The sequence below is a fragment of the Opisthocomus hoazin genome, chromosome 10, assembly GCF_030867145.1.
Source record: "Opisthocomus hoazin isolate bOpiHoa1 chromosome 10, bOpiHoa1.hap1, whole genome shotgun sequence".
NCBI lineage: Eukaryota > Metazoa > Chordata > Aves > Opisthocomiformes > Opisthocomidae > Opisthocomus > Opisthocomus hoazin.
In genome coordinates, this window is record NC_134423.1 from 28,953,517 (window position 1) to 29,097,695 (window position 144,179).

At 42.1% G+C, this 144,179-nt stretch overlaps 3 protein-coding genes across 8 annotated transcripts; 1 reads left to right on the forward strand and 2 right to left on the reverse strand.

The window, feature by feature from the left end:
* Window positions 1-3,231: 3,231 nt before the first annotated feature.
* Window positions 3,232-52,664, reverse strand: CERS3 (ceramide synthase 3). Of its 2 annotated transcripts, XM_009945439.2 has the most exons (11): window positions 52,576-52,664; window positions 36,254-36,436; window positions 34,574-34,691; window positions 32,443-32,561; window positions 28,696-28,753; window positions 27,777-27,827; window positions 26,465-26,557; window positions 26,059-26,187; window positions 25,114-25,220; window positions 23,559-23,715; window positions 3,232-7,832 (listed from the first exon to the last, which is right to left on the reverse strand). In XM_009945439.2, exons 1-11 carry the CDS (start codon window positions 52,662-52,664, stop codon window positions 7,701-7,703), a joined length of 1,236 nt encoding a protein of 411 aa, XP_009943741.2. In that variant the 3' UTR covers window positions 3,232-7,700. The 2 variants fall into 2 exon arrangements, with proteins under 2 accessions (XP_009943741.2, XP_075287840.1); XM_075431725.1 differs by lacking the exon at window positions 27,777-27,827.
* A 120-nt stretch (window positions 52,665-52,784) lies between these two features.
* On the reverse strand, window positions 52,785-65,002 carry LINS1 (lines homolog 1). Of its 2 annotated transcripts, none has more exons than XM_075431724.1 (7): window positions 64,956-65,002; window positions 60,575-61,118; window positions 60,389-60,478; window positions 59,014-59,155; window positions 58,159-58,749; window positions 54,675-54,855; window positions 52,785-53,693 (listed from the first exon to the last, which is right to left on the reverse strand). In XM_075431724.1, exons 2-7 carry the CDS (start codon window positions 60,980-60,982, stop codon window positions 52,793-52,795), a joined length of 2,313 nt encoding a protein of 770 aa, XP_075287839.1. In that variant the 5' UTR covers window positions 60,983-61,118; window positions 64,956-65,002; the 3' UTR covers window positions 52,785-52,792. The 2 variants fall into 2 exon arrangements, with proteins under 2 accessions (XP_075287839.1, XP_075287838.1); XM_075431723.1 differs by lacking the exon at window positions 64,956-65,002 and adding an exon at window positions 64,433-64,883.
* A 514-nt stretch (window positions 65,003-65,516) lies between these two features.
* On the forward strand, window positions 65,517-97,181 carry ASB7 (ankyrin repeat and SOCS box containing 7). Of its 4 annotated transcripts, XM_075432027.1 has the most exons (6): window positions 65,517-65,582; window positions 66,367-66,461; window positions 71,945-72,039; window positions 75,270-75,530; window positions 82,522-83,127; window positions 93,363-97,181. In XM_075432027.1, exons 4-6 carry the CDS (start codon window positions 75,320-75,322, stop codon window positions 93,500-93,502), a joined length of 957 nt encoding a protein of 318 aa, XP_075288142.1. In that variant the 5' UTR covers window positions 65,517-65,582; window positions 66,367-66,461; window positions 71,945-72,039; window positions 75,270-75,319; the 3' UTR covers window positions 93,503-97,181. The 4 variants fall into 4 exon arrangements, with proteins under 4 accessions (XP_075288142.1, XP_009943739.1, XP_075288144.1 ...); XM_009945437.2 differs by lacking the exons at window positions 65,517-65,582; window positions 66,367-66,461 and adding an exon at window positions 66,511-66,553; XM_075432029.1 differs by lacking the exons at window positions 65,517-65,582; window positions 66,367-66,461 and adding an exon at window positions 70,879-70,917.
* Window positions 97,182-144,179: the final 46,998 nt, after the last annotated feature.

A 144,179-nucleotide genomic window follows, 5' to 3' on the forward strand; every position in this document is an offset into this window, starting at 1 on the left:
GGGGCCATTGCTCCAGAGTCCTGGTCTCGGCTCAAGTGTCATCCTTGCAGGATCCAAAGGATTCAAAGTGGGAAAAATGCACCAAACATACAACTGCTGTCTGACCTCGCTGCTCCTTACAATAGGGAAATGTATGAAACATTCTTTGGTTGTTGAATAATTCCTTCTTTAAAATAGTAAAGGAACTAGGTAGGCTATGCATAGCCTGATAAGCTTTAGCCCAACCTGATATGAGTTAGCTGCTGCTTCCCACAGATTCTTCTCCTGAAATGCTAGGACTTCTGCATTTCATGCAGCCCATGACATAACCAAGAAACTTACCCATACGTGGCAGCACTAGAGAGGCCTTTTAGCAGCTTTCTTCTGCTCTTTGTTGTAGAAGCAAACACACAAATCTTCTAGCAGCTCTTCTAGGACTCTCGGGGAGCCCCAGTCATCCAGGAAAAGCACAAAACCAACGCTGAGATTCAAGGGGGAGTACGGCTTGCCCAGCAACCGGAGGTGAACTGTGGGGTCATTGCCACAGCTGCAGGTCTGCTGGCCTCCACTTGTGGCTACTCTGGCCCAACCCCAGCTGAGTCCCTCCCTGTCCCCTCACTCCCGTACTGGGAACTCCCTCACGGAGTGTTTCCCAGATCCTGCTGCCTTTGCTCCTGCCTTGGGAACTCCTGGGCTGGGCTCCACCTGAAACTGCTGGTGCTCAGGGAAAAGGGGTTGTCCTGGCTACAGAGATCATCTCAGAGTCCAGGCAATGCTGGCTTCTCCTGCTTGGAAAGGGCTGGGCCCCGCTACTACTGAACTATTGTCTCTTTCCTCCTCCTTCTTCTCTCGGGGCTTTTTTTCTTCCTAGCCTTGTTACTGCTTTGCTGTGTGATTCTTGGTGATGTCAGGTCTTTATTTAAACTGTTGCTGTCTTTCTCCAGCCATTTTGCTCCAGTTTCTCTCTGGTCCCTTTTCTCCTGCAGCTCAGCAGCCCTCTCATGAACTCTAAGCTGGTTGTGATAACCACAGCTCATCATTTGCCTCCTCCTGGTACATTTGGTCTTGGATGTCAGTCTCTGGCATCAGCAATGCAGTCTTTGCTGAGATTTTGTACAGCACAGAAGGCAAGGAGGCAGACCGCTTGCTGAAAGTGAAGTTTCTGGCGTGAAAGGGGAGGGACTGCTTTCGCAGGGGTGTCTTTCAAGAGCTACATGTCCAGTTTGGGCAGAGACAAAGGCAGGGCTGTGTTCAGGTACGCATCCCGCAGACAGAAGATCTCGTTTTCCGGGGAGGATTTTGCCCTGTGCTGTAGGAGGAGGAAACACTGAGGCTGCGCCCTGCTCCTGATGGCTGGAGAATGCAGTGCCATACTGCTCTTATCATTTTATCTGCTCGCTTGAGGTCTGGATCCAGTTCTCATCAGCATCATGGGAAAAGCTCCTGTGAATTTCAGTGGGAATTTAATAATATCTATTTCACTGCTCAACTCTAACTTTTTTTTAGACCAGCTCCTTTTGTGGTAGGAAAAATACGGACTTTTCACCATCTGAAACAACTGCCTGGGAGTTTCTTTCTGCCCTGGCTCAAAGCAGAGTAATATTCTATGGCTACAAGAACATGCTTCTTGCACTTCAAAGTCACTGTGGATAGGGTTTATACTTGTTATTCCGCTTAATTTTTCTGACTTTGAAATGATTATGGGGTCTCCTCTGAATGCTTTATGGGGTAACAAAACCCCAGATGAACAGGGCTTTCCAGCTGAGTAAATAGAAGATATTTTCATAAATCTTCAGACTATTGGAACATCAACAATGTTATCCTACATGGGTTGTTATGACTTTGTATTTGCAGAGTCGTATGTTGAAGCTTAGACCTGTGCTTTCAACCTTGTCTTCCATTAAGCTAGAAACTTCAAGTAATCCCACAGAGGGTACTTCAGTTAAATAAACTCTCAGAGCCCTACTCGAAGGTCTCTGTAGCCAGCTAAGGTGAAGATTACGCTGCTTTGGTCACCTCCATTTCCTCAACTGGGAATCCCATGCTTTGACAAGGGATTAATGTCAGGGCTTTACCTCCCCTCTGCTGCTTAAGATCTTAACACACGTGGATGACAGGACAGAAAGTGAAACCATCTTTTTTCCTGCAGGAGTCCTAGTTTTCTGGCCAATGCTTTCCCTTCTCCCCCATCACATCACAGTACTTTGTGAAGTTTCCCCTCCCGTGTGTGATATACCAAATACACTTCACTAGGCAAGTGTGTTGCCTTAGCGGTACATGCAAACAATGCTGCTACTACAGGCTGGAGCAGAGACGGGGCAAGGAGAAATCTCTGCTGATGAGGTGACCAAAAACCTGAGTGGCAGGGTGGCAAGCACAAGCTGGGCCATGGGAATTCAAAGAAACAATATAAGGTTGAACTAAGTTCCCCACTCAAGGTGTGCCCAATGCCTGCAGCACAGAGCAGCTAGTTGTTGTACACGAGTGGCAAGAAGACCATCAAGAGCTGCAGCTGTTCATGGTGTCCAAGCCCTCTGCTGACTCTTCTGCTTATTCACAGAGCTCTGCTCAGGAAAGGTCAGCTCCCTCTCTATGATGCTGGTCACTCACAGTGCTGCCTTGCTGTCTGATACGCACTGGTTGCTCTCTGTCTCTAAAGCATGGGCATCGGGTGGATTTCATAGATTTTGTAAGCAGAAATCAGAGTCTCAGTGGGAATACAGATGTCCTGTGTGACCTTCAAAAAGTCAGAGGTGTTTGTCCTCCTCAAGGTCCACACCTTGGGCAGCCAAAGCTCAAATCCTACAGGCAAGGAGGAAAGCCCTGGCTCCACATGGCACAGGCAGAGCAGGAGGAAGCCCACAGAATGGACCAGGAAATGGGAACAGGCATTTTCAGTGATTTTGGAGATGACCAGTGACATCAGCTCAGAGGCACATTCTTGGCTCATCTGCTGCTCCATACAGAAAGGCTCCCCTGCTCTTGGGCAGCCAACAGCCATCAACCAGCTCCCTTCGGCTTTTTCACAACTGGGCTGTGTTCTTATTCTCAGCATGGACTTTCATTTCTGCCTGCTGGTTGTCTGTTGTTCTTCAGACCCACAGCTGGGGGAAGTGCCTGTGGAGATGGTGTTTTTCTTTCTAAATCAGCAAGATTTTTTTTTTTAATTCTTCACAGTTCGCAAGTTGTTTGTAGCCAAAACTCACATATCCCCGTTCGATTTGTTTTCCATCTACTTTATTCTTACTCACAAGCTTAAAAAAATGAATTCAGATAATAAAACCAAACTATTCTGCTACAGTTCATTATCCGGGTTGAAACACCTTCCCTTATGTTTGTTTGCCCATGGGAAGAGATGGTAAGTCAGAACCTCTGTGATCTTCCCAACTAGGGAGGCAGAAACAGAAAGAATATGGAACAGCTTTTCAGCTGATACAAATCAGCACAGCTCCCTTGTTTTCAGTAGAGCTTTCCTGCATTTGCCAGCTTAAGATCCATGTCTGAGTTGTCTGAAGTGTGCTTACGATAGTAGTAATTCCACGGCAATCCAACCGGGCAATAGCACCTCAGTCCATGTATAAACATAAGCACTCCTGGGGAAAAAATAATTATCTCTGTATTTGCATATTATTCTAACATTCCTTAAATACACATAACTTCATAAGCAGCCCTAATACGCACAACAAAAAACAACTGAGTAAAGATACAAAAATGTGTTGGCATTCTTGAGTGAGTAGTTACTAGTGTACATAGGACCGCTGTCAAGTACAAATTTAGTCAAAGCATAAATCTTCAGTAACACAAATGATGGATGATGCACCCATTAACTTTGCTTCCTCTCCATTCATGAACTGTCCGGGAAAAAAAAAGTTCATTTACGCAATTGCTGTTACCTCTTAAGCACAGGGTGGGTCATCCAGCCTTTTCCAGGCAAGGGAAAACTTGGAAGAGCAAGGAATTAGTTCCTGAACAGGTCCTCACTGGAAAGCTGGGAGGGAATGGAAAGCAGAGAGGAGGACACTGCAAGGCGGGGAAAGCAAGGAAATCCTTACACAGACACCTACGTTCAAAAAATAGCTATTTATAGTGCGTAGCATAACTGACCGGACAAATTCAGTGGCATTAAGAACAAAAAAAGATAATTCTACTGAATGATACAAATTGACAAAATGAGTTCTGCGGAGTAAAGGAGATCTGTAAAACAAATCCAGAGTAGACTGGTAAATCTACGTAGTAAACAAGTACAGAGGCAGCACAGCATACACAGACAGGAGGACCTGAACAAAATTCAGAGGATTTAAATGGAACAGAAGAATTCTGCTGAGTCTAATGGACTAAGATTTAATTTTCATTCTGTAATTCTATCGTAACTATTTTGGCATAGTCAAAGCGACATAACGAAACCAGATGCACAGTGTCCAAGCATTAATCCAGGACCCATTTTGTGAAATGGTCAAAAAATAATGCATTACAGTCTGTCACCTGTGCTCATATACGTTACCTACAATTGTTCTGCACTTGCATTTTGAGACTCTTTTCACAATAACATGTGAAATGTTAAGGGCATTGAATAGACTGGAAGTCTTGAAGCACCATGACATTAATTTGTTTCACATGAATTGTGTTCCCCATGACCTCAGCTTCTTGTTTCTGAGTTTCTATCCATAAAAAGTGGAAAATCAAACACATGGAACTTCAGGAATAGCAAGTCTGATGTTAACACAGGACAACACTGTGACAATCTGTTCCCACTTCTTTCTGTGCCATGGGTATTTATCCCCAGTACCTCGTGGTTTACATTCAGAATTTTAGGTCTCATCACTGTGGCTGGCCATGAGAGTAACCCCCTGGAAGGGCCGTCCATGGCCTGCCTGCCTTCCATACCCCTCACTGCAACGTGATGTAGTTCTTTCGTTGTTCATTGTGCTTAGACTTAGTCTTCACCTTCAGGATGTTATTTTCTTCCATATTCTTCTCTACTCACCCAAAATTTGCCTCAACATTTTAGGTTTAAATATATTTATCTGCCTTGTACTCCTCCTTTAAGACCCCAGTTTCACACAGATTTAAAACAACAGGTCTTGTAATTAGGTTGGATAACTGCAATCCAAGATTTTTCCTAGGCAAAACTCCAGTAGAGTTAATTGGCTTCAGTGGGAGACTTGTCCGAGTAGTAAGGGCAAGACTTGGCCTCAACGAGACTATAAATTCCAGTTTAAAACTCAGTAGTTGTTCAGACACTCGCTCCCGTGACAACATCATTCTTCGTGTTTCCTTTCCTGAATTCCTCTCCTAGTCATAGCAGGAAAGCTTTCTGGCACCAAAATCAAATGATAATACCCTGGCCCCCCCCTAACCCCCATTATGTCTTGTGGAAAGCATCGTTGTCTCTGCTGCTCTCAAAGGTAGTGTAAAGCCTCCAAGACGCCGGGTTTCTACATTTTGTTGAATTTTGGAAAGGCCAGTTCCTCTCATGTAGGCAATAAACAGGCCCCAGTAAGCAACTGTGACCCTGCCAAACTCACCAGTTGCTTTAGATGATGTAATAAGTACTTACATTTCCAATAAACCCACACTGCCTTATTTAAGGTATTCTCCATAGCTATGTAAGGGAGCACACTGCTGTACAACAACTACTGAGGGAATTCTGCCCGCGCAGCCCTAGCAGCACTACTTAACTACAAGCACGGGTTCAGGAGTCCCGTCCCGCCACTGTACGTTTCCGTGCCTCCTCAGAAGCTGTAGGCCACACTCCTTTCTCAGTGTAATTCTCTTTGTGGTGAAACACAGAATCACAGAATAGTAGGGGTTGGAAGGGACCTCTGTGGGTCATCTAGTCCAACCACCCTGCCGAAGCAGGGCCACCTACAGCAGGCTACACAGGACCTTGTTCAGGTGGGTCTGTCTGGGATATTACATGGTCCAAAATATAAGTAAAAATTAAACGCAGCCTAGTTCAACAGACCATATAAGATATTTTCACACGACCAGCCTTATAACAAAGTACTCTGACAGTTTCTTGTAACTGCGCAGAAAACACTTCATTCTTCATATCTGAGATCCCAAACATTTCCCGTTCTTTCAAATGCTTCTGTCACTGAATTGTATTTCCCTTTGCCAAGGAAATTGTAAGAAAACAAGTCAGTCCGATAGTGCTTCCCGTAGGTCACCAAGTTCCTGCCTGAGCAGCCTTCAGGGGAAAAGAGCCTTTCCGAACCTAAAGCTCTGCACTAAGGCTGTTCTAGCAGTGGTCCCCCTGGTCTCTATCAGGCTACTGGATTTAGTTCACCAGATGATCTCAGCTACTGTGGAACCACATGGAGAGCCTCTCACCTCTGAAACTTGTGACACAGATCATTTACGACCTTGTGAGCTCATGCATCCGGAAATGAGACTGGTACCACCCTGTTTAAAAGGCCCAGGCTCTGCTTGGCAAGCCCTGGGACTAAAAACACCGCCGCACTCTGCACTAGCGTTAGAACAAAAGTGCAAACTTAGGATAGAGGCACTTTTGGTAAGCGGAGCTGGTAAAACATCCACTGTTCCTCCACTTCCAGCACAAACAATGGTATGTGGCCTAGGTCACCTACTCACATCCAAGTTTGGCTCTAGCCGATGTGATTCCTGATTTTCAAAAAGAGCAGAGATGGAAGTACAGATCCTGATATGGAATGAACAGACAGCACCGACGATGTGACACTCCTTGCAACCCCTACGCTCCCTCAACGCCCAGATACATGCAGTGAACACACAGGAACCACAGAACAGAATTTAGAAGAACAGTCATCCAATGCTGCTGTGTGAGACAAGCTCACAAGAAGCTAATGGACGAGATTTATTTTTAATCTTCTGGACTATGGGTGTGTCGGGAGCAGGGAGTGTTCAGCAGTTCTGAAGACAAATCAAAAGTGCAAAAGAACTTGTGAGAAGATGCAATTTTCATTCACTGTCTTCCCTCTCCACTGCACCTTCTGTTCTAACACTGGGCCAAAATGACTGAGATGTGACATTTGTGAAACCTGGAGCTCAATGGAGAATTGGGGCTGAGTTGTGCCATTTTAGCAGTGACTTTCTTGCCAGGTAAATCTTAGAACACAGTATTTGACCTATCTGTCATACAGCATATTTTGGAGAAAGACTGTATTTCTGTTGTGAATTCAGCTCTTCACAAGCAAATAATCTTAGTTCCTTCCACTGGCCTCCGGAAAATTAAATCTAACTCACAAAAAATAGCCATTTTGATGAGCGTTTAAACTGACAAGTAAAAAGCAAAATGCTAGTCACTCCACACCATTGTCGAATTTTTCTCACATTGAGTAATTTTGGTTCCCAATGGAGTTCACACTACCTACCTATCACAAAACATCTGTGAATGAAACTGCTTGGTGAAATATACCTTGTATCAGATTGAAAAACAACATTAGAATCAATGGGATGCTAAATGATCTGAGGCTCTTGAGCTTTGACCTTGTCGAGCACTGCCAGCCCTCGTGTCCAAATGCCTTTCCAAACACTTAGCAACGAGTCAGAACGTGGGTCGTTAACACATTTTGTCATGTTATGCAACTTTTCCCTCCCCTCTAAACTGGGCTTTTTTCCAGGTCCAGTAGCCAACAATAAATCAATCACAGTCTCTCACAAGCCTTTTGACTTAAATTCTCTCCTGTAGGTTGGGTTAAGACCACAGCAGAAATCACTGCAGGAGGTGAGGCAGGAAGGGACTAGTGGTGACTGCTGTTTAGGAGATGTTTGCTTGATTCACAGCCGTTCTTGTTGCCATTCTTTGTGGACTCCTCTTCATTATCTGTTAAAGAATCTTCCTCCTCTTCATCGCTCCGGTCATCTTTCAAGTCCTAGGAAGAAGAAAGCACTGTGACCATATCCTATACTTGCAGTATTTACTGTCAGATAAGTTACCGGAGTGCTATTACCAGTGCAGGCCTTTCAAAAAGGCCTACAGGTGCCAGATAGGCAAGTCTCTTATTTTTAAAGTAAACCGGGTATCTGGATCTTTGCAACGACTGAAAAAATAATTGATTAATTCTATTAGTCAGATGCGCCCATTGCAAAATGAAAAGATGGTGCATAAAAGTTCCAGAACACAAGACGTTCTCCCTTCTTGGAAATTCCTCATCATCCTCTGAAGACAATACTCCTCTGTCCTCCATTTGCCTCAGCAAAAAACAATGTGCTAAAGGGAACAAATGACAGGGGAGCACTAAATACACTAGACATTGTTACAACTGCTCCCCAGAAACACCCCCTCCCCCCAAAATGGAGGCTGACATCCAAGGACAGACCAGCTAACAATGGTTTAATCTTTCAGAACCTAATGTTCTTTAGACAGAATTTCTTCCATGACCTTGGCCCAGTCATTTGACCTCTTCTTAGTTGTTGCTGTTTTCCCTTGTAAAGCATTACTGGTAATCCCTGGGTGCTGTGGGATTAATTAACAATTGTGAAGTGCAGGGAAGATGAAAGGGACATTGTATAAGAGCTACATATGATGAATACACTCGCCCAAACATAAGAGTTGAGAGGCTGCCTGCTTCTGACAGGTGTAAACTAAACAGTGACTGGTTGTGCCAGCATCTCCTGGTATGTACTTTGCTTAAAGAGATAAGCAAATATATCCTGCTAAGGGAATTGCTAGGGAGGCAGGGATAGCTGCTCCATTAGCAGGGATGAAAGGGGGTCAGCGAGAGAGTCTGCCCTTGGGAAAATCCCTTCCAAGCTCTATAGGAACAGCCTCCCACCTCTGGCAACCATAATTCATCCCCAGACAACCAAACATGGTACTTGCTAATGAATGTTTCCACCACACGGAGAAAAGACCTTGTGTCTACCCAGTATTTCACAGCAAAGGTTAAGGAAAGGTAAGACAATTCTGTGCTTTTTGGCACGATACATAAAATATACCACCACTCTCTTATTTCTCAACTCCTACCATAACCCAAGACCCTACAATGTCTTCAGAAGTTTGGTTTAAACAATTGAGGCTTTGGCGTTAAAACCAAGCACATCTATTTCCCTTTTAGTGCAACAAGCTTACAAGAGCAGTACCTGCCTCCCTGGAAGGACTTTCCATCCCAACCAATGACCTGCTCTGCAGACTCAGGGTAGGATGCCCTAGTTAAAGATGCTGTATATCAAGTAAACACGTCCTCCTACCTAAGGAGTGACTAAAAATGGAAGTGATATCAAAGCAGGCACCTAAGAAACCTTCCCCGCCTCCAGCAGTTTCCGGTGTGATGAGCTGCCACCACTGCTCCTCTCTTCCAGTTGCTTGAAGGTGCCTGGTAGACCTGATACTACCTGATAGACTCCCCTGATAGCCTCTAGTTCTCATGTTGGAAGAGATGGGCAATAGTCATTCCCCCTCCAGCACCTCATGATTTAATAGACCACCTCTCACTTAAAACCAGGAGTTTCCCTGTAGCTGAGGATCAAAAGCTGGGCCCTTGTGCCATGGCTGACAATTTACCCATTAGCACCAAGGTACCCAGTTTGTGAATAGGAACTCCCAGAATTTAACAGCCAGGTATTCGGTGGTGTCAATGTTCAAGGATTGGGGACTGCCGCAAGCGTCGTGGTGTCTTTTTGTAACGCAGGGTGTTTGGCCTGCAGGACTGTCTGCTTCTCTCCATAGAAGAGCACGTCTCCTCCAGAGCTGCGTGCTGGAGCTGGCAGGCATGTTAGCCCTTGCGCAGACCATCTGCTTCCTGCACAGCCCCAGCGAGGACCGCTCCATCGTGGGTAAATTTGTTCTCCTTGTCCTCTCTCTGGACCTCAACTAAACAGGCATAGACTGCACGCTCTTCCTGCTCCTGCAGTGATGTGCCAAGGTCAGAGACGAGGCACAGGAAGGAGAAACCAGTGCTGTTCCTGCCTCTCCTCTATCTGCTCTCAGAATGAACTAACAATTTCACTTTCTTAGCCTCCTAGTCCAAGGTCTTTCTTAAGCACGAAATTCATACAGAGAAAATAAATCACTGCTCAGTAATAACTCATTCAATTGCAATCTCATATTCCTTTATATATTGCACTTCCAGTAAAATGTACAGGACTAGAAAGAAAATTGAAGCCTAAACTCTGTCTCATCACAAACTATAAACTTCCTGGAGATTTTCTTTTGCCTTTTCCCTAACAACATACAAAGGGTATCAAAACAAACAAATCTTACTGTAAATACTGTAAAATAAACTTGGCATGCCATCAGCTAGAGAAAAGACAAGACTGCCTTTCCCACACAATTTTCGAGGTTCTGCCTCTTTCAGATCACCTCTCTCGCTCCCGGTAGCTTTGCGATTCTTATTTGCAGTAAAAGACAAATATTGAGGGTGTGGGGGGGAGGCTTCTTACTTTTTGCCACCAGAAGTGTTTCAGAAAAAAAAAAGCAAACTAACCCTAAGTACAGTGTCTGATACGGAATCCGCTAGACTCACTGGAAGTACTCTCATCTTCCTGAGCCATCTCTGGCTGAGGCTGCAAGTGTGGGGAGTGACGGGGGAGGAGTGCTTTTGTGCTCACTGTGAAAAGACTTGAGTCAGTACAGTCCATGAGTGCATGTTTCATTTTGAGCACCTCAGGGTGGTCCACAGAAGCTGCTGGTACTCAAGCATAAGCTTAAGAACAGCTGGCAATCTGCTTTGCTTTGACTGATAGCTGATACGTGACACCAATTCCTGTCTCGTATAGGAATGAGCTGGCATTTCCAGCATGGAACTGGAAACTCAGATAGGATTTGCTTCCCAGTTTCAATGCTGTCAAGCTGGATGCTCTTGTTAAAGGCACTATATGCAGTAATTAAAAACCATGTAAATGTTTTTTCCAGCATGCTGGAAATCCCTGCATTTGAGATAATGTCTTACATATTTCAAAGCAGCAGGAATTGAATTTCTTTGTGGTCTGAAGGAACGATTGCAAATTTGCTTAATTCTGGGAAAGAGTACTACTCCTGGAATCTTGATAATAAGCACAAAAAAAATGCTGCTAAATCAAATCTAAATTTTTGCTGTATTTTTAATCACAAACCTGCTTCCTGACCAAGTGCCTCTACAAATTCTTGCTTCAGAAGAGTCTGCCCATTTTTGTCTACCTTACTGAAGTGACAGAACAGAACTTCAAATAGCAACAGCTTCATCTGTAACTACAAAACCAAACCTGTCTCTGTAAATTGTCTAACAGATCACTATAAATATATTAAGATATGATTTTGTGCCTCTTAACGTTGACCTTCTAAGAATAACAAAAAATGTAACATTTCTAGGATTTTCTCCGCTTTAATACCACGATGTTTTCTGACCCACTGACATCATATATTATAGCTGTTCTTTCCAAATCCGCTCCTACTGTCCCTGAGCAACAACAGATGACTGTACTATCAGAAACACAAGAGCTGGCAAACTGCACGTACCACAACTGAGGCCACCATTAATACTCCATGCTTCGGTTTAATGGCATCAACTGCATTTATTATACTTCAGATGGTTTAGGGTAACAGACAAAATGGATGTGTATATTTTATGTTCTGGATGACTAACCAATTTAATCTTTCTAAATGGATGAATGGTTTCAGGGTTTATGAGAAGCAACACTAATGCTATAAAGTCTGCAAGAGAGCCATTTGTAGTGAAGCCAAAGCCGCAAACTTTTATAATCTTTTTTCCTTTTGTTTAACCCTTCCACCTGCTGCTTAGTCTGCCTCTTTTAGTTAAATGAACCGTGTTTGTTAAGGTACTTTTGGCTTCTTGCTTTTCACTGCTGTTAGAACATGGATCATTGAAGTCGTTAGCACCACATCTTATTACAGGAACAGTAAAGGACCTTCCAAGAGACCTCACCAAGCAAGAAGACTTCTCGAAATTAAGAGATGAACAAACTTCATTGGCCATTCCCAGCCTCTTGTAAGCAGAAAAACATTGGTCAAATCTCCGTCTAAACTAACAGAGAACTTACTCCTAATTGTGCGAGTTTGTCTCTCAATAAAGCACTCTGAAATCACTTCCCTCTTGACAAGCTCTTGGCGCTGCACTCTTTCTGCTACCGCTGATGAGAGCATCGGGAGGACATGGCTGTGCAGCAAGACAGATGGAAGTGGGGGTTTCCTGTTCCTATGCACTGGAGATACCATCTGAAGCTGTGGAGACATGAGACTGGGCAGACACCACCCTTCTCTCCTGCTCCCCTTCGCTGGGCGCACAGCATCTTTGTCCATGCCCATGCTGAGGTCGCAAAGCAGCCACAGCTTCACATCTGCTACGCAGTAGTTAAAGTGGAAAGTGTAAGAGCAGAAGGAAAGACAGTGCCAAGCAGTACAAAAAAAAAAAAAATAAAAAAAGAGGCAAAAATATATGGTAGCAACACGGATTGATCCCACAAGCAGTGAGGAAGCCTTCACAACGTGCCTTCTGCTTTCTCAGAAGGGGAAGGGCACTTGCTAGCAAACGCACCATCAGGTCAATGTGGCTTGCTGCAGATTGTGAGGTGCAGGTCTCAAAATGTAAGCTGTTATTATAACGACATGCTCCAAAACAGAAATAGCCACTGAGGCAGCATGCAGAAAGAAAGTCTGGCTGAGAGATAACTGCGCACAAAATGTTTCTTCAGTGAAGCTCAGTTGCTACAACATTTTTTTTATGAATCAGCTTCCAATCTGGCTTCTCCCTGGTTCTCCTTGACAAAGGCACGTGATTTTTAAGAGGCATGCAATAACTTCAGCTGGCATTACGAAGGCAATTGTGTAGTGTCCGCTTCAAAAATCCATGGTGCGAGCTTGGGAGTGCAGGGGCGGAGGGGTAGATGTTTGTTCGTTTGCTTTTTCAGCTAACCGACTGAATGAAGGAGAGGGTGACACAGGCTTGCCGGGCCTTACTGCGGGCAAAAGCAGGCAAGCTCAGTCCGTATCATTCAGGCTCTCTCTCACTGGTGTAACTGTGCCCGTGGGGGGGTGGGAGAACTCCCAGGCCCGACTGCTCTGGTGGGATCAACGAAGACTCAAGGTTCCTCAGCAGCATAAGGAGATTTCAATTTTGCCCCTGCCTGGCCAAAACTAAAACCAATTAATCTTTTAGGTTAAGCACAATTTACATCCACACAGTTAACTGTATTTCTTCTACCAGGTACAGATATATATAAAAGCAATTCACAGCTGATTCTGGAACTCTAATCATATGTTTTCTGATTTGGTGAAATTTAGATTTTTGGATTTTCAAACATTTATTCTTATCCTTCACTTGGAATTTCCTGACTCTTAAATGTATCTTATTTTAAAATCAGAATGTTCTAAATCTTATACTTAAATTCTACCTTAAGAATATTTTCATTTAAATATCTACAAACATATTGACTAGATCTTGATTTTCCAATGTAAAGACAATAAATTCCACAGCACCTGCACATATGGAAACAGCTTGCAGTACAAAGATGAAAGCTGTTAGTCAGGTCAGCAACCACTGACTCAAATAAAAGAGATTGTAAACAAGAGAGATAATAAAAAGTCAGTCCAAATAGATAGAAGGGGGTACTTTTCTAACAAATAATACTATAAAGATGATGAATCTCTAAGTTCAACATGTTTAATTCAACTTCAATAATTCAACTCAGCTGACATATGACTTAATATGCCTTTACTTTCCTGCAGAGACTAAGCAATACACATTTGGATTCAAGCAAACTGTTCTGTATTTCCAGCCTGGAAGATTTTATTGGAAAATTTATTTCCCTTTTCATCTTGTACACACTAAGCAACATTAGTAATGTTGATCTTCCATGGAAGATGCGTTGTTGGACTCTGCTTTCTGCAGTTCTTAAATGAAGATACAGACTTTCTAGATTAATTCTATGGGACATCTTGTGGCCAAAACTCCTCTTACTTAATCCCTGTCTTCTAAGAAAGCCGTTCCCCCAGCTTTCCACTGGGAGTTTTCAGAGCGAACTCAAAGCAGATGTGTGAAAAACAAATTAAAAGAAAAGTTACACTAATTCAATGAATATTGAAAAGAATAGTCTCATGAAACTAGACGTTACTATTAGAACACATCCCTGATTTGGACTGAAGAAATAAATTTAACCTCAAAAAAATACCACTTGTGTTGTCACTCAGCATAACACACCTGTAACTGGAGCTATAATACCCTGACTGTTCAGAAGAAATAAATCATTGTTTACAGTTAATCAGGTACTCTGCGGTTTCAATAAAATCTGCTAGCTGTGTTATTGGAATCCACTAACTAAACCTTGCACTCCAGTGTATGCGGCTTTACGATAATGTCAAAAGCCCAGGAGGTACTGAGTGAGTCATAATGTCCCACTGCTTTTTGAATTATTCCAATTTTAAATCCACAGTTGGCAAAGAAACAAAGAACAACATAATAGGCATTTGATGCTGTTCTCTACAGTGAACTTTTTTTTACCCTAGGACAGAACTCGCAAGTAAGTCAAGGAGTTCAGTGGTATGAACTTTTATCAGAACATGCACTTTTATTCCTTATAAATGCTTTTTTGGCTACGAAACAGCTGATTGGACATTTGCACTTTTCTCAGTGAGGTATGATACTGCACTTAGGATGAATGTTTTGAAACAACACAGCTGCTAAAGAATATTCCTACAGAAGCCTTATGGCACTGCTAAACTAACCTGAAAGCACGAAGTATACAACCGTGTAAATGATCGGCACTTCTGTCTAAGGTGTCCATCAGGGCACTCATTTCTCTGTTATCATCGGTAGGAAGCATTCCATTCCTTGTGTGAAGGATCTAAAGGTTATCTCTGTACTTAAACATACAGTATTTCTAAACACCCTGATATCGAGGCTGTATATAGAATACTTTAACTAGTACCTAACGAAGAAAGTTTCTTAAATAGCATTAGAAGTCCCTGATACTTGTGTGCTTAAGTCACTTGATGAGGGATTTACTTCACTAAGTTCAGCATTCTGAAGGTCGGGGATCTACCCAGAGACTGTTATCTAGGGCTGCACTATAACCAAGAGAAAGAGAAACGGCAGAGGGTGCCCTGCCCCGCCACAGCTGGGCTGACCACGCTGGACACAGTGAATTGCTCCCTGGAGACCCCACTCTTCCCCCACTGATTACAGAGGGACCCTTGAGCTTGAGCTAAGAACAGCTTCAGTTACGTGTGACAAATCCTAGCCTCGCACGCTTCACACCCGTCACTGCCTGGTTAAACCCATCGACTGATCACTTGGTTTGGTTGCTTTCTGAGGATGTGAACTCTGCAGTGTGCTGTGCCTGGTCAAAAGTTATTAGAATTATTTATGGAGGAGAGACTGCTCCTTTTAAGATTTCTTCCTTTCTTTGCATGCAGTAAGGATTATGGAGCACTCCCAGGTCCTCCTAGAGAAATGTATTTTCTTTAAATACAAGACAGGGCAATTTCCTTTTTCAATTGATATTAATCTATCATTAAGCTATCATAGCTTTATTTCAAGCTTTTTTTTTAATTGATTAAGCAGATTGCAGTACTGTGAACCCCTCTGAAAATATGAGAATTACCTCACAGAAAGTCACAATTCAAACCTCCGTAGCATATATTAAAAATAGTAAATGAAGGCATCAAAAGTTCTGTAGAAGGCCTAGGGTTTGCTCTGTGAATTGATCTTTGGCAATTGAAAAAATAAACACATATGCACACTATTATATATATATAGTTTTTATGTAAGTGCATATATATAAAACTAGCAACAAATGGAACGTTTCATAAATATCCTGCTAGAAAATTAGAAGATACGAGCAGTTAACAAGTCAGAAAAACTGTCAGCAAATGCCCTTCTGTGAACAGCAAGGTAAATCAATTAATTTCTAAGTAAAAACTTTACTAACATTTGTCTTTTATCTGAATTAGGAACTTCCACATAAAGAGAGTCATTTAGCTCAGGGATTTACTAACAGCAGAGTTGCCCAGTGCCAGACATACACGCAGAGAGAGGGGCGGGGGGTGCTTGTTTGGCCAGATCCATTGCTGGTGAAAACTAACACAGTCCCATTGACTTCAAGCCGAGCCGTGCTCATTTATACCAGCTGAGAACCTGGCCCCGTACCAACCCCACAGGCTTCGGCTGAAATGGCCAGGGCAGGAAGCCTTGCTTTCAGAATTACGTATCGTTTTGGTTTTCTGTTCTTACAGGCAGCGGTCATCTGCAGCTCCTACTGCGGTCAAACTCAGCAGCTTTGGAAGTGGTAGACTTTTACTGCAGCATGTGAGAGACCTGCACAGCCCCATTTATGGCACAGCTAATGTAAGAGGGACAGAGGGAGCACCCACACGCCCAATTTGTTGGACTACGGCCAGAGAACTGAGTCTGCTCTTGCATAGTCTTGTGTGTGCATAACAGGGCTGTGGAAGGGTACTTTGTCCTAATGCTCCCACCCCAGCATACCTCCAGAAACCCATGTATTCCAATCAAATGGTCATAAATTATTTGCTTCTGTTTCTCATTAGTTCATTCCTCCATAATGATCATGACAGTCCCGAACTTAAATTTTCTAAGGTTTACCTGATTTTTATATAACATTCAAGTGAAAGGCATTATGGAGTTATGTGCATTCTAAACAGAGTTTATTTATTTAAAAAAAAAAAAAAATCCAGCAAAGAACATTGTTTTGAAATCCGAGAGGTATATTTTAGCCTACAGTATAACATGACTCCCTGGCAGTCACTGCTCAGCTGCTGACCACTTTCATAATCCGCAGTAAAAGGTAAAGATTTAAATAGCAATGTGCCTTTTAACTCACAGTGCCAGGAGATAGCTGGTGGAAGCAACGGAGACCAGACAGTGCTCTTGGATAGGCACGTAACATTGGTGTGCTAGAGAAGAACCGGTGGCTTTTCCTCTGTCACAGACCCTGCGGGGCTACACACTTCGACAACGGAGGTCAGCTTTGACTTCAGCTCCCCGGTAAGGATAGGACTCCAGAGCTCCCCAGGGTGCGCGCAGCAGCTTTTCTCCTTTTGGCCTATCATTGTATATACCAGCCAGAAAACCTCTTACTCTTTTATGTTTTCTTCTGCCTGCCTGTCACCCCTCCTCCCTCAGATGAATTTGGCAGCATGAATTGAGACATGTAGCCAGGCTTTGGGCTTAACTAGATCGCTGTAGCAGAATGGGAAATACGCAGATGAAAGAAAGTCATAACAGGAAGTAATTTCCCTTTACTAGGGCACGAGCCTTCACGCTGCTGACCTGGCTGGCTAGCTCCCCTCTCCAGGCTATTAAACAGCTCACATCCCAAAGGCAATCATTTGAATCAACTGGGAAGGTTCCCAGATAGACTGGTTTTCATCTCTAAGAGGGAAAACTTTCATTTCTCCTATTTTGTACCCTTAATAAGCTATGCTCAGGAGAAAATCTGCTATAAATATTTATCTGTTGAGAACCAACAAATTCAGATTCTCCATAACCTATTTTCCTTTAAAAACTGGAAAAGGCATCCCCTACTCATCTAGTTCAATCTGTTTCTGCTAAACCTTTACTCAGAGAGCTCAGACTCTGAAGCAGGACACCAGCGTGTACTGGCCCTTCCCAGCCTAGAAAGTAACCACAAAATCTCAAGTGAAAGCTTTTCCACGACTTCCCAGTCCCACAGAGTCATGAAACTGTAACTAAACAGATTATCATTATCCTCTAAAATACATTACTGCTTTGAAAAAGAGTACTTGGAATTAAGGCAAGCGCACTTCTTGGTCCCTTTTGTCAGCACCCTGATAGCCACTGGTGCAGTACAGGCTTAACAAAACACCTAAGTAAAAGAAAACAAAAACTTACGTGCCTCTAGTTTAGGAAACTAAACACTGTCCTCTGTTTAACATTGTGTAGAATGACATTTTTCCAGAATGAATGACTGCTCGCTGTTTTATTTCTCATTTAATTTCTTTTTCTGATAAGTGTACTGAAAATAGATTTTTTTTTTAACTGCTTCAAGAGAGAAATAAAAATATCAGCTGAAAGTTTGAGTTTTTAGGAGTCCAATAAACTGCTGCGCATGCCGAAACGGAATATACATTTCATTTCATGCTCCATTTTCACATCCCAGTAATTGCCTGGAGCAGGGAAGCGCAGCACTGTTGTGCACGATCAGGGTCACGTGATGACCCTTCACAGCTCAAGTTAAAAGTACGAGTTTATTAGCTGGGCGCAGCAAACCTGTGGGGTGTCAAAAGCACACCGAACAGCACTCAGCTCAAGCACACGAACACTGCATCCAATTCTATTTGCCACAAAAGAGATTTAAAATGTAATCTCTTTAGAGGCCATTCTACTTTCATGTTACCTAGGGCTTTTTCGCTCTCTCTCATCTTAAGATTTCTGTTTAGGATTGAATATCTCCAGATATTGCACAGTTCTTTGGGCTTACATTTGTGATACAGAAGTCTGTATTTCCATGGGGAAATGTTTGAGGACCTGCAAACCTAAAAAACCCCATTGCTTTAAACACCGTGCTGTGGGCCTGCGTTTCACAAACACGGAAATCCTCGCCCAAATTCAGCACTGAAATGCCATACTGCCAGGACCCACGTGGTTACAAAATAAATACAAGACGCAAATGAATTATTAAAAACAAAAGTTCTGTTTGATGCAAACAGATCAAGCACAAAAAAGTAAGAGGAAAAATAATAAAAGGATCACAGGGAAGGGAAGTTGTGCAGGACCCGAGGCGAGTCTAAATCGCCTCAGACGAAACGCTGCTAAAGGCATCTGTCAGGAGCAGGTCGTATGGCCTCTGGGAACTGTATAACTTAATTTTAAAACTTACACAACGGGTTATAGCAAGTCTCTAAAGGGATGAATTCACAACAAGCAAGATAGAAAGTAACATAGGCCAGCACCTCTGGAGGTGTAAAGAATCATTGTTCTTCAATGTAAGTGGTGAGGGCATGTTTTATAAGATCATATTAGGTCTGTGTTCCACAGGACTTTCAGGCCTTGCCTACACGTTAATATTAAAACATGTCAAGTATTCTAGCCCATGGGCACACTTTTAGGGACACAGCTTTAGTAGTATATCTTCTCTTGATACAGAAAAGGGAATAACTGATTTAAGGAGCTTTTATATGGCTAACCGCTTTCCACAGCAAGGACTCTACTGGCATCCCAGTAGCAATATATAAGAAAGAATGAAGGGAAGTTAACTTGAACTGGCAGAGATTTCTCAGTACAAGAGCAATCCTTAGACAGAACAAAATGCTGAAGTAGAAGAATGATTGCTGGAAACAACAGAAGTATCATAACAAGTATTTCACAGCTCTCATTTCAACCCCAAACCAGTATTTTCTTACCATTTTCAGCTATCCCTACTCTGTCATTAGTCATTCTTTGAATGCTCTCACTGTTCCCTTAGGAATCTGGACCAAATAAGGAATGAACAAACCACGGACAAGGATATGCCCAAGTAAAATCTTTAAAAAGCCTGCTTACTGATTACAAAATACCAAAGGAATATTGAAGATATGTAGATGGCACCAGCTGATTTTTTTAAAGAGTGACAAGTCCAGAAGCTGGCTCTACACCGGTGCAGGGTCTTTTCTGCTTCAGGAAGAGGAAAGAACCATGGTGAATCAAATAAAAATGCAGCCGATGACTCTTAAATGATAGTGATCATTAGCAAGAAGCTCACCACCTTACTTGAAGGTGGTCTGACAGTGACAAAAGAATTAAAAGAGAAAGAACACATATTCCTGGACACATGGACTTTGCATCAGCCCTGAAGTATCCGAGTCATGTGGACATCATGCCCATTTCCTACAACTTACACATATTTTTCAAGATTCAAAGCACTGTAGTCTCAAAACCTTAACTCAGTGTGTAATGGTTTTAACATATATTTTACATCTTAATTTGCCATAATAATGTGGCTATAAGCTGCTGTCATTCGCTCCCTTTTTTCTGACCTTGGAAATAAAATGTTTAATCTCCATGGGTTTTTCCTGGCGAGATACTTTAAATTGGTGCACATGTACATACTTCTCTATATGTTTTTTCAATTTTCCTAAAATATTCTCATATGTGCAGACATGATGACTAGACATGTTTCAATGGTGCTTGAAACTTGATACAAGTGGGTAATTTAACCATGTAATTGAACAGTATTACAGAAACACACAGAGTTTCCTAGCAACAAAAGGCCTTGGACATCAAGATGGCAGCGGGCAGCTAGCATTGCAGTTGCCTGACCCAACTTGAAAAGAAATTACACTGAAGAATGTCCTTCTTCCTCTCGCAGCAGAGCTGATCTAAGATACACTGCTACAGGTCTGACCTCGAAGGGCTTTTCTTACAAGCGTGTCTTGCTTATATACAGGATTACAAAACGTCATATGAGAAAGGACACTTGGGTTCCTTTTTTAGTATTTTTATATTTTCCAGAAGTAAGAACAATCTTTGATTTGAAAAATGTAGTACTCCTGTCCCCTCAAGTTTACCCCCTTGGAAAATGAAAAGCTTCCTAATGCAAAGTAGCCGAGTAAAGCTTAGCTTGTTGATGCAGACTTCCCCCTGGTTAAGGCATTTCTAGAGGACTGGGCCAGGGGAAAAGTGGCAGATGTCCCACGATCCTGGAGACCAGTGCTGCTCTGTGCTATCAGCTCTGGTGCCAGAGACTCCTATGCCTGAGAACACAGGACACACACGGACACAGCAAGATCATCTCCTCCCTTCTTCCCTTTTTCCTCATTTTTATTCATCTCTGGCTGCAGCATTCAGGAGGAGAGAAACTGCATGATTTTTAGTCCAAGTCCTTTTTTGCTGAAGCAAGTCAGTCAGCTGAGCAGTTGTCCCAGAGGGCTGAGCATAATTGTCCCCTTTATTAGTGCAGAGGGCGGGTGACATCTGAGACGAAGAGCTCCTGACCAGCCAGTCTCAGACAAAAGCCATCTCTTCCTGAGGGGGAAGAAGCTACCAACTCATGAAGCTGCAGTGCTCTATGCCATTTCTGTATTAATTCCTGCCTTTAACAAAGCTTCTCGCCGCAGTCTGGAGATAAGAGCATTGAATCTAGACCCACAGCTCGAAGCAAGCTGAGACACAGCTCTGTGTGACCCTCTGAATAACAGCAAAGGGGACTTGGTGGGTACGTGACATCCTGAACGCTTGGGCCCTCTTGTTTACATTCCCCACTGAGTCCCACCTTTCACATCTGACCCAGACAAGTCCTTTAACCTGTCCTTCAGCGAGGGAGAGCAGCACTTCCCACTAAGAATAAACACATTCGAGCTCATTAACTTTCAGCCATGGTCCAGAAGGATACAACCAGGGGAGACACGTGCCCCTGCAGGGATGCTAGGAGCTGCTAACTGCTGCACTATAGTGGTTTTCACTGATGACACCACCAACACAGGGTGGCTCAAGGCACAGAAGGCACCGAAAAAGTCCCTTACACCCTTGCTATGTTCAGAGCTTCCTGCAGTCAAACAACATCAGTCCCTATTCCCAGTTACATCATGACTTCATTTTTCCATCCGAATTAGCTAACTTGCTTTGAGATGTCAAAAATCGCCTGTTTTCTGAATGAAAACTTAAAAGCCTTGGGCAAAGAAACAAAACTCTCCTAATGTAAGGAGGATGGTTTGCTGGTATTTCACTAAAATAGCAACAGCTATTTGCGTGGAGTATGTCTATAACTAATATGTCAGTGTAAAAATGCTGCCTTGCAAGCTCCATTCTTTTCAACGTTGCCTTTACAGCTTTGGAGGCACTGGCTGCTTTCACAGCCAAGTTTGCCACCGCTATGGAAAACAGGCTGCACATGCAATCCAGCTGAAGTCATACAGACCGAAAAGGGCTAGGGCTGCTGCTGCTACCACTGTTAAAATGTTATTTGGAAACCGTCTTCTCAGAGAGCTGTATAAGGAATCAAAAATCCAGGGTAGGGATGCAGGCTTGATACTTTTCCATTTTTTAGCAATGACTAACACTAAAAAGCTCTTATCTCAAAACATTTCTGCCCCTTACAAAGGCATATAAGCAGGCAGGGCAGAACGGCCTTACATAGCTGGCCTAGTAATGTCCTCTTCAGCACCGTATCTGAAGTCCTTCTTGCACTGCACTCTCATATTCTCCACCAATGCGGGCGGAGAACTATCATAGAATCATAGAATTGTAAGGGTTGGAAGTGACCTTAAAGATCATCTAGTTCCAACCCCCCTCTCTTTCTCAGCTAGAAGGCAGAGGAATGTCCCCCTCGATTTCATCAGAAGAGTTGCGTGAGAACAGCACAGAGACAAGGTCAAAATCAAAAGAGAAAATGAGAAGTAAACCACTTTAACACTCAAAAAGCCAGGCCAGAAATAATTTTCTAATTAATCTAATGGAAGTGAGTGACATGCAAGAAATGCAAATTTCTCGGTGTCTAAGGGAACAAAGGAGATGTTTCAGAAGTCATTTCTTCTACAGATCTGTCCCTTATGTACAGCTGTTTGCTGTCTAACAAGGGTTGAGTTTGTAACTGCAGTTTTCTTACAGGGAAGACACTGGGTCTCCCTGTGATAGCCAGCTGTCTATTTGCATAAGGTTTGAAAGAATCCAATAATCCAAGAATTACAGGATGGTTTCTGTTATCAGTCAAACAACAATTCATGAGGGTAGAAACAAATATTTCTATTTCCTTAAGATGCTTCGCAGCATTAACTACTGCAGATAAAAGGACAGAGTCAGCTCAATTAAGTTTTTGCCTCTTGATCCTCAAAAAAATACCATTTTTCAATAGCACAACTTAAGTTTCAGCTTAACTAGCAAAATACACCTGTCAATGCTTATGTCAAATTGAAAGAGACATTCTCCAAAGTCCTCTTTTAAAACATTTAGCAAAAAGCATTTACCTACACAGCACCACACTGCACACTTCATGACAAGAGACCTTGCCTGTGAAATGTGAAAACGTTACAACTTCAGGCAGTCAAACAAGAACTAAATTGCAGGAAAGTTTTCTTTATAGTGTTTTTCCTGCATTAACTTTCTCTAGAAGGTAAAAGCAGACTATGGCGGCACCAGACTCGCACTGTTTCTCTGCTCCCGTTGAATATGACAGTATTTCCTTGTGTCATAATATAATGCCAGACCAGCTTCATACAGCTTTCTTAATCCAAAATCAGTGTTCAGGTATAGCTCACCTCAGATTTAGACAAACTTGAAGAACTTTGACTACAAATTTTCTACAGTATTTAAAGATCTCATCACTCACCTCTCCTCTCCTTTTTTGGTATGTCCCTTACAAAGTCCAGTCCTGCTTTCACTCAGAACACAGGAACTTCTAAAGAGTTCTACACCATCTTAGGGCTTCAGCTTTTGGGAGAGCTCATTTCTCACTTACTATCAGAGCAAAACATCAGATATAAGCAAAAAAAAAAGGCTCTAGCTGAAGCTGTGCTATTCTGATCTACAACCTCAGGTGTGATAATGAGAGGTAGAAAGCACATGTGAACATCTCTCTACTTTGTAGATCCCTATTAAGAATGCTGACACGAAAGTTCAGCAAAACAATACGATATTCCAAGTAAATCTACTGGAGGTATTAGCATCTGTTTGATACTTCACACATCTTTCTGGAGAAGCAAAATTGCTTACCTTTAAGCAAATGAACCTTTTCAAAATCTTGAAAACCAAGTAACCCCAATATAAATGCAAGCCTTGAAGGATCAGTAGCTGCCCATTGAATAAAAAATATGCTATGACAGGTGTTGTGGAGTAGTAGGTAGGCTGATACAACGTGGCACGAAGAATCCTAAAAAAAATAAAGGTCACTGTTACGGTGCTAGACTTTGCCTCTCTGCTATTTACAACTATTTCTAATTTCACATTCCAAACTGATTAACTATTTCCACAAAATATTAAAAAGCTCTGCAAAGATGACAGATTAATTAACAAACCCTGTCTTAACTAGATTATGCAACTCCATCGAAATACAGGCTTCAGAAGATGAGAAATTTGAGTCTTGCATAAAAGTATTCCAAATACGGTTAGAAAAAATCCCACTCTTTTTAATCTTGAGCTCTGTGTGGTCTAGATACTATGCAACTCAGAGCTTGTCTACGCTGGGTTTTTTAATGCAAATTCTTTCTAATCTGAAATCCACACTCCAGAGAAAATCCTACAGGCTTTGCAACCGGGCTTTTTTTTAATTAACATATGTTTTGTCCATCTTCAGACTTCACTACTTCTATATTATTTGGGGCTTTTTGAGTCCCTTTAATCTCATCATGTTTTGCTTCCAAGATCAAGAACAAGAAACTCAGTGAAGCAAAATGATTGGACATCACTTGTATAGTTAATCAAAAAATAACAAGACAGCAAAAGATATCAGCATTTCCGAAAGAAAATACTACAGGAAATTAAAGCCTTGTGTTGATCAATATTTAGAACTACTAATTTAACCAGCTTGAGTCTCTAAGGGTTTGTCCACATGCAGGGAGGGGCATGAAGGCAAACTAGAGGAAGTCAATGAAACCGTGAATGTGAAACACATTAAACACTGTTTAAAAGCTAAATATGTTAAGCATTAAGCACACTAAGCACCCGTGTGGATACTCCAAAGCAGCTTAAACCATAGCACTCCAAAGTCACGTGTCTAGCACGTTATGATTTGTGTTGACTTAATAAATTAATTGGGCCACCTTAACTTTTCTGAACGCTCCTCATGTAAGTGAGTGAGGTACTACTCAAAAACTACGTAGCAAAAAGAATGCACTACAAAAATTAACTACAATCATATAGGAATTACACTGTACTCTGACTTTGCAGCTACAGTGGGAGGGATGGAATGAAAGGGAGAATGATTTGTCCCAGTTAAGTAGCTCAATCCCCTTGAAAATGCAGGTGCTCACAGCATTTAACTACAGTTTATGACAATAATTTAAATAATACATAAAAGCCTTTATGTAGGCTAGTATATTTTCAAGAGGCTCATTTAAAAACTACTTTTACTTAAATTAATTTTTTAAAGAAAATGACAGTTTTTATCAACTCTTCTTGCTTGTCTTTAGTAGCCAATAATAATGAAAGTTGTGCTTCTGCTCTTTAAAGTAGCATCCATTCTTTTCCTTTTCCCATCCCAACCAACACAAAACTCCCAGTGGAAATGGGAATGAAATAAAAGCCTGTGACTACATTAAGTATTGCTTACCAGAAGGGGAACAGGATGATTCTTGTGATGAAGAATACGATAGAAAAGATGATAAAGAGAATATTACAGGTTCTCTCCCAGCGAGCGTAATTACACATTTTGGCTGCCTGCATTGAATAAAAAACATGAAGCATATTACAAATATTCTCTAAAATAAGTTCCTCTCTGCATTTTCATAAACGAAGACTCATCTTCCACCTAAGCTGGAAGAGCATTTCCCCCCTGTTTGACACGTAAAGCGATCATTTCGCTGATACCTCAATAAAGCAGTATCAATGGACTCTATGGCCACAGTGCTGTGTGCAGAATAGGACGCTTTTTAATCTTTAAACGTTTTTAAGCATTGATACATTGTTCAGGGAAAGGATTCCCTTTCAGTCCAGGAGAAGAAACTTTTCTTCTGCCAGTGGATACTTGTGACATGTCGTTCAGGGACAACTTGAGTACCTCCAGCCGGAAGTGTATAATGTAGATGTACCCCCTGGGTCAACACAGGAGTGTGAATGCTGACAAAATTACGCCATTTTGGACAAGCAGCCAAAATTTTGGCTGCTAAATTTGCTTGAGAATTGGTACCATGACAAGCTGTTCACAGGTTAGCCAACTTGGTCTAATTTTAACAGTGAAACAAGAATAATCCAGGGAGGCAGCTATATTTCCAGTCCCCATTCTGTACTGAAGAACTCCTCTTCTGCTCTTTTCTCATAACGGATTCTGTAACAGAGCACCAGCTTAAATTATCTAGAAGCTCTTTTTTGTCTTACAATTTATGAATCTGTAAAGCTGTGTCTCTGTGGGGATAGGAAGGGATCGTATGAAACTTGTGGCAAAAAGATTAAAACGTCACTGAACAACACCTGGGCAACAACCAAAAGAACCCAAAAACTCCCACCCACCAAAAAACCCAAAATAAAACAAACAAAAAAAGCTGGAGGGCAGGGTTACCTCGAGCCAGAAATCTGCAGTATCGTGCACAAATATCACCAGTGTTCCAAGACGGACGTAATTGCCACACCAAGAGCAACTCATCAACCCAATGGCTGCCAAGTGATGAACGATGTGAGCCAGAAAATCCTGCGAAGGAGAGAATACAGGAGTTAGAGCCAAGCAAGTAGAGCCCTTGAGGGTCTCGGTGCAGACGAAGTGACAAGCAAGACATGTCACACGCAGAGAGCGATACCCTGGCAGCCAGGAGAGCGTGGATGCGTGCAGGTGTGCCAGGGACAGACTGATGCTGCCCTCATGTGGCTGCAAATCCAGGGTCAGGACAGTGATTTTCCTTATTAACACTTTCTACCACCCCCCCACCCCGAAACGAACCTTCCAGCTACAAACAAGCACGACCACTTGCCTTCCTTTTGTTGTCAATCCCAAGTGTAAATAAGAGAGACCAGTAAAAAGCAATCTCAACCATGTAGTACCAATATTGGGATGGCAGCAGAGTCTGTAATGAAGAAAAACACAGTTAACTCCAAATAGCAAAGAGTGAATGCCAAGTGAAATTACTCCTTTTTTCCTTTCCTCACTTCTTTTGCTCCTCTGCTGAGTCTTGCTTAAAAAATTAAACTAAACTAAATCCCTGTTCTGGGCTTCATTAAGAAAGATGTTCTGGGAGCCAAATATTTTAACCTTTACTCAGACCAAACTCAGTTCCTGCAGCTCCTCCCCCACCTCTGAATTTTAGCACGCTTTTCTCTATGTTTTTGTCACAGAACTACACGCAGAGTGTTCTGCATTTAATTACAAACAACTGCAAATAAACGAAGCCCTCCATTTTGGTGAACAATTAACATTTTAAACATTCACACATCCCATGACTAAAACGTCAGCTATTTACATAAAATCCTGTGCATCTGCTTAGGGCTAGGTGCTGAGCTTGCTGCTCCCTTGGTTCAATACATTTCCCAGGTGGCAGGAAGCAGGCTTGGTTATCAGGTCCCACGGGCAAGAGAAACTGGGAAATCTCAGGCAGGACTCTTTTTATTCTTAGCCCCTGAGTAGGACAGGAATAAGAAGGCAGTGTGATGGATCACAGATTTATAAAAATAGGAGTGGGGGGCACATAAGAACTTCTGGCACCTGGGCAAGAAGGCAGTTTGCTTAGAGTCATCTGCTATAGGATTGTTAGTAAAATATTTCAGGAAGAAATGAGAGCCTCATGACCCTTGGGAACAACCAGAGCATTGAGCAGAGATCTCCAGAGCAGGGAGTCGCACTATGCCAAACCAAATCACTGCAGCACTCCTTCCACCTTCTCTACTGAGCGACAGGGCCCAGCAGGCACGCAGCACCCAAGCTGCACGGCATAACCCTCTGCGTAACGCTGTTCCGCACTGCCTCGAAGCATCGTCAGGACTGGTGCACGCTTAGGGCTTCTGCACTGAAACGTGCAATGCAGATAGCATCTAACGTGCGCAACTGGTAAGCTGGGATGGGTGGAAATCATAGTGGTCTGGCTGGAGTGCTGTGCTGCAGCACAGGCAGATCGTGGAGAAGTCCCACAACAGTCAGCAGGAGGTACCAAAGAAGGGCAGGAGGCTCTGGTGCCGCACCTCTCTAGGCGGTGCCCGCTGGGAGGGAGAAGCGCATCTGCAGATTAGCCCTTCCAATGGGGAAATACCTGGAATGCCTCCAGGCCAACGGCCCAATGCCAAAAAGCTCACCTGAAATGGATAGCCAACCCACGTCTGCCATATGTCGTAAAACCAAGGTTTCTGGGGAAGACACATGATTCAGAGACTGATCAGCCCAGAAACAACAAGTCACCTTAACTGAAGAACTTCAACACTTAAAACTTCTCTAAGGAGCAAACTAAGAAGCTATAGTCTTAATAACTGTTTTCCACCAATTTCTAAAGGGATCTTACATCTCAGATTTATTATATTGGTCCCAGATTTTTGGCTTCTTTTCAGGACACCTGAAATGTTCCAGTTCATCATTTCATCATCCAAAGCCGTGGGTGTGTGTTTTATTACTGCAATTACTCAAGATCTGTTGCCACAGTGATTAGATTTTGCTGTGTTTACCAGCCACACACACCACTGGCTCATGGTGATAAACAGAGTTTGGGGAGAAGAGCCAGATGAACGTAGACATGCTGAGAACTGTTCTGCTGCTCAGGAGAGGCATTAATGACACCCCAGGCAGTGCTCACACAAGTAGCGCTTTCTCTGTCACTCCAAACTTCCGACTCAGCAGCAACACCTCAATCAATAGCCATGAAACACACCATTGCTGTGACCCCAAAACGTCCTGCCAGGAAAGGTTTATGGCTTCCTTTGAAAAAAACATGGCCACGTGGTGCCTTTGTAGGTGTTAACAGGGCATGTTCCAAAACTATCTGTGTGACTTCCTAAAACTTTCCTTAGCAATACCGATTATTCATAAATTACTTTATCATCGAAGCTCAAAAGATAATTTAAAAGTTAAGTAAAACCTCAGTGCATATTGCAGCCTACCATCTAGATCACACACACCAAAGAGCCACTGAAACCAGTGAGTCTTTCAATGAGCTTCAAGATCTAGAAATCAGTCCTTATTTTGTTAAAAATATAATACCACACCCTCAAAAAAATAACTTACATCGTACAGAAATATAAATCCAGCAATGGAGGATGAAAGATAGAACGAAAATCGCCAGCTGCAAAATGAAAATTAAAAATAAGAACAAAGCATTATGTTTTTATAGATATTGTTCTGAACCAGAATTGCTGCAAATCATTGCATATCACAATCTTCACATAAACATGCCCTCACACTCTACATTAAGGGTTGTCACATATTAACTATATCTGAATTATTAATATTTAAATACTTAAGCTTTGACTAATTGCTACAGTAAATTTTTTTACATTATCACAATACAGACATTTTGATTTTGATTACAGCAGTGATGTTCCAGCCAGACACGAGCTGATCAAAAAAACGGTCACAGCAAATAATAAGATTCCCTAAAAATTAATATTTGACAACACCAACGTTTCCCACTGTATCAGTCTGTCTACAACACTCACACTGACTAAGAACATCTCACAGTCCCCTGACTCCAGGAGGTCTTTCAGCCACGCGGCACATGCTTTCCCATCTGATCAAACACTGCGAGCACCAACAGTGACTTGTTTCAATTGCTGGGTTAATTTCTTTTGATCTCTCTTAACACCGACTGTTGAAAACAGGGAGCTCTATGCAACTTTAACAACAACTATTGGATTAGTTTATGTCTTACTACAGAGGTCTGAATTAACTATAACCGTCAGTATTTGACCAGGCTTACCAGCCTTCAGCTGATCTAAGCTCTTTGTGGCTTAAATGGATATCCATCAAGGCAGATGAAACTTTCAGGTTTTCACCACTGATCTGGTAAGTCAGCAAAGGGGAAAAAAGTCCTTGTGTATCTTAGCAAACCGAAACTATGTTGTTGCTTACATACATCCGAGCAGGATGCTGTGATTTGGAGCCAGCAATCAGCGTTGTAATGACCTGGGGCCTGTGTGGGAGGTATTGTCCCTGGGACTGCGTGCGGCTGGAGACTCAGCTGGAGCATTCCCACTCCCACCTCTACAGGTTCTGAAAACTGCTTCCTTCCCACTCTTCTTCTTGCCAGGAACCAGCCTGACCTTTCCCAGAGCAGCTCCTCAAGATCAGTAGGAAAACAGCGCGGGACTTCACATGCTAAGAAAGGTTGTGATCACCGAGACAGGCACATGGCCCCAAACCCGGTGAGAACATTTTATAAAACAAGAGGTATCCCAGAGGAGAGCAGCAAACAGCCTCCCAGAAAACCTAAATTTGCTAAAAAGGAGGAGAGCACGCCTCAAGAAGAACACTGTACTAATGGACTGAGGTGTATAAAAATTAGATTGTCGTCTTTGGTAAACATTAATAAAGTGCCATAAGAGAGCAGATGATGAGAACCTGTCTGGTAAAAGCAGCCCCTCCTCTCTGAGCCCTACGTTACCTCGAGGCTAATATCCCAGGGGAAAGAATGAGATGTTCAAAGACTGAACCAGCATTTTACAAGAAAACCAAAACAAACAAAAGATGAGGACATGGAATGGCAGAGGCTAGACAAAATAATATGTCTCATGCCTGTGGAAGAATTTGAGAAAACCATTATAAAATTGCCACTTGATACACTGGTAATAGACAATTGTTTTACTTTTCAACCTTAAAGCATCTTTCCTCAGGCGATTAGAAAATAGCACTTCAGAACACCCACTTTGTTGCAGACAGAAAAATTCAAAGGTACATGGTGGAAATTCAGAGGGCAAATGGAACTGGAGAGTGGAACCCACACATAATACCTGGCTCAGAGTTAATCAAGAGATGCTAGGAAAAGCAATGCCATGGCACGAGACAGAGTTTACACAGGGGCTGATTCTGCCCTCATGCTTCCTGTTTGAAGCAAGGGAGGTGTGAGTAGTCCAGTGGGTATAGTGGGACTGATTCTGTGTTGATTGTAAAGTGTAAGCAGTTTTCTGAATCAGATCCAAAGCACAGAGCACCTAACAAGACCATGCCATTAGTCCCAAGACCTACAAATATCTACTGAAGGCACTTGGCAGAAAACACTCAGTGCTCCAGATGAACTCATTACACGTGCAAGACTGCCAGAGCACTACCTCATTTTGCATTTAGCCAAGCTTCTTCATGAATTTGGTGAACAAAACCTAAAAGAAAAATTCATCCAAATTCACCAAATTTTACCCAAATGCCTTTTAAGCTCTGCACTTGGGCACCAAGGCAAGCACTGACAACAGCTGTGCAAAAGGATTGAACTTCAGGAATCTGTTCTCTTGAATCGAGTCTAACAAAAATGAATTTAGTAGGTGAAGTTAAGGGCTGGTAAGTCTTCCAAGGCAGGGAAGGTTTCATGTAAAGGGCTTTCCAAACCCCAGTGTTGCTTCACTAGGAGCACTAACAGCTTAAGTATGGTTTAGATCTGGTTCATCAGATTTTCCTTGCGATTCAGAAAAATTATCCTGGAGATTGCAGGCTTTCAAAAATTTCATAATCCTCACAACACTGACTACTAGTGTGGAACATTCCTCACTCGCTGCCTTGAGAATTGTACCCAATTAAATTCACTGACAAAGAGCAGAGGAATGTTCACAAAATTGCACAAGAGAAACCTGTTTGCTTCATTCTCACCCAAGCTGCCAAGCAAGTTTTAACTTCAGTCTTTGGCTGTGTATTACTAGAGACATCCGTCCATGGCAGCAAGGTCTTATATCAATAACAGGAAATCTTATTGTCACTTTTAAAACAAAGCTAACTCATTCATAAAACAACAGCAAAAACAAACCACGGGTGTAGGTTTGCCAGGAGAGTTTACTCAACTCAGGCTGCAGAGACACATCTACGTCTACCAACTGGATTTATGCCCAACAGAGGACATCACCAAATCATTATCATATTGATTCACACTGAAAATAATCTTGATAAAGTACTCAACTTTGAGCTTTGTAGCTGTCTTTTAACCCTCATTCCTTAAGCTAATCTACACTAAAAGAGGTTAAATCTTATAATCATGTGAATTTTTGCCAATGTAATTTTGCACTGGTACAGTTAATTCCAGTATCCAAAAGGGACGAGCTATGTAAGTAAAGCCATGCCCTTTTGGGGATTTGCAATTTGTATGAGGTTTTGGACAACACTGTCATAGTTAAATAGTGAAAAGCTTAGGTATGGGGTAGTTCTCACACATTTGTGAAGAATCAGACTCCTGAATGCTTTTTCAGTTTTCAGTCACATGCAGGAAGTTTTGAAACCTTTTACATATTCATTATTATCACTCAGAATTGCTCATTGGCTCACTCATCAGCGTATTTGAGCTCATGTTTTGCACAGTAGCCTATGTTCAACCCGTGACATTAGTTAAGATGCCATGATTCCTGCTCTTGAACTGACTTCTGTACACATAATAGCATTCCAAAATGACAGCATGGCTACATACATAAACATGAGTGAGTAAGGATTTTTGTTCCCCTATGATTACTGGCAGGCAGAAAAACATTTTCCTATTCTCTACATGTTTTCATTAAGCACTATGTAGCAGAAGCCTACAAATAAATCCATTATTACACAATGACGAAAACTGTAAAATTTCTTGAAAGTTTTGGGTTTTTTTCCCCAGGAGAAACTGTTAACCTGATTTGGTGAAATGCTACTAGATCCTTTCAATTTGTTTGTGTATGCATAAACCAAAACCCCCATCAGACAGACCTGGCTTTCTGGAAATGGGTGCCCCTTAAAAGGCACCTGAGGACGTCCATTATTTTTTTCAAAACAGTAACACCCACAATAACCAAAAGCATCGTCTTTTCTTACAAAGCTTCCTGAAATTTCCGAAGCACTGTCGGGATCTCAAGGTTCCGTCGTCTCCTAAACCACTTTTCCACCAAATGGGCAGTACAGTTGCACTTTTTGGCAAGGCCTTGAATCTCTGACTGTAAAAAATGGAATAGCGTTAGCAACAAGATGCATTCCAGTCTTATGTTCATTTATTTTGTAGTTCACAGATCAGCTTCCTACTCCTGTAAGGTCTTCATTTATACACATTACCATGCTAACTAGTTATTGGTGTTTAACCTTGCAGACTTCCTGGTTTAATTTCTGAGTGACACTCCCAGAAACCCTGGATTTCTGAGACACTAATTTATATAAATAAAGCAGGCATGAAATGTACAGATCCACAAACCATGCTCTTGTCTTTCTGGTGGCTTCTGATAGTTTCAAAGATTCAAATTCTACTACCAAGGAAGAGGTTGGGCTGGAGGGGGAAGTGCCATGTATCAACACATGTGGACATTGCATCTATAGCTTACCTAATTATAATTAATTATTAGTTGATACTTAAAAGAGTCTCACTGGTGAGACGCAGGCCTGGAAATAAGGTGACCTGAGGTCTGTTCTCCAACCCAATGTACTTCTGTGGTACAGGGCAAGTCAATTAATCTAACCAAGCCAAATCCAGATGGCTTTCTTTCGAGCTCTGAAAATAAATTAGGTCTAGAGCATTGCCTAGCAATGCAGCTAGCCATTCATATGCAACAGTCAGGTGTCTCTGCTTTACGTGTGCTCTGAAGGTGAAGCAGCTCTGCCGTGCAGCCACGCTAGCACGTGCTTAGCCCAAGGCACTGTGACCCTTGCACTTCTGGGTGCTTAGAGCCCCACATGCAGCAGCCTGTAGGCTTCCTCCCTCTCCTCCATCCCAACATCCCGAAGGTGTGGGCCGACTTCCCATGGGGCTGCTGCAGGAGCGGAGGTAGCGTTTGACTCATCCTTCCCTCCCTGGGGAAGCTCTTTCCCCTCGAGGCTAGTATGCAAATAGTGGGTGGCAGCAGCACTGCCTCCACCAAGCTAAGCCCAGTTCAGCAAGCTCTGCTCTGTGAGCAAAGGCACCTCAGCTGCCAGGGAGGGCAGGAGTGCAAACAGCCTCTGTGTTCAGCCCATCCTGCTGCCTGGAGAGATCTCTCCTTGCCACGCAGGAATACCAACTCTGCTTTGACAGACAGTGGAGCCTAGGAGCCCTCCATCGCCAGCCAGACTGCTGCATGCTTTCTCAGGCACTGGTCCCCAAGCTGGACACTTAGAGGATGCAGCCTGAATCTTTGCCATGTACTGATGAGTATAAAGATGCTGCGCTTCCTTTCAGAGATCAGTTGTCAGACTGTACTCAGGCAGAAGGAAGGTAAGAAACAGAGAGATCGGGATGCTTGCCCAGGCAGAGAAGAGCTCGTCTGTGAACTGATGATATCAGGCAAAAGACACAGTAAAAGAACAGCAGAGTTAGGGATAGAAAGCCAAGTTCCATGTATCATTAATTATCAATATCCCTTCTTACTAGAAAGAACACATTTATTTCCAAAAGCAGTGTAGGAACACCACAATTGTGAACTTTCCGAGGCTGCATCCACACCAAAATACCTGTTTACCATCAACAATCAAGTTCTCTCATTTTTTGAGATAGTAAACTTTTGCTATTCTTTTTTTCCTGTTCAATTTTAAAAACAAACAGGAAAGTAATAGAAAGATTGCTTTTCTTTCCCACATAAACCAGGATTAAATATGCAGCAACATATTGGATCAAAAGGCTTCCATGCGAGCGTTCCAATATTATTGCTTGCAATAAATATGATACCACTTTCCAACAACAGATGTCAGCTGATGTTCTCTCCAGGCAGAATGAATTAAAGATGGAACACTGATCTTCACTGGAAATATTATGAACAGTCTAACCTAGAACAGCATGCCAGAAAATCAAACATCGTAAACATATTTTCTGTTTTGGATGCCATATACCCTTGTCAGCAGAACAGCAACAAAACCCCAAATAAATTAAGTCATCTGTCAATCAGCTGGAACTCATCCCATGATGTCATTGCTGATAGCTGATTGAAACAGTAAGACTTGGGATTTTTCAAAACCAAAACTAGTTAAAAAGAATGAGAATCCTTACTTGGGATGGATGTTTTGAGCACTCCCGGAAATAACTCTCTAAAACAGGATTAGGCTGTGGCTTCACACGTCTTACATTCTTTATACCTAAGGCTTTTGCTAGAGGTACAGCAACATATCTGAAAAGACATACCATGAAAAACTTTAAAAATACAACACAGTTACAAGACCTTAGCTATTCTCATGCCAGGATATGAAGAAAATAAATCTGAAGCAATTTAATCTGCCATAGGATATGGCAATGCACTGTGAGAGAAAGGAATCTCCCTTTAGCTAATCCCAAGAGAGAACCATAGCATATATTGGCAGTTCTGCAAAAAAGCAGACCTGAAGACTCCAGTTTGCAGTCATGAAACGCCATAAAACTAAAGGAAAGATACTGAATTTGTGTCCTTGTCTTTTTCAGAGCCGTACTGGAGTCAAGCAACAGTTAAGGGAGTGAAACAAGAACAGATGCTCTCTCCATGTGAGCTGAAAGATTGCTGCTGGGATACTTTCTCCTAGTGGCAGGTAGTCAGCGCATTGTTTCACCAGGGTACCACTGCCCAAGACATCACACTTGGCTTGCGGCCGCTAGCTTGTGGCACACAGCAGCTCCCCCAGAGACTGAAGGCTTCTCTTTCTCCTCCATCTTCCAAACACACATTGCTGTAGAGCATGCCAAATGCTTCGCTCTTCTACTTGGGCAGGCTTTTCTGAAAAAGCCCCCCTCACTCCTGCTGATATCAGCAATTGAGTCCTTATTACTCGTAGCAGCAGTCAGTTTTCCTCATTCATGGGCAGATTCACTGCAGGCCAGATGTGTGGGCTAATTATTCACACGAGCGATTTCCAATAGCAGCACAGTGAGACACAGCTGGGCAAGCATTTACTCAGCAGACACGGTGAATGGTTATAAACATATGATCCAAATTACTTTTGATCTCTAACATGAATGATCTTATCTGGTTCTGTTTTAAGTTTGTCCAACTTACGACATTCCAAATTTCTTCATTCTATCCTGAAATAATTATAAAAACCTACTAACCACATTCTTCAGAGAAAAAAAAAAAAAAGTCAAGCAAAAAAGGCACAAATAAGTAAGTCAAAGCACTGCAAATCTTAATATATTTGTAGCTTTCTTCCACGGAGCCAGCCTCTGCCTGTCCCATAAGATTCCAGCTGCAGAAGCAGTCCACCTTTCGGTGCCAAAGTGAGATAAAAAGCAATCAGCATTACTAGATCTGCATAAAACGTTCACATGAAACTTTGAGATCCCTCCAGTCTGCCTAGTTTTGCTACAGCTAGACAGGTGCGATGTATTAGCTGCACACAAATGTTCTGGTGGATGACCAAACAAAAGGAGAGGTTTGGTTTGGAGGACAAACACCTCTACCCTGCCACCAAGGGAGAAAACGCAAAAGGAAACCCAAATGGGTTTGTATTAGTTGTATCTCTAGCTAAAGGAGATAATTAGAATTATCCAAATATTTTCCTTCTAGATTGGACCACAGCCACATGTTCCTAACGGTGAAAATATTTCCCAGTTTTTCACCTGCCATGTTATCTGTACTAGATCTTTCTAGTGAACCACCAACTAATGCTCCTTTATAAAAATGTAAGAACACTGATCTAAATATATCTTATTTTAAAAAAACAATTTAGCATTAATAAGGATTAACATTGCATTTAGATTTCTTACCTTTCACTGACGAATCGGATAATCAGCAATACAAAAGCATATGGTATTGTGGCATATAATTGATATGGTTTTGGAAAGACAAGTCCATCACGGTCTACAAAATGTGCCCATGTGACATTGACAGGCATCCAGATATTCTCCCACCAGAACCAGCTGTTGAGCGTCTTTAATATGTGCGCCATGCTAAGCAAATAAAGAGATGATTAAAAATTATTCCTGAAGTATTAAAAACAAAATGCATGAAATAAAACATATTGAAGCTTGTGTAGAGCAGTGGCTCACAGCTGGCAGAACATTTCCTAAAGACAAGGTGCAAGCAGCAGATGAGGCCGGGGTCCCACAAGAACAAGCTCTCCTGGGCTGCATTGGTTGCACTGGTGTTGCAGGTCCAACAGAGGTATTCTACAGAGAGCCTGCCGGCACCCTAGAGATGCTCAGCTGTCCCCAGACTAAATCAACAACACACAGACCCAGTGAGTGCAGTCAGCTGTCCCAGGTGGAAAAAAAAAAAAAAAAAAAAAATCAGTTACAGGAAGTTGAAAACCCCTTGGTTTCGAGTACGCAGGTGGGATTATAGTCCAGCAGAAGATAAAATAATAGAACTAAATTTTGAGCTGGTATAAACCAATGCAGGGCCTTGGAAATGTCTAAACTCTGTTCTTGAAGGAAAAAAACCAATCCACTTAAACCAAACCATTTCACTAAACCAAACCATTTCATTCCTGTAAAAGTCTCATTTTTAACCTTTGCATTCTACATTATATATTTAGAAATTTCTGTTATCCCTCATTTAGTTATAAGGACTTTACAGTACAAACATGTTACAGATCCTATAAAAATATTTTAAAATAGAATAAAAATAGAAGTCACTGTAATGTTTTCCATAAAGCTGAAATAAGTAATTTTTATATAATTTCTAGGAGCAATAAATTTAAATAACTTTTTCCATACTAAAATTTTCTGTATATCAGAAAAAATAACGAGGAAATAACCGATTTCACTGAACCATAGTTTCAACGGGGAACCAACTGAGCTGGGAGAATTGCAAGCAAGTCTCCTCATAGCGTTAGACGTCCCACCGGAAGATCTCCCAGCGATGTGTTTGTATCGGATGAAGCGATCAGATCAAATCACGCTGAGGACAGGCAGTAGCTCAGGCCCTTTCATGTTCCTCCCTATTTGAGCAGGGGCCACACAACTTCAGTTTCGCCTGCAGCCACACGTTGCTTCCACCCGCGCTGGACCACAACACCCAGCTTAGTGCACTCACACTGGCTTTCCAGATTCGGTCGCAGCTGGCTCTGAAACCCATTTTAATCAAGAGCTAACGAACGATTGCTGCGATCCACGCTGGGCTGTTCCCACTAAGCTGAAGCCTTGCAGCAGGTTTGTGGAACAGTGACGTGTATCCATCAAACAGAGCTGGGTTAACAGACACTGTGAATCAATTTACTGGCTGAGCACAGTAGTCAGTATTGAAATATTAATAACCCAGCCATTTAATCTTTTTACATGGCAAAAGGGGACAGTAAAAACCTACTGAATGAATTGTGTGTGTATAAGCAAACACAAAAATAAAAGAGGGAGAAATCACAATTGTTCCTACATTGAGACTTTATATGCCAAGTTTCAGCCTAGAGCAATTTTTTACTGCTGAATTATAAACTCCTGGAAGTAGGGATTTATAATGGGTCTGCTAAAAGACCCTTTACTAGGGCTAGCAGGCGCCATGATAATGAAGCAGGGCTTTGAAACATGACATTTTTGGTCAGACAGCAAGGCTTGCAGACAAACTGCCCTGGAAGACCAGGGAGAGGCTCATTACACAGCTCTGCTTCCTAATATATCTATAAACTAGACTGTGCATTCCAAACTATCACAAACTGTAGCTGTAATAAAAATGGGCCAGTCTATTGTAGCAGTGGAAAGAGCACTAACAGTTGGATTATGGCGAGATGGGTTGTGGCTGAACGTGCACCCAAAACACGTAAACCCTGGAAAAACCCAGTAGTGCATATTTTCATATCGGATTCTTGGGATCTCACCAATTCATGTTTTCCTTCCACTTGCGGGTGCCTTACCCTATGACTACCTTTTCAGGTCTTAAACTAGTTACTAGATCTCTATTAACTAAGCTCTTAAGCACATGCTTAATCTTAAAATCTAAGGGAATTCAGGGATTTGGGGTCTGATCCAGAGTCTGCAGGTTTCAGTACAAATCCTTCCTCACAAACACCAAATAGACTCATAGAAAGGTGGGTTCTCTGAAGCCCTTTTCTTCTGTAATCCTCTGTATTTGTACCAGGTCCTGCCTGGTACGCAGGGAATTAGGCCATCCCTGATGAACGCTGTCCAAGCAATTCTTAGAAAACTGTTGATGACATTCCACATCTGTCTGCAGCCTGTTCTTACGTTTCATTACCCTTAGACTGAATGTTCACCCTACATCCAACCTATGCTTTCACTGCAACACATCTGGCCATTCCCCGGGCAATCCTGGAGATCTCCATCATCATAATAGCAGCTGCCTAAGTAGCTGGGCTGTTTTCCTGCCTGCCTTCAGCTTCAGTTCTCATCATGAGGTTCCTGGAGCACCTGGAAGGTGAGGCAGTCCTTCCAAACGCACCTGAGCAACTGAGACCGGCTCATTTCTCTTTCTGCCCTCTTTGCTCAAATGGCTGACAGCTGTGGCTGTGTGGTTAAGTAGTTTTATCCCTCCTTAAATCATGGAGATCCTGAAACATATAGGAACTCCATAAATGCTATTTTGTTCTACACATCATATACAAGCAGGGTTCTCTTCTCCTGCACAGCAAACAAGCTGTGGCCCTTTCAGATTGCTGAGAAATAGCTCATGAAACCCGCAGGTACCCTGTATGTTTTACTGCATGAAAAGGAAGCTGGCACCTGACAGAAGTCTCCATCTCAGGAAGCACCACTCAAAGCAAACTAACTGGGAATTAACTTCATGCTAGATTTATTCATCATCTCCTTCTCCACAAATACACACTTGCTAGATCCTAGAAACCTTGATTAAAATTAGTATTGGAATTCAATTACACTTTTAAAACTGAACCCATCTATTATCTCCTCCCCTCTGCAAAAAAAAGTGCTTTCAGTGCTCCCACAGCATCACTAATACAAATAATCCAGCTCTATGGTTTACTCACCACACCTACAGCAACCACTGTCCCAAATGCTAATTCCCGTTATCAGCTTTCTCCACGTTACAACTTGACCACTTGATTCTAAATTATTTACTCTAAATCTTTTCGGCCCTAAACAACGCCTGTGTAAACCATGAAAGAAGAGGCCAGAGGATGGAGAAAAGGAGACAGACAGAAAGCACACAGGTCATTTGTCTCTAGCAAGCTTTGTCTGTTAGAAAAAACATAGCTGCCATTTGCTAATTGCTCCTCCTCTCGATTACCAGCTGCCTGGACAATCGTGGCAGAGTGACCCTCAGAATCCTTAATCCCACATCCGTGCCAAAACTCTGCTTTCAGACCACATCAGATTTAAGGCACCTTGCTAGTGCCACAGGAGAGAAAATCTTCCTGGTATTATATTGCCCCCACAAGGGCTATTGCTCTGGCATATTACATGTAGACCAACCTCAAGCCCTTTTAAATGATGTTATCTACACTATTTAGTTTCGGTTTTAACCCAAAGATTTCTGGCAATTTGTTAAATCCTAACAAGTTAGGAAGGCCAGTACCCCTTTGACCATAGAATCTCACACTGAGAACACCTCTTCCAAGGGCCCATACTGTGAGCAGGAAAGGGAAGGCATCCACAGGTCCTTCTGCCACCCAGGGGCCATGAGCAGCGATGGCGAGGTAGACAGGCGTTTCCTCATATAGTTCCCAAAATCTGGGTGTGAAATGGGAGAACCAGTTTCTTATCACTTGGGTGAGTGGAGTGTGTTTCGCAACAGGCTCGTTTTACGCCAGCAAGAAATTTTTGCCTCTGCGAAGCGCTATGACTGCAGTCCTTGGGACCCAGGTTTGTTGCCCTAGTACATCAGTGTAAAGGTAGAGGACGCTTCATTTCATCAGGAACTCGTTACCACACAAAGGCACGTGTCCCAGTGTAACCACAAGTGGTGGCAACCAGTTCCAGTGCTGGGATCAGGCTGTAGATACTGGATTTCAAAGGCAGCTGATCTTTTTAGCTTGCATAAACTGTCACAAGTTGGTGTTCTCCCCTTACACACGCTGCTTCCAAAGAGCAGGCAGAGGATGCAAAGGCCCAGCTTGCCCTGGTTCGGGACCAGCTCTAACAAGAAACTTGAAAGCCTACTCAGTCTGAACCTTCTATTGCTAGGAGTGTTCAGCTAGTGCAAAACAGGAAAATCAGGAATGATTACTTCAGGAACTGCATCCCTTATAATTAAAGCAAAGCCTGCACAGTTGGGAGGTACCAACGTCAAGTTTCTTTCACAGCTCTGTTCCTTGGATCTTGATATATTCATTAAAAAAAAAAAAATCTCATCTTTTTAATGCCATCAAGAAAAACAGGGCACATTTTGGTTTGACAAAAGCTATGTGGCTACATTTTGAAAAACAAATTCAGGACCTGCTTTGAAGTGGAATTTCTGGCTGCTGCAGTCCAGGGAATTAATAAAAAGAAACAGAGCCAAAGCTTTGTGTTCTCTGCACAAAAGCTCTTGCTTACAAAAGCTGCATTTCCAAAGCCAGACCTAAGAGAAGGTGATATGCACGTTTGAAGCATGCTTTAGGAGGATTTCCTATCTTTATTTACTGAATAAATTAGAACACCTGACGGATCACTACCACAAACATGCAAGCGAAAGAAGCCCTAATTTCTCTAAGCATTTTATTAGACTGTCTACGCAGTGTGACTCCAGAGGTGTAACAGGGAAAGAATGAAGTCAGCAAAAAGCAAGAATAACGTAATTCTCGTATTTCTCTCCATCATTTGGTAGAATGGTAAAGCTGGTACAGTGACTGCTGGGAAAAATCAAGCCTCTCAGATACCAAAAGAGATAGCAATGCTATTCCAGGCTGTTAATCATCAACATTAAACAACTCTGGATTAAAAGAGTAAATAAAGATGAGATCCACCATATCACAGGTTTTGGTTTTTCTTCAGACTAGGTAATATATGCAACAGTTAACACACAAGTTTCAGCAGCAGATTTGTGTTCTGCTAAAAACAGACAGCACATTGTTTAAAGAATCCCAACTCCAATCACCACCATGAAACAGGTGAAAAAATATGGGACCTACACTTTGCTGCTAACAGTTATGCAACCTTCTTCTTACTGAGGACAGCAGAAGCACTACCTAAGAGATACCTTTTTAAAAAAATCCGAGTACTACAGAAAAGTGAGTTTTAATAAAATCCAAAACACCCCACGCGTACAAACCCTAACTTATTAACGGTTTAGTATTCATTCAAGTGTTGACAGCTGATATTGTGCCATACAACCTTTCAAAAGTACAACAGATGCTTTATCCATCCTCTGGACATACTTGCAAGTTTGAGAAATCACAGGATACAACAACAGATTAGCTTCTCCCCTGGTAATTTTTATGCTAAAAAGTTATCAGTCCCTAAGGCAGTAAGAGCAACCCTGACCTCCGCTGTTTCCTTCCACACAGAACCATTCACTCAGGCACAAGTTGCTACCTGCAGGTATCTGCCCCCTGGAGACACTGCTTGTTCCACTTCGTGGCACTGCTTTCTGCATTTGATGGAGCAGTGTTACGTGCCCAGTTGGCACAAAGGGTTTGAACTACAGTCTGTGGAGGAAAGAACTGAATGAAGGACACTGGACCGATGCTGCCACCTCTTCACATCTTGTCTTTTTCTCATCTGTCCAAATGTGAAAACATGATTCCAGGTAAATTCTGCATGACCTGAGCCACAGTGTGGATGACATCTTACCAAGCCTATGCATACAACCAGTGGCAGCACAGCATAAGAGAGCTGTTGGACTTAGAGGTTCTTATGATGAAACACTGAAATACTCCACACACATAAAACAGCTGAATTAAGGCTGCTATGAGACCTTTAACTTCAAATTTACTCCCTAGCTTGTACAAATCTCAACTGTAAACACTTTAAGTGCCTAGTTATAGGGCAATTAGAGTATTTTACTTCTTTTACAGTGCTATCACATTACCTTGTAACTTGGTTACTGTATTGTAGCAGGCTAAAGTAGCGCTTTGAATAAATCTCAATTAAGGTGGTAAGTGAGTTTTATATTTTTCCCTGGTCTCCAAGGGAAAAAAAGAGAACCAGACCTGTTTGAAATAATTCCTTTTCAGGGTGAAAGTTACCATGCTCTCTCTACTTAAAGGTAAATCATTTTTGACCAGCTAAAATGGTTTTAGCTGATCACAGGCAGCTGAGGAAAGTGAAATACAGTTCTTCACACTGTACAGTTACAGTGCGAACTATGTCTGCTTTTAAGCTTCAAAAATCCTAACATTTATAGAGTTGGATAAAGAGCTATGAAATAACTCATATCTGCAATAATTTGAGGTAAAAAAATACAGTTCTTTGGGAAAAAAAAAGCCCTATCCAAACTACAGGTTCTTAACAGATGCTTAATTCATAAAAAGTTTGAACAGACCAAGAGGGACAACACCAGTTGCTTCAAGAACTTGTTAGTAGCTCTTGTCAGAATGTAAGGAAAAATCTTTTTAAGTATGACACTTTTTTTCAAATTATTACTATTGGGGAAAGATGCAAAAATGATTTTTTTTTTGTAGCTTACCAAAATTTTATTTGAAATAAAAACCTGAAGTCTAACTTAAAATGCTAAGTTATATAATAGAGCTTTTACCAGAGTTGTGAGCCTTCCTGGTCACTTCAGATAAGCGTTAAAGGCAGAGAAGAATAGGGCAGCATACAGGCACAGAGTGGCCAGGATAAGCACATTATTAGAAGCACAACAGTACCACAAAACATGTGAAGACAGCAGCGTAGCAAGGAACTAGAGAGAGGATCTGAGGGTGCAGAGGCAAAGGTTGTTGGCTCCTTCACCTGCGCAGTCGATGACTCAAGGCTCCCAGTTAGCCCTTGGGAGGTAGGGAAAGGGACAGGGCTGGTGCATTTGTGCTCTGGAAAACTATTCGCAGCTTCCCGAAACAGGATCTACAGCCATCACGTACATTGTACATTGACTTCAACGACGTCTACATCACCCTGAACCAGCAATTAAACCAAGACTGTTGTGCACCACAGTTCTCAGTTCCCCTCCTGTTGGTTATCCCCTCCTCTGCAGTTTAACCTGCCCAGACTTTCTCCACCCACAAAACCAGCTAGAGGAGCTGCCAGAACGTAACCGGTGTTTCATTATCTCAGCCACTGTTTGGCATCTTTTTCATGTCCTAACAAATTCAAGACACATATTTTCAGCTACAGATGTACCAGCATAACCTCTTCATCAGTGGCACCCCAGCTGAAGATTCGACCCCAGCTAGGAAGCTAGCTAAAAATAGGTATATATGACAAAAAGCAAGAGGGAAAAATGAACGTGGTTCCTCCATCCGAATGTTACAGCATCAATATGAAAGAACCCTTTCCGGCAGCTTGTTTAAATGTGTTATTTATAGCACTACCTGCTGAAGATCTGAAGAAGGTAAGTCTTGTCAAAAACTCTGTTAAACTGAATTTCTTAACACAACATTTTTTCTTAGCTTTTTACAGAACAAACTTAGAACTGCTTTTTCAGGCAACTTAAACTCAAGGCTTTTTTTATGCAATCACATCTACATCATTAGCTAACATTATTTTTCCTGTTAGTAAATTTTCTTCCCTTCCAGTTCAGAAAGAAGTGTTCTTACAAACACTTAACAGAATAATGATACAAGAAGTAGAAAAGCAAAACTACTACTGTAACCTGTGCTACTTTTCTCTCAAATCAAAAGCTGTTCTCCTAGGTTGGAATACTTAGTAGCAACATGTAAAATCTCATTAACACCTATTCCACTCTTTATCCAAAGACTACCGTAAGAGTTATTCTAATTTTCCCTGATAAAACAGACAACGGTAGAGACCAGCACATGCTAACAATTCAGACCATGCTCTGGTGTAGGGAGGGAAAAAGAAAAAAATACACAAAATACAGAACAGGAAAAAAAAGGAAAGCAAAAAAAATTCTTACCTTTATGATGTTGCAGCCAAAGAGAACATAAGCACCTTAGCAGGGAAGAGGCATTACACTCACCACTTTGACAAAGGTAAACACGCCCTATCTACAGGACTCCTTCAAATTCTTCAGAGACCCACCCAGCAAAGCTGCACTTCAAGATTTCTGACTGAAGGCAATCATGATGTCATGTATCTACTCGGTGAAACTCGGGAGTAGTAATGCCAAGTGCCTGCCTTTGTATTTGTGTCAACATAGTAGGTGAAGAAATGTTTGAAGTCACACGGTATTTTGTTGCCTGATGAGAATTCGTCTCAACTTACATTGCTCTATACACGCACGGGAGGATGCTGTGCCTGCTGATTGCGCAGAAAAGGAAACCCCAAACGCATCACTTCACGTTGACATTTCTAGGCGTATTATTAGGTGAAGTACAGGTTTTCAAATAAAGTTAGAGAAAGATTTCTGTTCCTATTGACCAGCCTCAGGAATACTTCCAGCCTCAATCAAGTACAGGTTTTACAGAAAGTGTTCCAGTTCCTCGGAAGATATAAACTGGAATTTTTGAAATTCCTAAAGTAGAGGGAAATGCGCACCGAGTGTGTGTTTGGTTAGAGATACCATACCAACATGTAAACTTTACTTAACTCTATGTGATTTGTAATTTTTTTTTTTTATTTTTTTTTTTTAATTCCACAGCTAAGGAACAAGGCTGAAAGTCACTCCCTACCAGCTCTTCCCAGTTTCAAATAGTAAGTAACAGCATTCAGAAGTGTTGGCATTACTTCACCTTCTGGTGGGCAGGACACCTTACTGTGGTTCAAAAGGAAGGAGAGAACCTCCCTGGCAAGCCAGGAGCAGAGAACCTCTTATTAGTCCTTTATTCCTGTTTGCAGTCAGCAAACAACAACCCATGAAATAGGAACAGACATCTCAAAGTCAGACCAAAGTTTCACCTCACCCAGCATACTGTCTCTGAAGGAAGCTAATAGCAGATGGCTACAGAGGAGTACAACAACAGAATAAACACAAAATAGTAACTGAACATACCTCCAGCCTTCGTAGTTTGCGGCTCAGACTTCCTACAGTAACACTGGAGAGGTTCCGCTCCCCCTGCCCTGGACATAATTTCTACAACTCTTTTTGAGTATATTGAAACTTTCGTCATAATCCGTAAGACTGCAGTAGAAGATGTGACCCAGGCAATATTTGGACCCCGTTTATGTATCTCCCTCCAGGGAAAAGTTTGGTTTTCTTCATATAGCTTTTTTTTTTCCCCTTCTTCTCGAGGTATAATATTTTGCAGCTATTGCAAGTCTTTAGTTCTTCCATAAAACTGGGAGCAGTATTCAATAAACTGATGCACCAGAGAAATATTAAACGTGAAGTATTATTGCAGAAAGGTAGTGTTATGGCTTTGCTGTTGCTTTAAATTATCTCCATACATTCCCACATCTGAACGAGTAGCATGAACCAAGCAGAACATTTAGGAACACTCTGCCAATTAGGAAAGCCTAGAGCACGCTGATTCATGTATCACTTTGCTAATACTATGCCAGTAATGTAATAGGTAATCGGCAGAAACACCTTTCTCCCACCTCAATCCACGATTTCTTCACTGTTGCACTAAATTGTAAAAACCACATTTGACTGGCACAAGTGTGGAGCTGCTACAAATAATAAAATGGGAAAAAAAATGTTTTTACACACTTTTTGAGGAGCATTTGTTAGGTAGCACTCACCACCGACGCAGGACTATTACAAGATTAAAGTTATTGCACGGTAAGTAACAAGCTAACCATACCCTCTTGATCAAAGCTGCCCACTGACCTTTCAATTATCGCTGCACTTTCATAGTATTTATCCTTCAGGTATCTTAAATTTGAATGCCACAAAAAAGAAAACCAAACAAAAACCTCGCCCTAGTCTGTACATATCACTAAGAAAACAAAGTGTTACTACTCCTTACTTGCAGCAAAACACCTACTCAATCATACAACAATTAAATATAACTAGAAAATGGAGCCATTTATTTGGCCCAAATAATTATTTCACATATCACTGGAAATTATGTATCAGTTTTCAGTGAAAAAATATTAGAACAAACCCAGAAAAATTCACAAAATTCACTTCTTTCCATTTTCCAGCCAGTTAAATACATATATTAAATTACAGTAAGCCAACACATCGGATGTGAGCTTTCACCTGAGCTTCTGAGCAGTCACATAAGAGAGAATATAGTATTAGTTCACTTTGTCAGTAGAGAAAACCCTCTTGGCAAATCTTTGAGACTATACTAAATCTCAAACTTCTAGAATCAGAGCCATGGTGTATGACAGCACCTGCAGGGGGAATGGAAGAAAAAAAACCAAAACAAACAAAGCCTCCAAAACCTAAGGGTTTCTTTTGTTTTCCTTTATACAAAAAAATGTTGAAATTCATCTAGGGATCCCACAGATACACGTTCTAAATATACTGCCTATTAGTACCTAGTCATTTTTGCCAACTGATTATCTCAATGGCAGACAAATCAAATCTCAGTCTTATACATACAGAAAATGTAGGAATCAGTTTAGATCAAATTGATATAATAATAATAATAATCTGCACTCTGAATTCTCTTTTCACCACCAGTGAAACCCATCTGCTTGTCATCTGGCACTTCTTCAAGACTAACGTAAAAAAACTTCATAATCCTATACTTTCTGCTCCTCGAGAATCAACAGATATCTGAAAATGAGTAATTTCAAATCCTGTTTAAGGACATCAATATGATAACTCATAACCTGTCAATCTGTAGTTTAAAAGCTAAGCTCCTCTTCTTCACATGAATTCATATCTTCTCCCAACATACCAACCTTCCTCTACACAAAAGGGATAAAGAAGTAAATTTAAAATCTGTTGAAATGCTTTCTCCTCAATACCTTTCTTATTAGGAAGTACGACCTGATTCATAATGCATACAGGCTTTTACACAAGGAGAGGTTCATTTCTAATTAATTAATAATGCCATCTGTCATAACTGAAGACTAGATACCCAATTTTGAACAAAGCAAGCATTAAGGTAGAAATACTTATCATACATGAATGCCATTGCAGGAATAAATCAGGAATATACACAATTTGAACATATAGGCTGGAATCTTCAAAATGCTTAAATCTTTTAAAATTGTGTCAGAATTTGGTTTCTGTGAATTTTGGTAAGAATTAGAAAACTCAATACTTTGGGAATCTGAGCCTTAAGAAGCAGAACGAAGATGACAATTGGATAAAAAGGGCAAGTCAGTAGTAATACTGGAAGGATAAAGACAGTGAAGAGAAGTGAAGGAACACTAACACTCTTCACCACTGACCCAAGCCACCATCACTTCACTAAAATGCAGAGAACAGGATTATTAATAAATAGGCTACAAACATGCTTTAGGAAAAAGACTCCAGGAAAAAAAAAAAAAAAGACACTGACATTACCTGGAGACTGCTTTCTAACCAATTTCTCTTGCACATGTAACAATTGAGGGATATAAATACCACAATTATGCTATCTCTTTCAAGTTGTTACAAACTCTTGCTATCTTTCATGTAAATACTGAACATATAGTGTATCAATAAGCCTCCAGGAGAGCAACTAAGAATGCTCTCATATCCAGAGGCACAGAGATGTCTATGTGATTTAGTGGAGAATTCATCTGGTTACAGTTTGCTGAGCATTCTTTATGCAAAATCCTAGTCTGTTGTTTTTAAATTATTCTTGGTGAGAAGATTTTCTTCCTTCCCCTTGATTTAGCATCACCTTGTCCATATTTGTCAAATTCACGTTTCTAACAACCAGAAACATAGAGCAATTCAAATATAACTGCATATTTAGATAAGGTACTTTCCCTAAGTATGTTCTAATACGTTTGAAAAGGTATATTTAGCAAGGAGAGTAACTTTGGTTGCTTACATTTATAGTAAGCAGTGTATGAAAACTTGCATGCTACTCACAAAATCTTGGCAAGAACAACTCTTCAGAACCGACTTCCACAGCTCACCCTTTCCACTCCAGATACAGCACCGCTAATTCACTCAAACAGTACTCCCATGTGCTATTACTATCTTGAGATGCAGGAGACTAATACACAAATCTTTTGGCTGTAACACTCGAGATTTCATAGTTAGTCCAATCAATTCATTCAGAGAGCTTTTTAATTCATTTCCAACAGTCCAAGTAATATAGGATCACAAAAAAGACGCCTCGTTGATCCTTGGAGCCGGAAGCACTGGTTTAACCAGTGTATGAAAATAAACCTCAACAATTTGTAACACTTGCACATAAGACAATGCTGCAAATGTTGTTTGATTTACATTACCAGAAGACTCTCAGAGCATAAATCTCTACCCATCCACAGAGGACACAAGTGCAAAATATAAGCGTTTGCTTGGTGGAACTGAAAGGCCATCCCTTCGATGCTTCACAGCCAACAATTCCCCTCTCTGCATCAGCTCATAATTGAAAATTACAGAAGACACCGGCATCATAGTGGTCAGTATTTTTAGCTTAGGTGAAGAAACACTCCTATAGAGAGACCAATATCCTGTTGAAGATGACCAAGTACTTGATCGTCCCCTAAGGAGATAAAAAGTTTGAAAAATTGGTTGAGTTTTACATTTGCCGCATAATGGATCTTTGCCTAATTCTCAGAGCAGCTGTAGGGGTGTCAGCCGAAGGAGAACACCATTTCATACATGGTTACATTGAAAAAGACAACGACTTGGAAAAGCTTAAATCCCTGAGCTGCTTCTCAACCAAGTCCAGGTCCATGCCTGCTGTCAAGTTAGAGATAGTAAAAGACTGCCAATCAACCAATCTGACACATACAATTGGCTTCTAACAAGATTTCAGCGTGAACCAGGCAGCCCAAAAGAGAATACAACAAGAATTTAAAAATTCATTTGGACAACTCTTTAAGGGAAAATACACACAAGTAAAATTGTAGTGACCACAGTATTTTCACTCCTAGTGACACTGAAAGGCTAAGACAAATACCTGATACTAACTTCAGTCACCATGCCAGACTGACTTTGGAAGAAGTACAAACAGTGCTCGTCCTGCAGTGATAAACCAGGGAACAATCAGGGGTCCTTATTTGCAGCTTTACAACATTATTGTAAGCATATAAATTGTCAAGGCTGGCTTTTGTTCTTGTATCATGGGATTAAAACTCGTAATACAAGTTTTAAAACAATGGGAAGCAGTCATAAAAATACTGGAGGAAATCCAGTTTGAAGAACCACAAGCATGGAAACACCTGGATTCAGCTGTAACTGCAATCGAGCTCAGCAATTTCAAAACAATCTTTTTAAAAAGCACAACTTCTAGTGCTGCTTACCTCATTAAACCATAATTTATTCTATTGATGTTGAAGGTAAACTCCACAAAACAACTGTACAGACATAAATAGAGCCTGTGCATATTTCAGGATAAGTCCTCAGACAGAAAACTGTTTTCAAACAGGTCACCTGATTTGTTCTGTTTCTTCCTTTGAAATAATACAAGGGAAGTTGTTAGATATCAATATCCAAAGGTAAGGCATATCAACCTCCTAGCAATAACTGACATGCTTCCTAAGTTCTAATTTAACATTGGTAATAGGTTCTGCAGCTCAGTTAATTTGCTCTAGCAAATGAAATAACAGCTCTGTCTAAAACTTCTAGATAGTAAAAACTCCAGCCAAAACACATACAAACCAACAAACCCCAACCACCACACCTTATAAACTCACCAATGGATTAAAATACAAATTCTTTTGAAAGGTGTTTTCTTTGTGCTACTTTTTGAATATAGCCATAGAACTACTAGCCACCTTCACTGCTCACGCTCATTTTGTGTACAATAATAAAAAAAAAAGTTGACTCACGTCGGTTGTACTCCATCTCAGGTCCTACAGTTCATAAATGGTAAAGTATCAGCACATAAAGGTATCTAGTTGCCAGATACAAAACCACATTTACCCATTTTAACCACTAAAACATTCTGAGAATTAAAACAATGGCTTTCTGAGAAGCAAAACACATAGGAAAGATCACTTCTAATAACCAACCAGGCACACAACCAACTTCATGACTGTAAGCATTAAGTACAGTTGGACTGCAATTGGATTTGCTGCATTCAAAAACGAAAAGTTGTGGCTCCTACACTTCTTGCTAAATTCTACACACTGTTCTGAGATGTCTAAAGTTCTACTTCAAAAAAGTTTTTAGTTGTAGTAATCACTGACAGATGACTAGCACTTAACAAAACCAAAATTGCACTTTAGAAAACTAAAATTATCTCTCCTTTCTACCTTTCCCACCCTGCTTATCTTATCAGTGTCTGCGAAATACTGTTGTAATTTAGATACTGGCAAAGTATAGACCAAGAAACGCTGTGAAAACAATGAAGTTACTCAGTTAAAATAAACTAGTCAGAAAAGCTAACTTCTAGATTAGAAAAGAAGTGACGATAGTGGAAAGGATTTCACTGAAATGCAAGTACCTACATACGTTTAAAATTGCAGTCTTGAGGAACTCTTACTCAACTGCCTTGCCAAAGGCACTTCCCTTGTTGGAACTAAAAGTTCCCAAGTTGTCTAGAGTTGCATCTTTGAACACACCCAGTGGCACTTCAGTCCTGACAGAAACAAGCAACTCAGCACCTAGAGCATAACCATGTTCAAGCAGGAAAGAGGGATTCTTCTGCCCTGGACTACTCGGAGGTCAGTTTTTTAACTGAAGTAACCATAAGCATGAATGGAAAAGTTTCCATTCACTGACAATCTCAGGAAGAAACCAAAGCACAATGAATGCGCAGAATATTCAGGTCTATGTGCCAGTGAAAAGGATCACACTTTCCTATTTATCTGCCAAGCGATTACAGCTGTCGTTCCGAGAGCACAAAACTGAGGTTCAAACCTTCTTGTCTGAGATTTCATACCACGCAAGTGTCTCTGGAAAACACTGCAATTTCCGACTAAATTATCCCATAAGATTCACCTAGTTTTCTTCCCCTCCCAGTAGTGCTGATTCACCAGTTCAGAGCTCAAGACTAATCCAGAAGATTGCCACAGAGATCTGGGGGTCAGAGTCAGCTGCTCCAGAGACTCTTTGTCTTAACTCAATCTCTATTTTAATTTAACAGTAAACAGCTATTCAAAAGGAAGGTAGAACTCACTTTGTTCTCAACCAGAATAGAGCACTTACCTTCAAGAGAAGATCCTAAAAGGAAAACTGCTTCTTACAGTTCTGATAAGGTCTGAGATTTTTACATTAATCCCTGTCATCAGTACTTTCCCATTGCCTAACCCTTGTTAAGATCATTACAAGCTGCACATTAAGTGTACCAACATTAGTTGGCTTCCTGCTAAGTGCACGCACTGGTTTGGATCTCATTCTAAACCAACCCTCCCCAGGCAAAGTCTTAGATGCTTACTTTTCAGGTTATTTGAATTAGATCTAATAAAAGATATAAGTGTAAGAATTTAAATTCAATATCCATCTCACTGCACTGCAGACACTTAATTTCTAGTTATCTGTTTCTGACTTAACCAATTAATTAAGTATATATTTTATACTTGGATAAAATACGTAATGAATGCAAGGAATTCTGTTGGCACTCCACTTCTGCATTACCTAAGCTTGATTTTAGATATAATGCTCCACTGAAATGTTCTATAAATAGGCAATATATGCATTAGTCCCACATCTATCTTTCCTCTTAATTAAAGGAATGTACCATAAAATATTAAGAAAAACTAAATTCAATTTGCAGTGAAAATATAATGCTGCTGATTAAATCAGGCAAACAGTAAAAGCTAAAAGTACATCCTAGGTATCAGTTAAGCACTTCAGCCAAGAAAAGTGTGGCATGGATTATTGTGATAGCACATGTGAACATCCACTAAGAGCAAAGCACTGATGCAGAACACAAAGTATAAACACCCAAACTGTCCCCAACTGAAATACTTTATTTTGCTGAACCTCTAAGCAGTCAAGCGTTGCATTAACACTGCACTGTAGTCCATAAATCACCACCAATCTGGCAATGACTTCATATATAGAATGACATTAAGCACAATTGACAAGTATCACATATTGCTGCTCTGCTTTCACATTAGTCATTTCTTATAAATTATGACTACTTAACATTTTATCCTTATATACCGGACACTGACATACATACCATGAATAAGCCCAGGACCCTAAGACAACTGGGCCATATCGCTGAATGTAATTGCAGATTTTTAAGGTGTCAATCAAAACCACGTTCATCCTGTTTCAGGTTAATCACACTGACGGGTGTGAGAGGCATGAGCTTTAGAAATAATTAATCTCATGGAAACATTCTCTAGTGTACTAGTTAAAAAAAATGAAAAAAATCACTAGAACACTTCTTCGGATTATTGTGGATTCACGTCCTTACTGATCTTCTCAATGTGGCTCAGTAGTTTCAACAATGCAGATGGATTATATGGGAAAAGATTTCTTCTCTGCAACCTAGAAACAGCTTTTTGCAGTTCTTCCAAACATTTTGTTGATTTGTAAAGCATTATTCTTAGGGGAATGGAATTATCTGAAGACACCGTAGAAGTCAAACAGGATGAGGTACTATGTCCCTTTTGTGTCAGAGGCAACACTTCAGACTTCAGTGTATTCTGTTTATCACCTGTGTAGCTGCAGCCAGTTTCTCTTATCCTCATCTCTCCCTCATTGTTTAAAGGCACCTGCTTCGTGTTTACCAAGCACTCTTCTCCACCCGACTCTAATTCAGAGTCTCCAGAGCTGTCATAATTAACAAGGCTTTGAAGAGAACCCAGCAGAGATGTACTGTCGGTGCATACCAATGAGTTAGACTGGTTAGACGCTGCAACTTCATTATCACCTTGCTTGGCTGTAATCACTAAGTAATCGTGAGAAGAAGCAAAAGATACCAGAGTCTGTGGTTCTGGTTCACAACAAGCATTTGGCAGACTCCCATCAGTCATACAGCTTTGCTTTTCTTGATGGGGTGGCTTGACAGAAGAAATTGATTGAAAAGTGCCATGTTTGCTATCAAAATGGTTACAGACATCTACAAACCGATGCCAGTCTTTTCTAAGAAGCTTTAAGTACCTGACCAAGTACTCCAGAAAGCAAGTTTCTGAAGAAATCAAAAAATCTAGAAGTACTGTAGAATCAAATGCAATTTTTTCTAGAAAAAATAAAAAGATACAGTGAGGATTATATCCACTTGCATGTGTAAGGGAGTTCCAGGTTTCCTCCTCTTTTTGGCTTAAGTTATCAGCAGATTCATGCTGTAACCTGCAAAGTAAGTCATGAAATGGATTAAATTCAGTCAAAGTTTACAGATTTTTTTAAAACAGGTATGTCCAGAAAATGGTATTCTTGGCCTTTTTTCTCTTGTCAAAAAGTAAAAACCAAAAAAGCAGTTTTTATATTAGAATGAGAAAGAACGAAGGCAGGTGAGGCTAAGCAATCGCACAGTTCAGGAAGCCAAAGCACTTAAAGCAGGCCTTCTTAAACAGCACTCCTACTTAGAAAACATTCCGGAGTAAAATAAGTTACTTTCAATACATGAATTATTTCAATATTTTTGTAAACCTGAACATAGATTAACTTTCAGGATGCTAAGCACATTGGAAAAGAGCAGCCTACTTTTATTTAGGCATCTGAGAAGAACTGTGTGTACGGAAGATACTACTTGCAGTATCTTCACATTTGAAGCTTGAGGGACCTTTTATAAATTAGGATAGTATCTTGTATGGTAATTTAAACAATAATGAAGCAGTGAATGTCTAGGGCAAATTCAGGAAGAATACATCTCAATTGTTAGCAATAACAGTTTTCTTGAACTAGCTCAAATGAACATGGGTCCAATCCTTAGAGGGCTACTTTGTCAGAAGTCCCTGAATTCTTGAAGTTTAATTATAATATCCCATTCTTGTCAAACTCTCGGTGTTGAAAGAAAACAGTCTTGCCTTTTATCTGTGTCTAACCACTTTTTTTAGATTGGGAAGTCAATTATTCTGAATTACAGGATATGATAAAGTATTTAATAGGAAACTGTTGCACAACTCCCTCATTTCAATCCAAAAAACACTTAAACTATCAGCAAAGTTAACTGCTCTTACACCACACATTATTACATTGTCCTGAGGTTTGGGTTTTCAATTATTAAAAATATTTTTTCTTTATACAAATCAATGGAAATGTTATGTGTATCACGATAATCTCACTAAATTACAATTCTTCATAGTTCTATGAAATAAACTGTACACTAACCTATCAAATTTTAGATAAATAAGTAATAAAGCTTTAGCAGCTTCCCACATATCATCATCTTGCTCTATGAAAATCAAGGAGAGCCATTCACAGTGATGTACAACTGGGTGAGACTGTGGGGAAGACTTCAGATGACTCCTCCAGAATATCAACAGCTGGGACATGGAACTCTGAAAGTTTTCTGAAGAAAAAATACAAAGAAGTAACAGTAAATTTTGCTATGCTTTTTTTGTTACTAAACAACATACACTTTTTATTTTCTAAACAAACAGTGTGTAACAGTTCATGAATGCATTTATCATTCCTTAGCTCAACTGATTTAACACAGCATCAAATTTTATAGATTAGTTCTTGCTTCTTGGTACCAAAGAAACCAAGAAATATTTTGCAGAAAACCAGAACTAGCTATCTAACCTTAAATTCAATGTGAACATACCAATGTTTAGATCCTAATGTCAACAATTATAAGTAACCTGCAGAAAATTAAATTACACATTAGATACTGCCTCCCCACCTGCAAGACAGATAAAACTTATGGACACAATGTATTCACCTAACAGCATTCTTCATTTCCTTGGAGTTCAAGTAATAACGATCACAGGTCACCTATAAAGTTTTGGGTAGCAGGGTAAACCCTCTCACACTTCAGCTCGCAGACTCATGAACAAGATCGCACCTCCAAAAATTTGCATATCCAAGGAAACCTACAAAAATGTGACTATACCTACACAGCTAGGATTGGTACTTCTCCTTAGATCCCCAATTGGGTCGCTTCATTGGTACATCACAAACTAAAGAAAGGTGAATTGACCCAATATGAGCATGTTGCTGAGATTTCATCTCAGGTAGTTCTTCTCGTATTGAAATAATGATACAACTGTAATGTTTTGACAGGACAGAAGTATCCCCCCGCCCCAGTGTGATTCACTGTAGAAATTAACTGTAGTGATCTATAGTTCATGGGAATAAATTGTCATTTCTACAGTAAAACAAAGTATGAAGCTTGTAGTATGGCCATATTCTTCATAAAATGAATTCTTCATGGACAATATACATCTCCAAATATATATAGGCTTGGGATAAAGCCACCTTCGTGATAAGTGTCCAAAATCCTTGCTGGAAGGATTAACGTAAGCAGCGTTTTTCCTGCAAATCTTCATTTTTCCCCTCCCTCTAAACACTGCACTCCTGGATGGGAAAAGCACCTCAAAATTCATGCCATTTTAGTGCAGTAGCTTACTATAAAAATAACTTTGTATTCATATGACAGACAGACTCTTTCCCTTAAGTCAAGAAACTTACCTCTTCAATACTAATGACTCTAGTATGGTACTTGGTACCAGTTTTTCACTTAACACAGCATACACTCAACGTTTAGAAAACGGAAAAATATAGCGATGTGTATCTCTACCCAAAGAAACTCCTTAAGTAAGAACTCTAATGCTCCTGGAAGTACACAAAGGCTTGAAGAGCACAGTTGCATCATTTATATAAACAGTGATTACTGCTTTTGAAAAGTTTTCTGGAACGTGGGAATGAATTTTACTTACCACATCATTATGTGGGTTTCCTTAATATTTGACTTTAAGATTTGCTTTTCCTCTTAGCAAATAATAGGAACAGCAAATTATTTTTGTTATTAATAGTTACTACTCACAGTGAAATTTTTCCCTATAAATCAAAGCTATCTGGAAATTACTCTCAAAATGGAAATGAATTAGGAGTTAAGCCACTGTAATTCATGTTAATAAAAAAAGATTAAGATCAACCAGCTCCTCAGAAGGGAAGTTAGTATATTAAAGCATTTTGGTGCTTGTTTTAACCACTTCATTTAATGTCACTAAAATAGAAGCACCATTCCTTACAACCTGAAATTCCTCTTGACAGTTGGGGTATTTGAATCTAATTAAAGAACCCACTTTTGTGTCATGAATATGGAAAAGAAAGGAGAATATTTTCTTTGAGAAAGAATTTTCAGAGACATTTAAAAATCGATTTAACCTGTATTTTTTATGTTCACATGTTCTTAGAAAATCTCAGTCTGTATACATTTTTCAGAAGGTGAATCATAAGTAAAATATTCTCTACAAATACCTAAAAAACTCTAAGAATGCAACTGGCATCACATATACAGCATCTTCCAAAATCCGGAAAAAAAGTGTCAGAAGCTGTCTTACAGAAGTCCGTAGCTCTCTTGCACAGTCAGATGAATTAAAAATTGATTTTATGCTTGCTACATAATGTATAAACATAAAAAGTAAAATAACATTTACACCTACAACTTGTATTGAAATGCCTCAATATATTTAAAATCCTGCAAAATTTCACCCTTGTTTAAAAAGAAATGTAAATTACTTTTTACTTTTCGCCACATCATCAACTGGCTGGCAATAAGGAACACCCATTCTCACTTGTATTTGAGCAGAAACACTGCTTCAGAACCGCCTTTCCACTTCTGCTGTGAAGCCTGTAATCCAGGGACAGCAAGCTGCTTCGATCATAGAATTTGCACATCCATGTTCACGTGGCTTAGCATCAGAAGCCATCTATCACATGCCTCTCAGAGGTAAAAAGGCAAGTGGGAAGATGGGATTCCAGGAGTGTCTCTCAGGCAAAGCACCTCATCCCACCACTTCATTACAGCACAGGAAAAGGCTACTGACTGGCTACCAGCATGACACAGCAATGCATTCTCTCCCTTCAGGAACGCAAGTTACACAGCATTCCCTTGTTGTCCGGCTGGCTGCCTTGTGACACGGCCCCAGCACAAGTGCCAGATCTGCTCTTCTGCTAATGTAATTCATCTGTTCAGTAGCACAAACCTACTTACGTATGCAGGTATGAAAAGTATGCCTCACACCTACAAATTCAAAGGACTGGATCTATAAGTGGGGCTGAAGAACGCAATCACTTTACTCTGCCAAGTCCCATAATTTTCCTGTCTGTTACTTCATAGCTTCATTACTTTTTACCTTTTCTACCACTGCTGGTTTTGCCTACTACATCATTTGTCTGACAGCAATGCCTAGTACCTTCAACCAAGATAAGAACAAAGTTCTCCCTCCACATCAGAACACAGGAGAGCATTACCTGCAGTTCCTTTTAGTTCCCCACCCTGAATAGAGTAGTTGTTTGCGCAACAGGGTCTCTTCTTTTCCAACTGGAGAAGAGTCTGGCATTCCCAAGCTGGTTCAGCTATTTCAAATACTAACACATATTCTTAACAGGAAAAGTTTTCAATCCCAAATGCAGTTGTTTCAAGCCCCCCATACTGCAGGGCTACAGATAGGATAAAATGCAAGGAGACAACTAATTAGGTAGGGTACAGTGATAGCAGGTTTCCTGGGCAGGTCTTCTCTTTCCTCCCTCCCACCACCACTAATTCAGCTGAATTCTATTTACAATCTTAATGAGCTGTGACTACAAAATCTGAAAGCTTTAAAATGCTTGCTGCTTAATGAACAAAACTAGAAGAGACTATTACCTTTGATTTCAGCTTCTGCAGCAGAGTTCTGAAACTTGAATTCCAGTGCTTTAAGCACTACCAGACTCAAGGCTCTGAGAACGGTTTGGTCAGAACCACCTTGAGTACCATCCCCAGGAGCAGCTTCACTGCCTCCAAAGTAGCTGGCCTTTCCGCTCAGTGGGATCTGCTCAAGCCAAGTTAAATTCACAACCTGCAGAACAGCATTACTCAGCGCAAGCATGTCCTCATGTAAAGCTGGGTTTTGTAAGAACAGTGATCTACTTTCAGCATCTTCTCTAGACTTGTAAAGGACACATTTTTTAAGGAGCATAATGAACTTCTTCTTGATTAAATAGTGAATGGATGAGCTAATGAGGTTCAGGACATAAGCAACTTTCAAAAACAGTACTCTTTGGCATCTGAGCGGCAGTTCTAATTCATTTCTGGAAGCCAGAAGTGCTTCAAGCAGATCTGTAAAACCGATCAAATTATTTGCAGCTTCAGAATAAGGTGAAGTATAGTGGAGACTGTCAAAATGATGGAACAGAATGGAATTATAAAATCCTTCAAGCACAGCATCAAGAGGAGCCAACAACTTCTTCAAAAAACCTACAGCAACAAGAAGAACATTATGGAGTCAGAGTGTAACACTGTCAGCTAAATCATGAAATAAGCAGAAAACAGGCGATTGTGACTATTTACAGTTTTTAAGCATGTTTAAACGACTACATATTTAACAGCACTTTGTCACCCTCTTTATAAGGAAGAACACGGGTGCCCTCCAGCCAAGCTGCCCCAGAGGAGATTACAAGTCGCGTCCCTCCCCCTAGCGGACACTCCTATATCGATGACACCGTAACATCGCGACAGTACCTGCTCTGGGGAAAACCTCATCTTTCAGTGCGTCCTTGATAATAGCTGTAAGAGTCCACAGACATTCTGCGACCCGGGTATTCACAGGGAATCCTGAAAGAGTCTCCAAACTAAAGGTGAGCCAGGTGACATTTAATGTGTTCTAAGAAAATGAGTTCAAAAAACAATCACGTATGCTTTACAACTGCTATGCAAATTAAATCATCATGCAGGGATTCAAAAATGTACATTAAAAAGATTCAAATGTAGGCATAGACAAAACACAGGAAGAAACAATGTATCTGTCCAGTACCTTATAAGTACACAGGCCTCTGTTTACTAACATGAAGTCACATGTGCATGGAATAGGAATTATCTGTGTTTTCCAGAAAGGGAAAACCAAACCTCCTAATGTCATGTGACCTACCCAAAATCAGGTGACACTGTAGACAGACCATATCTGAATTCACAATTCCCAGACCCAGACAGCTTTGCAAGAAATACTACAAACTTCTGAGAGAAATCTGTGTTCAGAGATGCTACTATGGAGCCTACAATATACAGTCACCAAATACACAGCAAGTAAAAACGTCCAGATGAGTAATTGGAATATTCAAACAAGAAAATACAGAAAAGTATGTGATTAACTTTCAGTAGGCTATTACCTCTTTTTATCTACTGCATCACCTAACAGATCTCAAGTCACTGTAAAAATATTGATAGTGTAGATTGTTGGGTTTTTTAAATACCTTTACTGCAACCTTAAAGAGAATATTTCTTACCACCTAGACATGTTTTACCTTAAAACAGTTTCATAAAATTCCAGGGGTTTTTTATATAAAGACGTTCCACCTCACATTACAAACTTCTGTTACACATCTGATCTCCTTTATTTCTATACTCCACACCCCTCCTAACATACTTGCAATACTCTCTCGGAACACTTCTTATGTATCTTTCCTATCCATCACTTACAACCCAAAGCCCCTTGAGACACACTTTTTGGGAGAAGTATCACATAGTATCATCTTGTCTAACCTGCTGTTGTTCCTGATGCTGGAGCTAATACACTTCAACAAAACTGTGGCATTTTGAGGGGACAGAGTCTGGGTGAAAGGTACATCTGCAGCCTGCTGATGTCCAGCAGAGAGCTAGAGCAGAGCAGGCATGCAGGCAACACACGGCGGAAAGGAGCAGTTCTGATGTTGCACTGTGGGTCTGCTTATGAAAAGAACCTCTTCGGAAGAACTTTCAGATTTTACAGTAGTCATATAGTGACTGCTTTTGTGCTGTATAAACACTATAAAAACTTGGGTCTAGAGTCGAATGAAACAACTTGAAGGCACATATTCACTAAGTCATTTTCTTAAGCTGTGAAAAATTATGCCACACTCACCTCTTGCTTCAGCTGGAAATACACAAGAGATGCTAAACTTTTTGAAGCCATATGAGATAACAGCTGGTCACTACTATGGAGCAGAGAAATCTGCAGACATGTAGAAAGAAAAAAATATTTAAGACACGTTCCTTTCTTTTTTCCCCTCCTGTCACAAAAATCTTTCACAAGTTTATAAAAGCTTACCAATTGTGAGTCAATTTTTGCCTCCTTCAGAAGAAGGACAAAGATTTCACAGTACTTCTGTCTCGTATTGAATTCAATTTCCTGGGCCTCTGCTTTAGCAACCATCATCTTCATCAAGGTTAACTGAAGCAGCATCACTTCCCGTGGACAGAATGAGGAGCTCCTGTTTGCAAAGCTATTTGATATATCATCTGTTGTAGCAACAACCACATCTGACATCTCAGCGTCCTGATGGTCCCCAGTACTACCACTGGTAAGCGGCAGATGCATCCAATTACATGATTCATCTCTTTCTGGTGACGGCTCAACACACAGATTAAGTAAAGAGGTATAATGATGGTTTTCCTTTGCTAGTGGAACGCCTACCAGTACGTCCTGATACATCTGCTGCAGGAGAGAGATCTTCATTACGAGAACATTCAATATTCCAGAAAACACTGTATGTCTTCACTGATTATCCATGGCCACTACAAATCGGCTTCAAAATTGTTTTTATCCAGTAAGAGAAATGGAAGGACTGCTAGGCATTTTTCTTCCAAGTTACCTGGAAATAAATATTTTGCTATTACTGAACTTAACAGATAACTAGAAAGATACAAAAGAACAATACACATTTTTAGAGTTTATACTACCATTATTAAACTTATTTTGAAAACACAAATTCACTGTTTAAAAACAGCAAGAGTGATGGCTGCACAAAACTAACCCAGTGAGACTTCCAAATAATGCAAGAATTACCACGCAACGAAGAAGATAACAGTTCCAACTACTGACATCAGCATTGATTTGCTGGAACCAACAAAACCAAGGATGACTATTACTAGGGACTACTTCTGAAAGAGACGAGAATTTCGATCAAATCTTTCTCTACATGGCTAGAACTACTAAAACCTCACTTCTTTTGTGATGGATTCCTCCAAAAACAGGCACAAAGCTTCAACTGAAAATTTTCATCTGAACTGGCAATGTTTATTGCTCCACTAAGGCCTGATATGGCAACACCTCTCAAAAAAACAGAAACCAAAGGACAGGTCTTGTCTTCTGCTGCATATAGGCTCAAGGTAAGTAGTGTGAATATACAGGAGGGGAGAACCAGGCTTTTAATTTAGTAAGGAGGACCAAAGAATTCCATCTACAGGTGCAGAACTCTTATTCTGAGCACCTACATCTTCAAACACAAACCAGGTTTTCAGATAACACAAAGGACCAACAATGCCACAGGGCTGGTCTCAAGGGCCCAGTGACTGAGAAGTTTAAAATTAAAAAATACTTAAAAAACAAAGCATGGAACTTCTCAAGAGCCAATAAAAACACTTCACCGTATTCAGGAAACATACAAAAAAATACCTTTATCACCAAGTCACATACCACAACACTGGAACATTCACTGTAACTTAAAAAGAAGTGCTATTAAGAATTCAAATCTCTCTTTAAAGTGTGAGCACCTAAGCACCCACAGTTTTCTAACCATTATGTAAATAGCTAGACAGATACCATATCTCCCCAGCAAACAAAAAAGGATATACTTCAGAACATCAGGGTTTCTTTTTCACCTGTATTAAGATTGCTGCTAGTCTGTAATAGTTCTCTTTTTAGGACAGTTTTAACATGTTCTCCAACCAGAACTCTTTTACTAAAAAAAACCCAAACTTCTTATCTTTATCTACTGTGAAGTTAGGAGTGGGGCTTATGTTGTTTACAGGAATTTTCTTTTTACATGTTTTTTGGCATAATCAACCAGGTAGGAATCCAGGTAGACTCCTAAAGCCATCTGTCTGTCATTGGCTTTTATTTAAATGTTACATTTCCCCATTCTTACCAATGGAAGGGAACAGCTCAATCTTCCAACCGGTAAGAAATTCTAAAGATCTCCCATCTATGTATCACTTATGCCTGCATTTATCATCACACCTAGTATTTTAAATTATTATTGCTTTTTAGCAGAATATTAGAAAACAATGAAATTACAGAATTGAGTATATGAGGCATTTTTTAGTTTAGAATCTTCACAAGTTTTTAAAACACTATCAAACACTGAGAATTACAACTTCATTTTTACATTTTGATTTTTTTTTATCCGCAATTGAAGTACGCATTGAAAAAATGGCTTCCCAAAGCCGCAAAGTATTAGGGGTAGACCAAGATATGCTGCCCAGACTCCTCACTTCTTCCACCACCAAGCAGTATTTCCTACAGAAGAGAATCTAAAATTAGAGAATAAGAAGTTGCCTGCAGGGAGTGATCTATAATTCACTCTGGTGTGGTATTTTTAAAGACACATTCAGCCATGCTGACCTGACAACTCAAAAATGTTACAGGATGTTCCTCACCTACATACAGCTAAGAACCCTCCTCCTATCCCTTCCTATATTCCACATTCTAGAAGCTAAGAATAAATCTGATACTTCAGACAATAAATTCCTTCTTCGTTTGCAGAATCTATTTGGAATTCTACTTGAGGTGGAAATTTATGACCTGAAACCTCGTAAAATTTCTTCAGAAATCACTCTCAGTATTTTATATAGCTATTGTTCCTATCTTTGAGTTTTATTTCTTCCTAAATGAATACCTAATAAAGTAAAATCATTTCAACACATTTATTTTCGTGTTCAAGATCAACTTGAATTATCATCTGACATGGTAAATGAACAGATCTCTCATGCACAAATTCATATGTTACGGTAAGGTTGCTAAGGCAGAAGAGATTAAGAACTCCCCTAGGACATGCACTATGAGATTTTATCTTCACCACATCATATTGGTCGTGCTTTCTATTACCCTACCATAATGCATTTGTAATATACCATTAATTTGCAGAACACTTTACAAAAACATCTAAAAGATGTCTTACTCAACGCATGGCAATAGTTCATGAATAGAAGTCATTAAAGGAAATTAAATGTAAGGAGGCTTATTTTGAAGAAATTTACTTCAAAGAGGGGAAAAATGTCAGACAATGACTAAATTTGTTTCAGACTTAGTCAGAGAGCACAGTGAAAACCTGACAAGAAAAGCAATCATATTCATACACAAGAAATTACAAACTCCAACCCTTACTTGTATTATTTATTTGAGTTATTCATGACAGCATCTAAAAAGCAGTTAAGGTAACGCCTCACAGTGGCAGATTCCTACATAAACAACAGGAAACAGTTCTAAAAACCTTACATAAAGAATGATCAGGCAAAAGACAGAAAGGAAAGCCATACAGGAAAAAAACAAATATTTTGTTATATGTTATTTTCATGACTACTTTAGTTAAGCTTTAAGGTCAGACCCAAAAAGTCATATGGAGCTGCAAACAGAATGAGAGAAAAAACTTGATGGATAAGGAAACAAAGAACTGGAGATGGCAGCTGAAGTCTGTGAGGTTTAAGAACTGTTATAAGCCAAATAAGTGAAGTTTAAATGGTTGCAAACACCTCCAAATACCCTAAACCAGAATTATAAATTATGTATAATTCCCCAGGGTAGAATACTTAATTTAGCACACAGTTCTATAAAGCACTGAATTGACTGGACTTTGTTAGCAACATTTTATTTTTTGTACTAACACAAATGGCTTATGATAACACACAATTACTCAACAGATATTAGTGAAAAGGCATGACCAGAGAAAGCTATTGTCAAGTCCCTGTATTGGTCTTTCCCTGTTACATATCCTACTAAATGTTAATTACATACATAGCAAGTGGGAGAAAACAAACTACCCAAAAAACTCCTATTTTCATGACAAAATTAAATCAGATCAAGCACAACGGAACTACAGCCCATGACTGTTGGGTATGAGCCTGAGGGCTCTGGATCTCAAATGGTTGAGTCAATTAAGAAATCAAACACGCTTTGGACTACTTGTACCTGCAGTGACTTGGTAGGCTCATCTCTCAAAAAAGAATATGCTTCCGCCCAGTGCTGCAATACCACAAACGCCTCTAAAACAATATCATTTCCTTCCAGAGGTTGCAAATAACCTCTGCTGCGAGCCGTCCAACCCGACTGCTAACTCTGACACCTACGCATGCCTAATCCGCTCCTCTGTATCCTTAGCCACGGGAGACAGGACCAGACAGACCCGACCCGACCTCCATGGCCTCTTACTGCGCCTCGGCCAGGTCTCACTGGTGGGAAGGCCTGGCTAAAGGCGGCCCCTCCAGCTTGAGAGGGAGCAGAGAGCACGGACGCAAGCACCCACCGCCCTGCAGGCCCTCTTCCCCTCACCCTGCTCCTCCAGCAAGCCCCGCCGGCCTCCACAACGCCCAGCCGCCGGCCTGAGGGCCAGCCGCTCCCCTCAGCGCCGCCTCCCCGCCTCAACCGGCGCGGCTCCGCGCTCCTTCACCCCCCGAGGCCGAGCTCCGAGCCCCCTCAGCCCGCCTAAACCCACCCGGCGAGCCCTTGCCTGCCCGGCTCCCCTCAGCCGCGAGCCCCCCCCAGCCGCGAGCCCCCTCAGCCCGCCGCCGAGACCACGCCCCTTCCCTGCCAGGCGCGCGGCCGCCCCCGCCAGGCCCCGCCCCCCCCGGAAGCCCGCGGCCCCGCTTAGTCACCCCGAGCCGCTGCGCACACGGGTCCCGCCCCGCCGCTAGGCAACCGCTGCTAGGCAACCGCCGCCACTCACCCGCCCGCGGGAGACAGGGCGCCGTAAGGCTCAACTCTCCGCCGTCAAAACGCCGGAACCGCCGCAGCCTCCCCTCCCCTGTCGCAAAGCCCTCCCCCGCACCTTTACGGCAAGGGGGAGGAGCCGTGGGCGGAGCCCCCGTCAGCCCGGCTCCCAATCAGTCGCAGCGGTGGCGGGGGCTTGGGGGCGGGCTCAGTGCGGCGGCCAGGGATTGGCGGCAGCGGGGGTCAGTCCCTGCCCGCTGACCCCGCCGCCAGCCGGTGCAAAGTGTCCCCACACGGCTCGGCCCCCGCCCGCAGCCGGCCCCGCCGCTCCCCCCGCCCCGCCGCCGCCGACAGCGCGGGGGGCGGCTGCGCACGGGCCCGCGCCGGCGCCCCCCCGCCCGGCGGCACGCAGGTAACGGCGGCGGGCGGCGGAGCCCCGTCTGCCCGCGGGCTCCCTCACGGGGAGGGGGGTGGGGGGCGCGACCCCATGGCCCGCCGCGGGGCCTCGGCGCTCCCGGGCAGCCGCTCCGGCCGGGCTCACCGCCGCCCCGCTCCCCTTCCGCGGGCTGTGAGGGGGCTCCCCCGAACCCCCCGCCCCGGGAGCGCTGCCCCCGCCGTGTCTGCGCGCCCGGCCCGGGGGGAGGCGGGCGGGCAGGCAGGGTCCCGCCCGGGGCTAGCGGGGTCGGGGGAGGGGGGGAATGTGAGGGGGCTCGGGCCCCTCCGGAGCGCGTCCCCAGCGCCCTGGCTTCTGCCTTCCGCCGCCGCCGGGCCTCGGGACTCCGCGCAGGGGCTTGGTCGGGGTTGTTTGGTTGTTTTTTTAATGATTATTTTATTTTCCTGTGCGCTTGGCGGCTCCTGAGGCGCTGCGGGGGAGCGGTGTGGGTTTCCCGGCAACTCCGCTCGCCGGGTGACTTCCTGCCCCGCTCTGCAGCGCTTCGCCTTCGCCCCGGCTCCCCGGAGCAGCCGCCCCGGCCGGGCGCAGGTCCTGCCCTCGCTGGCCCCCCGGCTCCGGAGCAGCCCCAGAGAGCGCCCTGCTTTTCGGGTTAGGGTCCCGGTTTAGGTAAAGAACCCTTCCGGATTTTTGAAGGCTCTTCCCATTTTCTTCCTGCTTTTGCTTTGGCGTTAACCATTTTTGGTCTCCTTTTCTCTCTTTTATATCATCGTGTGGCTCAGTTCTACTTTATTTTTTTCTTTAGGTTTAAGCTGCCTTAAAGGAGAATTAAAAATTGCGACTCCAAAGAACCACGTAAGACAGAAGAGAGAAAACAGCACTCGGAAAACCCCCAGAAAGGTGATAATTCATGTAGACTCTCAGAATCATCCTAAGCACATGGTCTGGCTGGGACTGGGGCCTCTTGTTGCGTTTTCGAGTGATTTGAATAGGTAACATTAGATGTTTTTGTTCTCTTAAAACCTTCTTGCTCTTCACCTTTAAAAGTTTGAAAGCTCTGAAGCCCATTTGAAGTGCGGTTCCTCTTCTTGTAATGCTTTGTCATTTTCTAAATTTAATCTGCAAACATTATTTTGATCATGAATTGCTGCTTCATGGGTTTTTGTGTCTCAGGAACGTCACTTAAAATTACTTCACTCTCCGTACTTAAAAGGGCCTTTTTTAAAAGCCCTTTCACAAATTTATGGGTGCAACACTGCATTTGTTTCTTCTCTGATTCTAAAATCTTTATTGGAGTAGGTTGTGGTAATTCCATTATGTTGGGTTGGTCATGCCTAACTTTTGCATGGGTCAGGGTTTTTTTGTTTTCATACGAAGCTGTAAAAATTGAAATTCATTTAACTGGATGGTGTTTGTTTACAAGTACTTCCTTTTTGGGTTGAGATCGCAGGAGGAGATGATGCTGTTAGGTGCTTAAGGGAGAAAATGAAAGGAGTCATCAAAAACTGATTCTTGCTGGTAGGAGGAAGGCTTGGTTTCAGGGGAGAGCAGTTTGTAGGGAGAAATACTTGTTGTACGTGGTAAGAAGAAGATGGGTTCTAGAAGGAGAGAGAGTGGGGGGGCGAATGATGTCAGTCAGCCTTTTTCTGCATCCCACTGTGAGTGTGCTCCAAAGAATGGCATTTCTGCGCGTTCTTTTGATGCAAAGTATGTCTTGAATCCATTCTAATCTGTTTCAAATGTAGATGAGTTTGTGTTATTTTGGCAAATATATCCTCTATGTAGGTCCCTCTGGTGTTTATCGTGTTCTCAGAGATGTCACTGGCTGTACCAGAACGTTTTTTATTGTCAGCAATAAATTATTTTTCAGCATTAGTAGCAGGGGAAAGAGCAGTACCTGTTGCCAACAGTCTTGGTCCAGGGTGGATTGTTTTTGTAATAATAGGGTCTTTAGCACGTGATAAAAAGTAGCTGCTACATGTCAAAGATTAAACAGAAAATCCCATTGGAACACAAGTGTAATACATTGAGATGCATTTTGAAAGTACAGGGAAGAAATATTCCATGCTATTTTGATAGCATACCGCGAAACTGCGAGTAATGGTGGAACGTGTGGATGTGCCCAGTGTGATTGCAGAAGGGGTTTTTATTCTAACTGGCAAGATGAGTGTGCATTAGTACAAACTTACCAGTGCCCTTATGGCACACCTATTTCACCTGAAGTTGGCTTATTCTAGCACCCTATTTACAACCCATGTGGTGCATCTAATGTGGGGGCTTGCATTAATGTAGCTACTCCAACGGGACGCTTGTTGGTGCCGATAAGTCGTAAGGTCTTTGGGATTTATTCCCGGAAGGAAATGTAAGTTTTAATTTGATTTGTGAAGCTCCTTCCCAATGTGAAATGCCAGTGCAGCAAAGTTTGATTCGGGTGCGGAGACCGGAATTGGGTTCACAGGAATCGAGGAATTAGTTTCTGGCAGAAATTTGCACATGGTCAAAACAAGGAACACAGAGCAGTGATATGCTGAAGTCCTGCTCCTGATCTCTGGAAGAAATGCAGCAGATTGCAAGTTTGCTAGCCCCATAGATAAAGTTGCACACCCTTTTTTTAATCTTCAGGCTGTATACCCATTCTGGTTTTGTTTTGCCTTATTGTGAATTCTAAGCGCTTAAAGGAAGCGTGCTGTCTGTGAGGCGGCTTTCTGTTGTTCCAGCATTTGCTCACGGAATGATACCATCGCGGTGAAAAACTTGCTTTATCTACTGAAGTCATCCAATGCATTTTGTCTGCTTAGATTCTTTTAGGCTGTATGAAAAAGAAATACAGGGCAAATACAAGGCTTTGAGAGACTGTTGAATGAAATAAACTCCGTAAGCAGCGCTCATTTTGTTCATCAGCTGTGCTGTGAGTCGTAGGGCTGAAGTGACGGCTTTCATGTGGTTTGAACTAGCCATTGTTTTCTACTTCTGTCATCCCATGAAATATTGGTGTTTGCATTCTTTAGTGGTAGCAAGTCATGTTGAAATACATAAATCTTATACGTTAGCAAGTAACAATCTGTAACGAGTGTTTTTAAGGCTAAGCTTTCATCTGACTTTTGCTGTTTTAAACTCAGTAACAGCACCACTGTAAGTTAGAAGAGAGATTGTGTTGTGCTTGGTACAAGAGGATCTCCAAGCACGCCGCAGAGCACGAGCTCCGTGCGGTTTGTCAGTGCACGTCTTGAGGGGGGAGAGTTGTGGCTGCGCGAACCCGGTGCGGCATTCTCTACTGAAAATGATCCGTAAGGCCTCACGTTAGCGCTAGCACCGAGGTCCTTGATGTGGAAGGATTTGCAGTGTTTTCTTCAGTGGGCTCTGCTTGTAGTTAAGGTTGCTGATGTACGGGTGGGAATTTTGAGGGTGGTTAGCTGATGCATTACTGGTGCTTTTGGAAGGGGAGGTCTCTTGCTCTCCAGTTTGCAGACCTGAAGTTACTTGAGCTGGGTGGTTTCACTAATTCTCTGTCAGGCCCAAAAGTCAGACCTCACAACCTGGCTGTGAAATGGATAATAGCTGGTAAAACGATACCTCTGGACTTCAGTTTCAGCCACCTGCAGAATGTGACAACCAAACAGCTGCTTATTAGTGTATAACACCACCAGTTAGCATCACACACTGCTATGAACACCTGAAGTTGGTGGAGGGACGTTTGGGTTAACTCTTTCAGTTATTTTAAGTTTACTATGTCCAAGCTACGAGATAGCATTACAGAAGCTCTGACGAGAAACGTGTAACTTCAAATGACCGCTTACGAAGAGTGAAGGCTTCTTTCCTTTGAAGCAGCTGTTCCTCTGATGTTTTGGATTCATGCACTGTTAACTCATTGCTTTCAGACCCAACAATTCGCATGTGTTGCTTGGTGATTTTCATCTCAGCCATTTGGATACCTCGCTTGATGTCTGTCTGGGATGTAGCATAGAACATCTAGCAGAAAATATATTCAGGATTATGAGGCTCTGTGGAATGTTGATATTTCACATGATATTTGCAAACTTTAGGATTGTGATATGAGAACACAAATAATACCATGATTTTTTTGCCTTACTCTCTTGTCTGAAGAACTCCTGAAATAGGAAGCTGAGTGACATGTGAAGATGATAGTCACATTTAATTTCTTTTGTCGAATACATATTGACCATTTTTAAAATGCCATTTGAGTGAGAACGCATTTAGCTTGTTTGAGGTTTGAAATGGGTGGGAGAAGTGGGTTGTGAGAATGATGAATGCCAACGTAATTATCCTTACTCTGCAGGGCGCTGCTTTTTTTTGTTTATTTGATTTAATGTCTTGGAATACTTTAACCACAGACAACTAGGATCTACACTGGTTAGGTCTATGCTAGGTATTAAATGTCATGTGTAATGGTACACTTTCCTTGTATAGTTAGGCAAACATCAGTAAACTACGGTCCTTGTTTAGGTCTTGGGTGTATAACCTTAGGGCTTAGGAATCAGGTCTATGTATTAGGCCGTCTGAATGAGCAAATTAGTGTATTATAAGGTCTTACTTTTAGTACCAACCTTGAACTTTCTTTAAAGTAGGTATATACATATGTCGGAATTAATTTTCCGCATGATGTTTGCAATGACTTTAATGAAGTGACACATAGATGTAGAAAAGTCTAAGATCTCTTTGACAACATGAGACAATATCAATAGATAATGAAGATGGTTTTTTTTGGTGTGCTACTTCTGCATTTATTAGTATTTTAAGCAAACTTTAAGTCATTGAGTAAGTGAGCTTTACTTTCACTAAATATGACTTCTTTTTATTAAAGTTGCAGATCTTACTCTTGCCATATGCAGCTAATTTTCCTTTGGGGGGAAAAAAGCTTGTTACTTTTTTAGTGGAGCAATCTGTTACCTTGTCTGTAGTCTGTGAAGTCAGTGCAATTCTAATTTGCATCAGCTAATAAAAAAATGTGTGGGTTTTAAAGTGAAAATCATGCAAAAATAAAAAAAAAAGGTGAACTAACGACTGATCATCTATGCAAAAAAACAAGGCTAGAAATGTGATCAAATTAGGTCATGGCAGTGCAATTTTGTGCAGGGCTGTGAGCATATCTGCAGACCTTGTATGTTTTATCTTGGGAAGCAAAGCTCTTGGAAAACATGCATAAGAGGGATGAAGAGAGCTTTTTTCATCCTCCTCGTCTGAGCTATCATTGGGAAGGCAAGATTTTATGTTGCATTAAGTGACAGAAATTTTAACTGAAGCTGAAAGCTGCACAGTTCGTGTAATTGTTCTGGTGCAACTCATTTGCAGAAGAAACAAGTCACGGTTGGTTTTGTGTGATCCGCTATACAATGGAGTAATTAATGCTCTTATTATTTATTGTATTATTGCAGTGCTCACACATGATAAGGGGTCCTGTTGTGAGAAGCTTGCGGCCAAAGTGAACGAAAGGTCAGATAGAGGCGTAGAAAGAATTAATGAAATAACGTCGATGGGTATGGGCTCTTGGCAGTGGTGTGAGAAATGGGCAAATGTTGGGACTAATCCTGTTAAATACAGATGATCAGGAAGGAGGATGAGGAGGGCCACACCGAGGGAGGAAGCTGGATAGGGGTAACTGGCGCTCAGTAAACTTTGATACTAAAAGGATAGTTTTTGTGTGAGGAGAAGGATGAAGATTCTTGACATGGTGGTATTGCTTGTATTGTGAAGGCATCTTTACCTGTTTGTGGTCTGATCTGGCATGTGGGGGAGACATGACTATCTGGCAGTGCTAGAAGTCCAGCTGAAGGACAGAAGAAGTCAGTGCTCTATGTTGTCAGGTTTTATCCTTTAGATAGGGAAGCTTAGATGGAATGGAGATTAAAGAAAACAACCAACCAAATAATAAAACCAGCAACAAAAAGCCCCATAAACAAACCAACCCACAAAAACGGGCTGGGAGGAACTAAATGGATCCTGAAAGTTTTTCCTGGCATCAGAGTCCCACGGGGAGATCGTGAGGGGTCGGGCAGAACTGCCTGCTGGAACCTTTGCATCCATGCATGTTCCATGGCAGGAGCAGATATACATAATGCTTAGAGAGGAGTTTAGACTATTTCTTTAAGGTTTACTCCAGAGAGGAAGCACACATCTCATTTCTCTTCTCTTCCATAAAATATTCTCTGTAGCCTTTTCCTCATATGACAGAAGCAAACTCTTCCCACCCCAAACTCTGGAGAACTGTCTGATAGTGGGAAAAAAGCATGCTTTGGGCCTTTTCTGGCATAACTGTGTTGCAGTGTAGCATTCTAGCACAGGTACAAAGTAAAAGTGAGTAGACCTCTCACTTTTACTCTTTGTAACTAATAAGAAATATCTTTTTTTTTTTTTTCTTTTCGAAGGGGTGGCAGGTTTTGACACATGGGCACACAAGATTATGAATAGTGAAGACAATGAAGAGTGGGACGTCCATCAAAGAGTGACAACCTCTTATAAGGTAACTCGGGAACACATTGAATTTATCCTGTTGTACTTGCAAAATCAATTGAGTAGCTGTTGTTGTCCTCCATTTTCATGGCACTATATAATCATTATAACCAAGAATGTAGAGGTATGTTTTTTTACACCCCCCCCCCCTACTTAATTTCTTCTTTTTCTTTGCACGGAGAAAGCCAATATGTAGCAATAGAAGTGCATATTGTGTTCTGAATGAGATTGATTACAGTTGCAAAACATTAAATATTAAGTGCCAAATGGCTAATGACTTCGGTAGTCTTCCTTTCCTTCTCCAAAGGTTGATAAATGGGGATTTGCAAGCAGGAATTTTAAATGATCTATGGAGCAGAAGTGAAAACGTTTTCAAAGCTGGTGTGTACCTAGAACTGTCCTGAAACCTTTAATGTTACAGTTAAGTATTCTTATAATTTGAATTTCATTGCTTGCCGTAGGGGTGAGATAGAAGAGTGGATATTTACAGAAACTGCACAAGTGATAAAAGGAGCTGCTTACGCCTGACTTTGTCTTCTGCTTTGTATGTTTTAGTACTTATGTACTTTCGTACTAGCTAATTTGAATAAGCTCTGCTAGTCACATGCAACATATGGGGCCAGTGCCAACTTTTTATAATGCTGCATTACAAATATACCCACCAGCTGAGAAGTGTGATATAAAGAGCTTTGCTTTTTCTCAACCAACTGTCTTCATAGATATTTGCAGGGGGGATACTGCTGTCCCCTTAAATGAGAAATCCCATTTCTCTTCATCTGTTTAGTCACCTTATCTCTTTTCGTAGCATTTTGAGCAACTTCTTTGACCTTAATTTTCAGGATCGGATGAGTTCTTACAAGTATTAGTTCTTTACAAGAAAGGACTGTAAAAATGGCAGTAGAAAGTTTGTTTATATTAACTTTTGATCAGATATTCGGAATTTGAGAGATAAGTTTTCAAATCTTGTTTTTGCACACATTGAGAAAGTAGGGCCACAGGGGCACACTCTGTTTTTTGTTTGGTTTTTTGGTTTTTTTTGGTTTTTTTGGGTTTTTTTTTTTACTTTTTAATATCTCCCCTTGTCTCATACTTATCAGTCAGGTTCTGCTATCAGTTTTTTCCTGTGAATGCAAGGAAAGATCTTGTTCTTGTAGTTGGAATTTCATTAACAACACTGTTAGTGGTGTGATCCAGAATGAAGTCAAGCTCACTCTTACAGGTGAGAGTGTTCTGAAGTGCTAATTGGAGTTTAGAAAAGAGCTTAGCAAAAGCTTATTAGAGTCAAGGGAAATACTTCCATTGTCATCAGATTAACCAAGTTTGATTTTGGAATATGCTGCAAAAGCTGAACTATGGAGTTAGCAGTTGCTGGTTCGTAAATCCGCTTTTCTTCAAGTGTCGGATAATGGATTTCATACGATAAAACAAAACAAAGCCAGTACCTACGCCGTGTATAACCTATTGAGCTAAAAAGTCTCCTTTTATAACCCTATGCTGAAATAGTGATTGTGGCCGTATGTGGTAAGTTGAAGCGTTTATAAATGTCAAAGAAGGGCATTTGGTGTATGCAAGTTCCACGTTTGCCGTGTAAGTAGGGTCATTGTTGCTGCCTGTTATTACGAGTTTATATCTCTCCAAGAAGCAAATAAATAACTTCTTTGCAATGGGCAGAAGAAGGTTATAGAAGAGTGCCTTATCTGGAAGAATGGCAGTGATTGATGTTTTCACTTTCTTCTTGTCTGTGTATACGTCTGGATCACAGGAAAACAAGTGCCCAGTGGGGTACGGGGAGTTGATTGCGATGTCTTTTCAATGACCTGTGAATCACGAGAACCTGGAAGTCCTTATGATTTTACACTTAGGTGATGATGTGGGTTGACATCCTAATAAAACAGGGTTGCTGTAATTTTTAAGTTTGGCTTAAAATTCATTTTCGTCTTTAAACTTTTCTGTGCACTTTAATCTTGATTAACTTTACAGGAGTCTAAATACATTTTTCTTTCTCTCTTTCATCTTCTGCGTTAATATCCATTGCAACAGTTTTTGAGTATTTTCTGAGACTCCTATTGCTCAGCATCACCTTTCTAATACCTTGCTTTTATTCTCTTTCTTCTGATATTTGGTTCCATTCTAGGCATACCTGTCAATGGGGTATGATACACAATGTATGTGAAAATGTAAACACCTAACAGACATTATGTACTATGGAAGGAATCTCTAAATGCCTGTTTGTTTGTTTTTTCCTCATCCCCAGCTGGGTACCAAGTAAAGCTGCAGATGAGTACTTTTCAAACAGAGTGTGGAGTATAGTACTTCTTTCTTTCTCAATGTATGCTTGTATCTAGGCTCTTTTACAATGGCTATTTTAGATAGCCTTTTGGCCCAGCTCTCTCATATACTGTATCAAGAGAATTATAAATTGAATTGTGCTGGTATATGTTCTTACGGTGTTTGACAGGGCCATATTAACTGCACTTATGTGTTTTCAGGTCTCATATATTATCACGTTTGTGTTTGATGTTTGGAATAGAGAGGTTCTTTGCAGTCTTTATGTACTAATAAGGAAGCCCACAAGCCAAAGTGCAGACGGTAGGCTTTAATTAAAAAAAAAAAGGGGAGGGGGAGAAAATTAAAGTTTTCAGTTTGAACATTAGTGTTACTAGTATTTATGTGCAGTAGGTCACAGGAAAATATTATATTAGTAAGATGAAAACATTTTCACTAAAGCTTAAAGTTGATACATTTCTAGAAAAAATAGAAATATTTACAATATTAGAATAGAAATAGAAATATGTAAGAATATCATTGTTCAGTTACTCTAGCAATGCAAGTTTAGTTCGTCTATTTAACCAGTATTTCTGGAGTTAGTGATATGAACCATGTTGTGATTTTTTTTTTTTTTTTTTTTTTTTTTAAATGAATGGTGGGTTGTGGAGATTTTTCATGTTGCTTATTGCTCAGGTGCTTTAATTGTGGACTGTTGTTTGATGCTGTCATTTCTGAGGAAAATCTTTACTATTTATAATGTGTAAGTGTCCTTCTGCGGTGCAGTGATGTGAACCATGTACCATGATTTTGCTAGCAACAGTGAGATTGGTTGTTTTTATCCTATGTGTAAGATGACTTTGCTCTGGATATGGAGAGTAAATCCTCGCATTGCTTTTTGTTAGTACTGACTTTTCCTAGACACCTCTTTGCTGGTCCCAGTCCTAATTTATTCATGCTTTATATTGATTGAAGGTGACCAGTGTGACCTCATGACGCTTCTGTAAAAGCCAGATTCAGCTAGGATGTTACACCATCACTGTCGGAGAAACCCTGAACTACAGGAAGAGTTGCAGATTCAGGCTGCTGTTGCTGCTGGCGATGTTCACACCGTGCGCAAGATGCTGGAGCAAGGATATTCTCCAAATGGTCGAGATGCCAATGGCTGGACCTTGCTTCATTTCTCTGCAGCAAGAGGGAAGGAGAGATGTGTCCGTGTTTTTCTTGAACATGGAGGTGAGTTGCATAGAGAGAAATACCTTGAAACCCATCTCGCAGCTTTCTATCCCAGTTTCCACTGTAGGGCTTTCCAGCGTTGGTTAGTTATCAGACTGCTACTGACTTTTTTTCTGATTTTTTTTTTTTTTTTTCTTTCTTTGGGGTAGTGCTTCATCTCTGTTTCCTTCTGATGCGTACTCTGTGAATGAGGTAGTAGATTAGCTTTATATCTTAATACCTTTTATTTTTTCAGAATTGCCTAGGAATTGTTAAAATAATGAATAAGCATTGTGAAAATAGTGCAGAAGGGCTCACTGTGAAATTAAATGCACTCACTGTAGGCTTTTCTTAAGCAGTATTACTAGACAAATGCAGGTCCTTGAGTTGAAATCCTGGGGAAGTTTGTTTCATAATTCTCAAGCAAGTTAACAAGTTGCATTGGAGACTAAGCTTCTCTATGGGCTTTACCACAGTCTGCTAAACTTTATGTAAACAGTACTCTTTGTGCAAGGACTTTAGTGTCAGCTAGTCCAGTTGAGTTTACACCTCTCCTGCATCCATCTGTAATGAAGCTTGCTTTCAAGAACTGACTTTTAGTTTAAGTGATACACTCGGTTGGGTGATGGCTATTACCCCTCAAGTGGTACAGTCAGAATTACTTTTTGCTATATGTTTTTTCAAGGCCACCTACAGTTTTAGAGATGCAGAGTCTTAATCTTTAGTGTGATGCTGGAGAGGAAAAATAAAAATCAGTTCTCCACATTCTGGTTAAAAAGAGTAGCATCCTGTATTCTAGCACTGTTCTCGTTAGATGAGTTATGAACCAAGATGTTTTCAGTCCCAAGGAAACTGAAATTATCTTTATGATGCTTTATGTATCTGAGGCCATATGGGCCCCTTATGTGTATCGCAGGATTCATCAGATGTATAGATCATCCTTGAGACTGAATAGTATTAATAGGTTGTGATATTTGCACAATTAGCGGTGTGTTCCTTGAGCAACCGTGAAATACAAGCTGAACAACTGGAGCCCATTGATATACCAGATTTTAGCCATATTATATTGGCAAACCCTCATGCCTTTATTGGAAGGAGGGAAAAGAGCTACTGAATTGCACTAATAAATAACTTTAAATTCTACTTTTAAAATTTAATATATGTGGATAATCTTAAGCCTCCAGTTTGATAACTCAAAATTTTTAGGTTGTAAGTCTTGAAATACTTTGGGTTTACCTCTGTAAACTTGAAGATTATCTGGAAAATAAACCCCTATTCTTGGGTATTTTCATCATATAGATTTTGAGGTTTTGATATTAAATAGCTGCTGATACAGTGTTTTGTTTTTGTTGTTACTCTTTCCTGGATGAAGTACCAGCTGAATCTGATGCCTCGTGAAAACTGCCTATAATGAAACATCCTTGTTCTGGAAGCAGTATAGCGTTTAATCACCAGAACTAGAAAGTTGAGTAACAAATAGCGTGAGGGTTAGTCATCTACGGCAGCTTTCCTGTAGCTGAGCCTCGCTTCAGAAAATTGGCACTGTTCTGTGCCTTGCCTTGTTTTCCCTCAAAACAGAGGCATAAAAGATAATGAGTATTTAAAACGTAATAATGTCACAAATGAGCTATTAAGCGGTGAATGAGCTGACTCTTAAAAGCCGAGTTAATCATGCCTGCCTCATTAGTGAGAGGTTTGTGTCTACCTTTCTTCACACGGTCTCTACCTTCCTCCCTCTGAAGAAGTGGATTATTTTGATGTTGGAGCTTAATCCCCCTGGACCAGAATGGTACTGGGGCAACGGGAAAAAGTCATTTTCTGGTGTGAATCTTATGGTAAACAGAGTATTGAGCTGGCTGTATATAGTAATAATAAAGAAGATAGTGAGAGGGAGCGGGTGGAGTTCTGGAGGAGGGAGGGAATGGAGATGTTTGTGGGAAGGAAGGGGCAACTGGTGATAGTTGTGGCTGTCTAGAGGGATGACAAAGCTTAGCAGGGCTGGAAAGCTTTTCGTAGTACAGGAATGAGAAAACCACAGTGGGCTATTGCTGAGGGTAGAGTGCTGTGCCTCAGATCTGAGATACTGGAAGACTACTGACGTAATCTTGAACGGTAGTGGGGTGGAGATGGAGTTCAGCTAATAAGGGCTGAGAAGGAGTCTGGTCACTGACCTGGAAATAAAAGGTAGCTTCTTATGGGAGTCATGACCTGGCCACCTCCTGCTCTTGTTTTTCTTCTCTTCCGTCATTGTTCACCAGCAAAGAAAAGAGCAAGGGGACAACGTGGTGCATGCAGATTGGCTGATTTCAGTGGAGATGGTGGAACAAGAGGAAGCTTTTTATTATCTGCTGAGCAAGGAGACACAGATAGATGGGGGAAATGCATTAAAAACCAGTCCAGACTAAAGGATGAAGCCAGCAGAAATGCCAACTAGATACAGAGGTAATAGGTCAGGTAATAAATATTCTTTCTCAAGTGATGAAAGGCAGAAAGTCGATTAGAACCATGGAGAAACTTAGTTTTCATTAAAAATGGTGAATTTTACTTTCTTAGTGTATGCGTCTTGTTTTAATAAAGTGAAGATTCCGTGAAGCCAGCTCTTTCCATCCATACAAACAATTTAGAGTCACCAAGCTCAACAGGAAAGCAACACAAAAATAGGGAGTGTGGTTTTTGGTAATCTTGGATTTTTGCAGAACAAACCTCTTTTCGCCTTTAGTGTACTTTTTTTACTTTGAAAATGACACCTTGAGACAGACAATCCAGCGCTGGACAAGAACCATGTTTTATTAATTCCCCAGCTACCACTCTTAACGTTACAACCAGCTAAAGCCTCGGAAGTGTGTAGTTGTTAGCTGTCCCTTGGCAATATCTTCTCAGTACTAACTGAGCAGGACAGTTTCTGGTTACTTGTATTAAAGTGAAGAAATGATTCACTAAAGCTCCTAGAAACTGAAGAGTAACAGAAGGAAGTAGCCAAACAGACGTATTTATTTATTTTTAGTCTTGGCTGCAAGGTATCTAAATTTCAGTAAGGTCGTGCAGAATCTGGGAGAAACTAGAGAATGCCAAATGCTCATCCCCCGAAAGCAGCTCATAAAGTCTTTCTGTGTCTGAACAGTAATGCTTTCCTGGAGGTCTTCTGTGTCAATGTTATCGTAGAAAATTCAAAACAGAAGCTATATGTAGCTGTGTTTCTAAACCTTGTGGTCAGAATTAAGCCCTAGTTGAGGGGAGCGAGCTTGAAATAATGGAAGTGCTTTATGGAGCCAGAAGGATTGTTTTCCTGGCTTCCCACATTAGACTGCGACAGAGTGACCTAATGAAGGTGTTATGAAACATGGGAAACTGTCCCACTGAGCTGTAAATTGAAACTCTAAAATATTAGACTGTTGTTTAGGAATCTGTATATCCTCTAGATTACAGCATTAGAAAAAAGTTTTGTTAACAGTAGAGTTTAAATGACTGGCTTAGCTGCCCAATTTTAACGTGAAATAAAATAAGCTGAATATCATTCATTGTTGCAAATTTTCAGTCTCTGGTGAGATTGATGGCAGTAATTTGGTACCCTTGATCAGCAGTTCAAGGTTTATGCCACTGTATTATGGCTTACATTTAAGAACCCTAGAAGTGACCAAATGCAGCTGTTCCTATTTCTAGATTCTGCTATCCCCAAATTAATGGGAAGCTTGGGAAGAAATAACGGTAATTGTCTGACAGTCAGGATGGAGGCAAGCTAAAGAAACGCTGGCATGTGCTGGCTTCCTCCCTTCCTAGTTAAATAGGCTTGTGGCAATACTTTTTTTCTTTCACCGCTCTGCTGATTCCCAAAGGTAAGCTGAACCACACTCGGCTCATTTCTACCTCGCTTGTGTTCCAGGGGCAGAGTTACTTTACAGCAGAATACCAATACCCCACAACAACCCAAGTTCTTAAGGCAACGTCAGCACTGTTGCATGACTTTTTTGCAAACACAGGGACTGAACGGATGGAAAGTGTACGCACTATAATGCGGGTCCAACTTCTGCTGAAAGCCCTTGTGAAGTTCAAGAGTTTTCCAGGAGATGGCAGCAAGACATTGAATAGCAACGGGCAATGGTTTGGTCTTGGTAAAGTTGTTTCTCTAATCGAGAGGGAGATGGGTACGATTAGCTCACTCGAAGCCCACAATCTTGATAGGAATTCCAGTATTTTTATCATGAGGTTTTGCTACCGGGTTTACTTTTGGAAGGTTAGTTGTTTGTGTTGCTTCATTGCCCAGCTGAGAGACTTTTTTTCCTATTCTTGTTGAGACATTTCTCTTACATGACTTAGTATTATTTTGATTCACTTCAGTGGTCAAAAGCAATGAAATTTTGGGAGGAGGAAAGACATGGAAAGGTACTTAAATCCATAGGCAAAGGGCATCCTTATGTTGAAAGTAAATTGTTTGGTTTGGATTGCAACAACTTGTGTGCAAATATATGCATTTTTATACACAAAAGTTGGGGCATATCTTATTGAATTTGGAAACTGCGTAGACCAAAGAGGCTAGAGGCAGTATCCTGCACCTCACCTGGGGAGCAGAAATTATTAACTTGCATGCCCGATCCAGCATGGAACACAGAAGGCACAACGTGATTTTTTTTTTTTTTTTAACTTTTTTTGCGGAAAATGACCCTGGCTGCTGCTGTTTCCTTTCTATTATGTCCATCTTTCTCCCTAATTCTGCCTCTCAGAATGTATCATCCATCTGCATCTGAATTCTCAATGCTTATGCTACTCCCTTTATTTTATCACCAGTCAGGAGATAATCCAGAATAGTCTGAGCAGTGTGAAGACAGACGCCCTGAGAGCAGCAGACATCACTTTGAAATATTATCTTTTTCTTTCATGACTTTGTGGGTTGTACTGATTCTTTGCTATGTTGTGGACATCGTCATAGTGCAGGTTAGGAACCTTCTGTTCAGTTACTGACTTCATTTTCCTGCCAACCTGTGGATGCTTCGGCAATTACTTTAACTCAGGTTAGTGTAACTATACAGAGTGCTGAAGCTTCTGCTGTTCACAGAAGGCTAGGAGGGCTGTCACTACTAAGGGACTAAACTTTCCTTAATCTTTCTCTTGTCATTTCTACGTTCCTGCTCTATACACCAGAGGCATTTGTCACATTTTATTTCTCTGTGTAGTCAGGCTGCATTAGTTTGTGTATTTGGATTTTGTTTGTTTTTTCTCCCCCCAGTCTTCACTTTAATTTTTAAAAATCCTTCCAAGTTGCTGGATCACCTTTGCAGCTGCATTTTCTACTCTTTTTTTCAGTCCATTATTTTGGTGTGATGTCTATCTCAGTGCGTTATCTGGATCTGGTCACAGTAGGTCCATACTGGGAAGCTTGTTCCTGTTTTTTTATGTGAGCACCTTGTGTGTTCAGAAGTGTTCAGACCAAGCTACCTTGCAATTTACACTGTATTGTGAACTTAACTGAAAGCAGCTCCAAATTCTGAGATGCGAATTGGTGTCTCCCACCCTCTTCCCCTCTCCTGTTTGAGTGTGATGGCAGCCAAGCAGAAATCTCTGCCCTCTCTGTGTGGTTGGTACAGGAGAGCAAGTGCTTCTGTTGAGCAGAAGTGTGTGAGCATTGGGTGTTCATAGCCTTCAGCCCAGTTCATTTTAAACATGCATGGTCACAGTGTCCTATTCTTTTTTTTTTTTTTTTCCTCTCTCCCCACCCCAACCACTGCTACTTTGCTTGTAAACATGGTATGTATAGATGAGGAAATTGCAAAGAATTCAATGTGCCAGGATGCAAGGATGGGGCTGTCAAGGTTGTGGAAGGTGGACAGACACAATTACGCTTGTCTGCGCTTGGAGATGATGTGCGTTGTGCCCAGATGATGTATGATTACAGAGCAGACAACACAACCAACGCAGAAGGGCAGAGCCCAGCAGTTGTTTCGATAGATACACAGGAGTATTGACAACATGTCAACTGAAGGCTGTTGCCTTGTGCAGGTAGTATCTCTCTTTACCAACTAGGAGACTTAGGTTAGGAAAGTGCCTCAAACTTCCAAACTGTAGTTTGTACCTTTTAGCATCCAACAGGCAACATCTACGGATGGTGGAAGGAGAAACCGGGCTCGTTCTCTGGCTGAGAAACAGTAACGAGGCAGGCGCCTTTCCTTCGGTAATTAAGTTGGCACACGGGAATAGCTTTAGAAGTCTGGGTGTGTTGAGGAAATTAAATTAAGTAAATAGATTTGTTTATTTCCACTTTTAAATTCATAAATCAGATTGAGTTTTTGTGCTGGGGGGTTGGGGATAATCTGTGTAATCACTTGTACTCCGCACTAACATCTTTCCTGACTCCTTCCATAAGTGGATGCTTGCATTCTTGTAAAATCTTAAATTTTTGTAAAACTATAAATTCAGAACAGATTCATCATCTATAAAAACAAGCTTTATCAAGATAATCTAAAATAACATATATCCTACATGTTTTGGAAATCCTGCAGACCACAGAGAAACATTTTACCTAATACAGTATTACACCCTAAAAACAATACAATGCTGCCAGACCACAAAACATCCGCAATTTGGGACAGCAGATGTTTCTACACATGCTTCTTTTTAAGACCAAGAAGCAACACAAGGGAAAATAAAAAAAGTTGAACATCGAGAAAGAAATGTAATATTGTAGAGCTGGAGGAAAACTGGATGGACAGAGACATTTGAGTAATTAGCCTAAGAGTGCTAGGAAGATGTGGAAAACTATTTGTCAAATGGAAACATATGTATGTGAAAGAAAAAGTCTTTTTTTTTTTTTTTGTGTAGCTCTTCCTTAAATATAACTTTTTCTTAAAAATAGCATGTTCATGAAAGCAGGAATTAGTTTGAAGTACGAAAAATCCTGTCATGCTATGCCGGAAAAGACTAACATTCAACTGTGATTTTTTTTTTTTTTTTTTTTTTTTCTTTCCAGCACTGGATTACTGTAATGCCTTCTAATTATTTTTTAATTTTATTTCAACTTCAGCTGATCCCACAGTTAAGGACTTAATTGGAGGCTTCACTGCTCTGCATTACGCAGCCATGCATGGCCGAGCGAGGATTGCACGATTGATGTTGGAATCTGAATATAGAAGTGACATTATTAATGCAAAGAGCAACGATGGTTGGACTCCCCTCCATGTAGCAGCCCACTATGGCAGAGACTCGTTTGTCAGGCTCCTGTTGGAGTTCAAGGCTGAGGTTGATCCGCTCAGTGATAAAGGTACTACGCCGCTTCAGCTGGCCATTATCCGAGAGAGGTCAAGCTGTGTGAAAATCCTCCTGGATCACAATGCCAACATCGACATTCAAAATGGTTTCCTGTTACGATACGCTGTGATCAAAAGCAATCACTCTTACTGCCGAATGTTCCTTCAGAGAGGGGCGGATACAAACTTGGGTCGCTTGGAAGATGGACAGACACCCTTACACTTGTCTGCTCTTAGAGATGATGTGCTTTGTGCACAGATGTTGTATAATTACGGAGCAGACACTAACACAAGGAACTATGAAGGACAGACCCCACTGGCTGTTTCAATAAGTATTTCTGGAAGTAGCCGACCCTGTCTGGATTTCTTACAAGAAGTGACAAGTATGTATGTAAGAGAAGTTAATCACAGGACGCAGCGTCCTCTAAAAGCCTGCTTTGAATTTAGCCCCAGAAAAAATTGCTTCCTCTCTGCCCCTTGATGCTATTTAAATGCACTAGAAAGTTTCTGGGAAGGTGAAGGGATTGTGATGCTGGGAATCTCTTTACTCGGCAAAGGTGCTAATGTTAAGTATATTTTGTTTAAATTAGTTTTGTTTCGATATCTACAGGAAGCATTAACTTTAAAAAAGTGAACTGTAAAATCTCAGTTATTAATGGCCTTCGCACAGAACATGTTTGAGGTTTTGGGGTTTGTTTTGCTGTTTGGTTTTTAGTGTCTCTTGCTTTTTTTTTTTTAATCGTCATGCAAATACTCTGCAGTTGCTGGTTTTTTCATCTGGCCCTCTGACTAGGGCAGGCAAGGGCTTTTACTGCTGTGTGCTCTCCTGCTTTCTCTCCCCCTCTCTCCCTTACACCAGACAACGAAATGGCATAGCTCATTCCTGCGGCTTCACGGGCTTTCGTGTGCTGTGTCGTTTTCATTTGGTTGGGTTGATTTCTTCGAAATCTGGGAGAGATTTTAACCCATTGTGACTTCAGATATTGAAAGAATGTTTGGCTCCTAATATTCTGGTCATTTTTGATTATCAGTTTTTGGTGTATTAGATCTTCTAAGAGTTTTCTCTCATTCAACATGGAATGCTACAACAGTGTTTGATAATCATAGTATTGCCTAAAGCATTTAGGAATTGTTTATTAGCAAGAGTTTGCTAATGCAAGCATGTTAAGCTGGCCTGATAAATTATCATCCTACTAGGATGATCTTTGTACTGTAGACAATGGGATATTTCATATATCCTTTTTTTTCCCCCAACAGTTCCTTTTATTTTTGGGGGTGTGGTAGTTTTTAATGATGATTAAGCACCCTCTATACTCTGAAGAAAGTGAAATTTAGTGTGGACTGAGGGTGAGTCAACGGAGATCTGTTGTCAGTAGCTGACACAAATAAGCATGCGGAGTTGCATTTTTGTCTTCATGATTTATGGTGCAATTTTTGCTTTTATCTGAAAACCAAAGAGAATTTTTTGGAAAGGTTGGAAGTTGGTAATAAATACAAGCAACTAATAGATTTTTGTTTTAATTTGCCTGCCCCTTCTCATTCAAATGCATTTCTCTCTGGTGTCCTTTTTGGGACCCTCTCACTACACAGTAGCACCATCAGGGTTATTAGTAGATGATAACATATCCAGTTATTTTTATAACATATCCTGCAATTTTTCACTATCTTAGGACATGTCGGTAAGCATGAGGCTGGGACGGCTTCAGTGTTTCTGCAGTGTCTAAAGACTAATTCAGAAAGTTGGAAACCAGTACTGTAACTTGCTTTTAGTTTGCAGATTCCGTACCTTAAGGGTTTAATATTAAGTGAAAAGTAAATTCTACTACAAAAAAGTAGCTTAAATTTGTGGCCAGTGTAACAGTGTTGGCACTATCCCAGTTCTGTGCTGATGGAGGGAGAAGTGGGAAGCAGAGAGGACTAGTGCTCACGAAAACACTTCAGCTTTGTGCTTCTGAGCAGAATTATTATGAATACATGTTTACAGACAGCTATAAACAGACTCTGCTGGCCTTGTTATAAATATCCAAACACTGTCTTGCATGGTTTTCATGAATAATCACTTTAATAATGTGGTAGAGGAGAGATGAAATGGGTAAAGAGCGAGCTGGGATTTTGTAGCAAAGTTCCCAATTAGATCAGACTGCGTACGGGGAATTGTTGAGGTCTCGCGCTGTAGTGCTTCGGGGAAGAATCTTGTTTCTGAGTCTATTGCAATATGTATTTACTAGAAGAAAAACAAAATTTTTAGAGAATTCTGCTAGTGGAAGTCTTCCTGAAATGATCTCTTCCACTTGGTAACGGTGCCTTGGTCATAGGGCTTAATGGGAGTTTCTAGTTTGTTTATTTGACTGTTATGCTAAGTGCTTAATACAGAAATCTGTAGCTGTAAGGTTTATATGTGCATCCAAAGTTTTGAAGAGTAATTTGATAGTAAAACAGGAATTAGTTTTTACTTTTGCAGTAGATTAAAATTTTTAATCTTTAATATATGTGAATTATGAAAGTTATCAAACCAATCTGTGTCTTAAAATGTGAGTGGTTGCATGCTTTGTAGAACTGGGATACTGCTTAGCGGTCCACGTGTAAGACGTAAGTAGCAATTTTTTTTTATACTCAGAAAAACATATTTGTATAGTTTCAGTTCCTCCGAAAACATCATATGTGAATTTCTTTTTGGTTTTGGTAGGCATTGTAATTGGTACTAATCGCAGCCTTTAGCCCAGGTCTCCGGTTGTGAATAACAGGCAAGAAACCAAGCTCTCAGAAATGCTCAGTATTGGCCCTGAGAGCCTACAAGAAGATAGTGGGTTTGAGGTTTTGACCCTGAAGGTCTGATATTCTTCCTGGTTACAGGTAGAGATTGCTTTGCTCCTAGAATAATTTCAAGAGGAAGGAAGTTCTGCTGTAGTTGTGCCTCAGTATTGAAGCACGAAGCTGGGAGTTAGCAACAACAAAGTTTTGCATCATGAGTCTGCTGTTGGCTTGGTGTTTAGATGGTCACTCATGTCTTGTCTTCCCCCCCCCCCCCCCCCCCATTTTTACAATACAAAAATGAGTAAAGTCTCTTTGTGGGGAAAAAAAATTGAAGATGAAAATTGCTCAATGATTTTATTAATTACTTTCCTTTTCCTTCTCTGTATTAACACTTTCCTACTCCACAAAACATTTATTGGTGTCCACCATAGCACCCGAGATCATCTGATAAAGAGTTGTTTTGGAGCGCTTCAGTTTTGAGACCTGAACCTGCTTCTTCAGGAGTCTCAGTGGGTGAAGCTTGGAATACACTAATGCAAGATTAAAATAGAGATGCATGTATAAAATATACATGAAGATGCATATCGATGATTGATTTTTTTTTTTTTTTTTTTTTTTTTTTCCCGCCGTGGTGTATATGTCTACAGAATTAACATGTGCAATTACAGTCCCGGATGGAATAATTTATGTTGAAGTTGAATGGAGTTTAAGAATATTAAAACTTATCAAGAGAATGCTGGAGGTAGGGGAAAAATGCAAGTATTAGAGAAACACTTAAAGGTTTAAATAACCTTGAAGATACTAGAAATTCAATTACGATCTCAAAAAGGGGAATAAAAAAAGCTTGAACCCTTCCCCCTCCCCACAGCTCTCATTTAATTTAATCACTGTTCAGATAATGTGACAGACGAGAGTCTATGACTGTCTGTGTCGAGGCAAATAGCGAAGTAAATGGATACGGCCAGCAGTGTAATACGGCGTGTATGTCAACAGGTATCAAAGAACTGATTTCGAATCTGGAACAAGATCTAAAGGTCACCAAATAAGTTAAACTACAAATATTTCACCTTTTTTTCAGTTTTCAAAGGGCGAATCTTTGGCTTTGGCTAGAGAGTGCCATTTTGTGTTTAGATTTGTGTAGCACTGTAAATGTGCAGAAAAACGTAGGCAGAAGTCCTGTTAAGGAAATCCTTATACAGTCTCTATTCCACTGCTAAGTAAACAATTTCTCACTAGGATTTTTTTTTTTTTTACTGGAAGAACATTTTAGAAAGGGTCTCTGCACAGTTTAGACTTTTTAAGAATACAGAAGTGTTGTAGTGAATTAAGTAGATTTCTACATATTTTATTATGTGGATAAATTGCCAAGGAAACAGTATCTTCATGTTTGTTATGACGTGGAAGAACTTTACTGGAACTGCGGTCTTTGACTGCTTGCTTCCTCGGGTGCCGCTGGAAATCTTGCAGTCGTGAACGCGGGCTGCTTTGTCATCCGGAGTTGCGCAGGGGACGAGGGTAAGAGGGTTATCTTACAGTTTTCGTTTTAGCTGGGTCAGTGATAAACAAGTACCTTCTGAATCAGGATTACTTTGTCAGACTGCAGGTGCCTGTTTGTTAAAGACCGGTATATTTTTTGATACCTTTGTGAAGACATAGTCCAATTTTCTTCTTTCTAGAAGGAGGACAGGTACCTTTCAAATAATTGTTTAACAGCTCAGAATTGCCTAGTTTGAAAAATGAAGCTACTAACTCAAGAGTGCAGCTGATTGTTTATATTAAACAGTTGAATCATTTTTATATCTCTATATACAGATGTATACTTTGGAAGAGTTTTTTGAAGAGGCCTAAATAAAAAAAAATGTATATATTTTTACATGTGGCGTAGAAGATACAGCCACCCCCCCACTCCCAGTTGCACACCATGCTGTACTCTGTTATAATGTAAGATATTACATGTGTAACAATGCATCTTAAGCCTGTCTTCATGTTCAGATCTATTTTTAGGAGACAGTAAGTAAAGTGCTAAACATTATGATGTTGAAATTCTTAGCTGAATTTTCATAGCAATTTCAGTAAGACTGAATTTATAGAAATGTTACAAAATATTAAAAAAAATTTATACAAGCATATTCAGATCTTAATTTCATTGCTAAATACACCTGTTGTACTTGACATTGAGCTTTACTGGCATTCTGCCTTTCCGTATTTAAATTTTCAGTCCAAAATACACTCCTCATTAGTATATATTATCTGTGCCAGATATATTGAAATTTAATAGACATCTAAAACTCATTGTGGAGAATTATTTTTCAAAGAGCAAAGAAAACATACTTCAAGCTCAAGTATTCCAACAGAGGCATACTGAACACGAAATTAAGCTAGAACTTTCAAAATAACTTGGATGATAATCCGGTTTAAAAAAATTTAAAACTGGGTTTGCCCTGTTGAACTAGATACGGATTCAAGGAGTTGCTTCACTTTCTCAATGAACGCTCTGTAATTCTCTTTCTAAATTCAGCCCTGCATGTCTTATATTAATGTATATATTTGTCAGACTTTCAGATTCTTGATATTGGCTTTTTCTGGCACTTTGAAAAATATCCTCCCTGGTTATTCTGCTGTTGTTTTTTATCCTAGCCTGCCAGCCCCGCTCCGTTGCGGTGAGCCGCTGTGTTGCCGTTGCGTGCAGCACCAGCCGTTTGCTGGGCGATGGCACCTTGTGGGTGCGATCCTGCGTGTGTGCGCATCCCCAGCAGCGTGTTCCTTGGCTGGGGGGGTGAGCTGCCAGGCAGTAAGTTCGATTACCTTTCAATTCCTCCTCCAAAAAGCCAACAAAATCATAGCTAAATTTAACTGCTGATGGTAGCTGAGTGCCTTCAGTTGTGAAATAAGGGATGGATTTAATAGTTAGCTGCAGATATAAATACCTATTCTGATACTCCAAAGGAACTGAGCTGCTGCCAGCTATACGTCAGCCTGGTTTCAATTTTTTTTTTTTAATGTTTCATAAAACTTTTCCTTTTAAGTTTCCTTTGTAGCCAAAAAGAAACTACCAAGCGGTTTCTTGCTGCTGTTTTCAGCCTTTCACAATTCCCAGGGGAGGCAGAGGCTCAGTTTGAGAAATACCACTGTAAGCATTTTTCCAGAGAAATGTATTAATATTGCAGAGAAGACTGTGGGCAGCTTCTGAAATGTGTCACTTTTTTAACTTCTTCAGAAAATGCCGATCTACTTCAAACCAATAACACTGATTGTTTGCTTTTAAAAGTGCTTTTTTTTTTTTTAGTAGGTAGAACAATACATCAGAGAGGATCTTCTCACAGCCTACAAGTGTATTAATTTCAGTTACTCCGAAGTTTTCTCTTGGGCAGCAGAACAGGTCGGCTCATGGTTTTTGATTTGTGCAGATGCTCTTGTATTATCAGCAAAGGAAAGCAGCAGGGATTCCCCCTTTCCACGTTTACAGCGTGTTTGCTTAAAACTGAGTGAGAATCCCTAAAAATTAGCGCTGTCAGAGGTACTAGGTCTAATGTTACACCTTAACGATCCTTAAATACAGACCTTTTAGATGAGGTGGGGGTTTATTTCTTGCGGTGCGTGGTCTGCATAGGGAAAACGGGCAGGCACAGGTCTAGATGCATAGGGTGTGGAGCCGTTGTGACAGACACATACGGTTCTTCGTATAGGGAGCAAATCCTGAATGTAAGTTTTGTCTGTCTCTGGGATGGAACAGCAAACTCCCAGACAGAATAGCAGAAAAATCTTGAAGGTGCAAAAAGGAAAGGAATGGAGTATTAAGTGGAAATTCAGGATTAATTGTAATAATTTCTTGCTGTTAAAACATACATTTTTTCCATTGCTTTACCAGGGAAGGCAAATCTATTAATAATGATGTAAAAGGCTTGTTTCATTATTTAAGTAATTATTAATTATTTAAGGGGGAAAAAGAACTCAGGAACTTAACTTTGTTAGCAGTTAAAGAACTGAGTTAGGAAAATGTTTACATATTCTACTTACTGAAGTCTGCTGCCTCTAGAGAGAAAAAAATCAAAAAGCAATTACTCTTTATTTTATAACCCTATGTTTTACATTTCTTCTGTTTGGAGGAAACTTTTCTGTGATGTTTGGGAAACTATACTCAAGAAGTGCCTTGGTGGGGATTTCTGCTTTCCACTACAGCACGTAGCATGAGCTGTGGAAGACAACAGATGGACTGTACATCTCTTTTTCCTGTAATTAATACTTCTGATTTATTGATTACCTCTATAAAGCTGGCAAAATAAATTGGCTGAAGTTACCTAACTTGTTCCGGTGAACACGTTAGCAAATCTTCAGCTCTGCAAGGGCGGCGGGTGTTTGCTGCCCCAGTGGTAAGTGGGGCTGCGGAACGGCCGAACGCTAACCCGGCTGCCCTGGAGTAACAGCCCTGCTGGCATCCAGGTGTCCCTTTGAGACCACATCGGGGATCGGTTGGGGTTTTTTTTAAGGTGATCAGTAGTTTTATGTCACTGTTTTGCATGAGAGTGGTAATTAGGTCGAGCTTACCTTTTACGTTGGTGGGGTTTTTGTTTTGTTTCTTTTTTAATTCTCTTCCTTTCTAGCTTGTTTGCCTAAATAACTTTCCAAGCTTGCGATGCAGGATATAACCAAAGTCGCTACTTCCGAATCGTCTTTAAACATAACTTTATTCATCATTTAACTTGTCTTACTTTGCCAAATTACTAGTAACATTTTTTTGTTTGCCAAACCAAGGTTCACTGACATCGGTCTGTAATCCTGTATTTTTTTTCGTTTTCATTCAGATGCAACCAAGAATGAGTAAGTGTTCTAGACACCGTTTCTAATAAATCACAAATGCATTAATAACCCTGGAATTTGCAAGGCGTGACCTAAGACACTAGCAGCCACTAGATGTAGCAACTGGTGCTCAACACTGGAAATGTCCATTGTTAACACATTCCAGGAAATATTTTTAGGCTAATCAGGGGAAAATGTCATACAGTTGGTAATCGGGTCTTTTTGAATGAACTGATGACCAATTTCTTCTGGGTATTTAAAGTTGTCTGTTCCATTTTGTTCTCAAAAAACCCTTAGGGTGTTAATTAAAAGGCATTCATTTCTGAAACCAGAAATCAGTGTCTGATAGCTGTATTATTGTGTACTCTACTACAGAAAATACACATACAGATCTGTAGTCCTCTGCACCCACTAATGCTGCTGTTTGCAGTTAACTTTTGAAAAGGTGCATCCTTTCTGAACCTGGTTTGCATTTAAAGCATTAGAACTCTTTCTTTATCACTATAAGTATTCCTCTACTTGGTTTCTTACCAAAAGTAACTTTTCTTTCCCTGAAGCTTGAGCATTCAGCTGTTGTCTGTTGTGTGAATTCATTCCTTCAGGTGGGGAAAAAAAAACCCCTAAAAATTGCTAAGAAGAAACCACCAGTGGACAAAGTGTAACTAATGATCTGTATTTTAAGTCATGGCTGAAGGATAGAAGTAAAAATAAATTGAAATTTAGATACTGTGGTGATAAGTATAATAAAAATATTATAAACTTATATGAAGGAAACTCAGATTTTCATGCTCTTTAATTTCAAATCTAATTTCTTTAAAAACAGACTGAGACTATTTTCGTGCATTACTTCTGCTAGCTTACCTCAGATAATTTTAGTGCTTAAGATAAATCCCAGTGTATACCTGTCTGTCAGCCCATTTCTATAGAAAAACCCATGCAGGGGGGTAAAAGGGGAAACTTGCTATAAAGGGTAACTGAAACCATGTATGAAATGCCCGAAGTAGAAAACAGGAAATAGTTTCATAATCTCTTTACTCCGTGCTTACCAGGAAAGTCTAATAAACTCATCATGTCAATGTCTGTTTAGCTGATAGAAGGTTTGTTGCTGAACTAGGAGGAGGATGGAAGAGGGGTCGGGCTCTGGAGCCAGCTCTGGGGCCAGCTTGGGCAGAAAAACTCTCCCGTCCCCTCCAGACAGGTTTGTGCCCGGTGAGCTGGCAGCATCCTACTGCCCACTGTAAAGCCTGCCCGCGTCGAGCCCCGTACGGAAGGCATTTCCTCTTTCAAAACATCTTGCTTAATTGGTGGTAGATCAGGAAAGCTAACTGGAAATATCCATCTAAGTTAGTAAAAGTCACTTTTGTTGTTTTGTACTGCTTATTAAAGAAATGATCGATTCAGGCAGTCAGCTCAATAAAATTGCCATGCCTTTCTTCGCAAAAACAAGCACTGTCTTTTACCGTTAATGATTATACAGATAATAAAAGCCTGCAGTAAGTCGCATCTGTTGGTGACAGATCGTCTTGATACCTGCATAAGCACCTCCGTTGTTCATGGTGCTGAGTATTTTGACGTGGACAGCCATCAGGTGCCATAACTGTGTAAGCTTTTTTTGGCTGTGACATAGTTAATTCAATGATCAAAATATTGGTTAGCCCACCCCCAATGTGTTATTGGGGTAACTTCAAAGAAAATATAGTGTTCATAAAAGATGTAGCGGAATGAGGAAAAAAGCATGAAGGCAGGCAGCTAGTTTGCTCGGAGGTTTGGAGTGGTTCCCATGGTGGGTGGTTATTAAATAGGGCAAACGTCTTCAGCTTTGGAAAGAGGTACCGAGCATGAGTGGAGGATGGAGAATAATGTAAAGGTATGTAAAATCATGACTACCATGAGACCAGTTATTCATTGGGTTTTTTTGTAGCTCAAAGAATGGTAAGCACGCAACGAAGCAATCGGGAAGCAGATCTAAAATAAATAAAAGCGCTTTGTAGTTTTCCAGCCAACGCCTAACTATATTGTGAAATTTGTTGCCACAGGATGTTTTGGATACTGCAAGTATGAATGGGTTCAAAAAAACATGAGACAGATTTACAAAGGGCAGGCCATTCGCAGCTGTTAAAGACCGAGATCTGTGTGCAAGCTCTGGTTTAGGAGGGCCCAAAGGCACCGGTGCTGAAAGCTAGAAGGGTAGATCAGGACAGGATTTCTCAATGTCCGTTGTTCTGCTCTTTCTATCTGTCTTTCTTCCTTGGGATCCATTGCTGGGTACTTTCAGATACAAGGCTGGATTCATCTTTCTTATGTTATGTTGCACAGGGATCTGGTTTTCAAGGTGTTTGACTTCTAACGGTAACCTGTTAAGAAGGAGTTTGAAAAGGAACTGGTTATTTTGGAAAATCTTTGCCAGAACTTCTGAAGTTTATGTGATGTTGGTAAAGCTTTTCCTCTGTGGACAGTGATTAAGTGATATTGTCATCTCCCTCTGTTTGACGAGGTTGTGGCTGCATCCAAAGGCTTCATCTTTTCGTTAGAAGGGCAAAAACAACTCTTGGCTCGGCCATGCGATCCTTGAATGACTTTTGTAAGCCTCGCTCTCTGAGGAGACTGCCTAGTCCTGTTGTGCTTGAATGTAGAAGTTTTTTGTCTCAGTATCTGAAAAGAGGCGAGACTGAGGAGTGTTTTTTCCTAGGTGTTACAAGGACAGGAAAAAAACACCACACAAAAAGTGAAGTGGAGGAGTTACACTGTTCTACAGTGCTTAAGCCTGTGTTGCCACCTCTCTGGAATCCTCACAGAGATAATGTCACTTTACACTGATGTCAGTAAAATTCTGCGCATGTAAAAATGTTTTTTAGGATTCATCCCTTGATTTCATTGAGTTATTGTTCATTAGAAAGGTATTCTGCCTTTTTTTCTTGTGATTTTTCCCTTTCCTCTCTCTCCGTGTGCCTTTCCTTTGTCCTCTTAGAAAACAGCAAGCATCTGTGATTTTACCGAGTAAATGATGTCTTAAAGTGTGTTTAAAATGTGATCATTTTACTTTTATGTGTTCCTTTTGTCTTTTCAGGACAGCCCAGAAACTTGCAAGATCTATGCCGAATTAAAATCCGTCAATGTATAGGCCTTCAAAACCTAAAACTACTTGATGAACTACCCATTGCCAAGGTCATGAAAGACTACTTAAAACACAAATTTGATGATATCTGATATCCATGAAGAGAAGAACTCTGAGCAAGATTAGTTATATTCCAGATACTGAAGAGGCTTGTTGCCTTGCACAAAGTATATCCTATGCAAATTCTGATTTTTCTGTGAAGTCAGAAGGCAGGTATACACTTCCTTGGGTTTTTTATACCACACGCTAGAAGGTCTTAATTTTTGGTTTCTTGGTCCAAGTTTACAAGGTCCAAGCTTTCTATACAATATTACATTTTAAAAATTGCTGTTGGTTTTTTGTTTGTTTGTTTTCACATGAAGTGTGCAGACTTGCAGTGGAGATGGAAGGTAGCCTCTCGAGGGAAGAGCTTGGTTTGAATTGGCATGCTGAGCAGTTATTCCAGAAAAGGAAGTTTGGAAATCAAGGCACCAGTCCTGCAAAAGGATACCGATAAAGACCTTCAGAGCCCTGTTGTCTGTTGGGACTCCTGTCTCTGCCAGGGTGTATGTTTTTGCAGGACAAAGAGAAGAGTTGATACTCAACATGTACTAGGGTACTGTACAAATATAATTTGGAAATTAAAGAAAAAAAAATGCAGTTACCCTATTCAATTTGAGGGTCTTTACATTGGCTCTTTTTATATTATTCTTTTCCTAATTACAGTGGTTGGGATGCCCATAAAATTCAGGCCCTCTTCTTTCCTGACATTCCCTGTTAAATGGGTGGCTGTTTGTGAGTCTCTTTTTAACAGTGACAGTACACTACAAAGAGGCATCGCTTCTGTATTTTTTACATTAACTTAAGAGTAAACAAATTTAGATTTTCTTTTTTGAAGCCAATGTATTCTGTTTCTCTTACAGTGCCTCCTGTGCAATAATCTTTCCGATGTATTTTCCTGTTACGTGTGATTCCCCCCACACACTGTTCCTCATTTAGTCTCAGTGCATTATTGGTGAGAACAGGAACTGCTGCCTCCCCGTAGTGGTGGCATGATGTTACAGAAGTGATGCAGCAGCTGCTGTTCGTTACTACTCCCTGAATTTCATGAATGTATACCCTGCTTTATTTCATTTTCAGTTGAAATTTTATCTATGGGTTCTCAGCCAGATTGCATCCACCTAAAAAAAGAAAAAAAGAAAAAAAAAAAAGAAAGAAATTGGCCAAACCCTTTTGTTTTAAAAGCAGTGATGGATTTTTTCTGATTGCTCTGAATTTCAGTTTGTTTCAGGTGAGAGAGTGGGAAGTGCACATAAATTCCTAAGGTGCATTTTATACATGCACTAACAAGAAAAACCCCATTCATACTGAAAGTTTAAATTTTGCAATTAATCTGAAAGCAGCAAGTGAAAGAAGTACTGAAATTCAGCTGCTGGATGTGTTTTTCATACTGGGTACTAAAAGGATCTGTTAAAGAGTTTTGTTTCTCATCGTAAAAAAAAAAAAATTCTTGCTATCAAAAAAGATTGGGCAAAATGTGCAGTAGTTTCACTCTCTTTATTTTGAAGGGATTACAGAGTCGTCAGCAGGTTCTTGCCAGTGTCCTCTACTTTTGTTTTGCCATCCTGCTGGCTCCAAAAGAGCCTCTCTGATACCAGGAGTGCTTTTGTACCAATTATACCAGTGGAAGCGGGGAGATGAAAGGAACGGTGGTGGCTTTTGAGTTTAACACTGTCACTTTCAAAATATTTAATATTAAAAATATGAGAAGCAAGGTGAAGCAGGTATACTCATATTATTTAACTGTGCTAGTTCCTTTTAATACCATATAACCCTGGACTGCAGTTCCTTGAGCACAAACCTTATCCCTGCTAATGGATGCACCGGAACTGTGGCAAGCAAGGGGGATAATCTCTCCCTGTTGTGTTTGGCATTGCAGCAGATTTCCAAACAAGAAGTGATTTTTTTGGAGATTCATGGCTCAGAGGGTTTTTAATGGGATGTTGAACCTGTTTATCTCCAACTTGTATCGGTTCAAGTCCAGCCTGCTTGAACAGTGACCCAAAGCTTGTGTCTCAGCAGCACGTGCGAGTATGTCCAACCTTAACCCCACGCCGTGCGTGCGGCGGTCGCCTCTAGGCAGTAGAGCTTTATGGTGCTTCCTCCAGGTTGTACGTACCGGTGGTGGCACGGCAGCAGGGACAGCCCGAGCATGTGGGTGGGCCGTGCGTGTGAGCCAGTGTGCGCGATGCTGTCTGTCGGCTCCGACTGAAGCAAGAGAGAGCAGCCGTGATGATCTTCAGGCTCTCCAATACTCGGACGGGACAGACGTTGAGAATTGATGGGCAGGTTTTAAGCGTGAATCTTTGGTTTGGTGGCACGAGATCAGAACCTTAAAACTGCGTGGTGTTTTTTTTTAAATACTTAGTATTGTTCACTACATTTGTAAGTTGGTCTAAACCAATGTCCTTCCCCAATGAATTTTTACAGTAATATTTTCTAAGGTAATCTAGAGTATATTTTAGTTGCAGTATATATTAAGGCAAATTATTTGTTCTGTCTGTCGCTGTGACTGGAGAAAATTATGGGAGACTTTGTTGGTAAGAAGAATGCTATTTAATGAAGAAATGTGTAATTCCATTATTTATTGTTTGAGGTTTGTTTTTTGGTTATTTCTTTCGAGTAACTGACATCTAAAGGGAACATGCGTACATTTCAGGCCAGTAAAAAAGCCTTTTTTTTTTTAATTAGTTGTCATCCTGTCCTCTCCTCCCCAAGGTGGAGGGAAGCCCTCGCCCTGTCTAACAATGCTAAGCCATCTCTTGTAGCTGGTTCCTCTGACCTCGATTCTGCAAAGCACCGCAGCACGTGTGTCTCTGAACCTACTGATAGTCCTGTTCACTAGCTGAAGTCACACATGTGCTCGAGTGCGGGTGAAGAATGATTATTCATTGTTAATCCTATCCAAATTTCAATAATGGGGAATCTGGTCTTTTTTTTGTGATTATTTTAAATATTGTGCACAAATACCTTGAAGAACAAACTGAACTTTGTTTTTCATGGGGACTAGAATGTGGAAGGAGAAGTGCATAATACAGACTTGTTATGTAGCCTAGTTCTATGACCTTAAAATTCACAGTTGAACATTTTTAATAAACCTTAAGAAATTGGCAAATACACCAAAGAATCAATATGAGTAAAAGACTGATCATTAACAAACTGCAAACCTCATCCTTTAAAACAAAGCGGAAAGTTTTTGTAAATATTTATGTTTATATATGTACAGCAGAGTAAGAGTGTTTTTTAGATTATTTAATTACCATATTTCTAAACTATTTACATTATAGACAATACTTGTTAGTTTGAAAACCTCTTGAGTGTGGTTTTGTTTTGTTTTGGGTTTGTTTTTTTTAAAAAAAAAAAAAATCATTATCATTCATGCTTGGAATAACTCTGGCTTCCTTGGGATAGCGTGGAAAATTGTTTTCTGGCTCTGGCTGGCAATCATAGGAGAACACATCTGGACAAACTGATCAGATAAATACCCAGAGGCAAAGTAGCATGTTTACCAGGTTGGACCTAGGCTAGAGGAAAAAAAATGGATCCTAACTTTTTCAGTTTAATCTGTCGGGAGCCCCCAGTGACACTGGGACAAGAGCAGCTTGCAGCCTGCCCACAAGTCTAGCTTCCATGCAACGCCGTGTTACCAATATCATAATGTATTTTGTTCTTCCTTTGCAATGTAAGTTTTTGCTTTGGGTCAATTTGAATTTAAAAAAAGAAAAAAGTTAAACCTGGTTAAAACCTTTTTTTTGTTCATGTTCTGTTTATTTCTGATGTAATGTTTTAATAACATAATACCACTTTACACATCTCCTCTCAACGTCTGTCTCTTCTGCTCCTTTTCCCTTCTCTGGTGCACATGCTGCTAGTACTCAAATTTGCCCCCATAAATAGGAGTTCAGATGTCTCATGAACTGTAACGTGATTTTTACCAGTAATTACAAGCATAACATTCGCCCTAGAGATGGACTCAGAAGGGGGAACGAACTGGTCTTGAGCTATGAGTAGCTGGGTTTTCCCTGCTCCGATTCCAGTGCAGCCACTTCAGGGTTTTCCGAAAGGTTCACCTTTCCTCCTTAAGTTCATGAGCTGACTAAGATACAAAACCTGACCAAGCAGGTCGTATTTTGCAGTTGAAGCTCTTTTGTGTCCATTTACTATGAATAAAAGTTGAATAAGGGGGATGTGCATGAATGTCCCTGGCACATAAATGGGAGCTGGAAGCATTTGGTTTCAGTCGTAAGTAACGTAGAACCAAAAGTTGCAGTAACGTTTTGGACCCTAAAACTTTGAAGAGGAAGGAGACTAGATTTAAAGTCACTGCTACTAAAGGGTAGTAGAGAAAACAACCTATGTTTGCTATTGCTCGGTAGCAAACTACACAAATATGGCTGAGATGCTTACCCTGTACAACCAACAGTTGTGTTTAGAACTGCTGCTGAAGGTTACTAACAGGCTGGCCAGACTGTGACTCGTGTGTTTACTGAATGCTGTGTTGAAGATTTTGTTCCTGTTTATGTATCATATTTCCTGTTTGAGTGTTCACTTGTGAAGTTTAAAACAATTAATGACTAATGTTGCTACTTAAAAAAACCTGATTTACAAGCTGTTGACAAATGATGTGCTTAGAATATACAATCTTTCCATATATTGGTATAAGTGTACGATAAGGAAGCATACTTATTTTATATAGCAAAACACTTTTTACCATAGTGCAGAACAGAACTTTTGTACTTTTGAAGGCAAAAGTAATGGAGCTGATGAACACAAGTGAAGAACAGGCTCTGCCATGTCTTTCCCCGCACAGCCTCAGCTGAAGCATTTCAGTTCTCTTTGCTCTAGTCTCTCCCCTCTGTGCTGGTTGGGATACCACCACCTCTCAGGTTTTGCACTGTTCCTTGAAACTGGAATAGTATTGAAAGGCTAGGTTTTTTTCTTTTCCTATATCACTGGCATGTTGAACCTCTTCTGTATGATTCTACTTCTTGACTTCTGTTATTAGCCAAAGTAAAGCTCAACATGTGATTTAATCCCATGACAGTAAGAAACAAACCAGATACATGCATTGCTTTATAAAACCATGCTACCAGGAATTCCTCAGCCAGTGCGCTCCTCAGGGATCCACAACGTGCAGCTGGAACAGCCAAAAGTTGGGATCGAAAGCTGCGTGGACTTTTATTGGGAGATCTCCAGCAGTCAAGTAAAGAAATCAGAACTCCAGCTGTTTCCTCCACATCTGGGATATCTGGTGCTGCTGACTGCTGTTTGTGAGGTGCCAGGTAAGTTTTGAATGCTGTTAGGGCTTGTCTTCATGTTTGCAAGAAGGATGTTTGACGCATCTACAGAGCATCCTTGTAAAGGGTCTGAAAGCTTTTCTATGCCTTCCCTAAACTTGCCAGGTTTTTCTGTATAATGGAGTTTGCGTAGTCTTATAGCAAGCGTCTTTGAGAGCGACAGATGCTACAGAGAGTATTTCCCAGGCTTTGACTTCATCTGTTGCAGTGTTTTGCAGATCCCTCAGCATCCATGAAATATTCCTGAAAGGTCTGGGAAAGGTGAATGAAAAGCTTATAAGCAGTAGGTTATACAAGAGTAAATGCTTTTAAGAGAAAATTTACGCCTGTAAACAACTGATGTACAGCAGAGAACACCTATTCTTTGTTAAAGACCACAAAATTGGCTAAAACTCTTCTGACTTGCAAAAGCGGGGTTCATTTACAAACTTCATACTCTCTAAATGTATCAGAAGCTCATCTCCTCTTCTGTCACAAGTAACTAAGAGTTAATGGAAGTATTACGCTAAATTCTGTCCTTGTTTCTGACTTAGACTGTTGTAACTCCACTGAAGGTGGTGGTTACTCAACATTTAATCTAGCGTGAAAGAGCAAATAATTGATTTGGTTGGCCAGCTTGCAGTCCTGCTTCTTGCTTTAGGGCCTAATGAGGAGAGTATTTTTGGAAAGTATTTACAAAACATGTTGTGAAGGAGCCCTAAGAGTTTCTGTAGTTGGGGCCAAATTTATGAGCAACCAATAGACTTCCCACCCCCGAAAGCATGGCTTGTTTTGATAGAGTTGCTTAAATGCTTTGATATCTGGTGCGGAGCTGGTGAGACATTTCAGTTTCACTGCCCGTTTTGTATCTTGAGAAACTTAATGCATCCGCTTATTCTCTAATACAGCAGATTAGTTAAAGTAGATCTGCAATGAAATGTAAACTCGTTTCATTTTAAAGGCTTAATTAATTTTAAAGCCGTTACAGATTAAATTTTATATACATCAGTGTAACAGCAGGTTCTTCTGTTCCTGGCTGAGCGCATGCTTGCGTGCAGCCAGCAGTCTGCGTTCATGATGTGTTTGAAGTGCTAGGTTGCAAATTAGAGTAGCATCTTGTTAGCTGAAACAGCTAGAGCCACCTTTGTCGCTGCTATGTCTAAGCCTAAAGTGGGGCTGGGAAGAGTTACGTGTCTGTGTCTTGTTCAGCTACCAGCCAATTCCGTGTGATTTTTAGGTTCTCATTTGTTACTACCCGACTATAGCATTTGCGTGGGATAACAGAAATTTAGATTCGGCTTCATCTAGTGCTTGATTTTTAAACCTGAGAGTGCCCAAGTGCAGGGCATGGGTTATTGATATGTGAAAATGTGACTTCTAAGCAATGCCTGTCTCAAGCAGCTCAACCTGAGATCCATCCCCCAGCTGTCTGGATATTGCTCATCTCTTGGTGCATCCTAATATTGCTGGTAGGAAGCAAAACCAAATAGTTTTTAGACAGCGCCCAGTCTGAACATGAAGTTTGGTAGGAGGGTGAAGTTGAGATGTGGGACTGTGTATGAGAGAGCAGAAAACGTGGCTTTTGATCTTCACAGAAATGTTTGGTATGTGGGTTGCTGGGCTCAGAAGTTTGAATGTCATTAATATAAAATAATCTGCATGAGTATTTGAGTTTGTTCCTTTTCTACTTTGTGTGAGCTATTTAATGGTTAGTGAGCCAGAAAGAATTCTGATGGTTCTGGCACCCTCCTGAGGAGTGGAAGTTTTGAATTAAAGTTCCCACTCTGATCCAGGCAAAGCAATTAAGGATGGGGATTTGCACTTGCGTTCCCACCTTTCAGTGCTGTGACTACAGGTTTGTAAAATTGTGCCACAGAGAGAGAGCGTAACAAAATGTTACACAATCTCCGAGGTTGACCCTGAAAAGTCATTCAAAGCAGGTACCCAGCCTGGTGGAGCTCGCCCTTATGTCTCTTCCACGTGTGAACAAATGACTGATGCTCATGGGGGTTTTTTTGTCCCTACTTATCTGTAATCTACCTGGAGAAAATAATTCAGGCCTCTTCTTGTTCCCTGAGTGCCTTACCTTGAGCCCTGGCAGTGTTTGTATTTATGGGGACCCTGCTTCCAGCTCTAGTCTTTGATATCAGTGCTGATCTTCTCTTCACAACCTGTCCTCCACACCAGGTCACTGAGGAGGGCAGGGAACGAGACCTTCCTTGCTCTGAAGGAGACCACTCTAGCAGGTGGATTGAACGGTGGGATTTCAGGGTCATGTAGTGGTGACATTCGCCAGTCCCAAATCTAGTGCTTGGCAGTACTCAGAACCACCAAGGAATGGATGGAGTGATCTCTGCAGGCATCTGAAAGAGGGAAGGAGCCTGGATGAAACATATGGAAGGATTTTAGGCTGAGTACAAAAAGAATGAGTATATATTTATTTAAGTTGAGTGTTTAAGTAGGGCAGGCAGCCGAGCTGGTATCCAGGAGCGCGGACAGAAGATTGTGTGGTCAGAAAAATGGGATGCCGTGAAAACAGATACAAAGCAGATGTTAAATGAGTTGTATAGAGCAGGATTGAGAAGGGTGAGGTGGGATATTTTCTGAAGTATATTTACTCTTGTCATTCAGAAATGGCTGGCAGCTTACACCACCTGTTCTTCCATCCGAGGAACACGCCGTCGCCACAGCTTTGGGATAATGTGGTGTGGTGTGTCGGTCTTAATGCCGTCCCCTCTGTCCTTTGCCTGTCTCAAGGGCATTAGTTTCCTACCACGGCAGCCTCTTCTGCACTATTTCCTCACCTCACGAAGGCCGTGTAGCTTGAAAAGGGAAAGTGGTGAGGAAGAGTAGACTGGGGCTGATAATTAAGGTGATGGTGCTAATTGTAATGTGTGCGTTGAGTGGTGGCTGGGGGAAAAGATCACACCTTTGTTGTAGTATAGCTGAGTTTGCAGTTGATCTGCTGTTAATCGAAGTGAAAAATCTAATGTGGTGCTAGTTTTTGTGATACTGCTCAGGACTCCTGTATGTTTCGTTCTTGTTTTAATCTGCTTGCTTGGCTAAAGAAGCAATACTTGCTTATAAAACCAAAATGTCTTACCCTGCATTTGCATTTACTTTGGTTCCAATATTTCATCCCAGATCACTGATTTGCCTTGTGTCGTTGTTTTAAGACTCAGAAACGCTTAGCAAATTTCTTTCTCATCACAACCAGTTACTATTTTAAACTTAGGGCACAACAGAATCTTATAGTGACATATCTGCATTATTAGTACTATATCCTGTAACTCTGCTTTTGATTTGTTCACGTCCAAGTGAATTAAGTTGCTTTCTCTACAGGTGTCATCAGTTGTTATCAACCAATATTAGAAAACACTTTAAACAATTCCAAAGAAGACTTCTTTGAAAGATGATCCAGATAAGGACAATTTCGTTCTTATCTGGTAGATAGCTTCAGATTACCTCTGCTGCTGAGTCTTGTGGTTTGTGTTTTCTTCTTCCCAAGCTTGGGTACAACACTGATTATTTTTCCCCTTAAGCCATTTTGTAAAAATTTTTTGAAATTAACTGTTTTGAGAAAAGAAACTTTGAGCTTTAATTGCTTTCGCAATTCATTGGCCTTCCATTTGCCTTGGTAAGAGAACAGCTTTTAATGAGAGCAGACCCGTTGTTTTAAAGGGCATTTTTAATGGCCGCTACATTTTGCCCAGATGTTCAATATCTTATCTCATACTTTGTTAATTTGTAGTTATCTTGTCAATAAAGTGGCTTTTCATCAGATACATGCAGTATAACAGTTATGAGTTATATTCAGATATATAGCTGAACTTGCTCGCTTGGAGTATTTCCTGTGCTTCAGAAATACCTAATCTGTTGTGCAGGCTCAGCTGTTCTTAATTCTAATGTAATTCATATTGTGCTTAGAAATCTGACATTCTTGGCTTGTCAGAAATATTAATATATGTTAGTGCCGTATCTATTGAAAATTGACATGTTTTTTGGAGTGCTTTAATTTTCACTTCTTTATATTGCAGCATTCCATATTGAGCAACACGGCCTTGTTTGCTTTTAAATTTCCCTCTCTCCCTCAGTCCTGAGAAACCAGAAATAATTAGATTATATCTTTCTCTTGGCTTGCGTAGTTTTCACTTGTAGTGAATTATGCCGTGCAAACTGTATCCCTCCAGTGAGAATTTGGTTGTCATTCTGATGAGCTGCATCTGGACTATAATACTTTGTACTTTGCACTGCAAAGACTCTTTGCCCGTGGCTCGGGGTCAGAAACCATACCTCACCAGCAGGTAGGAATAGCTCTTTCCTCTTGCAAAAGAGCCACACTTAACCTCCCCGGGTCTTGTTGCTGTGGACAGAGCTGTTGTGTGGATGTGAAGGCTGCTCTAAAGCTCCAAAGGTGGTACGACCTTAGCTCTTAATAGACAGCCAGAAGTATTACAGGAACGTTGAGCTCCGTGTGGACAGGTCCCCTTTATTCAGTGGGAGACCAGAATGAAAATTCAGACTTCCATCTCCTTGAGCCAAATAGTCTGCCCTGATAACTGGATGAAAATTTATGTTCAGGAAAGAAGTTTGAATGAACCTTTAAATGATGGCAAATCAAAAGCCTTTATTGTTCAGCTACTTCTGTGTTTAATTACCCTACCTCAGTGGAGCCGAAGCTTGTTTCCAGGCTTAGTCCTTCTGATTTCAGCTGGGAAGTAATGGATGTTGCTGTGTCTCTGTAAAGTCTTTCATCTTTCTGATGATACCATTTTCTTGCATAATCGTGGTGGTGGTAAATGACTACTATTCAGACTTCCTCTGTAAAATGAGATGTAAAGAGTTTGTCTCTCGCTCCCCACCTTGTTTTTGTTGCTGTCATCTCTTATGCCATGCTCTTTATCAAACACTCGCACGGTATAGACCCACCGGTTCTTTACTAAGGCTTGGTTCTGACAAGGCACTACAAAACCAAACCTTCTGTGGAGGATTCTCTTGTTTGTGAAGTAATGAGGAAACAATACCACTTGGTTGCCCAGAGAAGAACATTAATGATTATGGACTTTGGTTTTGGTTGTTTGGGATTTTTTTTCCCCTCCAGCCCATCTGCTAGGTCAAGAGAACATGAAGTGCTCCATGCAAAAGTGCTTCTGTAGGTAGAAACCTTGGAGGTTGCTCTAATTGCTCACCTGTAAGATTTTTCCATGCATAAGAGCCATACTCAGAGCTGGTGCTGGAAGAAACACTCGTTGAATCATAAAGCTGCACGGATCTCCAGTTGAAATAGCATTGAAGTGCTGTCTTTTGCTGTCCATGGAGAAGAAAATGCACAGCTTGTTTTTTGAAGCCTCGTGTCTTGTTTGCTGTCCTTATCCATGTCATCTCCCATCTGTTTTTCCCAAGTATATTCTAGCATCAGCAAAGTCAACTATTCTACAACAAAAAATCTATTTTGAATTGAAATCTTAAATACCTGTTTTGTATACTATTAGGAAACTTGGGTTTTTATCGTAGAGTGTAAATGAATTCCGGAGGCGGCTCCACAGCTTGCTCTTGATCTCTGTGTAGTATGGTGCCCTGTAAAGACAGGAGATGAGCTGACGCTCAGTGAAGTTCCCCTTGACTCATCTGCCTTACCAGAACGTACCTCAGCGGAGATACGTCATGGTTTTTAAGCAGCATTTATTCTCGAAGTCGCTAGTCACAGCTGCCTTTTATTCCTGCAGTGCACAGATGTGAGGTCACAGTACAGTTCTTCCCCCAGAATGATGTATTGCTGTCGTGACCTTGACTTCTGCTCTTACGGAGGTCCACGGCCATAAAAGTCACTTTGTTGAAGAGGAGTAGCTGTAACAAATAAGCTTAGCTAAACCATCACTTTTTCACTTTTACTGATTTCACTCTTGTGCTTTATGACAGAGGTTAATACAGAGAATTAGATTTCAGTGCCATTGTTTAAACCTCTTTATCCTTGTCTAATTAAACTGAATACTTTAAAGATGATTCACGTTGGTTGACACCCTTGCATCTAAATACTCCTTCTTTTAGATAGAAAGTAAAAGAAATGTCCAGACTAGAAATTCAAACCAGCCTTCCTTTCAGTTACTGAGAAAAAGGTTTTTTTGGTTTTTAGGCATTTTTTTAAACTTGCACTAGAAAGCACTATACTATTCCAACATCTGGTGTGATGCTAACCAGCTCCCAGATAAGCAGATTCCCAGAAAATGTTTCTTCAAGGGCCGAGTTTAAAAGTCGTGAAGGTAAACCCCTGTTTCAGTGCGGAGCAGCAGCAGCATCTGTTGCAGAGGGGCACCAACGAGTTTTGGAGGTTGCGACTTCACCCGAGCTGCGTGCATGCTGGCATGTTGGTAGGACCCAGGATGAGGTACAACGTTCCCTCAACCCCACCACCCCTCTCCCCATGCATCCAACTTTCTGGGCTTGGGAGCTATGATGTACCCTGGTGAAGAAGTTTATGGGAGAGGGGGGAGCCAGGCTGTTTGGTGCCCCATGTAATATTCCTCCACCGTAGGACAACAGTGGTCTTGTGGCAGATTCTGTCAGGTTTTGTCAGCTCTGTCAACAAGGACACACTGACATTAAAGTTTTCTGCCTTACAATTAATACTTGTTCCTTAGCTACCAGGAATTACTTGATTTTGCGTGATGTTTTGTGTACTGTTCCTTCCAGAAGGCGTGGTGTGAGTAAGAAAGGCGGGATTGGAAGATACTATGGTTTCCCTTCCTCCTCATTGCAGGACTTAATGAGATAAAGAGCACGGTATTTCATTGATGTTTGTTGCTATTTCTGCTTGTGGGCTTTTCACAATACTGTGGTCAGGAAGATGACAAGATAAAGGATGACTAGTGTAGATCTGCTCCCTCTTTTAAAATAGGAATAACCCCCTTTTCTGATTATATTTCCTTTCCCCTCCCTTGGGAAAGATGACTCAGAAATTCATCACAAAAGAAAGAAGTTCATTTGAATATCTATTGAACTTCGCAAAGACGCTTTTATGAAGTCCTGTTTAGAGGCTTTCAACAGTGGGCGTTTGACAAGAGCAGGAGGCAAAGCTGAAACTCCTGGTCCAAACCCTCCAGTGTCAGTGGCTTGCTCTTGTGCTGTCTTGCAGACAGAAAATGAGACCATTACTCATTCTTGGGGGTAAACTGTGTGATCAGAGTCCTCGATAGCTGTAATAGTAAGAATCTCTACCGTACAAGGGAAAATTACTGTTAGCTAATTGACAAAAAAATGCCAGGAGAAATCTGCTTTATTTGGAGGTGAGAGAAGAAGGAACCAGCTGAATGCGATGACTTATTTCTCTGTGCCTTTACAAAATTTCTGGTGTTCTTCTATGTGAGAATTTGTACATTTCGCCTTCAGTTTTGATAGCGTGTTGAATGGTGATCATATGTACTCAGAAGAAAGACACTTTTTTTACTTTTTTCCCTTGAGACAGCATGACTCAGAAGAACAGAAGTCTCCCAACAGATACAGAGATGAAAACGTGTCTGTTCTCAGCTCCGTGCTGCTCGTGTTTTGGGAGTGAAATGGTTGTTTGCTGTTCTCGGCATGACGTGGAAAAGGTGCGCGGTGCTGAAAACCAGAGCAGCAGTTTTACAGCTGCGTTAGGAATATAGAATAGGTGCGTCTGCCGGAATAACACTGTCATTTGATTGCACCACTGGGCTTTTTATGCCAAAAGAAGCTACAGTTGCCGTTGTCAGAAGTTAACATTCAAGTTACTGTTGGATTTGCAAGCGTTGTTCTGAACTCAGTGTAAATCAGAGATGTGGTCTTGCTCCAAAGAGGCTGCATGGTCTACACTGTTATCAGAACTTTTTCGTACTGCGCAAGCGAAGAGAAGTTGTAGAGCAAAGATACTGGTTCCTTCAGCTGAAAAATCGTTGTTTTGCTTAGTGTAAGGTTTTAAATCCAACCAGATATTTTTCCTGAGTCAGTAAGATACACAAAAAGCACGCGTCGGTGTGTGCAGGGGGAAGCCCTTTACAGCGCAGGGTTTGCACGTGTGCAGCCCAGCGAGCATCTGAACCCCACTTCCTTCTTCACCCTTCCCACCCAAAAGCAAACACTTCCTCTGAGGGCTAGAATGGAAAAGCTGTTTCTGCATTTTTCATCTTCTGTAGGGTAACTGGAGGCCTCTAGGTGGTCAAAAAATATCAGCGTATCAAACTAGGTCCTACTTGTTAAGCAATAATTAAGACTGGGATGAGATTAGGAGTAGGCTCAGGCTATGCTTACTCTTGGAGGAGCGATTCGGTGCAGAAGAAAACAGTTGGCGCATTGTAGTTTTAGTCGGGCAAGATATAACCTTTCCCTGGTTAACTGTGACAGAGCTACTTATTTCAGTGCTGGTGGTTGTGTGCCGCTGCCGCACAGGGCAGGTTGCCCAACTGTTCATGGATTGCACAGGTTATTCGGACTTTGTTCTGCATAACTCATTCTGCTGAACTACAGAATCACAGAATCATTAAGGTTGGAACAGACCTCTAGGATCATCAAGTGCAACCATCAACCCATCACCACCATGCCTACTGCAGCTGATACCAATAGCTTTTGTTCAGGTAATACAACATGGGACGATGTGGCAGGTCTTTATTTTGTCCTTTTTGATTGATTGCCTTGTCTTGAAAGAGAAGTTTTAAAGAGTAACCTAATGTGGCTATAGAAGATGTCTATCTGGTTTTGGGCATGAGTTAGCGAGGTCTGAGACAAAGTTCAACAGCAAGGTAATTCTCTGAAGTTTGGAAAAAAATCTCTCTGAGTTCAGACTGTCAAGTTATTTTAGTAAATCAAGTTTCTGTACACTGGACTAACTATGTTTTTAAAAGACATTTTTAGTAGTAGAGAAATGATGTCATATGTGATAGGTTTGCTTTATGTAACATTTGGTTATGTCTTTCTTGTATTTAAACAGTTCTCAAAATAGCAGGTGGCAATAGGAAGGTAAATAAGGGGAGTAAAATGAGGCTGCAACTTGATACACATTTTTTTCTTACATCAGCATTGGAGTTTATTTTTGAAGGGTTAAAATCTGACAAGTAACTTCTGTACTTGTCCCTAATTATATACCAGTCTGGATCCATGAGACTCAGCACTCAGTCTCTGTAGCTGGTTTATCTGGCCAAAAACCTGACATTTCTACTATTGAAAATACTTTTTTTTTCATTAAAAATACAGGGAGCGGGAGAGATTTTGCAGATAATCTTTAGACAAGGTCGCTTTTGGCATTTTTGCAGTGAGCTGTTTTTGCAGCTCGTACTGCTAAATGGAACGAGGAGCCCCATTGCAGCCTGGGAACCGGTGCTCGACTGCTGCTGGCAGCCACCCGGGCGGTCCTCACCCATGCCGGGGACGGGGCACGGTGTCATCTGGCCCTGCCATGGCTGTTCCTTTCTCATGGCTCCTCCAGAAAGGCCGACCCTGAATTTTCTAGACTAAACAGAAAAGATGTGTAATGGCCATTAGGGTCAGGAAGGACAAGAAACAAATGGGTTCAGACTGTGAGTATTTTACTGTAACTTGCTAGTTTGTGCTTAAGGATGAAAATGTGCATGCCTAGTAAGAGTCTTTAAAGATGTAGCATCTCTATAATGAAGCCTGCTCTTAATTAGCAGTCTGTTTTAATTTGAATATTTGCATTCTGAATTCTGCCTTCCGGCTCCTGTAACTCAAGGCGGTGTCTTTACAACAGCTGCTTGAACCCGAAGGGTTTTCCCCTCAAACCATTTCTCACTGAGGGTTTCTAACACGTTCTTTTGAATGGAGGCGCGGTGGTCAATGGATTGTTCCCTGCCTGAGTTCACTTCAGGCAGTTATTTGCATCCATTCTTTTTGTAATAAGAGAATTAAAGGGTGTATTAAAAAGACATGTGAGCAGCAAATGAAGCAATAAGCAAGCAAATGGCATTTGTATGCAAATGCTGGAAGTGCTTTGTCATGTTCTGGGGTCTGTCAGCTACCTCCATGCTTCCAAAACTTCATCCCCATCAGTTGTCTATGCTGAGGCTTTGTGCCAAAGCCTGGTGAAGTCAGCAGGTTTCCCGCTGCCACTGGTGAGCTTTGGACTTGGATCAGAGACTGGAGATAAGCAAGATGTTACCAGCCTCTCTGACTTCACCGGGAGCTTCCCTGTGTTAGAAAGGCTCTTGCTGTGTTGTAAAACCAGCTCACAAGAGGCAAAGAATAGCCCAGTTTGGGAAGCTCTTGCATTGTCATCTGCGTCAGCCTCCATCTTGGTCTAGTGACCTCAGGAGCTGAGAGCATTGAGCCTGCACTGCCTGTATGAAAGAGCCAGCCACTCTACTTGGAACTGGAAGAGATGAACAGTTTTTGTATCTTCTGGCAAAAAAAGGACAGGAAGCATGTTGACCAGTGTGACAAAGGTCAGTTTCCTTCTGTAGAGTATATGAATCTGTTGGGTTCACAGTGAAGTTATCCCTTGAGTTTGCGGAGTAGGTGATTTCCATCCATCTCCCCCATCCCTCGTGCCAGCAGTGTCTGGTATAAGCTCTGAGCCTAGGGTAATCCCTTCATCCCTCAGCTGAGGCAGGCTGGAGAGCTTCCAAGCCATGTCCCATCAGTGCCGTTACCTTTTTATTACTAGGAATCGCAAGGTGCTGCAGTGCTGGGGGGAATGAGGGAAATGTGTGTTGGTTTTATGTGGCTTTCGAGTTGTTCAAATGCCTCTGATAAGCTGCTTTGCATTGTAGGATAGGCAGATCAGTATCTCAAGGGATCTCCTAAGTTTGGCGCTCTTTCCTTGGGCTAGATAAGCAGGAAAGATAGTCCCTAATGGGAGGAGAGGGAGAGAAGGAACAAGGAGACATGTGGCATGTGAAACCTCGAAAACTTGTCTATGAGCTTGACTTGACTCCATCTAGGGAAGGAAGCTGATGCTAATGGCTCTGCATGAGATAACAAATTATACTCAAGCATGTGTTTTCTGTATTCATTACAGTATGTCATGAGGGGTGGAGAAGCAGGATGTATAGTGTGTGCTTATTTCTGGAGCCTCAGGAGAGCTACCCAGATGTTGAAAAGAAGGGAGGAAGAGTTGGAGATAAAGGAGAAAGACCTCCAGGGTGGGACTGTAAAAGCCGATCCAGAATAGGAGTCATTGTGTTTTGCTCTGTCACACCAGCTGGCTTCAAGTGGCAGGGGAGCCTTCCAGATAAGCTGTGGACAGTAGGAGCATAAATAAGGAATTTGTTCCAACAGGGTGAAATAACTGACAGACACAATACACCCATAAATAATTATTGAAACAAGCTCTCCCTAAAACAGCTGCTGGGTAGCTTGTCGTAACGTGAGCCTGAGGTGTGGTGTGAAATACGGCGACAGCCTGCTGTTCGCTGGTAGTTGTGCAGTCGTCTGAAACGGGACGTTGAAGGAAACACTCTTGTAATCACGTTGCCATGCGTAGCCGTGCGCTGGAGATGTTTCTGGTGTGGTTAGCTGTCAGGGCCTGTGTTAGTGACTGATGGAACTCGGCAGGCTTGATCGCTGTGTGCTTGCAGCATATGGTTTCGAATGAATTATCCCATTCCACTCCTTCCCTGAGGCTTTCCCAAGACTTTCCTCCTGTCTGGCGTGGTCACTCTGGAAGGATGGTGGGGGGTTACGTGCAGCAGCCCTGCTGACCCAGTTTGGTTGCCTGGTGATGCTTCCATTTTTTTCTCATCGCTCCGGTGATATTTTACTTTAATTTAATCAGTGATCCTGCTAAAGCCAGAGTTCAGGATATCTGCTGTTGCCTGAGCATGCAGTGCTTTCATGTCCTAATCAAAGGGCATGCTTTTCTCTACACACACACTTCTGCAGGGAAGAAAATCACACAAATTTCAAAAATCTTGCAGGCTTCCCTGCTGTTCTCTGTCATTTTGTATATTTGCAAGAATCCAGATGCTGCTGCTGTTACTAGGTAAGGAAAGCCCAGAACATTTGGATTGCTTGTGAGTAATACCGCATTTTAGTTGTCCGGAATTTAGTGTGCATAAACTCTATTTAGTTATTTATTCCCAAAAAAACATAACCCTATAAGATAAGTTAGAAACCCATTTCCTGCTCTTGCCGATCTGTTCCCTTGTCCTTGCCTTCCTCACGAGTGAATTTTCGGGAGCGAGTTGTCCCTTTGCAAAGCCCTTCTTGGCAGAAACTTCTCAGATGCATCAGCCCCGCAGAGAGTTTGCACACTGGAAAATGCCCGTGACTTGTATCAGCTACTTGGCGTCCAGGCCATGGCGGGGTGAGAAAGTGAGCTTTGCAAAGTGCCCAGTCACGAGGAGACGTCTGCGAAGTGTGTTACAGGCTTTTCATCGCGTCTCCCAGGGCTCTTGCTGTAGAAGCACTGAACCTGGTTTGGTGCAGTACGATCACAGTCACTATCTTCTGAGCACTTAGGCAAGGCAAGATCTGTAGGAAAAGAGATTCCTCCTATTAGTCTGGTTTAAATAGTTTTGAGGGAAAGAAACAGTCCTCAAATTACTACTTTTCTCCCCAACCTTGCCTGAAGGTAGCTCAGCAGAACTGTGACTGACTAGCAGCTGTTCATGGAATAGGCTTGTGTTGCAATTAATCTATTGAACTTCTAATGTGGATAGATTTGCTTAATCAGTCACACACATTGGAGGACCACAACCTTTCCAGTGTCGTGAAGGAGGTCAGTGCTCACCCTTCCTCCTCTCCGAGGAAAGCAAAGATAATCTGTCAGGGTGCATCTTGATGGCTTCACCTAAATACTTGGCAATGGCAGAATGTTATCCGAACTGTTGTAACTTCTTGTGTCTGCTAATGTTGGAGTCAAGTGGGTGGATGAGAGAGTAAATCAGCAGAGAACTGTGAAGCTCGGGCTGATGGGCAGTGCGGCGCAGCTGACAGATAATGAGATGATATCATCCATTTCCTGGAAAATGAGATGTTTCTGGCCAAAGCATTCCAGACCCCGAGTGCTTCAGTGAGCTGGAGAGTTCCTGGAATATTTTAAACAGATATTTCAGTAGTCCAGGTGTAACGTGATTAAGGATGAGTAATGGCAAGATATGACTCGGGATCGAGATTTCTAGTAACTCTTCTGTAGGCAACAGTAAGAGTTACAGGCAGGGAAAGAGAGGGGGACTGAGAGCTGTGGTCAAGATGTGGGAAAAATTTGACTTGGCTCATTAAGTGGGTTAACCTTTGTCACTGTGGGAGTGGAGAGCATGGTCTGAGCTGTGTTACCATCAAATACAAGAATGCTTAGATTTAGATTTTTTTTTTTTTTCTCCTCTATAGTAAGGTTTGTGAATTGGAAGTATCGAAATAGCCAAAAATGTTGTGAGGGAGATTAGGAAGCAGCAGACAACTTGCTGTCCAACAGGTGGTTTGGAAGAAGACGGCATTGCTGAGATTTTGGGCAGGATGACTCCTGCATTTTGCATAGCGAGGAAGATGACTTCTGGTTACTCACTTCAGTTAACTTCTGCTGGGCTTGATGTCTATGTCCAGTCGTAACACATGGGCAGAGTCTTTACAAGAGAGGCCCAACATCAGTGCTGGAAGGTAGTAAGAGACTCTCTGGATACTATGGACAACTCCAAAGACCGCGAGGGATTTTATTTGCCAATTGCTTGGTTTCAAACTTAAAATTAAGCAAGAACTGGACAGGGAATTTGTACATCTACTTCACTTGTGATAAAAGCAAGGAAAATGCACAACAAGGTTTGATACCTTGAGGTGGGAGGATGGAGGAACTGCTCTAGCACCAAGATAAGGATTCTCATCAGCAGGCACAGCTGCATCACTTGTGCTGAATCAGATACTCCTATAAGGGCAAGCTGTTTTGAGCTCTTCTGCTGAAAGAGACTAGAAAAAGAATTAAGATTATAGAGGTGAAAAGAATACACAATGTCAACACAGAGCGCTGCAGGTGAACCTTAGTAACACATCCGACCTCTTTGAATTCTTACAGATTATTGGAAAAAAACGAAACAAAATGTGTCAGAGGGTCGAGTGAGTTAGTCTGTGTAGATTTCAGACTCTGCACGTGTGTGTAATAGCAAAATACTGGCGGAAGAGCCCTGTCTTGTGAAGGTGCCCCTTGACCTTGTGAGTTGGTTAGTAAACAGAAGTGAGTCTGGAAGGGGCAGCAACACCTTTGGGGCTGATGAGGACAACATAGAGCCTGGGTCTCCTGAGAGCTTTGAAAAATTGGCAGCAGTTTTTATTTTTCCCCATTGGAAGGGAGGTGGACGGTGGCCATAGGAGTAAGAGGTCCCTGAGCCACCGTTGAACTTTCTGGTCCCAAGCACCGTCTGCAGTCATCTGGGATCAAGCACAAGGGACAGGGACGTCCTGCTCCCTTCCCAGAAGTTCCTTCCTTAGTAATTTATCTTTTTTCACTCCTAATAGACCCATCTCACTTTGACAGTAGCTAGTGGTTGTTATTAGAGAAAAACAAGAGGGCATGCATCATCTCTCTGGTCCATGCTCATGGTTCTTGTGAATTTGTTGCATCTCCATGCCTGTGTTTTAACAGCCCTCACCACATCATCTGCTATTACTTCCTCTACTCCTTTCGAATCCCCTTATCTGGCATTCGAAAACATCCTGTGACAATGAGTTCCATGATGGGATGACGGTTGTGCTGAAAAACATACTTTCCTTTTCTGCCTGAGTATTTCATTGTTTTTCCCCTAATTTTTTCATGTTATGAGAAAAAAGTGAATTAATTCTTCATCTTTTCTGTTCAGTTCATGTGTCGAGCTGCCTTTGTGCTTCACCTCCAGTTCCAATCGTCGTTCACATACTCTTCTCTTGGCACATAGCCTCTTTATTAACTTTCCTGGTTTTCCTACAAACTCCTGAGGTGTAGGGAAGGGCAATTCTAGAGCTGAATGCCACACAGGGCATGGGTGAGCTGTGGAAGTAGAAAGCAGAATAGCATCGCTTATTTTGCTGGATTCTGTGTTCTCTCTGCATTTGTGACAATTGTTGAACATTGTGCTGGTGGTTTTTAAAGTAGTATTTCTGATAGTGGCAAGACTTCTTTTCTTAGTGGTGATAGCTAGTTCGGTCACCACCGCCGTCTGTATGGCATCGGTTTTCTCCATGAGTGTAACTTTGCATTACCATTGTGGTACAAAGGCAGATGAAACTCACGGCATCATTTTGCAACACTTCACAGCAGGTTCTAGTTTTGAATACGCTGAAGGATTTTTGCACTGTTGGTAAGAGTAATTGCCTTTGTGTTCAGTTTTATGAGACAGTTGTGAATGTGGACACACAGTGTCTCATCTTCAATGACCTCAAAGGCCAAGACTTCTGCTTTTCTCACGGTTTGGTAAGAGCACATCAATACTAAAGGAGTAGGATGCCAAATTAATAGCAGCCAGAGTGGAGCAGGGACTTCCAGCCTCTGAAGCAGTGTGATAGAGGAGGTGCTTTCACCCAGAAACAAGTGGCACAGCTCATGGGAAAGGGGCAGAAGTGGGGTTCGCTGGAGGTGGCTTTAATAGCTCTTTTGGGTGCTGGCTGCCATTCAGATGAATGATGGACAACGTGCTTGGATGGAAGGTACAGAAGGAATACGGGCATTTTCCCTGTATCCATGAGCAGCGACTGGGGACGGGCTCTTCTGGTGATGCATGTGCCTGGCTCTTTGTGTTTGTTTTTTCCTCTTATCAGCCACTAAAGTTGCTAGGTTAAGATTTTTTTCTGGAATCCAGGGGCTCCATCTGCTCCTTCAAGCACTGTTGCCTCTGTTCCAGTGGGGTGTTTTGTTTTGATTCAGTTAAAGTTTAATGGGAAGGGTTGGGGTAATTTCAGCTCTAACCCCTCGCAGTCCAGCAGGCTGCAGAGGAGGGCAGGACCTCTTCTCTTCTACAAGGAAGTTCATGCAGACTGAAGCAGTTTCTCATAAACTAAATGTACGTTGGGGTAGAAATTCATCTTTTGAGATATAAACAAGGAAAGTACGTGTACATGTAACAGGGAGTGAAGTTCAGAACAGAAGTGCCTGGATGTCCAGCCCAGTTTCTGGATGGCCACTTGAGCTGATAGCGTCCTGGTAGACAAGAGTGTATGTAGCTTAAACCTTAAAAACAAAGTGAAGAAACAACTGATCAATCATTATCTCAGATAAACATTTTAATGGGAATATTTTTGTTATTTAAGAGGTTTGAAAGTCCCAACTTAGGGGTTGAAGAAGTCTTACGGAAAAAAAAGGTAATCATCATATCCCAATTCCAGCTTCTAGTAGTAAGAGTAACACCAGTAGCATAGCTTCAGCATAGAAGAATTTTAGACCTTGTACTGGAAAGGAAACAGATGGTGTATTGGTTATCTGGAATTTTCCAGTATATAAGGGAGGATATTCCTTTGGCACATGAGCTTTTGAGGTCTTAGTGTGTGCTTGCGGGAGGGATGCTTTTACACAGGCAGAGCTGAACGAGCTGCTTAGACTTTCCAAGTTGGTTACCAGAGTTGCTAAGCTTTGGTCTTGTTAGTTGATAGATGCTTTTGCTCTTTGATTAACTACAAGATCTGTTTAGTAACTTTATGTAATCCCATGGGATGAGCAACACAGCCCGCGCCTGCATTAAACCAGGGGCAACGTTGCTACAAAGCACGGATACCAGACCGATTTCTTGGTTCTGTTGGTTGGGATTGCCAGTATCGCTACTGTGGTGCAAAGGAAATGAAATACATCCACAAAACTGCAACCTCTTTAAATGTTTGGTCTGAAAATACAACACAGGATGCAGTTTTTACCCGAGGCAGCTGTGTTTGGCTTTGTTTTCAAGTGCGTGCAGCTATAGAGGCAGCTGCTGCGTAGCTGCCGTAGTGAGCGCTTCGTAGGGAGGAGGTTGGCATTCATATCCCTTTTACTGTCAGAGGCATTATTTTCACATTTCACAAGGCATAATCCATGCCTTGTTAAGAGATTTTTAAAAAGCATTATTCCAGGAAATGAAATGTCCAGATTTCTTCATTTCCCCCCCCACCCCCCCCACCCCCTCTTTCCTCAAGGGACATTCTGCACCGCTCCAGTTACGAGCTACCTCTCCACGCACTGTTTGTAAACACTGCAGAGGTCCCCGCTTCCCCTCGCCAACGCGCCTTTCCTCCCCACAATGCACTCCCAGAAAGAAGCTTTTGCAGAGAGCCGCCGCGTGGAGTTTCTTTTATTTTGCCTGATGACGGATCTTTGCGCCGTCTGAAGCTTCATTCTGCTGTTCTATTTCTCCATCTAAAAGTGCTGTCAGATTTCTGTGCTCGCCTGAAGTTTCTCCGTGTTCGGTTGTGGGATTCCACCCTTGCTGTTACCCTGTGCACCTTCTTCTTATCTGCTATAAAAGTGATTTGTTCCTGCATTGGCCTGCTCGGGGCTAATACCAACCTCAGCATATAGCAGTGCATCAGGGAGTGAGAGGTTTGCTTCTGACAGTCCAGGGGTTTTCTCCTTTTATTGTTGTAATAGAAGTATTTTTTGGGATACAGCTTACTTTATCACACCCTTCCAATAAATGCAAGTTTATAGTGTTGTCACTTATGAAAAAATACCTCCGTAAAGGTGTATGGCTACTTGCTGCTGAATTTCAGCATCTTAAGGCAGTTTCATGAACTGTGCCACCTTTGACTTCACTGAAAACAGGTACCTTGAAAGTATAAAGTGATAATAAAGTCTACAGTGATAATGAGTGGGAAAATGACCAAGCTACTGCTTCTTTCTTAATCAAACTCAGATTTCTACCCCAAAATGGCTGTGCCAGCTCAGTAGATGCCATATTTCTAGGTTTTATATATATTTTCCCTAACTGAAGCTGTCACCTAGCAATTACTTTAAGGTTTAAAGGAGTATTTATTATGGTGATTTTTGCCTATTTGTGAAAAGAGCTGAGCATGCCTTTGTTCATCCACGTACTAGAAATGAGGTTTTACCTGGCTTTTCTACCCAGAAGTTTGGGCAGTTACCATGACAGTGGCACCGTGGGAGCCAAGAAAATAAAAATCAGAAAGCGTCACTTAATACACTCTGTTACTGGAATAAATCTGGACACACATTTATGGACAAGTCTCTTGTAACCAGCACTATTTAGAGTGGATGAGCAATGGTATGCACCAAGGTCCCTGGCAGGTGGCAAAGAGTGAGCTGTGCTGGCATCTCTGTGCCGTTCCTGCGGTGCGTGGCAACCTCCCCTTGCTTCTGGAGGTGAAATCCCTGTGCTGTAATTTATGTGTGCTGGTGTGGACGGAGGGAGCTCTGCCCCAGCTGCCCTGTCCTGCTCCCTTCCTTGGGCCGTTCGTGCAGCTGCATCGTGGGTCAGTGGCTGGAAACCAAATTTCTGGTTTAAGGCATTTTTGGTTTTGTTAGATGGACTTTCAGCAGTCATCCCCAGCAATCAGCTTCCTGTCCTACTGCAGGATTTTTGAGCCTCTGCAGAGCAAGCATGTTCCTGAAAGGATTTTTAAACTCAAAAGCCATGGTTTAACGTGACTTTTGAATCCCAAGCGTCAGATTTCCAGGGTCAGCTCAGCAATGCCGCTTGCCAGACTCGCCAAGAGGTAAGTGCGCTTTGCTCTTCATGCAGGTGTGGCAGTAGCAAAGGCTCACTTGACGATAAAGTCTCTTTTGCTGTTTTATTCAGTAACACCATGATTTCTCCTACCCCTTACCTGTCTAATTTGCCTTACTTGGAAGTGTTGAATGAGCTCTGACTTGGCATGAGGATTTTTTTGTTATTGCTAGTTTATAAGAGACTTCCTATGCAGTAAGGTGCTCTGACATGTTTGAGCTAGACTTTCCTTTGCCCTCTCCATAGGAAGAGCATCATGGAAGCAGAGTTAAATCATACAGCAGGTTGCTTAATGTCTGTTATGTACTCCACTGCATGACAGAGGAAAGAATCATGTCATTATTTCCTCTAGATATTAAAACCTACTTCAGCTCAAAGACGATCCATTTGGAAAGCAGACAGCTCCCTTGCTAATATCATCAGTGGGTGCTTTTTTAATATCCTGTATAACTTAGGGCTGAAAGCACCTGTCTTCTCAACCAGATGTGCAAGGCGCTGAGGCATGACTGCCTGAAACCAGGGCACAGGAATGCCCTCCTGCTGAGTCATTTCTTTAGCCATAATCTACAATCACTATTTATCTGCAATCAGACTTCATACTGCATTTTCTGTAGGCCTGAAGAGGCTGAAAGGCATTAGGAAAATTTGCTTTTGCACCAGCAACAGCAGCAATGTCAGCGTGTGCATGCAAAGAAAGCCTCCCATCTCTGCAGCTGGCGATCTCTCTAACACCTCTAAGAGCAGAAAAAGGGCTTGATACAAAGCAGTAAGGGCTCTATTTCGGTGTAAAAGTTGGAAAAAGAACATGAAACATGAGCTAATTAGCTGGGTCTCAAACACTTGAGGTATCTCACGATTGTCTGCACAACAGTTCGTCATGATATTAGCCTGGCAAGGCCAGCCTTGGTGACAGCCAAGGGGCCATACATTTCTTGAAATAATTAAGCAAAAATATCTCACACATGGCTTCTCCCTGAGAATGTGGCCTTATCAGGTTTCAATTTTATTTTGGTTTTGTGCTGCATGATGGCTTGTTCTTCCCTGCTTGAGGTTGGTTGGGGGGGTTGTGGCCGGGTAGGCTGAAAGGGAGAGGAGGGAGAGCAGAGTACGCTTCACTTGTTTTGGAAGAATCCATATGACTTGCAAACAAACTCCTCTGATACCTTTTCATGACCACTTCTGATTGTAGCACTAAATGACGATTATATTAATAACAGAGGTTGTATGCTCAAGTGTTGAGATATTTCAATGATCAGTATTATATAAAGTCCTGTGCTTTTGAAAGAGAACTCGTATGATGTTGATGCAGCAACTGAGAAGGATTGTTATCCGCGGAAACGGTGAGAATTGGCTGTCTTGCTGCTAGATAAGCTGGTAACTTCTGGTCACTGGTACTCAGCAGTGAGGGGGAATAGCTTTGTGCCTTCTTTCTGGTCTAAAGTCACTGGGAATTTTGACAGAAGCCATGCAGTCAAGAGCTAGGTCACCACACAAATGCCCAGGTAGTTCTGTTTTAGAGGTTTGGGTTTTTTTAAAAAGGCAATATTGTTAAAATGGCCACGTGTACTGATTGAGGGCAGGCTTTGCTGTAGGACATACCTCCTCATATTAGCAACAAGGGTGGATGAAGTGGATGAAAAAGGATCCATTTTGAATCTTGGTTTGGAGCATGAAGAAAAAGAAATAATTTTTTTTTTTATTTTGAGGCTTGGAAAAATTAACTTGCTGCTTACATCTTCATTCAAACTCCCTTCTTGTTTGCATAACTTTGCAGAAGTTTGAGTTTGCAAAAGACTGTGAGTGACTTCCGTCCCTCAGGTGGAACTCTGAGTGGTTCAGGCTGATAAAAAGGCAAGATGCTGCCGAAAGGCAAGGTTTCACTCTTCCGCTTCATCCCAGTCATGGATTTCCACCCTCTCTCTTGTACCAGTGCTAAAACCCATATACCCATGTGGTCATCAGAAGGCTGGTAAACACTAAGCTGGATTTTTTTTTAATTTTTTTTTTTTTTTCGGGCTGTCTGTGTGAGATCTGGTGCTGGCTGAAGGGAGGGGAGGACAAGAGGCCGCGAGGAGATAGGCGGACTTGAGTTGTCTGCAGGCCGGTGCTTAGAAGAGCTTAAAATGAATGTGGAGCTCCAGTTGTTATGCCAAAGAAAGGAAACGCCTTGCAGGAGTGTTACTCAAGGAGTCAACGTACTGGACCGAGTCCTAAAAAAAGAGAAAACTGACACTCTTTTCTGGCTGTTTGGAAATTTATGTAAAGGGCTGTTCAGAAGCAGAACCACCAGTGCTGAGATTTAGTGATGCCACCTTTTGAAAGGAAGCTCAGAGCTCGAGCCCCTGGGAAGGGTCCCAGTTTGGATAGAGCTGAGCATGTGGATAAGCCATTGCAGTGCTCTAGATAACTGCTGGTAGATAACCCTGACAATGCTTTAAGGTCTCTGTGGGAGCATCAAAGCCTAACCACGGTGGGAAGGTATGTTCAAAGGCACAGAGGTTTATGAAAGTCCACAGAAGAAGCTGTAGAAATAGTTTAGCTTGCTATTCCAGTGTCAGGAAAGAACCAATGAAGCTGAAAAATTAATCCTTATTTATTTACTCATCTTATGTTAGTTGAAAGATGGTGCTTCTTTCGATACCTTGAAAGTCAGCACATGGAAATAATTTGTTGCATCATTTCATAGTAGCTGTCGAAACCTCTCAGTAGCTTCAGACTTAGTAGCTGGAGAAGGTCATGGGACACTCACCGCTTGGCACGCAGTTCATGGTTTTTCTGTTCTGGGGAAAGAAGAGGAACTGTTACAGGGAAATCTGGTAGAACAGATGTAATAATAGATCCAGAAGCACTCACTGGATACAAATTCTAAGCTTTGCCGCCTTCTTCAAAACAAAGTAGACACAAACATATCTTCACTTTCTCTCTTGTAACTTTGTCTTTTTTTTTTAAGTTCTGATTTCTAAGTCATTGTGTTTAGAGATATGGAATGATTCTTTTGGCATAACCTGGAGATTTTGGGAGCTTATGCTAGTGATCTATTGACCCACCATATATGGAACATAGTAATACGCAACCTGTGTGTGCTGTTGAACCCATCATCTTGTTGCTGTTTGGAAAACCTTGCATCTTTCCTAAATGAACAGAAATCCAAGGAAGTTGGGTTGCTTAGTTTGGGGTTGTTCAGTAAACAATGCGTCTTGCCTCCAAAGGCTGGAATTGGTATCTGTCAGCGTTAAAATCAATTCTTCTATGGTGGTAAGGTAATGTGTGGTTTTGACGATTACACCGAACACCCTTCAGCACAGCTTTGCTGGAGGTATGCCCAGTATCTCCCTGATCCACTGGAGAAGCCCCTGGTATACAGAGAACTAGTTTTTTGTTCATTGTTGCGCTTTTGCCACAGTCACTTGCCAGGATGCTTGCAGAAATGACCCTGTTGTTGATCTGATTTCCTTGGGGCCACATGGTGGTAATAAGAAGTTGGGCTGAAACAGAAAACGGGACATTGCTGTTCCCATGCACAACTGAGGAGACGACCTGAGTTTTCCCTTAAAATGAAACCAGTTTCAAATGGGCTTGTTTCTATCCATCAGTTCTTCCTAGCATGTTTGGACCCACTAACCGAGTTCAACAATGTGAGAAGAGGGTGGAGGTCCCAAAGGTATGACGTCTTTAGCAGATTTCAGTAGAATTGGCGAGTGAATAACAGGGACCCAGCTGCAGCGTTTCCATTATGGATGAGGTTGGAGGAGCTGCAGTGATCCTAGATGGTCACCCCAACCATCAAATGCCAATCAGCTTGGGATGCTGGCGATGGTTGGTTTGTGCACAGCCGTGGTGACCCGGTCCAAGAACACCGGAGTAGGAATATGAGGTGCAAGGAGGAAAAATTTGGGACACAGGACAAAAACCTGCAGTAAATCAGTTTCCGTCATTCCTGCAGTGTGTGGAACTTGCATTCTTATATGCCAATTGGGATGAAATTGGTCCCATCTAGGGCTGTATAAAGCTGCTGAGTATTCTACTCAATTTTCTCCCCTTTTTGTCATCTTTGGGGGGGGGATGGGGAGTGGGATTAGGTTCAAGTACTGTTAAAGGTTCAAGTACCGGGGGAGCCTGTGGAAAATTAACTACTCGGAAGGACAGCGATTTTCAGTAAGTGGACTTAATCAAGCATAGATAATGGGGAGTTAGACCATCTTTGAAAATCATAATGTGTGTCACAAAAGGATTGGAGACTTACTGTTATAAGTTTATTTAAGTGAAGAGAGATTTGGCTTCTTATAGATTTGAATCCTTCTAGGGACCATTGGCATGGAAAATTAAGAGGGATTTTGCTGGGGAGGTGCCTGGAGGCATTGCCTCTGTCTTGGTCATATTTATGCACACAATGGGAACCAGAAACAGGATTGTTAGCCTCTCAAACTTCTCCAAGGCATTGAAGAGAGGCTTGTGTTTCACTGAGAGAAAGCAGGATGTCATCTGCTAAAAAAGCAATTTTATATTCTTTATCATGGGTTGTGATGCTCTGAATCTAATTTAAGGCTTTGAAGTATTCTGAACCTACTTGCATTATCACCAAATCCCCTCCAGTTAACATGTTCAGGGAAAGGCATGTATCTTAAAAGAAATAGCCATGCAAGGAGCCTTCCCCATGATAGCTGAGACTTTCGTGCAGACATTGCAAAGCGTAATCTAAAACTTCCTTGGCTGCAATTAAGTAAATCTTGTGTCCTACAGCAGTGAGATAGTATCTCCACAGAAATGCTCTTTTGAAAGTTTCCTGTTTCCATTATGTTCTCAATCCCCATGGGATAATATTCTCATTCACTAAGTCCCGGGCCCTTAAAAAAATAATAATTAAACCAGGTGTGAGTCAATGGGATTCCCCAACTTTTGTTTGGTTTTTGCTTCAGGAGCGTTACCACACGCACAGTTTATTTGAGCAGTCTGGCGAGATGCCGGCGTTCGCACGCAGTTGGGCAAGCCCAGAGACACGAGAGTCTGGCGAGGGAAAAGGGGGACTCTCGGGACGCACATCAGACCCTTTTATTCCACACTTTGTCTACATTGGCAAAGGTTTTCCCTGTCTCTGTCCCATCAGACTGCTTGTGTTGTGGCTCCTCTCACTGCAGAAGTGCTGTCTCACGATGAGTGCACCGGTACCTCATATGCATGGATTCAACTCTGCCCTGATTCAGCGCATCCTCCAGCGAACGACTTCATGTGCCTCAGTTTCTCCAACTGTAATATTAGAGTGCCAACCGAAAACAAGGGCACAAAAACAACGTAGTGGTTCCCAGATCTTTTTAACTTGCCTTTGTGTGTACCCCTTGGCTCACGACCCCGTTTAGGAGCCATCAGCTCTCCCTTTAGGAGACATTTTGAGATTCTCCAGTGAAAGCTGTTGGACAGCTGAAACCTTTATACAACTAGCTGGTTGCAGATGGTGTCTGGTTCTTCTGATGAACCTAACCCACAACTGACTGGTTTGACTGTGTCTCCCTGATCTGCTAGGGATGTTACTCTGAAGTGCATTTTGGGAGGAGACCACTGTGTTCCTGAGGGCATTTTGGGTCTGCTGCTCCCTCCTAGGGAACAGGAGGATGAGAAAATGGTCCATAAAATTTCCATTACTCTGAAAAGCAGAAACATCTGTTGGAAACTGCAAGTGAGGTTGGAAGTGGTATTTACCAGCAAGAAGCTGGCATCTAGTCTGTTCAGACCCTCTGCAAAATAGCTCTTGCTTCCTCCCATGGAAAATAACGTGGAGGAATCTCTGAGTCAGGATCTGCCCCGGGCACTTAAAGGCAGCAAACTCCGCACTTCTTAGCCAGGCTGTTGTGCGTGTACGTATGTACATGGGTCATATGCCTGTGCTCTGAACGAGGTGCATCTCGTGAAACTGCTGTTCAGCGATGAGCTGTTTCTAATAACCAGTCTTACATAAAGTCAGCTGTTCTGCATAACGCATTTTGGGTTTAGAAGCTCAGCTCTTTAAAGCAGAGTTTCAGAAAATAAGCTGTTTGGGGTTTTCTGTTTGTTTTGTTTTCTGTTTCAGGTTTTTTTTTTTATTATTAAAGGAGGGAATTGGAGGAAGTGGCGAAGTTTCCAAGGTATCCAGAGACCTCTGGTCCCTCCATTCCCAGGAAAAACGTGTGTTTGGGAAAGGCAAATGGCCTGCTTTCTAAGACAGTGCCTTGGGTTTACGTGACGCTTGCTTGCTCCCTGTGTAGCCTATGACTGCCACTTTCATGGTAATTTTGGTGCTAGAAGGGCAGGCACCTTCCCCGTGGTTGCAGAGCTGCCCTATTAGAAACTGATAGCAGGAGTTGGAGGTTTTGGTGCAGCCAGTTCCCTTCTCCTCCCATTATTCCAGAGGATGGAAGCGTCCTGCTGGCACGGCTGCGTGAGCTTCCCAGCGTTATTCCCGGCCTCGTTAAATCAGCTCTGAAATATGGAGGAACAAACTGCGCCTGGATTAGTCAAATGTCCACACATGCTTTGAAGGAACGAGAGGCACATGTCTGTCTGAGGTAGGTATCTGTTTCTCCTCAGTTTGGTCCTTCACCAGACCCCAGGTAAGATCAGGTGTGCTCTGGGTGCCAACCAGGGCAAGCTCTGCTGGGAAAGGGGCATGAAATCCAGAGGCTGGAAGTTACTGTGGACAACCTCCTCCTGGTAGCATCCTTTCCTGCCAGATGGGGGTCTTGCATCCCTAACTGATGGCAAATTTGTCATATGAAGTATGGCAGGAAGGCAATTAACATCTTCGGCTTTCATCGCAGGATGTTTTGCCAGCTGCTCCTTCCAGTCTGTTTTATTGTGGAGCATCTCATTAAAAAGCAAGGGGATTTAAAAGGTGGTTTGACAACCGAGAGGCAAGAAAGGCTTTTCTGTGTCATCGTGGTACAGTGTTTCATAGTCACAAGGCACTTCATTTGTTCAAATCCCTACCTTTCTCCAAGAGATCTGAGGAGTAAATGAATCACAGTGCGTGCTGAGCAGAGGCTGGTTCTAGGCTGTGAGATTGGCTGGTTTTTGGAATCAGTTGCGAGCTCCACGCTTATACTGAGCTGGCTACCTGCAATACTGGTTGATTGAACAGGTTATTTCCTTGGCTTTGTGTAAATCGTTTTGAGACCCGACTCTGTGGGCACTACTGCTTCCCACGCCATGCAGCGGTATCTGAAGAGTTGGCTTGGGTTGCTCACCCGGGCACAGGGATGCTGAAGGTGCTGGGGAATGAGCCCGTGTCTGTGACAGGATCCTGATCCCCCTGCCTGGGGCTGGTGCGATGCCTTGGCTCAGGTTTTCTCCCTTCCACCTGTGCTACACAGCTGGAGAGCGGTTGGAGGGTGCAGTTGTTTAGGGGGTTGTGTGCATCCCTCTCAAGCATCCAGACCGAGCGCTGTCAGATACAACATCCCAGGCTAAGCCATTCGTTTGACTATACATGGCATTTCTTTCTATCCTTTTGCCAGGTTTTCTTCTGAGAATAATATATGTGCACTGCAATGCTGGCTAACGATGCCAAGGACTGCTGGAAGAACTCTTGCAAATGACCTGGTTTTTTGTGAGATAATCTGTGGGTTATTAAAAAGATGTATATTTAAAAATCCTAAAGTCAACAGATTTGCATGAAAAATTGTCTGCCTTGTCTGGCTGACTTGACACTTTGGCTGTCTCAGAACAGATGGGACAGTATCCAGCTGTGGGAAAGGAAATACATTTAATGTTCATATTGTGGTCATTGAAATGTGAGGGGCACCAACAGGCTCATAAGGAACCATTGAGAAAATCCCCAAAGCCTATCAAAGCCTAGGTTGCATAATTTTGACAGAACAGTGCTGCTCAGAGTAGCTGCACTAAATCTAATAGCTGTCCAGGCTGTTCTGTCCTGTCATGAAAGATTAGGTTTGATTAAGACCAGTATGTTTCGAGAAATCATTTGTCCCTGCAGATCCACGCAGGATGTTCTTGTGGGCTTAAAGAAGAACCTCTGAGGAAGCAGAAAGCTAGCCATTTCTGGAGGGGGAAAAAAAACCCCGAGAGCAGCAGCCTGAATTAAAAAGAAAAAAGACCCTCAACTGTCCCAAATTTTCATTAATGTTCCTGGAAGAAGAGATTTCCTCTTCTTGTAGGGTCAATCACCTGCCCTGGTGGCTAGGAGTTGCTTTGGGTGGCTTTGGCCGGCTTTGGCCATGAGGTGCTTTCTTGAAAGAGTAGAACTGACCCCAAAATAACTCCTTCTGTGCAAGAAACCCTGGCAATGCCTTCCTCTGTACTGCTCCTCTTTTCTGCCTGCTCACAGGGAGTTTTGGCAATGGCAGGAACAGCCAGGACCATCAGAGCCCCTTACCACTCCGTATCGGAGCGCTCTCGAAGCTCTGCTAGCTCCATGCCGAGGGCTGAACTGGCCCCGCAGGGTGGAGGGCAGCTCCCTTATGCAGCTTCCTCCAGCCAAGTAGGGTCCCCTGCAGTATTTCATAGCTTCCCTCTTCTTACAATTTTTTTCTTCTTTTTGCTTAGAGGTGAGCCTGGATTTACCCCTTCCTAACTCTTGATAAAATTGATCTACAGACCAAGCCTCAGGACCATCCTAGCTGCACGTAGTGGGCAGAACACAAGCTCTGACCCAAAAATCTTGAGTATTGAGATCCATCTCTGAACTCCACAGCTTGAGCCCATCTCCGCTTTTAATTACACCAGACCATTCCTGTGTGTCTTTGTCTTTAAAAGATGCATCCCCTCATATCTGTATCTGCTGCAAAATTATATCAATTGCTGTTTTTCTAAATCCCGCTATCAAAGAAATCCTCTCCCCTCCCTACTAAATCTCTTGCACTTGGAACTTCAGGGAACAGAGCAGATGCAGTTTGATGCCCTCATCCAAACTAATGATTTGTTTCTGGCCGAGAATGTTACCATCAAGGGGTTTTAATATTCTGCAGAATTTAGTGGAGGCCAATAGAGTAGGAGGGGGTTAGATGCTCTGCCTTTGCCAAGATGTTTATGCAGCAGGAATGTTATTTATGTAAATCTGGAAGCACTCTTGAAGCGATAGCCTTGCTCTTGCATCTCAGACTTTTTTCATTAAGTCGTTGATCTTCCTTCAAATAAAACCTTTTTTTTTTTTTTTTTTTTTTTTTAAATAAAAAATCCCTCTGAAAACCTAAAACTCGAGCAGGAAAAGTGCGTGGGGGAAAAATATTTACTGCACAACTGCTCCAAACTACCCACATAATACAGACCACGGCAATTTCTTGAAGAATGCTGGGGTAACAACTGCCTGATTCAGGGTTTCGCACATCCTCTCCCCCTCTTCTCCAGCTGCCTCCTTTCTCCTTGTAAATGAAGTTACAGCATGCTCCAGCATCTGACTGTCCTCTTTAGGGTAAGCCTGTGTCACCTAAACAGGCCACGCACAGACACGAAATCATAAAAGAAAACTTGGAGAAAGTCCTAATTGCCAGAGGACGTGCACTAGGGACAAGTACCCCTCCTCATCTTCAAGTTGTTCCTTTTTCACTGGTACGAAGCCCTGCCGAGACCGTGTTTCTTGTGTGAAGCAGCCAAATTCTGGCAAAACTCAGTTTTGTGCTCCTGAGTTTTTTGGAAAGACTTGCTACCCTTGTAAAGTTTCTAACACGTTTTATAAATTTCCTCCCTGTAAATAGCACGATAAATAAGTGCCACTCACAGCTTTGTCTGTTGAAACCCAACAGAGATTGAGAAAGTTTGGCAGGATGGATCGAAGGGCACAAGATAGCCAGCTAGGAGTGTTGGTTTTTTGTTGTAGGGGAAATCAGGTGAAAGCCCAAGTGTCAGAGCAGGACAGCGTTGGCCATGGTATGGCCTGTGGGGTGCTCAGTGTAAATATCCGTGTGTCATATAGCTTTTGGGGTGAGGAGATAGGGACGTAAACTCAGTGAATGAGGTGGTGGCAGGTAGAGGAAGCCTGGATGAATGTGTTGCTCAGAGAATAGGGTGTGTATACAGAAGCACTTCTCCAGAGCCTCGTTATCTGTCCTGAAGAGCTTTAAAAATATCTCCAAAAAGGCTAATGGCAATTCTGGATCCCTGTGTGGATACACTGTGAAAGATCACTGAAGCTAGTGATGCTGTGACCTGCTCACTTTGCCTTCAGGTGCCCAGTGAAGCTCCCACTGCATGGAAGAGGCTCCTCAGGCTGAATTATTCTTCACACTGTGGAAATCAAGAGCTGTAGTGAAGTGGACGCTGTGTGTCAGGTATCTGCATGTGGTGATTCCTGTGTCAGAACATGCGTCCAAAATTGTTAACTTGTGTTCTGCAGCCCGACTCCTTGCTGCAGCAGCTAGCAGGCCCTTGGTGCCATGTGTTGATGCAGTACGTGGAATGAAGCAGCAAGTCTGATAAGCAACACGTTCCTGCACAGCGATAACGCGAACCACTTGTGGCTGGAAGCAAGCAAAGACTGAAACACCCTGGGAAATAACACTAATCGATAACATTGCCAATTGCTAGGGTTAATGAGGAGTTTAGCCCCTACAACTCTGATTCCTAATTTAATCCGTAACTCTCCGCTTGGCGTGTAACTCCTGTGGCTTGCTGCAGATAATTGACCTCGCTTATCTTTGGGGGATTTGCATTATCTGCACTAGCAGCAGAATTTGACCATATCTGATTCTCTTAGAACCTCAGCCGGTCCAATAGCAAAATATAAACATCTGCCTTGAAGGGCATATATGGTAATGATGATGATTCAAAGCCAGAAGAAATGCACCCACAGACAGCACGGCTGGCATCCCAGCCTGCCTGTTGCTCATGGATTCCTCTGAGCGTAGCACATTTACGTAACTCACGGCAGTAGCGAAGGCGGTGAAACAAATGGTGACAACAAGCCAAATATTAATGCTTCTGTAACAGAGCAGCCCGAGCACTCTGAGTGCTGGGGGAAACAGAAGGAAGCTGTTTTGCAGTCAGCACCTGGTCACAGGGAGGCCATCATCGGCCAAGTTTGTCTGAAGCTGAAAGAGCACAGGGAAACACCTCGAATCCCCCATTAATTGACCCTCTGTGTTTTCACATCCTAAGCTGTCTGCAATGGCTGCTTTCAGCAAAGGAGGAGAGAAGTGCTATGGGCCGGATCCATGGAAGTTAGCAGATTACACCAGATGTGCATCTGCCTTCAAGCTCCAGCCATAGAGCTAAAATTAGCTTTAAGAAAAGAATGTTAAAAGCAACCAAGATGCTTTTTCTTGTTTTTAATGTTTTCTTTTGTCATGTATTTTGGTTTTCGGGTTTTTTGTTGGGGCTTTTTTGTTTTCTGATAGTAGGTATGAGACCAATTATCTGCCTTCTCTCCGAGCAGTTGTTACTGAGGTTTATGAACATCTGGAGTTTGACCTACACCATCAGTGTGTGGCACTGGTAGCAAACAGGGTTATGATGTGGCAAGGGGACATTCTTATGTGCATAAAGAATTCTTGGACTCCTTCCCGCTAGGGATGCTTGGATCCCTCAGAGATGGGTGTGGGGTTTATGAGGAGGGGGAGGAGGGGTTACTTGCTGGTTTTTGAGCCTTGATGGGTAACACCCTACCCGTGGGGCAAATAGCAGGCAAATCAGAACCAGGAAGTGATGTGGCACATGCACATGAAAAATGATGGGTGGGGAATGTTAACCAAACTCGAAAGGAACTTGGGAGACGTGCCAGGTCACGTTCTGGTTCAAGCCCTTCACTTGGCTCCTGGTTTATCTCAACTCGGTGGCCCACTCAGTAAAACCCCTACTTCTGAGAAGACCTATGCAGTGACGGGCAGGAAGGAACTCTCTTGGTTTTTGTTTTTAAATGTAATTCGGACCAGGATGTGATGGGGATTGTCCCTTGGACAAATGCTTACTCATGGCTCTTGCGTTGCTCAGCACGCTTCCTACTCTGTATTACACAGCTCATTTTGAAAGCAACTAATGCTGTCAGCATGTGTTGCTGATGTGATAGGAGAGGTTTCTGGTGTATGCTTGGTTTCCTAGTGCAGTCTAACAGCAAGAAGTGACTCCAGGAGCCAGTGCTCAGCCAGCAGCTCTAACACTTCACAAGTTTTGAGGGAAACGTGGAAGTGGCTGGGCTTGGAAAATCACTGAGGTGACCTGCTGCCCTCTCTGGTCATTAAACTTTGTGAAGGACAGCAGGTTCTTCTTAGAGCTAAATGTGCAATCTCCACTCCAGCACGTCTCCCTTGTCTTCATAGCAGGGTATCCTTAAGATACCTGATCATGTCAGTCTCCTGTGCTAGTCTAGCCATGACCTGATGAAAATCCCAGTTTTGGGGGACAGTAGATCTCAGGTGTATTTGTATAGCTCTGGTTGTGAGCCTTGAAATCAGTCGGTGCTGGATCAGAGCTTTTCCAGCTTCTCTATATGAGAAGTCCAGTTAGCCCTGACATCGTCCTGGAATGACCACACCATAGCAGTGGTCAAGCCCTGTGTCCTCTCCTGAGACGCTGGGCTTCAGAAGGCAGGATGGCCTATAAGAGGTGGAGGATGAGGATTCCTGTGTTCCACATGAGATCCTGTCCCACCTCAATAGCTTATTGACCTACCACATCATGTGAGAGGCACAAAGTGACTGTAGCATGAGACAGGGTTTATCTTTTGAAGGTTGTTATTCAGTAGAACTAAAGACAGTGAATGAAAGTCCCTCAAGAAATCCTGAGTATCTTTAGATATGATTTGATGAAATAATTGAGAAAATATGCCTGGTTTCCTTCAATGAAACATGTAAGCCATCTCTAAATTCTCGTTTGTTATGTAGAGGTTTTACTGCTTGGATTCTGATTTTTCACAGCTGTAAACAGAAGACAAAGGGTGGTGGAAAAAAAACAGTCTTAAGTAGGAAGGAAGAGGTGTGTGATCAGAAAACCTTTGGCAAGTTAAGAGGATTAAGAAAGGCCCCAATGTTCTGATTTTAAGTTCTCTGAGTTGGACTAACATCATGGATTAGATTTGGGTGGTTAAGAGGAAGAAAATACCTCATTAAAAAGAAGCAATTGGGTTTAAAGTTGTTGTAAGACAATGGCTGAAACAGCTCAACTGGAATGGTCTCGCTTGCTTAATTCTGGGGTTTTGTGTGCGTGTGTGTTTTAATGCCCTCCCCCACCTCTTCACTCCCAGTCTAAGAGCCTGCAGGATTTGCCTCAAAATATATTTCTTTCTTTCCTTCTCCCCTCTTGATATTGCTGTATTTAGGCAGTGTCGTGCTCAACAGCAAAGCTGGGCTGATGTTGGGAGCTAGGAAACCTTTGCTGTGGGGGGTGCAAGTGCTGAAAAAATAAGAGACTACTCTTAGCCAGTTATTTCAATTCCACCTATTCTTTTACAAAATTAATGTTGGATTTTTGCGCCCTTACTCTTTGCAAGGTAATAAACCAGTGGTAATTAAGTAGACAACTGTTGCAGTGGGATTAAACTGCAGCTGAGACAGGGACTCACTCAGGGTTGAACTCTGTTCCTTTCTCAGATGAAGCTTTCTGAAAACACACACCAGCAAAATCACAGGACAATGGGGGGGACTCCATATTTTGGAGAAAGAGTAGGATAAATACTGATCTGAAAGAGCAGGAGCAAGCGAGGACAGCATGGCAAAGAGGCAGCCAGGAGGTTGTAGGGTGGCAAACATCAAAGCAAAAAAAAAATTAAGCTGTGTCTGTGACCTCCATTCCTGAGAAATTATCTGAGAACCGTTTAGTGCTGGTTGAGGGTCCATGTGGCAAGGTTACCCATGGTTTAAAGCTCTCGGGTGACTTGTTGACAAGAGCTTACTTGGAAGCCAACAGGAGAAGAGTTGAGAGTGCTGTGGCTTGGGCAGGTGCAAGTGCTGTCGGCATCCTCCAACATGGAGCTCCATCCAAGGAGGAGATTAGCCCAAGAGGATGTCAGAAGATGCCATAGCCCTCCTTGGTTAAGCAAGTTTGTGTTTGAAAGGGACTTGCGCTCCCTTTGATGGCAGTGCGCACTGCCAGCAATGCCGGCGGCCAACTTTCATTGACGTGCGCGGGACCCTGTTCCCTCGGACCATCTCGCTGTTACCTCGGCTGCCTTCTCTTGTGCCTGCCCTTCAACCAGGCAGATTGTTTTTTTTCATTTTCATACTGAAAGCAGAGGAGTTCCTCTGAGAGCAGCTCTCTCAGCCATAGTATCTTGCCAATGGAAAAAGTGACACTAAAAATAAACTTCTTTCAGAAAGAAGCAAAGGCAGCTTCCAAAAATCCCGAACTAAAAAGGGAAAAAAAAAAAACAAAACCCACCACCACCCCAGTCTAGACAGCTGCACTAGGTGGAGGCAATAACAACCAAAAGGAATAAATTAAACTGTGGTTAAGGGGAGAATTTGTCTCCTCTGATTGCAAGACAAAAGAAACCCAATTCCTTGTTTGTAGAAAGAGATGTTTGGGAATTTCTCAGGCCAGCTGAGGGCCTATTAGAGTGATGTGAACTGGAAATGGAGTTAGAGGGCTTTGGCTGGTTGCATGACCCAACTCTGGACCACACACAATATGCAAGGCTTTGACAAGGCAGCGAGTAGTGGTAGGTGGCAAAACCATCTGTTACTCCACTGAGGAACAAAATGGGCTTCTGCTGCATGGCCTCAGCACCGTCACAATGGAGAGGGAAGGAGCAGCAAGTCTCTCCCCTTCCAGATGTTTACCTCTGGTTCTTGAAACTGCCTGGCAGCCATAACCCTATCGGTAATGAATGGATGCATGTTGTGACCCTGGTTTTAAAATCCGTGAGGTGGTGGATTTCCCCTTTTTATCCTTCCAGTTGTGAGCAAACCCAAGGCCAGGTCCTGCCCGTGCTCTGGGCGGGTTCTGCTGGTTTTGGTTTTGTGTCACTGCTGGGTGTTGTGGCTGCACAATCCGCAGAGGGATTTGTGCTTTTTCTGTGTCCTGAGGCTTACGCGTATGCATGTCTGCCACACAAACTCTGACTTGTTTGCCAGTCATTTGATTCAGTGTGGGCAGGATTTCATCCTGTGTCGGTGCTCACAGAGATTTTAATGGAAAAAAATTTACCATATTTGTTGATTTTTTTATTTTTTTTTTAAACTTCTAAGGGAACAACTGAAAACTCATCTAAAGATTTAGCCATGGTCATATTCTCAGTCTTCTTTGTCCTCTTAATGAAATCTGTTGTTGGTCTGCACATGATCTGTCTTGTGAAAATGAAATATCTTTTCAAGAGTGGACATTTAAAACACAGAAAGGAAATCTATCTGTTTCTGTTTTGGGAACTGTACCTGGAACGTGCCTGGGCACTGGTTCCTGTCCCACAGCACGCGTAGCAGAGGGAGGACCGGCGGGCTGTCGTGCTGCCTGTCTGCTGTCCTGGAAGGTGGCAGCTGACAGGTAAAAATGAGGCCATCTTGCCCGCTTGTAGTCATTAAGGGTCACTTGACACATGAGAAAAGCCCCGGTGTCCAGACTGAATTCCAGTTTACTTATTAGGATTTTTCCTACGTGAAACTCATCCCGTAATTCCAGCTGAAATCCAGATTTGTCTTTGCTTTTCCTGCAGCCTTGCACTGCAGAGGGGCTGCATTTCGGTGGTAAGCGAAATGTGGGGGGTTTTTGGTACGATCAGTCAGTAAAATAGCTCAAGTACACTGACATCCAGCTGGAAAAAAGGCTTGGCAGCTGGCTTATTTATGCACTGCTTGCAAGTTTCCTTTTTTAATCGAATTATTGTTTAAAAAATGGATTGTTACTATTTTTTAAGGTAGTAGCTAGCTGTTTACAACCAGGCACGTATAGCCAGTGAAATCCCAGCACCTTGGCTCAGCAGGTATTTGGTTTGCTGTTAAACCTGGCTGAGAATATGTAGTGCGCCGTGGCATTTTCTGAGCCCCGCTGAGGGCATTGCTGGCACAACGGGCGATTGCAGAGGTTGAACTCAAGAAGTTTAATGCTCGGAGGGGTGCAGTGAAGTATCCCTGTCCGTGGGCTTGCTTCCTGCTCGCGGTCTGCGGCAACCTGGCCTTGTCTGCTTGGGCTGTGGTAACACCACGGAAACGCTTTGGGTTGGTTTTGGCTCATCTCCCTGTGTCAGGCAGGTTTTAATAAGCCGTGTTGGGGGTTTAGCCTGCTTTCCAAAGGAAACGAGCCTGACGCGAGCGCCCCGTCTACATGGGGCTGTGTTCTTTTTCCCCAGCGATATTTTTCTGCACCTCGCGGTCTGTAAAATGCCTTCCAGGCTTGGGAAAGCGGAGGGGTAGGGAGAGGCGAGAGGTGTGTTTTAGTATCGCGGCAAGGGACCAGCTGAGCTGTCGCCGCACCCCGTTGTGGCACGGCAGGGAGCAGGTGGGGAGGGAGACGTCGTGGGTGCTCCAGCAGAAGAAGCTTCACTTAGAATTTGCTCCTACATTGGTGTAAAGTGGTCCGAGACGCCCAGCCCCAGAAAGCCTCTGCCGTGATGAGTGCCACTGCTGATCGGAAAACTTCGCTGAAGTATTTATGTTTGCCTGGCAGGAGCCACGCTGCTGAGCAGCAGATCAGCTCACCTGGAAACAACGAGCCGACCGACGCTATTTAGTGTAAAGGGGAACCCGCAAAGATCTCTGCAATAAGAAATCCACCCTGCACAAACAAAAACTAAACAGGCCGATGGGAGCCGTGCAGGTTTTTCCCGGCTGCTCTGCAAACATTGAACACCCCTGTGAGGGATGGGAGCCTGACTCAGCGCAGCCGGGCTTACCGTCCGAACCACGGGGACCAGCACAGCCCAGACAAGGATACGGGCAGATCATGGGCGAGATGTTGCTGTATGAACAGTTGATAAAAGGCATTGTGCTGTTTCTCTCCCACCTGATCTGCTTCCTCCTCCCCAGCTCCTTTTGATGTTTGCTTTCACGGCGATTTCTTACAATGTGAGATTCATCGTGGTTTTAATGGTTTGGGGATGGTGTGGTTTTTCAGATGAACAGAACAAGGATGTAGAGGTCTGAAAGATGCCTCTGCTCTTTATCAGCGATTTCTTTCAAGTACTAAATTCTTTTTCTTTCCCTTTTTGTTCTGCAAAGGTGGATTCTTCCCCTGTGCTATTTATTAATTAAAAGTTCGTTGGTAAAGAATAAGCATATTGTCCCAGCCGCGGTTTGATCTATTGTTATTAGGGCTCTGTGTTGTTACAGATGAGATCAAAGAATTTAATTTATGATGGGTGGATAGGTCAAGTTCAGTCGTCTGAAGCGAGCGCTGGGTAGAAAGCGTGGTCAGACAATAATGTCTTAAGCAGTAGCCCAGGCAATAAGCTTTTCCTTATAAATAATACAGCCCCACTTCCTTCATTTTTGACTCCAAGTCAAGCAGTCCTTTGGATATAAATATTTGAGGACAGCTGGTTGCAGTCTAGTAAACCCCCTCTGCCTTCGCTTGGTACAATATCCACAGGAGATAATATAACACCAGAGGAATCCGAGGCTTAAGATAAAGGAAAAACCCTGGGACCATGCCTGTGTGTTTCAGCCAGCCCGATTCACAGGTTTGCATCATGTCTGCATGCATGCTGGAACTTCCTATGACATTTCTAATGTGATTTTAAAATATCCCTGGAGCTTGCAGCGAGAAGCTCTAATTGAGACCTAAAGTTGATGCTGCAAAGTCTTAGTCACACCCTAATAACAAAAGGGGAATGGGGCGGGGGAACAAATTTATTGGGTCTGCTTATAGTCTCTAGCTGCAATATTTTCCTTGAACTCTGCTCAAAGAGGAATGGGTTGGATTATTTCCATTTCATCTTTATTTATTACACATCGGCGTGCAGCAGTGTTATGAAACCAAGAAAGACACCCACCTCTCCCCTGTGCCTGTGGAAACCATGAGGACTGGCTTGACATGCAAGATGAGTAACCTGGGAGCAGTTACTGGGCTCTACTATTAGTACGTGTCTATGAATGCGTGGTGAATGTAGCTGTAGATGTGGTTTGTGCTTTCCTTGTATTCTGCCCAGCTGGAGCTTGGAAGCTGGTTTGGGTGGGAACCACGTCTCCGTGGGTCTGTGTGGAGCGAGCTCAGCACACCACGGGCTGGTGGAAGAGGCAGCGTAGCCTGGGGCTATGGCTCGGCTTGTATTCAAGCAAAAGGAGATTTACTTTTGCCTCCGTCACTGGGCTCTGCCTCTCCATGTATGTTTTTCTGTCCCAGCAAGGGCTGCGGTTTCTTTGGGCCAGGCAAACTCGTTACAAGACAGCTGAGCTGTAGCCTTGGCGTAAGAGCCAACGCGAAAATGGCACTGCTTTAAAAACCCAGAAAATCCCTGACCTGCTTCATGGAGGAGGAGGTAACAGCATCAGGGCTCTATGGATGGGTTTCCTTGGGTGAGCAGCCTCCGTGCCCTGATGTAGCAGCTCAGCAGCTTGCCCAGAGGGTCTGTGTCTTCCCTGCTTGTGAAGCTCCGGGCTTGATCGAAATCCCCATCTAAAGACCCCAGGGTGCCCTCTGCCATATGGGGCTTCTGCTCCAGGTCCCTCTCTGTCCTGGCTGGCTATTTCTTCTCTGGTTTGGTGGCAGTTTCAGCTTGTCATGCTGATGGCTTCACCTCCTCTCTCTGTTTGCTCCTGTTCCCAAGCTGCGGCCTCCATTCCTCGGCTGTGTGTGGCATTGTGGCCACAACCAGGGAACGGATCTGGCGTTAACAAACAAACCTCATGGAAGTTACTCATAAATTGGGATGTTTTTGTGGGGTTATTCTGAAGCGAGAGCAGTTCCTCAGGCTGGTTCAGAGCGCGGCTGCGTGCAGAGCTGTGCTGGCAGGGCAGAGGGATGCTTGGGGCAGGGGGAGGGGGGATGCCTTGCACCCACATCTCAGCTGGGCTCCCACCCATGACACAGCATCGGGAGACTGGCTGCAAACCCTGTGTGGAACAGGAACAGTTTCCTCCTCTGGCTGTGTTGGCGGAGTCACAGGATGGGCAGTGGCATTTCAGCTGTGACGCCACAATATTTTCAGTTCCTGATAACATCCTCAGTTCCTGATTTGCCCATTTTAGGGACTACTTTTTTTGTCACTGAGAGGTCAAACCCTGTCAGATGTGACTGCAGCTGGTACGGCTTTGTGCTGCTGCTTCGATTCAGGGAAGGTTTGGTCAGGGATGTCCTCCTATCACTCTGTTTTCTCCTTCATCCATACCTGCAGACTGCTAATCCACAGCAGTAACAGGGCGATACTGGAACAGACGATGCTCTTGAGGCATTTTTTTAACCCCATGAGAAGCTGTGAATATGTGATGCCTCGGCGTGTCCTTGTAAATCTTGCAACCCAAGAGTTAGATCGAGGAGACTCGTACAGTCCAGATGAGCCTCAGGGATGCTCGCAGAGGTTGTGTTGCTCATCCAAACCCAAGCCCCAAAACTCTTATAATTTTCCCATTATGGCTCTGTCTGCCAGTCAGCTTAGAAGCTTTAAAAGGGGAACTGGTGGGTGGTACAGTGTCTGCCTTAGTGTCTTCATCACATCACTGCCTCTTCATTTTCTGGAATAAAAGCTCAAGTTTTGATTTCTCATGACTTTATAATGTATCATCTTGGAAATCAATCTTCCCCCTTACTTAAGAACGCTGTCTAAAGTCGTCAGCTAGAAAGCATTCGGTGGCGACTACAAGAATCTTTTCAAACCCCACTCCCCTCTATGGTGGGTGAGAGGGACAAAGAAAAGCTTTTACAACTTCTTTTTTCTGTCAGTAAAATAAAAGCAGCCCCCTGAGAGGCATTAGTAACTGTTGAGAACCAATATTTAGACGTAGTAATTTATCTTCATGTTTATAGAAACCACAATTAAATATTTTTTAAAATGTCCAGAAAATTATAATTAGAGATTTGTAGCCAATTTTGGGGGGGGGAGGGAAAAGATTTTTAATGTCTAGGGGTTTGCAGTGTTTGTTTCTGTTGACTAATATATACAGTAAACTGCCCGAGTCCCGAGGTGACTCACGGGCTGTGCAGATGGTGAGCTTTCCTCCGGGCTCACTGAGTTAATTGAGTAGGAAGAGATGCTGTGTAACCACCTCCTCCGGTCCCATGTCCTCGTCCTCCCCTGCTGCAAAACCAGAGGGTGTGTGAAAACCCCTCCTGGAGACCCAGCTGCAGGAATATTGGGTTTTCCAGGCAATCGAGTTTTTGGGAAGCTTGCGCTCTGACCCAGTGTGAATGAAATGAGATTAGCTGGGGTCTTCTGGAGGCTGCCAAGGCAAAAGCCAAGCGGAGGATGCAAGCGTGTGGGAGGAGAGCAGCTCTTGGAGGACAAAGTAGCTTCTTTCAGGGTCGAGTCTCCTGGGGCCGGTTCCTACCCAGGAGCAGTCTTGGTGTGAGCAGCACTCTGCCTTCCTTTCGTTGTTGTGGCTGAGTATTTGCCACCTTCATGAAGATTTTGAAGAAAAGAAGTTAAAAAAAAATCAGAAAAACAAACAAAAACCCCACCAAAAAAGCCCTAACCAAAAAAAACCCAAACCACCCACCAAAAGCCCCTTCCCCTGGGTGACCCCATTTGTTGCCTGTCCCTGCTGCTTTGACAGTCGTGCAGTGGCTTGCAGAATGCAAACACTGCGTGCAGTTCCCTGGAGGCCTCTTGTAAATTGATCTGGGACTGCTCGGATGAGGTGCTGCGGAGCTGTGGTCACTTCAGCTGACCTCTTCTGGCACCGTGTTTCGCAGGAACATGGAATAGTTTGGGTTGGGAGGGACCTTTAAAGGCCACCCAGTCCAACATCCCTGCAGTGAGCAGGGACATCTTCAACTCAATCAGGCAGCTCAGAGCCCCATCCAACCTGGCCTTGAATTTTTCCAGGGATGGGGCATCTCCCGCCTCTCTTGGCAACCTGTGCCAGCGTCTTCCAGTTTGCTTACCCAAACTGACCTCTTGGTTTAATTGTGCAGTACCCAGCAAGCTGAAATGTCCTCGTGCTTCATAGTCCTGATGACCATTGGTTTTGAAGGTAAATAGCCATTCTCTGGTCTTATGCTGAGGAGTAGCGCCCTTTACGCACGGTGCAGGGAATGAAAGCTCCTACGTAAGTGATGCTGACCACAAGCTGTGGTTGATCAGGTCCAGCCAAAGCGGAGGGTGACACCACGTTTGCTTTGGTTGAAGTCGTCTGCTAACGGTGCCGAACTGGAAACTGAGTTCCTACAAAGACCTGACCCTGACTGTGAGTATCGAGCCTCTGAAAATCCTGGATCTATTATAGTACCTGTACTATGCAAAGCCTCTTCTTGGCGTGGGGATGGATGCGAGCTTGTAACAGTGTGCTCTCAGTTATAGATGTAATTTTATTTGCCTTTGTTAGAATCTTTAATATAAAACTCAGTAAAAAAACTTCTGTAATAAAAATGGCTCAGAGAAATAACAATAAACAGGTTTTATGATACGGAAGATGCATTAAAAAAAATCCTCCTAAGAAAAATGATCTTAAGAGTCTCAAAAAAATATGGAATATGGGAGATTTTTTTCCTTGCCCGCTCCAATCAAAGATGGGTGGTCTGCATGCCATGTGAGCTTCCTCGCTCTGTTCTTGTGGGCAGGAGAAGGGGAGCTGTGCTCTGTCTCAGTAATGAACTCTGACTGTCCAGGAAAGCATTTATTTTTGCAAAATTAAAATGGAGGGGGGCGGAGGTCAATGGATCTGTTTATAGCTATATAAAAAGGCAGAAAATTTAATGCTAACATATGTTCCTTCATGTTCCCAGAGCAAAAACATTTGCAGGATAGTAGTCCAGAGCGCAGGTGGTAAGCGATCAATACCTTTTTTTTTTTTTTAAAGGATGGCAGGACAGCTCATGTGAGGGAGGAGGTGAAGGTGTAGAACCCCTATAGACACATTAGACTCATGTGTGGATACTGTAGACATTGTATTACATAGACTTGAAGGGTCTGTACTCAGGTACCAGGATCTCTGAAGTTAAGTCATCCTCTTAGCAAGTCACCAACTCAAAGTTATATTCCCCTCTGCTTGTGTTTCTGCCTGCCATGGGCATTAATCATCCAGGCTGGGGTTTGTGCTGGGTTCTTGGTGCAGAGGTCACAGAATCACAGAATGGTAGGGGTTGGAAGGGACCTCTGTGGGTCATCTAGTCCAACCCTCCAAAGGTCCTCCTGAGCGCCTCTGGAGCCCAGGGCTGTGTTTCTGCATCTGCCCTCTCCTTACTGTAAGGTTTTGTTCAGCAAAAGGTGTCCACAATGAGCGTTGTGGCTTGGTCCTGAAGGGACGGGAGGACAACGTGTGCCATGGGAGCAATCAGTGGAAGACTGTGCAGGGGCTCCTCTCCAAGTCACGGTCATGTCTCCATGGTCAAGGAGAGTGAGTGATGTGATGGGTAGAGCAGTAGCATGTGTGCCCTTGTGATTGCTGGATTCAGTTTAGGAGATCCTGGCTAAATGGCACGAATCATATACCCCTTCCAGTGTCACAGCTCCCAGTCTATAAAATGCTAAAATTCTTTATTTCTCTTCCTTAATGTTGTAGACTTTGGGGGTAAGGGACTGACTCTTGGCACGAGCTTTTAGCCTATGTTGCCCAAAAGCTACAGGCTCTTGTAGGCCACTAACCATGCACTACCATGATGATGATACCGAGACGCGACATCTCTCTTTACAGATATAGACTGTATATTTTTCTTTAAGGATAGACATGCTTAAAGGTAGTTCTTTCTTTGTTTAATCTCAAATATTTGACTGGCGATTACTTGTATCTTACACAGATTTCACTGGAAGTGTCCTCTGGTAGTTGTGTGAACATGAGATTTTCATCTTTTCTATTGCTATAAGTGATCGAATATAAACAAAACCCTATTTTCTGCCTTACCATGTTTTCTGAGGGGAAGTTTGGGGGCTGTTGGTGTGAGATCATCCCCTTTCAGAGGACAGTGAACTGGGCTATGAGACCACTATCTAAATACAGATGAGATAACTGGCAAGGCTCCGAGATACTGCTTCAGGAACTCATATATCCTCCCTGCCTTCAGGATCCAGGTGTTGCAAGTTACAGAGTTGATCCTGCTGACATCAGACAGGGTTTCCTCAATGCCAAAGACCAACAGAAAGATTGACCACAAAGATCCAGGACTTATAGGTGTGGTGATGATTTGGTTTGCAGGGCATGTAGTGCTGATGTTATCTTCCATGGAGAGGGAAGGTCCTAAGTGCTCATTGTATCAGGCCAATAGTTTGCTTTCCCGTTCAATCCAGGGCCAGGTACTCCACTATAACTCAGGAACTTTGGATCTGGAACTCACTGGTGCTTTGCTTCCTGTCCTCCCCACAAGACTCTCTAGGAGATGGTCTGGTGGGACCACAGGCAGGACTCAGATCAGTGTGGCAGGCTGGGCTATAGCGGAACCCTGCCTGTTTTCCCTTGGACCGTTGTCCATATTGACATTTTCATGGAGCGCTTCGATCATTGACAAATTGTTTTCTGCCAGAAATGTTCCATCAGAGAGTTTGTCAACCAATCTTAGGAGTAGGTTAACTAATAATTAATGATGCATTTTCTATATGCATTCCCACAGGACCCATTGCTGGTGGTTTGACTGAAAACATGAATGACTTAAGCTTTACTCCATCTCTGCAAGTTAGAGCAATATGTAATTTTTATTTTTTCCAATAACACCAGCAGTTTTTCAGACCTCTAGACTGGACACAACACAAGAAAACTCAAGAGGATCAAAACTCATCAGGAGCTTGTGTAGTGGTTCGGTGTGTGTCTTCTAGATCTTCGTCCGTTTTCCCCTAACTGTTAACAGAGCTGAATCTTTTCCCAGTGTAAATAGCAGGATCCCCCTATGCCATATACGAGGTCAGCTCCCATCCAGCCCCACTTCACGTCACACCTACACAAAGGCCACCGGAAGACCGGCTGAGCAAGTCTGTCTTGGACTGGGTGGAGTAAAGAGGGTTGGGGAAACTCAAACTCATTCCAAAATTTGAAGGCTTTCCTGATGTCTTTACTAGCAATATCTGTTTTAAAATTGAGTGAGCTCTGGCTTGGGCCTGTATCTGTTCCAGCTGTGGCATTATGGCACAGGGACAGAAGCGCACTTCTAGGTGTGAAATACTGCAAGGAGTGAGTTCATTTTGAACACAAGGGTGGCCTGGCAGCAAGCGATACCATGGAGAGAAGCTGTTAGACCAGGAAAGAGGCTGAACATTTCAACTGCAAATACATTTCAAGTTCTCTGGTTTTGAGAACGTTTCCTGGGTTTTTAATTTATCGGTTTGCTTGGTTTTGTAATGGGAACGATGGTGGTTACCTCACCGCTCTGGGCTCGCGCTGACAGGGGGCACTGGGGAAAGATCAATCACTGCTGTTGTTGAGGCTTCGCTGATAACCTCTGCCTGGGGCTGGATGAAGCTACAAACGCTGCCTGGTCTTCTGAGATGGGAAAGCGCTTTTTTTCCCTCTGTTTTATGTAGTTTCTTAATGTATGTTGATGCTGTATGTTATTAAAATCGATTACCTCCTTCATTTATTTCCTTTCCTCTGGACTCAATTACTTTGCATCTCTCTCTCTTTTTTTTTTTTTTTTTTTTTTTTTTTTTTTTTTTTTGGAAAGTGGGTTGAAGCTGATACGAGAGAAATAATATCCAATCTGCATTTCTTTAAGGTACAGGACCAGTCTGTCAGGCTGTTGGCACAGAACAACAATTGTTTTATTGTTGGGGTAAGTAAATAAGAACAAGAAGTCTTAAGTATTGGCATATGTTGGTACTTAGCCAAAAAGGTCTCTAAACAATACGTTTTCTATTCATTCCAGAAACCTCATACTCCGTTATTTCTCATTTAATGCTGTTGGCAAATACCCATGTCACCATCTAATTTTGACTGTAGTTCAACTTTTTTAGTGCAAAGCTAATCCTCATTATAGTTGTAAACATGTGTTTCATTTGGCCTTGTGCTCATGTGCTAAAGTGACAAAGGCAATCTAGGGTTTCTATCAGAAATGGAGATGTGTAGGTAAGCATTTTGTCCAACCTACTTCATCTTTTATACAGTGAAAATCAACCCAGTTGCTTAATAGGGAAGAATGTTTTTACAAACCTCTCTGTACTCTCATGCTTGGCCCATTTCCTGTTCTGCGTCTCTTTTTTTGGAAAGATGGGACAAAACAAGGAGAAAAAGAACAAGTGGATCTAGGAACTACAGTAAGCGCCATCAGGGTCTTGTGCAGTGGTTCGGTGTGTGTCTTCTAGATCTTCATGTGCTCTTCAGACTTCAATTTTTAAAACTTTTTATTTTAATGTGCCTCAGCTTCCATGTGGGAGATTGAGCAGGGCCTCATGAAGGACTCAACTTGTAAAAGTGAATCACCTTGGAATTGAGACTTAAAATCATAGAATGGTTTGGGTCGGAAGGAACCTTTAGAAGTCATCCAGTGCAACCCCCATGCAATGAGCAAGGAATCTACTGCTAGATCAGGTTGCTCAGAGCCCTGTCCTACCTGACCTTGAATGTTTCCAGGGATGCAGCAGTGACCACTTCTCTGGGCAACCTGTGCCAGTGTTGCACCACACTCTTGTAAGGGGTGACTCCTTGTAAGGGATCACAAAGCAGCATCCCTGAAGCCACGATTCACTTTCGGGCAATTTTATTTTGTAAAACATTTTGTAGCTTTTAATAGCAAAGTTCAGCCCTATTTCCCTGCCTTTGGTGGAGCAAGTGACAAACTGTTTATCAAAATAATCCGATTCATGGGAGCATGGCAGTGACTACACCTGAAGTTTACGTGTTGTCACCAGTCGTCAAACTCATTAAAATGCAGCACCATAAAACTAGCAGAAACCCCTGAGCCTTCCAAGGGCAATGAGATACCGCTAACCTGAGTCAACTGGGACCAGACCTGGCTCCTCTAGGGTTTCTTTTGTTAGGATGGAATGGAATGGTAGGGACCTACAGTGATGTCCAAATGCATCATCTAGTCTAACAATTAGAATCATAGAATCATGGAATGGTTTGGGTTGGAAGGGACCTTAAAGATCATCCAGTTCCAACTCCCCTGACATGGGCAGGGACACCTTCCATCAGACCAGGTTGCTCAAAGCCCCACCCAGCCTGGCCTTGAACACCTCCAGGGAGGGGGCAGCCACAACTCCTCTGGACAACCTGTTTCCGTGCCTCACCACCCTCATAGTAAAGAATTTCTTCCTTATATCTCTTCTAAATCTTTCAGTTTAAAGCCATTACCCCTTGTCCTATCACTACACACCCCTGTAAAACGTCCCTCTCCAGCTTTTTTGTTGGCCCCTTGAGGTTCTGGAAAGCTGCTATAAGGTCTTCCCAGAGCCTTCTCTTCTCCAGGCTGAACAACCCCAACTCTCTCAGCCTGTCCTCATAGGAGAGATGTTTCCATAGCAAAATTAAAACTATTCCATTGTAATGAAGCTCCTGCTTGAAGTGCAGATTCACGTTGGGTCTTTTGCTAGTTACTGCTAGGTTAAAGAGTCACCTAGGAATAGGTCAAACAGAGAGAGGAGTTTGGAGGAGGAGGTTTTTTCTGGCTGTGGTCTGCAATGTGATGGGGGTCAGCGCCGTGGTTTCAAACCATTACCATCCTGCAGCGGTAATGCCAACATAGGACATCTCCTGAGGAATTCCCGAGCAGACACAGCCCATCTGCTTGGTCTGGGGTGGGCACCACATCTTCAGCAGCTAGCAGCTTGGTCAGAGTTTCTCTGCGCTAAAAGAAAAGTAGTTTGCCGCAAAACATTTTTCTATATTCAGATATACACTTGAGCCACAAACATTTCTCTGTGTTGATGTATACCACCGAGTCACAAATTGTCTTCTTGTATTTAAATAGGTCCCAAATTCAACCCATACTTTTCCAGTCATTATCACCCCATTATC

Coding starts and splice junctions, on each gene's coding strand:
- LINS1 (XM_075431724.1), bottom strand. CDS start 60,982: ATGAAGATCTCTCTCCTGCAGCAGATGTATCAGGACGTACTGGTAGGC. Junction 60,479..60,574: donor CAAAAATTGACTCACAATTG/GTAAGCTTTTAT, acceptor ACATGTCTGCAG/ATTTCTCTGCTCCATAGTAG. Junction 53,694..54,674: donor ATTTATCTAAAATTTGATAG/GTTAGTGTACAG, acceptor CTTACTTTGCAG/GTTACAGCATGAATCTGCTG.
- CERS3 (XM_009945439.2), bottom strand. CDS start 52,664: ATGAACGTGGTTTTGATTGACACCTTAAAAATCTGCAATTACATTCAG. Junction 32,562..34,573: donor GCTCAAAACATCCATCCCAA/GTAAGGATTCTC, acceptor CATTTTTTACAG/TCAGAGATTCAAGGCCTTGC. Junction 27,828..28,695: donor GATTTATATTTCTGTACGAT/GTAAGTTATTTT, acceptor TGTCTTCCCCAG/AAACCTTGGTTTTACGACAT.
- ASB7 (XM_075432027.1), top strand. CDS start 75,320: ATGTTACACCATCACTGTCGGAGAAACCCTGAACTACAGGAAGAGTTG. Junction 75,531..82,521: donor TGTTTTTCTTGAACATGGAG/GTGAGTTGCATA, acceptor TTTCAACTTCAG/CTGATCCCACAGTTAAGGAC. Junction 83,128..93,362: donor TTTCTTACAAGAAGTGACAA/GTATGTATGTAA, acceptor TTGTCTTTTCAG/GACAGCCCAGAAACTTGCAA.